Source organism: Pogoniulus pusillus, chromosome 5, assembly GCF_015220805.1.
Source record: "Pogoniulus pusillus isolate bPogPus1 chromosome 5, bPogPus1.pri, whole genome shotgun sequence".
Taxonomy (NCBI): domain Eukaryota; kingdom Metazoa; phylum Chordata; class Aves; order Piciformes; family Lybiidae; genus Pogoniulus; species Pogoniulus pusillus.
The window spans coordinates 26,929,553-27,059,267 of record NC_087268.1 but is presented as its reverse complement, the minus strand read 5'-3'; the positions used below and the strand labels follow the sequence as shown (position 1 = coordinate 27,059,267).

The window sequence follows — 129,715 nt, the reverse complement described above, 5'->3', positions numbered from 1 at the left end:
CCCCGGTGCCGGTCGCCTGCCCGGCTGCTGTCAGATGCCGCGGGAGCTTATGGGCGGGGGCCGGGTCGGAGGCCTCCACCAGGTGCTCGGGCTGGGAACAGGGCAGGTTGCCACCGGCGTGCGGTGCATCGACGCAGAAGGTGTGCAGGCACCCCAACACCCGTCCCCACCTCTCAGCACATGTGGAGATGGACGGGCCTGTGGAGGTACCGACAGCGATGGAGAGTAGGCCTTGAAGTGAGCATTACTTGCAAAGATATTTGTATGTAGTCATACAAATACACTTACACATATTTATATACACCATTGTAAAGACTTAACACACTATACATGTAGATGTACATTCCTATATATGCATAGATGTATACAGTCTATACATATGAAAGTAATTCAGATACATGTATCAAGAGACTGTTGACTTAGGGATGTATAAACATGTAAATAGTGTATATACACGTATGGGATGTGTATATGTACATATATATCAGTAAAGTAGGTTTTACATACACACATACATATGCATGTATATATGTATGTATACCTATATGTACATATATGTGTTGCTGTTGCCAAATGCAGTGAAGGTGCTTCCACCAAATACATGAAAGACAACATTGTTCCCGTTAATTAAAGGGTTAAATTATGTTGAGTTGAAGGAATACATTCCATACACATGTATACATGTATGTAGGTTCCTATAAATATATATACATGTAGCACAATGTAGATGACATATTATGTAATAGATGATATGTAATTACATATTATGTTATATAATATGTAATATCTTTCATAATATATAGTCGTAAATATTATCTATATGTTGCTCTGTATCAAGTGGTAGGCAGTCATGTTTTGCCTTCTGTTAATTCAGTAGCTTAGAAGGACATACTGTTCAAACATATATATAATTGTTCATCCATATATTCTTACATATGTATATATAAATGTATAACTAATACATTTACATGTGTGTGTTGCTAACACAGGACACATGATTGACAAAATCCTGATCCTGAAGGCATTGGGAATGTGCCGTGAACTTCAGCACAGACAGTATTCCATCAGATCCTGCTGAGCATCAGCTGTCTGCATTTGTGAAAGAATGGAACCTCAGCCACAGTGTGTTCGTGACGTCATCACTTGTGAGTAAAAGAGAGTATTGCAAAGCTCAAAGTTACACTGTTCTGCCTGTTTTTATAGCAAAGCATAACTTCCTTGACTTTGGATACAATGAAGTAGATGGTAAGGGTTCTTTGTGGCAAAAAGCAGCAAAGAGTAACCAGTGGCTACTGTTTCTGTAGCAAATTAAAGCTCAGAATCAATGATCCAAATACCTGTTACTGTCCCTTATCCCCAGAGTCGAAAAACTGGGCACTCTGAGCCTGTTATTTTAATGATAAATTTAAAGTCATGACACTAATAAAAGATTTTTCTTTAGCTAAAAGTAAGCCAGGAGAACATGTTTGAATATCATTCCAGCATATGTACCATCTAACCCTCCAGCTGCATGTGGTATCTTCGTGGGTTCTTTAATTTGTTAAATTAGATTCTCTCAAATAATAAATACTGGCAATCCTGAGGATATTTCCTTTATATAGAAGAAAAATACAAAAAGAAACTATTCTGTCATTCCTGAATCTCATGCTCCCTATCAAAAGACCATCCATAAGATGACAAATGTAACCCTCAAGTGCAAATCAGGCAGTAAATCACAAATGTAACTAAATTTATTTATTTTATGACCTTTCCTGCAGATGAAGAAAACCTTTCTGAAAAATGTGGTTATGAGGATGATGATACCTGCTCTCTTAAGAGAAGTGTTACAAATACTCTCTGGTTATCTGACCTGAGCCTTCACATATTGCACTGGTCTGAGAATTATTTTCAATAATGTGGATGAAAAAGCATCAGCAAAAGCAATTTGGCCAAGAATATTGGAAGTAGGCTTATTCATATACTGACCCATCAACTCTTTTTTTCTAATATTACTCAATCTTCATCTATGCTAGGATTCATATTCCCATTCCATAGTCAAAAGTAGAAATATGCTGTAAGGCAGGAAACTGGACCACTCTACAATAGTCCTGCAGTCATTTGGAAATCATGAGCAACTGGCTGAAGATTTTCAGATTGTCACTAGAGAACTTTGGATGGCAGAGTACTGAGGCATCAGGAGGTGGGGAAAGTCCTTTCTCACAGAAAATACTCTTCATTGCTTCCCTTGTCATTACAGGCAGTGAGGAATGACAGAGTTCAGTTGCTGTGGACTGGCAGAAACAGAGATGCTTTGGTACCCAGGTCATGCCTTTACAGACAAAATTACTCTCAGACAGAAGGAAAAAAAAAAAAAAAAAGTGGGGAAAATGTCATTAATCTTAAGGCTAGTGACTTACATGTCAGTGATTAAAAAAAAAAAAAAATCACACACTGACACAGACCCACAGACCCTCCAAAACTGGGAAAGTAAAGAAAAACCTGAGTTGAGATTACTAGTGTTTATACTGCCTATCGCTACACCAATATAGTTAAGTTTTTGAATGAATTGTACAAATGAGAGTATCCAACATTTGGAGGAAATAGTTTTACAGCATAGTGTGATACAGCAGGGAAGTATTCCATATTTGACTTTGGAGCTTACTGAAATAGGTGCAGTGAAGCTCAGTACAGTATCAGGTGCCAAAGGTCTCATGGAGTTTCTTTCAGTATTTGCAGCACGTGGTGCTTCCCATTGCCACCAGCCTTGTGCAGCTGGTCCCACAGACTCTAAAGGCTTTCACCACTGGTGGAAGGACATTAAATCCAGTCACAGATTTGCCTGAGACATCAGAATGGAGTATGATATTCCCACTATCTCCGTTTCACTCAGGCTGTATGAGACAGCAGCAGCAGCTTCGCTCCCTCCACCAGCATTGGCACTGCACCAGCCCTGCTGGTATCTGCACAAGAAGCAGGTCCTCCTGAGGGTATGGCCAGGGACATTGCCATATGGAGGAAAATGCTCCTATTCTCAATGCTGCCCAGGGAGGGGAGGGAGAGGGGTCCCCTCAGCCATGAAGAGTGATAGAGGTGAAGGTGTGTCCCTGGCGCCACCGTGTCTCGTCATGGCTCTGCCCCTGACAGCTCAATACATCTGCTCCCACTTCAGAACAATTTTCTGTCGGGTCACTCCGCACCATTTCAGTGATAGCACAAACAGAAAGCACGTACACTGCACTTGCCTGATTGCAACTGATCCACAGAGGACTTCCCCACTGTGCCCCCACCAATGCCTCACTGCCCACGCTGTGCTGTGCCATCTGCACCCTTGTGTACTTTCATCTCTCTAATTCTGCTCACAAGCATTGTCTGTTTTGCCAGATAACAGTGCTAACAGCATTTCACGTGACAAAGTGCATGCTATTTTATACATCAAGATGGTAACTCACATAATTCAGTTTGTTTACCTTTTAATCCATTTATTGATTACTACTGGAAATTACTACCAGAGCAAGGAGCAGCTCAAGCTACCCACAGTGTTTTCTTTGGGAAAGGGAAGCATTAGCCTTCACACCACACAGATTTCCAATAGCTTGGGTGGTTCACATGTGTGTTAATGACAGTTTAGTTTTACTTCTGCTGTAGTAGGCATTAGGACATTTGCGTTATAGGCATGGCTTTGAGTTACAGGGCTGTACGTCATCTGTTATCATTAATCCAACATTATCTATATAGTAGATTACTGCTATTAGCAACACTGCTTTCACAATGAAAAAAAAATTAGCTGATTTAAACAATAAGATATTTAGCTCCATTTTTAGGGATTCCCTAAAAATCTTGAGGTGTTTTCAGACTTAATTTTCTGACCTCTCCTGGATATCAAGGAAGCATTTCTAGAAAATGTTATTGTGACTATTTTGATAATAGGTTCTCCTGTGAGCAATGTTATAGGTGTTGTCTAGTAAATATCAGGGACTGGCAGGGAAGTCACAAGTATATTGATAAATATTTGTCCATATTTTTAATTGTTCTTTTATGTTTTTAGTAGATTAAAATAACAACCACAAAAGTTCAAGTCTACTGCTGATGTTTTATTTTGATGGAGATTAGCTCTGTGCAGACAGGTTGCATACTTCTTAGATTTTCCCTGTAGCAGTATAGCAGGATTACAAAATCTTCATTCCTAGTTCAGAAGAAAAGTATACATTTCACTCTTCTTCCTAACCACGTGTCTAAAACAGGCAAAGACTTTGTTTGATTTACTCCAAAAAGTATAGTACAGGAGGCTGAAACACAGACCATCTTGCTGAAATAGATTAATGTGCTACTAAAATTAATCTGTTAAGCATTCATTTTTTTTCCATTAGAACAAAGAAGGAAGTTTCAGAGTTTCTTCAGGTAAAAAGGCAGTTGTTCTTAACTTCTGTAGCTGCAGAGGAATCACACTAATGGAGGGAAACCCCATGCCTGTGCTACATGAAACCAGGGTTTTCAAAATATTAAGGGAGGACATCAAAGTGGTGGCAAATATTATTGTTTGGAGGTGGGGTGGGTGGTTAAAATTTGTTTAGAAGTAGCTCCAGTGAAGGTTTAAGGATCTTATAATACAGACATGCCTAAGAGTTGCTTCCTTTTGGGAAGGGAGCTGGCCACACCTATATACACTTCTCAAACTCTCTCTTCTATTAGGGGTTAGACTTTTCATCAAGGCCTTGACAGTATGACTCTGTCTCCAAATCTATTAATTACTGAAAAAAAATCTCAGCTATTGAGTGATTTATGATGTGAGATCAAGAATCCATCGAGGATGTGTTTTTCCATAGCCTTTTCCAGGGCTGCTTAGCAACCAATCCCCATAAACCAGGTCCACCAGAGGCATTATACCTTCCTCACATGAGCACTTTAATGGCAGCAATTTAGTTGTGCGGGTCTGAACTTTGGTAAGCTGTTTTAAGGTGCTTACAGTGTTAACTATTGTGTCTGCACAACTCTGTTTTTAAACTGGAAAGAGCTGATAAAGGGCACAAGTACTGGGAGCCACCTAATTTGCCAGAACTTGAGGAGTGGCAAGAGCAGCAGGCTACATGACTACAAGGCTTCAGAGCACAAAGGAAGCAGCATAGCTATTTTTTAATCTTCAAAAGCAGCCCTATGAATAAAGTAGCAGTGAAGATGAGAATGAGTTCATAGTGCAGAATAGTGATGACCAGCACTGAATTCAGAGTGAGAATGAGTTCATAGTGCAGAACAGTGATGACCAGCACTGAATTCAGAGTGATAAACTGTTGCTTCTTTGGGGTCTCCTGAGGCTACACACAGGAGCTGCTACCCCACAGGACCTGTCTCAGTTACTCCAGCGTGAAGCCCTGAGGGAACAACATGCTGCTGCTTCTGTGGATTATGGGCAGCCACCTCCCCAGAGCCAGAGCTAATCTGAGTATCAGAGTAATTGCACCCCTGTGAACATTCTCTCAAAGACTTCTCCTAAGGCCTTCCCCAGCCAGCTGGTTTATATAGAGAGACCTCTGCTCATCATAAGTAAGCACCTTTAGCAGGTTCACCCAGGAAGCTATGGGACAGCATTTTGAGTCTCATGGCAAATAATAGATTTTTGCAGTGCTGCAACATTATGCTGAAGAACAGAAAGAGGGACCTGCAGAAGGACTAAGTGACATTTCTAGCTCCAGAGGATACTTAGAACAAAGGAAGGCTAAAAACCTAGGAAGTTAAATTTTGCCATTACTTGAAAGTAAAGCACACATCTTCAGTTCATAAAATAAGCAGGATCAAGAGAAGCAGTCCCACAGGGGTTTCTTCTCTTCTTCCTTTCTTTCATTACTTGTGTTTCAGGTGGTCGGCTTGTCACTGGAAAATGATAATGTTGGGCACATTTGCTGGAAACCCAGAACCAGAAATGATGAACTGGTCTCCATCTCTTAAGGATCAGAACAATCTAATTGTTTAATAACTAAGCAACATGTTTAATGTTTAAACTGTAAATCCCCTCTTTAGCTCATTCTTCACCAGGACATGAAGTCACTGAATGATTTCTGAGGCTGTGTCTCCATGCTGGCTGTCAAAAGTAGCCACTGTTCTCAAGCCTAGCACCTGTCACTGCCATGAATACAGAAATACTAATTTAAATGTTTAACTTTCGGGGGAAAAAAGTTAATGACTACTAGAATGCCTCCAGTTGCTGCTTTACAATGTCATTGTAACTGGCAGATTTTTTCTTTGAGAGCAGACTTTAAGTTTATAAACAGATTTTTAAATGCTTTCCCATGAGTTCAAGTGTTGGAGTTGCCAACTGAAGTGATTTCTACAGTGCTATAACCTATATTTACAACTCTAGCAACCTTTAAAGCATGGAGGACTAACCTCTGCAAAGGCCAAAGCAAAGGTTGACCCAGTCCTAGAGTCCTGGGTGGCTTTCTGCTGAGCTACATTTCCTACTTGCTCTTTGTCAGTAGATTAATGGCACAAGTGTGTTGAACAAATGCTGCTTACAAAATGCAGAGGTGTTGATTGTTTTGTTGTTTTATTTTTCATGAAGAAAATTTAATTTAAAAGTAAATGTTACACAGGTTTTCAAGCAGTTCTGAAGCAATTAAAAAAATATATCCAGGCTGTGCTCTGTCTTGAATCAAATCACATGGCATCTTATTATCAGATTCTCCTACTATGATCAGTTTCTCTGGCCCAGGAGCTTGCTCTTTGAACTTAGGTGGATGCACAGTCTAAAATGCACTTCCTCTTTCACTGACATGAGCTGTTTTGTGTAGACATAGCAGATTAGATTTAGGCCCTAGATATGGACTTCTCTAAGAGGGCTCAGATCTTCAAGAGGAGTCTAGAAATGTCTGATAGGGTTCCTTATAGAACGTCATCATGTTTTAAGTGATGCAGGTCAGTTTATAGTCTACAGATAGAAATGCTATGCATAGGTACATAGTATAGGGAGCTGTTCACTCCTTGGCCCCTTTCTCACTTGCCCCTTTGTTTCTGACTCACTTGTGTTGTGGAGGCAGTAATTAATGTGTGGATGAGTCGGGAATTTTATACAAAAATAGTTATTTTATTTTCCCAAAAACCCGCCCCCCAAAGCCATATAGACAAAGATTAATTTAGTTTAATTAGCAGATTTAGTTGCTTGAGAATTATCTACAGGGATACCATCGGTAATCTGACTATTTTGGAAGTCAGAAGTTGGAAAAGGCTTTAGCTATTAAATTATAGCGGTTTTCTTACTAATAAAGCGGAGCTGAGCCAAAATAACTCACGATCAGGCTGACTTGCTCGTGAGGTCTGTCCCTCTGTTCCTTTTCAGAAGCTGTCGAAGAGTCGTTAAGAGGTATTCAGCTCTTACAAAAGGTGTCAATAGGTGAAGCAGTCTTTGAAGATCTCTCTGCATCCAAGGCGAGGCGAGAGAGGTGGGGGAACACGAAGGTTCAGGCAGTAACTAACTCCAAGCAGGGACGAACTCCAAGGCGGGAACCCCCAAAGTCGGGAAGCCCCCCAATTTATACCCTCTCTAGACAAAGGGCAGAGTTACCACACCTTAGGCGCGAAAGCGCACAGCCAATTCCAGCCTGATTCCAGCGTGGGCACTACACGGGGCACTCCTCGTGCGGGCAGGACCCCTTTGCTCACCCCCTTCACGTCCGCAGGGCAGGCGAGACGGGGGGGGGGGGGGGGAACCAGGCGTCTTTCCCTCTCCCTCGAAGTCACGGCAGGAGAGGAATTTAGGGGTATACAGGACTCCAGGACAGCTTGTCACTCCCATGTACACCAAGAACCCACATGCAAAATACAAATGCACTTAGCCAGTCAGATTCCTCTTGGGTTTCTCCTCGGGTCACTGAGCTGAGAGGACACATCCTTTAGCAATGGCATAAAAAAACCCTAAAACCTTAGATCCTCCGCAGTCTTGAAAACTAGCTCTTGCTCTTGTGTGCCCTCTGAAGACAGAGAAGTGTTACTGACAGCTGCAGCAAAAGGAGCCCTAATACAGAGAATGCATTTTGCAGTTTGAGTTATACTAAAGGATAGTTTGTGAATTGCTGCAGTGGTCAGCCAAAGAATCATCATGGGGTTAAATACTGAGTATGTGTTATCTAAAAAAAAAATCATCTAGAGTCAGTGATACTTTCTACATGCTACATGTAACTTTCTGTTGGGCTTCAGAAATACACATTTCAGGAGTTGATGAACTCTTCAGTGGATTGAGTTTGTTTTTCTTGTCTGTCCTAATTGTCCTAATAATTTCTCTCTATCTAGCCTACTTATTGAAGTTAGTTAGACATTGTTCACATCTCTTATGCTATCATATATTCATTGCAGAAGGTTAATAAACCTTTGTAGAACCTGTAACTGTTGATCTCAGCTGTTTGGCTTTATGACTGCTAGACAGATGGTGTGAACGTAAGTTTTCCATTTGGTGAAAGTTTAAATTTTACACAAAATGTTATGTGTGGCTTATTTTCCATTAAATTAGTCAAGTTCATTGTTGTTTCAAAGTCATGTGTAAAAATAAGCCTTCCATGCATCTTTGTGTAATCCTGCCCTTAGGAAAGTTAGCATAGAACAATCAGGTAAGAAATTAATGAAATTCATTCTTTCACTCATCCATTCATTCAAGGAGAAATATCATGGGAAAGCCCTTCCTCCCAGTCAATGAGGCTGTGAGAATGAAAAGAAAACCTTTGTGTTGAAGTTCCCTGTAGGCACTGTAAACATAGAGCAAAAAGGACCATACCATGGCTGTTAAACTTTGCCTCTTCAGTTTGGAGATAAAGGGGTAGCACAATGTTCAGCTGCATGTGAAATCTTCCCAATCCTGCAGCCTGATTTTTAGCACATTCTAAATGGAATAGCATCTGTACATGGGGTTTACAAAGTCTCAGCCTAAAACATTGAGTGTCACAGTGGTTAGAGCTAGCCACAGCCAAGCATCAAAACAATTTGTTTTATAGAAAGAGTTTTCTCTTGATCTCAGAGATTATGTGTTTGAAATCCATGCCTGCCTTAACCTTCCAAAAGAATGTAAAGAGAAATGCACAGTATTTTTATTATTGATTATTTCCAAAGTAATCAATTATTTTTTTAATCAAACAATAAGACAGATTAGAAACATTATACACATTTTCATAGACTTTTAATTACATTTTCAGTTGGGAAGGTGGATTCAGAAACTTTCAGAAATGGAAAATGTGGACTTTTCACTGTAAAACTTCCAGATGAGTGGAAACTTTTGCTAATGAACTAATGGTTGCTGGCTTCTATAGAAGCAAACTGGACACAGTGACATCATGAGGAAAATGGCAAACTTGCTTTGTCCCAGTAAAATGACTTTGGCTAATTTTGAACAGCATCTGATAAACTTTTTTAATGCAAGGCATAGATAAAATGCTAGTGGAAAATCTGATGAACCTTTTCAGTGGTCACAATGCTTTGGTGATCATCAGTATCACTATGATTCCCATACTCTCTGAATCTACAATATTCATGGTTCAATTGTGATGAAAAGGCAATAGTGTGGTACAAAATTACCTTCTGCATAGTCTAACAGCAAGCCTCTTTTCCTTTGTATGTAGTTATTCAATATCTAGATCTATCTATATCCTGTGGAGAGGGACCTGAAAGTCCTGGTAGTTAACAAGGTGTCCATGGGACAGTAATGTGCCCTTGTGGCCAAGAGGACCAATGGGATCCTGGGGTGCATCAAGAAGAGTGTGTCCAGCAGATTGAGAGAGGTTCTCCTCTGTCTCTACTCTGCCCTGGTGAGACCCCATCTTGAGTACTGCATTCAGTTTTGGGCTCACCAGTTGAAGAGGGACGGGGATCTGCCCGAGAAAGTCGAACAGAGGCCTACAAGGATGCCTTACGAGGAGAGGCTGAGGGACCCTGAGCTTTTTAGCCTGGAAAAGAGAAGACTGAGAGGAGATTTAATAAATGTGTATAACCATCTGAGGGCTGGGTGTCAGGAGTGGCGGGACAGGCTCTTCTCACTTGCTCCTTGTGATAGGACAAAGAGCAGTTGATGTAAGCTGCAGCACAGGAGGTTCCACCTCAACACAAAGGGGGACTTCTTTACTCTAAGGGTCACAGAGCATTGGAACAGGCTCCCCAGACAGGCTGTGGAGTCTCCATCTTTGGAGCCTTTCAAGTCCTGTCTGGATGTGTTCCTCTGAGACTTGAGCTAGATGGTATGGCCTTGCTCTGGCAGTGGGGTTGGACTCAATGATCTCTTTGGGTTCCTTCTAACCCATAATATCCTCTGATCCTGTGATTTACACCCACACTTTTTTTTCCCTTTTTTTTTTTAATATAAGCTCCATATAATTAGCTGTGATCAACACTCCTACATTTTTAATTGTTTTTCCTTTTTACCTTCATGAATGCAGATGTTGCAAATGGAATCTGCTGTTGTATTTTTAAACCATTTCATCTAGGCACAGATACCTAAATGTGAAGTTCCCAACATAATTCCAAATATTTTCAAGTTATTAAAAAAAACAGCAGGATTTGATCCCATAATTACATATGGAGATCAAAAAGCAAGCATAACTTTTAATCACAGAAGAGGCTACACCAGGCAATCTATAGATAGATAGATAGATAGATAGATAGATAGATAGATAGATAGATAGATAGATAGATAGATAGATAGACAGACAGACAGACAGACTGACCGACCAACCCTCAAGGAGACCTTTTTAATAGGCTGGCAGAAAAGTGCAGAGGAATAGTAAAGTGCCTTCCAATGCCTGCAACAAACAAATCTACTCACAGAAGCCATGTCAGGATAGCATTACTTTTTAAAGGAAAGGAAATCCATTTCCTTATATTTTAACCTGTCTCTGCTTTCTTGTGCAACAATCTTTCTTGGAACATTGCATCATGGAAAAAAAAAACAGTGGAGCAATTATGTTTGTAGTCATTAACTACTGGTATTTTTTTTAAGTCCTCCTGTGTGGCACTCCTTCTGTACCATCTGAAGAAGGAAGGTACTGGACAAAAATTTGAATTAGGAAAATGTCTAGCAGAATCAGCCAAAGAAGTTGCTAGCTCTGGATACACAGGAATAAGTAAATCCCCTTTCCCATTTGCAGGTACCATGGAAAATACTGGGAAAAAATAATGTCTCTTTTGATGTCTCTTTTGAGGAGAGGAGCAGAAGCTGCATATCTGTCTTCTACACTCAACCTCAGCTTGTCTTGTGGTGAAGTATATTTGTCACATAAGCAGTTTGGTTCTCAGCTAGATCAGTATGCTGGTGCCAGTTTCTGTAATGGCAGCAAAACCCATCCCACAGCATTTGAAATAGACTAGAAGAACTAGTTATCTGAAAAACCTCAGAGAAGATGAATCAATCTGACCTGTATTTTCTATTGTAGAAGTCAAATCCCTTGAAACTTGAAGCTGCATGAAGTCCAGCAGTGAGGAACAGACAAATTTTTGATCCTACATGTAGTCCAGCCCTTGCAATGAGAATCCCAGACTAGCTCAGGACAATATACACATGATCAGATATCTTTTGGGGGCAAAATAGCTCATCTTCTTAGCTGAATGTGGACACAGAGATCATGATGCAGATGTTGAAACAGCTCTTCTGATTTTGGAAATTGCTTTTTCAGAGGAAAAACAAGTGTCTGGGTACAGAAGTACTGTAAAAAGTATCAGCATGCTTTTAACAACTGCTCACAAATTCAGCCTTAACATCACATAAAGTAGGTACAGGTGCTGCACATAGAAAGACCAAAATCTATTAACCCCCCCCCCCCACTTCAACTCCTTAGTAAAGGATAGTCATAATTTTATTTTTAGGGTTGCTCATCTGTCCTTTAGCAATGGCATCTATGTCCCAGCTTGACACCCTGGACTCTATTTAGGAATCCTGGATAGCAGAATCCACTTCAAAAGGCCCTGCTTGTTGCTTCCCAGCACAGGCCCATCAATCACTGTCTATAGATGCTGCCTTTTACAGCTGAGCATGAAAGGCGACCTGGATTGATAGGCTGGAACACACATCTGAAGCCAGATGCGGTGGTTTCCAAATCTTCATTTGTCCTGCTGCTGCTATTAAAATCATTGGCCAAGCTGAGCAAGGTACCTACTTCCTCATTGTTTACTGCATGTACCTCCTTTCATGATTTTTTTTCTTGCAGTGTTGGGATGAGACATGAGCTTTAGCCATTGCTAAGAGGCCTGTAGCTGTGTACTCCCAGGACTTCTCCAAGTGATTAGTCACAAATGGTAAAGGAGCAATGAAAGAGGAATTTAACTACATGACCCTTTTTAAACCATTCTGTGATTCTGTGGTGAGAAGGGATTTTACTTATCAGCTTGCTACACTTTTGACAAATCTTTCTGTCCTGCAGTTAAGCCTCATGCTTGTTCCACCTGCAGCATGCTAAAACAGAATGAGCAGAGAGATGCAAATTGCCAAAATCAAAAAGGTCAAAAGAACGGCAGGTTCAGATGCAGTTTTTGGAAATGAGCATAATTGTTAGGGTTCAGAGCTGGCACTGAGCAGAAAAGTTGGCTTCTGACTTGGGAGGTCACTCAAAGTCTTGGTTTGGATTGTCCAATTTATCCTGAGAAAGCATGCCTGAATGTTTCTGTGTGAGGCCAAAACCAGAAAGTATGTAAGTATCCCAACTATAAAAAAATCAAGCAATTGACCCAACCACCAATTACTGCAGGATCCAGATAATCTCCACATACGCAGAGGAGAACTTTGGGGCTCTTTGAAAGAGACAGTCCTGCCTTGTTGAATTCAGTTGCCAAAAAAATCCAAATCCAAATCCAGATATGATTTTACCCTATATTATATTCTTGCCAGTGTGGAGATTTTTGGTTATAGATAAGGATCACCCAGGGTTTATGTCGAAGTTTATTTTGTAGTAAGCCCGTAGCAGCAATTAAAGTTCCAAAACAGTTTTCACATACTAGTAATTTAAAGAAAAGTACATCTCTGAAGATGTAATTTTCCATTTTTGATCTTCATCCAAAGATATTCTTTAACTTTGAGCAAATTCCTGTCAAACAGTTATAATTGTATGAAAAAAGATACTTTTGCAGATGTGAAAAGAGATGACTACTGACTTTTTCCTTTCTCTTCTACAAGATAAGCCAAAAGAGCTGACAGCTGAAGACTGGTACATAAATAACCACTCAGGATCTCATTCATAAATGCACTGGAAAAGAATGAAATTGTAAAGCCTGAAAGCTAGGCAATAAGAATGTATAGTAAAAAATGGCAATAAGTTATTCTGATATCACAGTATCACAGTATCACCAGGGTTGGAAGAGACCACATAGATCATCAAGTCCAACCCTTTACTGCAGAGCTCAAGGCTAGACCATGGCACCAAGTGCCACGTCCAATCCTGCATTGAACAGCTCCAGGGACAGTGACTCCACCACTTCTCCGGGCAGCCCATTCCAGTATCTTTCAAGTCCTAACCTGCTTCCTAAACCATAGCTGAAATAGCAAAGCTAACATATGTTGGACTGTGGCTCAGCTTTAGCATAGACATCAGAGCACAAATGATTTCAGCCTACAGTGCAAAAGTTGTAGCCAAATACTGTATTACAAATCTTCATTTTAGAATTATGTCAAGCAACCTAAAAAAAAAATTGTCCTGACACAAGGTAAGCTATGCATTAAATAATTATTCTTTATATAGAATTGCTCTATGTGTTACTCTAATACAATTAATTCCCTTTTCTCGGGTTTGATTTTGGAAGGGTGAGTGGGTTCCTTAACGTGCTTTGTTAAAGGACTGCAGAGGTCTTCATAGGATGTCAAATATACTGCGGAAAAGAAATCCTTGATCCAGCCTACCACCCTGCTGACCTTCTATCCTCATCACTCCCCACAAAAATTCGTTGGACTCATGCAAAGTGAAAATAATGGATGCAATTTCCAAGAAGTCAATAAAGATCTTTGCCAGGATCATTAATTATAAATGAAAAATAAATTAACAATTCCTTCATGCCTAACAGAATGAAGTTCTCAAATAAGTAATTCTAATATTTGGCTTTATTGTGAAATTTCCATTAAATGCCATCATATTTACAAACTATCATTGATTTTAATATTTTACATTTTCTGTATCTTAATGACTGTCAGAGCAAGTACAGCTCTATTATCTGCTGAATGATATTATAGTGCACTATCTAGTTGTGGGTGGGTTTTTTTCTGGTTTGATTTTGTGTATATTGAAGCAAGACAGTGCTTTATGTACAGCTTTTCATGCTTTTTAGTAAAAAACAGAATGCACTTGGTGTTGGTGGGGTTTTTGCCTCCTTATGCTTGCAGAAATTATTCTCTACAAAGCCTGAACAAGGATCCCATAGTGGATGCTAGCAAAGTGTCATTAACAATATCCATTTGTCTCATCTGAGAATCGTATTTTAGGATCAGAGAGATGGCAATGGTTATGGAAGGTATACTAAAAAGAAAACTTCTCCATCTCTGGTGGAGGCCTTAATGAATAGATGAAGTGGGAAAACTCTTATCTTTGTGATTATGGTCAGACCTGCTATAACACGGGACACAGAAAGAAAAAGATACTGATATGTATTGCTGTGGCTTCTAGAAAAGCCAAATAATGTGGGTACCGATTGTTTACTGGACAGCTCTACTTTAGCAGTAGAGAGCCCTGACCCTCATTCATTCCCCTGTTTAATATTAAGTAGACCTTAGCAAAGGCAGAAGTCTGAAAAAAAACCAAGGACATAAAACCTCAATTTCCACAAGCTACTTACCTCTTATTGGAATTTTTCTTTTTGATTTCCATAATTTTAACAGTACAGGACCAATCCTTAAAAGCTTGGCTTTACTGAGACTACACCCAACCTTGAAGTTAAGCATTAAGATCCAGATCTTGGTAGGTATTTACATGTTTAATTATTTTCCTGGATCAGAACTAGCCCGTAAAGACATGTTCCAAATTCTTGGTCATAAAAGCATGACAGTTCCTCGATACTTCTCTCCGTCACAGGCAGACTGCCAATTGGACAGCTTCTTTGCCTCAAAATTTCCAGAACACCATGTATTAGGCTGGCATAAGGAACCAGCCACTGAATTGAGATCATATAGTAGATACAGTCATGATGTTTTCTTTTGGTGGTATAACCTTCTGGAATGCACTGTAGCACTTAGAAAAACCCTGTCTTCCTCAGAGTGTTATATCCTCGGTCTTCATGTCAATAGTTTTTTAATTTACACTAAAAAAAAAAGAACAATTTGTCTAAAAATAATTATAAAAAGGCATCTATTCTGATAAGGAGTCTGACTTCGGTAGGTCTTGGGAAGTATTTTTTTTCTTATGCAGGCTACCAGACTCTCCCTTTTAGCAGCGTTTCCTTTGGCACCTATTTAATCCTAGCAGAGGATTTCAATGTGTCGCCTTTCTTTTTTGTCTCTTTAAATACATTGCTTAATTCTATCAACAGAGGTCACTGCAGCTCTTTTTCTATTTAATGAAAGCATGCTTCTTCCAACAGATAATGCAGAATTAATGCTCTCTTCTAGCAGAGTTTTAGTGCATCCGTTGGAGAATAGTACAGGAAAATTTACACATAGCGGGAGGCTGGAAAAAAGAGAACTCTTCTGAACTTTGGAACTTAACCTAATTCAAGCTTGTTTATAATGATGTGCTGAGCTTTGCCACTGTATCTGTCTTTCTTTTCATTACCTGGGAACAGGATCTGTAAATCTAGTCTTGGCACCAGCTGTTATATCTGCTCTACAATGCTTGGTAAATCAGTATCAGATGTTTGTGCATTAGCGAAAAATAGAAAAAAAAAATCTGAACGAGCTCCTTCAAATTGCTAAGACTTAATTAACAAATTTGTCAGCAGTTATCACTTTCGTTTGAATCTGTTTGCATACTTATGAAAATGATGGGGAAAGATTTTGGGCTATTTATCATTAAGAGGAATTCAAGCCAAATGGTCCATCTGAGCCAGCAGTAGTAACATGAGCTTTGCAATTCTCTATTGCTAAACCCATGGCAGCAGATTGAACCAGATAAGCTTGCAGACAGAATCCTTTAGAAATAAGAAGATTATAGGAGTTGTATACAGTGAGACATTGCTTATATATATATATGTAACTTTTTATGTGTGTATGCAGAAGTAGCTTAGTTTATTGAGGAAGAAGATTTCTCTCCCAAGTTAATCACAATGCCCAGCTTTGAAAAGATGCTTTACTTTCATAGATGCCAAAATCACCTGAAGGATCAAGAGAGCAGAGTTCTGCTAGAGACTCAGTAAGCAGTGTTTAGATGTTCACAGTGAAGGTGTCTACATGTGGAGTAGATGCCTGAGTTTCCAACGGAGTCAGTGGAAGCTGAACTGTTCATCATATCACTGCAAAGCAGCCATACACACGTTCAAGTGATTTATGCCCTGTGTCACTGGCTGCCTTGTGCAGATGCTCACCAACTCCAGCCCTCCGGGTGCAGTTCAGCTGATGTAAAGGCACTCCAAAGGGTCTCTTGTCTGTGGATGCTGATCCAGGGACAAAATTGGTTTTTTGTGGGCTTTTTTGGTGGTTTGGTTGTTTTGTTTAGTTGGTTTGGGATTTTTTGTTTGGTTGTTTTTTTGGGGGTTTTGTTTTTTGTTATTGTGAGAGCTGGATGAACAGTTTCAGCCTACTGTTTTGTTCCTTTCTCTAGGTTTCAGTCACCTGAAAGCCTAAAGGAAGTAAAAGCAGCATTGGAGTCAAGGGACAACAGTCTTGTATTCTGTTCCTGGCAATGTTCCTGTGTTAACGTGTACACAGGACTCCTTTGCTTTGTGCAAGTTTCTCCACCTTTTAGGTGCGGTTTAAGCACTGGTATAGTTCTCAGGATGCCCTGCCTCTGAAATGTCTGTGCCTTGTGTTCACACTGCACCTCGAGGATACTGTACACCACTGTAAGTACTATCAATGCTCATCGTAAAATAACATTGAAGATAGCTGTATTTGGCCAGTTGACTTTCATTCATATAGTGTTTTTTCACCCAGTGCAGATTTCTTTGATGAGATATCTACCCTTAAATAAAAGCATGAATAAAGGTAGCTAGAGAACCATATACAGGTTTTTAAGGAAGATTTTCAAGGAAGTGGAAGCCTTTTACTTTGACATTTGTGAATGACTCACTACTTTCACCCCTAATCACTGTTGATAATACAGTAGAGCAAGGAGCAAATGGCATTAGGCCTAGTACCACCTAATGAGTCTAAATGAATAACTGACATACAGGCCAGCAAAGAAACCAGTTTAACTTCAAGCTTGTTTTACGATAACTTTGTATTTAGTGGAACAATTTACTGATGGGAAATCACTGAGGAGATGTTTAGTGATCTGAGCTGTGTCTGCATGTGTAAAAGTGATGTTGCAGATGGGTAACACCTAAGCCTCCAGCTCACTGTGGCTACTTCTTTTACCCTGTCTTGCTCCCACAGAGACAGTAGAAAAAAATATGAGAGAGGTGGTGGAGGCCCCGTTCAAGGTCAGGCTTGATGGGGCTCTGAGCAACCTGATCTAGCTGGCGGATGTTCCTGCTTGCTGCAAGGGAGCTGGAATAGAAGTTCTCTAGAAGGCCCTTCCAACTTTTGATTCCTTGATTCTATGATTCCATGTTTAGCTTGGGTGTCTACTCATGACTGCCCTCTACTGGTGTGGCTGCAATCTGCCTTTCCAACAAAACCTCTGAAAATCAGAGCTCGACATTGTTTTCTTCAGTCATTTCTTACAATTGAAATGTAGAAGGAACTTGATTTTTTTCCAGGAGGAAGACTGGACTAGAAACAAAGAAGAATCAATATGAACTTTTGAAATGTCATATCTATGAAACCAAGGCAGAGAAGAAAGAGTTTCACCTGTGATTAAGATTGAGACAGATTCTCAAAAGGAAGTAAATTAGGCAGCTTAGCTCAATAGATTTCCAGTCCTCATAACTAATTTGCATTACTCATGTTACCTTACACCTTTAATTTTAAGGTTCTTAAGTACAGTGAGTTTGGCAAAACAACAAAGGTAATTGTCCTACCTAAAAAGCAAACAAAATATAAAGATAAGGTAATCTGGTTTTCTACTCTCAGTGTTTGTGTTTTATTCACATATGTATATAGAACATTAGAAAAAGTATGCATGAAGAAAGTAAGCTTGGAAATACTTGCTATATTTTCCAGTTTCCTGTAGGCTTTTAGATAGTAGGGAGTTTGGGGCTCTGATAGCTGCAGGAAAAACCTTAAAAGTGTCAATTCTCAAAACTGCCATACCATCAAGAAAATTAGAATAATTTTGCAGTCTTCTGTTATGTTGAAGTGAAGTTTGTCAGCCATAGGAATTTATGGATTTCCTCTGCAGGTATTTGCAGTCTGTCTTTCTCTGACTACCTTGTTCATAAAAATCTATTAGGTTGTCATAGAATCATAGAATCAGCCAGGTTGGAAGAGACCTCCAGGATCATCCAGGCCAACCTAGCACCCAGCCCTAGCCAGTCAACTAGACCATGGCACTAAGTGCCTCATCCAGTCTCCTCTTGAACACCATCAGGGACAGTGACTCCACCACCTCCCTGGACAGCCCATTCCAATGCCAATCACTCTCTCTGCCAACAACTTCCTCCTAACATCCAGCCTGTGGTAAAGATTATGTTAACTTCTCTACCAGTGTCTCCAGCCTGAAACCCTGGCCTACCTTTCTGAATCTCATATAACCCTCCTTTATTGTTCTAAACACATCTAAATTTTCATCTGGGCCTACTTTCTTGGCCCCCACACAGAGCAGTAAATCAGTGCATCTAGGCCTTGTGCCAGGGCTTTCACTCTACAGCTTTTCCCCTCTGGCTTGGATGGACACATACTTGCTCCATTCACTTGAGGTGAATTCCCTTAGAATGGCACACAAACTGCTTTTAGATCCTTCATAGCATCCTTCTCTGTTCTGCTCACTAGCATTATCACATAGACAGGACATTGTTCCCCCAGGTGGCATGCAAACAGCAGCAGCAGCCCTGACTACGTAGCTGCAGACATTCCCAGTGGGCACTATTCAATCTGGAAGAGAGACTATGGCAATGCCTTCTTTTAGTGTAGTCTATTTAATAGTATTTCTGGATGTCACAGTTTGGGCACTCCCTGCACTAGCTGCCATCATGTACTGACTGCTGGCTCTCCCCTTGATGCTGTATCCTTGATGGCAAGCTCTCTGAAGAAGAGATTCTCCTTTTACTACACATTCCTAGTTTCCTGTGATGTTAATTGAAAAGTGATAGCTGCAATAAGAACAGAGGATCTAACAGTTAATCACACTGTGCAATAAATATGAAAGTATTGTCAGTTGCTCACAATGTACTACCGACCTTGGTAATTCCCTCCCTTTTTTCTGCAGCATTGTGTTTGTCCATTGTTGCTTTTGCTATGACAACATTTTCTGATCATGACTGTGCTTATTATTGCCTTACATTTCTCACTGATACCAAGGTCTGTTCCAGTGTCTCCTATTTTCTTTGCCGTACAGACTATTCATTATTATTCCTTCCTGAAACTCACCTGTCCTGCACTATCCTCCTGCCCTAAGGAAATAGTCTTAATTCTTTGAGTGTTTTTCCTCTCTGTATCTTGAATAATGATTATTCACTTGCTGGCAGGATTTTCTTATGCCAGTTCACTTTATTTATATCCAAGTACAATTTAAGTTCCTGGGGACTGAGTGGCTGGAGAGCAGCCAGGAGGAAAGGGACCTGGAGGTACTGATAGATAGTAAGCTGAAGATGAGCCAGCAGTGTGCCCAGGTGGCCAAGAGAGCCAATGGCATCCTGGCCTGTATCAGGAACAGTGTGGCCAGTAGGACAAGGGAGGTTATTCTTCCCCTGTACTCAGCACTGGTCAGGCCACACCTTGAGTACTGTGTCCAGTTCTGGGCCCCTCAATTCAAGAGAGATGTTGAGGTGCTGGAACATGTCCAGAGAAGGGTGACAAAGCTGGTGAGGGGCCTGGAGCACAAATCCTATGAGGAGAGGTTGAGGAAGCTGGGCCTGTTTAGCCTGGAGAAGAGGAGGCTCGGGGGTGATCTTACTACTGTCTACAACTACCTGAAGGGGCATTGTAGCCAGGTGGGGGGTGGCCTCTTCTCCCACGTAACCAGCAATAGAACAAGGGGACACAGTCTCAAGTTGTGCCAGGGTAGGTATAGGCTGGATATTAGGAAGAAGTTCTTCACAGAGAGAGTGATTTCCCATTGGAATGGGCTGCCCAGGGAGGTGGTGGAGGCACCGTCCCTGGGGGTCTTCAAGAAAAGACTGGATGAGGCACTTAGTGCCATGGTCTAGTTGATTGATTAGGGCTGGGTGATAGGTTGGACTGGATGATCTTGGAGGTCTCTTCCAACCTGGTTGATTCTATGATTCTATGATTCTATGAATAAATAGCACTGTACCTGCCTGGAAAAAAAAATCCTGAATTAACTTACCTTTGCAAATGATCAGCAAAAGTTTTGTGTAGTGACCTGGGTTAAGGTGTTTAAGAATGCCCCCACACCCGAGAACTTAAATCCATCAGTGGCAGATTTAAAAATCATGCTCTAAATCACTTCCATTTTCCCTATGGACTTGGCCTAAGAGCCTATAGTTCCTTGTAATGAAACACAGCTGTAGTTACTACTATTTAAAATATAACCTTTGTGCTTCTTTAAAGAAACCTCTTTAGTGTACAAGTATGAAATACCTATGAAAACAAATAAAACAGTGTGACTTTATGTATTTGAATGTATTTTGCACAGGCATCTGCCCCATTGCTTGTTGGCTGATGGCCAGCAAAACCATTAACAGCAAATAACAGCAGTGAAGGAAATTTTCTTGCAGTTCCATTTTCTAATGACTAGGAAAGAAAACTAAAAATAGACTTTACAAGTTCGGGGGACAAACTACAAAAGCTGGGAGAGCTCTATTAAATCTTAGATCCCCTATGGCTTTAACTCCCTAAAGATTTGGCTCGGTGTTTTGTCAGAGGGAAAATTGGAATGAAGCAAAAGCCAGAGATTTAAATCTCCAGCTATGCATTAGTTTTATTTGTATTCTAGAAAGACTTCATTATTTTTCTTCGGTTCTAATTCAGATGTTCATTAGAAAGTGAATGTTTTTCTCCCTGAGTACAATGCACAATTATATAAATGCACCATAACTTTTATAATGTTTAATAAAGAAATTCTGAGACAATTTTAAGTGTGCCTGTCAAGCAATCTGTCTGCAGAGGCCCCTCTCTTCCATGATATATGTCTAGTTTCTTTCCATGTCATCCCATATGTTCCATTACTCTTCCCCATCTCACATGGTTTGCATCTATTTCTCCCAGACAACCTGTTCATTCAATCTTCTTAAAGAGGAAGAGCTGAATTTGCAGCTCGCAGTAATGCCACTGTTTAATCTCTCTCCTCAGCATTCATCTGAAGATGAGACACTATCACTTCTTTACCCTCCTCTCAGATTTCCACTTTCTCTTAGTCACTGTCCCCACAAATTGTCCCCAGACTCTTCAACATAGCAGCAGATCCCCTATCTCCATCACCCTGCTCGATGCACCTATGTCAGCTCCATGGCCTAAGGACCACACCACGAGTGCTGATTTTGCCCTTAAATTTCATATGGAACCTTGGTAGCCATATCTGATTGCCAGCCTTTTAAGACCTTACTTTGTATGACAACTCATTTTCTTAAAACAATGTTTTCTTTGAGTCTTTGTCCTGAAGTATCGTATACTCCAAAATTCCTCTCCCTCTGTGGTTTGAATGGGGGAGGAAAGGCACGAAAAACCTGGTACTCCCCCTCCCCGCCCTGTAGGCATGAAGGGGGGGAGCAAAGGGCCCTTCTGGCATGAGGGGTGCTCCATGCATCGGGCTGGGGATTGGCTGTGGTCTTCGCACCTAGGCAGTGGTAACTCTGCTCTTCGTCTAGGAAGAGTATAAATATTGGGGTACTTCCCACCTTGGGGTTCTCGACTTAGAATTCTCCCCTGCCTGGATAGCTCCTGCAGAAAGAGTCCCCTGGCGCTCCGAAGGACAAGCTTCTGAGGAGCAGGAGCATCCCTGCTTTGGACAGCTTCCACCATAAGCACCCCCTTTATGCAGCTTGATAGGCCTTAGAGAGCAAGCGGACAAGCATCTGGACCACTCTTTCTTTCAGCCAGCCTGACTCATCTGTGAGTAAACTTTTGGCTCAGCCTGATTAATAGTGGGGAATTCTGTGTTTAGTAGCTTAGCCTTTTCCAACATCTGACTTCCAAAATAGTCAAATCTACCTATGGTATCCTTGTAGATCTTCTCAATCTAACTGAATCTGCTAATTAGAACTGAGCTAATTTCTGTGTGTAGTTTCGGGGGCGCTTTTTCAGGGAAATGAAATAACTCTTTTTCTATATATTCCTGACTCGGCCACATTAATTCCCTGCCTCCACAGCAGTCTTACATCTCAGCATAACTTGCTAAGGGATTGAGATCCAGCACAAGGCTTTTTTTATAAAATACTATGTAGAGCACTTAGTCTTTTGGTGGAGCCAAGTTTATTTGTTGATTGTCAGGTACAGAGCTGTATTTCATTGCTTATTCAGTGCCAGTACAAAAGCCTACCCTCATTTAATAATGTGCCACTGCTCTCATAATAGGAAGTTGTATAATTTCTCTGGCACAATAAGGAAATGCAAACATGACATGAGTTTCATAAAGATTTGTACAATTTCAGTACTGATGATTTATTATGACATGCTAAATGTAAAAGCTGCAAACACAAGAAAAGAGAGGGAAGGACTTTCTCCCCCCCACACTTTGGAGCCACTTTTCAAATTTGTTAGTTTAGATGCTACTTGTCCTGCATAGGATAATTCATTGTAAGAAATATGAAATTATAACTTGGACTTAATTCTTTTTTCCTAGACCAGGTCATACAAGGAGAAGCATAAAATCATTACTATCTCTAATTCTTACATCTCTGAGTCTTATGTGTCCCGGGTTGGGGGAGGTGCCCCCCGGGGAGAAGTCGACTCAGCACAACACAAAACCCATCCTTTTTGAAAGTTAGGGAAAGATGAAATTGTATTTTCTTATAATATAAGTATAACAATGTAAAGAGAAATAATAACTAGAGAAGGAAGGAAGGGGAAAAAAAAACAATACAATAACCTTAAGGGAGATGGGGAAGGGGTCAAGCGGCGGCGAAGCAGCAGAAGCAGCAGTAGCCAAAACAGCAGCCGGGGAAGATAGGCGAAGCTGCAGCAGCAGAAGCCAGCGGGAGAAGGGGGAGAACAAACTGTGCTTCTAGACATTAAGTTCTTGATGCTCCAATGAAATTATATTAATTTATCTATTGTTGCCATTTATGTGGCCTATCCCTGGAATGTTCATCTCTCCCCTATGTCTGAGCTAGAGGATCAGCTCAAACAGCCACATTATGGTAGCATTTACAGTCTCCAAGTCTGGCAGCTAAGCCCAATTGAGTGGAGAAGAGAGAGGGAAACTTGAAGAAATCACAAATGAACTTCATTCATTTCTCATTTGTGAATATTAGTGTAGCTGTAAGGGTATGTTTCTGGACTTCTGGACTCATACTATACCCTTAGATAAACCAGCTCACCTACAATTTCAAGACACAGGTGACAGTGGCAATGCTGCTTTCATTTTGCAGAAAAGAGCTCCATCAGAGGCAGAGGTATCTAGGATTTCAGAGTTTATCCAAAATGACTCAAGACCATAGCTTCTTGCTTCTACCACTAGGGAGATCAGCTGTTAAGACTGGAGAATGAGTGCACAGATACATTTGGAAGGGAGCTCAGCAGGCATGTTGGGAGGGAGGTCACAGACTCCAGCATGTGTCCTGCTTATTTCTGCTCTTTTGTTAGCAAATGCTTCCCTTTACAACACATAAGAAAACACTCAGCAAGACGTGAAAAAAGCACTGGAAGCGAAACACTCTTTCCTGCCAGCCAGCAGGAAGCTACGTAGTTAAGCTTCCCTTACCTTCTACACCACTTCATTGCTTCTTATCTGCAGTGTTGTTTCATACTCAGTGTGAAGAGTGGTTCAGCACATTGGCAAAGTGGGCATGGGGAATGGAGGTTAGATGTTCTGCAGTGAAGCCTCCCACTTGCAGAAACGTAAGAATATTGTACACATTCTCACTGTCCCATGCTTGCAAATAAAAGGCTTCCTGAGAGCAACCCCTGTCTGAAGAGTCCTCTGGATTTGTACCTACAAGGATGCATCCTTTATTAATCTGAAACAACTGTAGGTCTGGTGATAGCTGCCTACATGTTGAAGCTGGTTGAAGTATCAGGAGTTACAGACCATTGCAGCAACTGAATTATTACTTCCGCAAAACCTGAGATGGCAAGATTCCAAGCTGCTAGAAATATTCACTACAAATCCTTTTGACTTAAGTACTTGTTTAGGCATTTTCAGTGACATTTAGGTACCCTAAAAATGCCTTTCCTTTTTTCACCTCTTTCCTGGAATATCTAAAGTACTCTGAGGTCAAAAGCACCAAGCTAGTTGGAGTTACCAATCTGGGCACTCATGTGCCAAACATGTCCTTCAGTGTTTTTTTTCTTCTGGATGCAGGCCCTAGTGAAGAACAGAGGAAGGCAATGTAAACTTCCATCTGTAGCATTGTGTGTGCCTAACTACATGTCCAAACCTTTATGAAGATTAGGTTCCACTCTTTCCTGCAGTGTTTTATTGAAAAGAAAACTTAGTATAAACATAAGAATGTGAGTTTTCCCCAGGCTACAAAGTATGCTTTCAGTGTACCTTGATAGAGCACTTGAATGTGATACGAGAAAAAGTGCACAGATCTCAGAAGGAAGATTGTGGTTTGGTTCATGTAAGAGCTTTGTTATTTTCTCTGGAGCAGTGCACAAAGGACCCTAGGGATGCAAACACTGCCCTTCTCAGCTCCTCATATAGCTAATGGCCTGCCTGGTGCCATTGCTTCTGTCTCCTCTTCTGACTCATAACTCTCTACTTCTCCCACAGTGAATCAAGACTTTGGCATCAGAACTAGATTGTCTGCTTTGGTGAAATGATGATGGTTGCTTGAATTTCTTCAACCTAATGGATTGGCTGTGCCTGCTCATCTGTCCAAGCATATCATTGGAATCAGCTCTTCACAGAATCACAGAATGTTAGAGGTTGGAAGGGAACTCTAGAGATAATTAAGTCCAACCCCCCGACAAAGCAAGATCACCTGTGACAGGCCACACAGAAACACATCCAGGTTGGATTTGAAAGCCCAAGAAGGAGACTGCATAAACTCTCTGGGCAGCCTGTTCCAGTGGTCTGTCACCTTCACAGTACAGAAGTTTGTCTTGATGTTGATGCAGAATTTCTTGTGTTGTAGCTTATATCCATTATTCCTTGTCCTATTACTGGGTGCACTAAAAAGAGTCTGTCCCCTTCCTCTTGACACCCACCCCTCAGGTATTTTTAGACATTAGTATTAACCCCTCTCAGCCTTCTGGTCTCAGGACTAAACAGTCCCAGTTCTCTCAGTCTTTCTTCATATGAAGACTTCTAACTCATAATCCTCTACTTCTCCCACAGTGAATTTAGACTTTGGTGTCAAAGCTAGATTGTCTGCTTTGGTAAAATGATGCTGGTTGCTTGCATTTCTTCTTTGACCTGATGGATTGGGTGGGCCTGCTCGCCTGTCCAAGCGTACCATTGGAACCAGCTCTTTCTGGCAATGCTTTGCTTCGAGTGGATGTATTTGGGGCTGGGGTCTGGACGTTACTGGAACTGCAGCATTAGAGCCACTTCTGTGGTGATCTGATGGATAATAGACAAATCATTCAGATTTTGACAAAGAGAAAAGAGAATCACTATGTGTTGTCAAGGACAGTTAAAGGGTATTCAATAAAATACAACATTACAGCTTTAAAGCCTAGGACTGAAGCGTTTCAAATCACTGCCATAGAATAAGAGAGCAGGCAAGAACTGCAAATAACCCTATTTTTTACATTTGATCCCAAAGCTGGTGATGAAAAGATTTTACTGATCTTGCCTCTACCCTGAAATCTCAGTGAACAGGCACAACCAGCTATCTTTTAGTGCAGAACAGAGCTGCTCAGTGCCTTCACAGTGCAAGACTGCTCCTTTACATAGCTTGCTTTCTTTTTGTTCTGTTTTGTTGTTTTGATTTTTTAATACCACAAATACACCAAATACCATGGTTGGAAAGCATTGTGAAATTCACAGCAGAAGACAAAAAAAAGGAGCTAAGGCAAAAACTGTCGTACCATCAAAAATCAAGTTTACCAGGCACTTGTCTGGTGCCTAATGATAACTGAGATGAAAACAGTTTCACCTGAAACCTGGAGTTTGACTCTAGGGCGCATTGATTACGTTGGGTGTGTCACACCTGCTCCTACCAGCTTTCTTTGCTACAAGTACACAATAAAAAATTGCCAGCAATAGGCCAATAACTGTTTTTTTTTTTTTCATTCTGCTGAGTTTATAGAACACACTTTTTCACTTTCCTTAAATCCACTTGCAGTCTGGCTATGCACTGGCCAGTTAGCCAATTTAAGAAACAGCTTGTAACAAGGTAGGAGGTTTTGTGAGATAAACACAAAGGTCTATGAATACTAAAATTAAACTCTATTCTGATGTAGTTAAAGCACACGTGTATTAGCTATTGTCACACAGTCAAAATTTATCAAGCTATTGCCACATGATAACTATGCTGTTATTTTAAGCTAATACTTCACAGTTGGCACAAAGTAAGAATGAGTGCATCAGCACTTACCTCTACCAAACAGACATAGATTTCCTTAACAGTAGGACCTGCTTCTTGCAGGTCATGTGAGCAAACATACCACACCAGAAGCAATCAAGTAGGATAGGCTTTCTTAGATTTGAAGGGCTTTCACCTAGCCCTTTGTGAGCATCACAGCTACAAAGTATGTGTGATATGTACTATCAAAGAAAAAAATCATTTATATGAGTGGCAGAAAGAGCTGTTAAATGGTTTTATGGTTTATGATCATTCCTGAATGCATGGTTATGACTTTTTGAACATGTAATGTATAATAGCTAAAACAAACTTGCTGGAGGATGCTTCCTCCAGGAGGGCTTCCAGGCATTTATATTGTCTCTGTAAATGCATATGTGCATATATGATGCACGTTCTGATTTCCTATGTACTGAGTATTCTCAGTGCCCAAATGCAATTCATCTCATTCTTAAAAAGTTTATGGGAGGAATTTAGGACAACTTCCTCCTGCTGCAGACATTTAAAGTGGTATGAATGCTACACAATAGGCCTAAGTCAGGGTGAGAAGCTGGACCAATAAGTTTAATTATTTGTATAGATCACAAGGCAGGGTTCAAATTCATGTCTAGTTATTAGTAAAAAAGTCCTTGCATTCATGCTTCAGGATTTTTCTCTCTCCACTGAAATGATATGCCTGTCTGTAGTAGTACTTCATCCCCTGAAAGTCCCTGAAAGGCATTTAGGTCTGAGGCTGCTGTGTAGAGTAATTTGAGTCTCTCAGAAAGACATCAAGTCCTGACAAATGGAACAGAAAAGAATCAGGCGCATGGAAAAAAAATTAAATCCCCTTAAGTAAGTTTTCTCTTACTGTCTGAACAGAGGCTAGAGATTTCTGTGCTCCTGCCATTGTGTGTGTGTCCAGCCCCAAAGCAATGTTTTACCTACACAGATATCTTTCACTTTGTTCTCTTTCACAGTAAGACAGGAAGGGAAGGAAAAATAAATATTGTACCTGTAGGAAAAAAAAAAAGTCTTGTTGTCTGAGCATTTTATACAAAGTTAAAACGTTTGGTTTCAATGGCAAACCTAATTTTGACATAAATGAAAATCACTTTTTCTAAGGAACACAAATGCCTTTCAGATTCACATAAAGAAACTCAGATAGGAGTCAAGGAGATTACAAATAGAGACAATGATGAACATTCCAGTGTCCTAAATTCCATGTTTCTCTCTTAGCTGTTTTGCTATGTTTTCTTGAGCAAGTCAGTGTTGCCACACCCTCTGCCCTGTCTCCTTCAAGTGTGAGGATGGCTACTAGTCAAGTTGTAGTCTGGATTCAGTACCAAAGAGACATGTTTTCATATCTCTGTGTCTGTGTATGAGGCAAGGGGAGACCAGGGGATCCAGGAGCCTGCTACAGGAAAGAGTGTCTGTCCATGGCCAGCTACTGAAGGAACCTACAGTGTATGGGTGGGGTAGAAGAGCATCTGTGCATGTGTGTGTGTGTGTATGTAAGTCAGAGTATTAACAGCTGCCACGGGGCTGTGTCCCCAGGAATTCATATGCCTGACTAACAGGCTATTGTTCTGATCAGCCAGAGAGCGGGCCCGCATGAGACTGTCAGTGCTGTTTGTGTGAGCAGGAACACCTGCTCAGCTTCACTACCAGCAGGGCCTGGGGTCATGGAGCTGTGGCAACTTCACCACCACTGGGCTTATGGGCTCGGCAGCTCCTAATGAGTTTGTGTGCAATGGTGCCTGTGGAGTTGCAGGGAAAACATACATGGCTTACATGGATGTTCTCATGGCTAGGTCAAACTGCTGGGATCACAGGAATATTTGTGCAAGAGGGAAAAAGAGAAAACTGGGCGGAGCTGGAATGAGATTGAAACTACTGCAGTAATGACCATATAAACAACACAGATAGAAACGATAGGAGAGAAGGGCGTAGCTCGTTTAAAGAGGCCAGGGACTTCCATGAGAGTATTCATTTAGTACTGTTAAATCTACTGAACAACTGGCCAAGTTTCGTTCACTGCAGGAGTAGGATACAGAATAATGCACTTTCATTACCTGTAAAAGTAACATGCCTGGCCTTTCGTCTAGCATGCTGGCTGGGGCCCTGAGGCAAAGAGAGGTAGCGTACTTCTGTGCTGCTAGCCTGTGTACGAGACAGAAATGTGTTCAGTACTCGTGACTGCCTCTCCAGTTTGCACTTATTTGGTGAAACAGTAAGGAGAGATGGTTATATGCTTTTTTCTGTTGTGCTTTTGCACCTTTACAGCCAAATTTAGAGAGATGATAATAAGACTAAATCCTTGGCTTGGATGGTTGAGTTCCACTGAAAATGTCTGTCTGATGTAACAGTCCAAGTTGGGATTTTTTTTACGGTCAGTAGAAAAAATATATTCTTCTAAGATTATTTTTTTCAACTTTAAAGACACTATATCCAGCAAGAATTTCAACTTTAAAGACATTTAATATATGCAGCAAGAACTTATTTCTGTTCCTTAACTCTGATTATCTAATCTGTAAATGCCTATGCTATCCAATGCCTATGTTTGGTCAGACAAATCTTACTGATCAAGAGCCCAAACTGTCAATGTAAATTGTCAAGGGCTTTGCATCAGGCCTTTTGTGAATCCACAAATTCACACAGCTGTTAAATACTGTTTTGCACATGATGCAAGAATGCAAGTTCCTTTTTTTTTTTACTACTTACAGCATAGTGGCTGATTTCTGACCAAAGTATAAATGTAGGGCAGAAAAATATTCCTGTCCACATGCTAAGTGAAGCTCTTTCTTCTTAGGTGCTGTATGAGGATACTGAGCAAAGTATCCATTTTAATTATTGACAAAATCCAATAAAACTTGGTGTCTCTTTCCTTATTTACACAGAAGCAGAGGTATTTTTCACGTTAATAGTAGTATACATACAACAGGTGCCGGTCTACCCCAAGGTAAGCTGTTTCCCTTCCTGCAGCTCTGCCGCAGGCTGTGCTGCCGACGGATGAGGATTTCTTGGGCTTGTTTCTCATTTGTGTTGGTAGGCAGGGTGTGGCGGTTGTATGCCGGTGCCTGAAACAGAAAATGTACCCAGTTGGTTCTCTTTGCACTTGCCCCAGATCAGCCACAGACTCACCACAGCTGTCTTTGTTATCACATGATAAAATGCACTCTTGCACTAACTGCACTGCTGCAGAGCAAGAAGGGAGGAAGCACGAACATAGCTGTAAGTCTCCGACCTCAAGGGCTACATTTTGATGCCATTTTTGGTAGAATTATGCCCGCTCAAAGTGTTCTATAAAAATACACTCACTTGCACAAGGCTGTTAACTTCTCTGGGCTTGTCCTCCTTTTGTCAGCCCTGTTCTAATCTTACCATTCAGAGTTACAGATCTAAGGCAGATTCTAAGGAAGGGACACCTGGTTAACCCACCTCAGAGCCTTGTCCTACATAATACTGAGCAAGTTGCAGATATGTCCAGGAGCAAGAGACTATATTAAATAAAGTACATGTCCATAATGGGACGCACAGCTGAATTGCTTTTCCATACACAGACAAACTGCACCTTCATATTGCCCTAAAAATGCATCTTTCAGGACAAGCATTTTAATTTATTGCACGTATTTTCCTTAATGAGAAAGTTTCACTGAAGTTTATAAACTCTTTTAAAAAGCAGACTCTAATCTCATTTGTAAAGCTGGTCTAGTGAGCCAGAGCAGTAGCAGGCCTGCAAAGCTGGAAGTGAAGTATTAGAAGAGGCTTTATTTTACCCATCTCTCATTTCCAAAAGCACACAGTTCTCAGTACTGCATAGGAAGTGACTGGCACAAATAGTCATTACTGTAATTGATTTTGAACAGAGAAAAGTTAATTTCACTAATCTAAGAGGCAGCCATATATGCATATTGTCGCCAGTAAGATAAGAAATTAATACCATAAGGATAATTGGCCATGGCAAATCAAACAATATTAGGAATGAATATCACATTAATAATGACACATTTAAATCAGGAGGGTCTAACACTTTCTAGCAAACCTATTACACAAGGCAGCCCCATTTATCTGCATAATGTCAAGGTTACTGTAATATATCTTCTACCATGTATTGCTGAGGAGAACACTCAGTTGTATATTCTGGCCCAAGAATCAGATCAAGTAGGTATTATACACTGGGCTGCATCAGAATTAAGACAAAGTTCTACAAAGCAAATCCCTGCTGAGGCATTATCCCCCCTGTTTTAGAGGGGGAAAAGCTCGCAAACGTTTACAGTGAAAAGCCAGAGGAGGTGCAATTATTTTTTCCCTTTTTTCCTCCCATGGCAAAGGTGAAGCATTGCTCCCACGCAGACACGGGATTTACCAGCCTGACTCTCAGCTGACTTTGGGCTATGCAATGTTTACCACCACTGGTCCACCCACTTCCACAGGGGAGTTTCGCTTCTGCTGGCAACCTGCCCGGCGGCTGCCTGCTACGAAGTCCTGCACCTGTCCCCGGGTGCTGTAAGCAGCCTGCCCAGCGTCGGTTGCCTCGGGCTGCTTACAGCAGCTCAGCGGCCGCCCAGCCTTCGCCTTGCGGGCGCTGCGTGACCCCAGGCGGAGGGCTTGGCACCTCGGACTCGCCCGGGGACGTTCGGCGGGCTGGGAGAAGTGGTTGCCAAGTCACGGGTAGCTGTGCTGCAAGGGAAGCCTGACCTCTACAGCTCGCTCACAGAAATTTCTGGCTTTTACTGCTGCCGTCAGGTGAAGAGCTGATGGGAAAACAGTGCTTTCATGATTGTTGGTTTTATTTCACCCAGGAGTGTGCCCCAAGGAAGGAGTCCTTCCCTGCCTTCCTGTCCCCACGCAGCCTCTGGGCCAGAGTGGCTGAAGCCTCCGGGCTCATGTTTCCCACCAACGTGACCCGAGGGCTGGTCTCAGTGCTACCACCCAACACGGCTATGATATCAGAAGGGCAAATAAGAGCTTTCAATCTGCAAATAGCGTGCAAGAGCAGGTCGCTTACGCACCCTTTGTCGCACTTGATACAGATTATGTGCCAGGACATCTCTCATGGACTCCACCTCTGCAGGGGAGAGCCTACGCAGATGTCGATTTCTAGCTCTCCTGTAAATAAAAGTTAAATATTATGAGTCGTTTGAATTTTATTGCCATAACATGATCTATTATCTATTCTTAGTGCTAGGATGGAAGGCTAGGGAGAGGCTTCCACTGACCAAGTGACACCACACGTTCACCCCAAGATTCATAAAAAACGCCAGAATTTGCTCTTTCCCGGGTTTTGTGGATATCCTGGGTAATTATAGTGGACCCTAAGCCCTCACACATCTGGCTGCAGAAACTCCTTTTCTTTCTCAAAGCTTCGTAATTAGCTTCTTATTTAAGGTTTAGAATTGGCAGCAACCAGCTCCCTGTTCAGAGAGGTACGGCAAGGTTCCTCCTCTGAATGCATTCTTCAGCATGATCTAGCAGTCTGTGCCTTGCGGTCTTAACTGGTTTTAACTTCTTTGAGAACGTATAGCAAATCCTTAGGAGTTTAAGCACATGCCAGTGAAGGAGGCAGAGACCTGCCCTGTTTCCTCACCTGCGGTCAGGAAAAGGTATAGGGTTTCCTTGCTCCTCAGTCTGTTTCTTCATTTAAAATGAAAGAACTACGTAAACGATGGTTATCTTTTTGTTCTTTAATAAACTGTGACAAGAAGCCCACAGTCACTTATAGCTGCCTCTCCTTTTCACTGGCGAAACAATGGAGGGAGGCTGCTGAGAAGCGTTGCCTTGTTTTGCTAAATCGGTCAGCCCGTCTGAGAGTTGGCTTTTGGCTGAATTCCCAAGAAAAGAAAGGGAAGTAGATAGTATCACCCAGGATGAATCAGTCTTAATTCATCTTGTTTCTGGAGGTTGTTTTCCCCTTTCTCCATTTTGTTTTCTTGCCTTTCGTTTTTTTGTTTTGTTGTTGTTGTTTTTTTAAAGGTAATTGCAAATGTTTATTCTTAGGTTAGTGATGTCCTTGAAGTGTTGCCTGCAGATTGTACTATTAAAGAATGGATTATATTCCATGCACAGAACTGCCAAAGCTTTGTGTGCATTTATTTTGCATTCCTTCTAAAATAAATGTAAAACTTTTAATAACAAAGGCAGGTGAATTCCACCCAAAATGCTGAAAACATAAGAAAAATATTGGAATTTGTAATTGCAGATGGTTTGTGCTATAATCTAACATGAATATCTTGAAAAACTGTAGGATCATCATGAGCTGCCTGGAGCCTATGTTTTACTACCTCTTACCATCAAGGAGAGAGTGAGTACTGATGTCTTGACCCTGTCCAAACTCCCTGGAATACAAGAATTAGTTCCTGATATATTTCAAGTTCTCAGAATGAGTTTTCATTCTGCATTAGGCCAAAGCTGAGATCTATAAAAAATTCCATGAAGTAGAAAGAAAGGGATAAATTAACAATAGGTTAAGGTGTAGTGTTAGAATTAGTGCTGGAGTAACCAATAAGTTAAAGGATGTCACTGAGGCATGAGGAGCCTATGAGTCTATCATTCAGCTATCAGCAAAACAGAGTGACAGAAAAGGTCTCCCTTTCTGGATTTGACCAGAAATGTTATCCTGGCCCTGGTGAATCCTTCTCAACAAACATTTAATCCACATTCATCAATTCTTCACAACAGCAACAAAGTATTTACCAGCAAGGAAAGATGACCATCATCATCACCCAATTCCAGACCAGGTGGGTGAGTTCGTTGGTTGTTTGTTTTTGCACCTGCCTTCAAATCTCAGGGATAGCACTGAAAGAAACCAGGGATGCCACCAAGTTTCCAGGCTTGGATGTAACATACCCTTATTCAAGACCAGGTTGGATGACGCCTTAGGTAACCTGGTCTAGTTGAGAGGCATCCCTGTCAGGGCAGGGAGGTTTGATTAGGTGATCTCTAAAGTCTCTTCCAGCCAAGGCCATTCTGTGATTCTACGATTCCTTACTGGATCTCTCATGCTGCAGGCTGTGGGACAGTCCATGTATGCTACTTTCAACAGCAAGGAAACCAGTTTCATTGCTGTCAGCAGCCCCTAATTGATATCCCTTTGGGCAACAGAGACCTAAGCTACATATGGGAAAGCAAACACAAGCACAGACCCTAGGCATTAATGGCAATCTAGCCTGTTAATGAGTAGTTGTTTGTAAAATGCAGGCTTGGGTTATTTGTGTAATGCAAATTAAATTGCCATAGTTGATGCAAGTGGTTTTGACATAGTAGGGAATAACTGTCTCCTGGTCCATACTTCTCTGAGTGTCTATACAGGATCTTTGTACTTTACAGTTCAGAATAAATAAGGTAAAACAGAACTCGAATCATCTCTTTTCCAGTCAAATACATGAGCCCATCCACCTGCCAGCACAGAAGTGGCCAGTTTTAAGTAATTTAAATTATTATAATTTTGCTCATAAAGTGATTTACAATAGAACAAATAAAATTCCTTGAATTGCAGCTGAACTGGGATAGCAAGAGAACTAGCAGCAGAGATTAGATATTAACATACCCAACTGACAAATGTTCAGATGTTTGATAATAAGGACCAGGTTACTTTCACATTCTGCAATATAGGATACATTAAAAGAAGAACTTAAAAGAATTGCAAAGAAGTTTTGTGTGTTACCAAACCTAGAAATAAATCCTTACTGAACCTATTTCTTTGTTCTTATTCAATCTTCCAGAACATTACAACAAAGCACAGCACAGGAGATATATTTTGTGAAGAAAATATTGGAAGTATAATAATGCCATGAAAGTTGACTGTCTCTCTGTAATGAGTACCATAACAGTACCTATTTCTTCTGTAGACATGGAGATAGTTGATACATGGAGGAAATAAAATACTTTCTACAAACCTTGTAAGAATATTTTTTTATATATATTATTTTGAATATTTTGAACTTTGTGGACTCTACTGCAATCATCCATTAGGCATAGCTCTTGCACAACTGCACCACCATAAATGTCAACAAGGCATTTGGTTCTGATCTGTACTGTCCTGATACATTCTAAGAGTTACCAAAGTCAGTATTGTAGTAATACAAAGCCAGCTTTAAGTAAGCTCAGCATCAAACCGTCTCTGTTGGTCATATTTCTTCCATAAACCAGCCATACAAACACAATTTTCATAATATCTGTTTGACTCCAGTTTTGCCATTTCTGACATTATTTCTAAGGCATATATTCTCAAAAAGATAATAAGAAAAATGCACCATGTTGATCCTGACATAGATTCTCTGCTGTATGTACTCATTGGCAAATTTCCCTGGTCTGCACTGGAAATACTTAGTGCATGTTGGACACCCACTCCACCTGCAGGCATCACACCATCATGAATGTAGTATCTGAGAATAATTCACAGTGACAAAGATCTACTTTGGTTGTTATGGAGTGTTTACCCTCATGTGCCTAAAAGCTTATCAGTTGATCAGAAGTGCTATTGAGAGAGTTTTCTCTCTGGCACTGCAAATACACTATACATTGACATTTGATTTGAAATCTTCACTTGCTTGTGGGCAAATTTTTGTGTCATCACTGAAGACAGGGACCTTAGGTGCAAATTATCTCAATCATAGTGATTAAACAATTTATGAATGCACTAAGAAACCTTTTAGTCTTAGCAGCTTCATTTAGTTGCTTAGGCGACTGGAGGTAAGAACTGCTGCACTGGCTCAGATCAGAGATCGAACAACTAGCTCACTCTCTGCTGTCCTCCAGCACTTAGCAGCAGAGACTAACCAATAAACATAGCTGAGGAAACATTTATTTTTCTGCAGTACTCTCACAGCCTAAATTAATCAGAATCTTTCTGAGCTGATCAGAATGTTTCTCTGTGTAGAAGAATCTATACATCAGAGGTTGATGCATACTAAAAGTCAGTTACAGACAGAGTAGAGTGGGCAAAAATTAGTTTCTCATATCAGCTGTTTATTATAGAATATTTTTTCAATCTAAATTCTCTGCTTAGGAGTGAATTTCTGAACTATGATGAAGCAATTTTTCTTCTTTCCTCTTTTCCTCAGGAAAAGAAGTAGAATGCTGTTTGATAGCCACACACAGTCCACCAGCCTTGCACATTTTCTTTTGGCTCAGAACAGCAAAGGGAATACAGCAGACAGAAAGGAGCCTAACAGACATGCAGTCGCTTTTAATGTCACCCATCTAGCAAAAACATAAAAGATCTAGAATGAAAAGGGCTAGATCTTATACTGCATGCTGACATCAGTTTCAAGAAAGCAGATGGATCTTGAAGTGATTAAGCTGAAGTTTTAGGAAACATTTTAATTTAGTATCTACTTGGTATTTGGGCTTTTGGTATTGGTTTATATGATCTTTAGATGATTTGGTATCAATTTAGGTGATCATTTAAAAAAAAAAAAAGAAAAACAAAGAAAAGAAAAGAGGCTTGGCCCTGCCAGAGGCTGCTGCAGAACGGAGAGGTTGAAGGATGTAGCAGCAAAATGCAGGTAGTGGCAGTAACAGCAGCCAGCAGAAGCCCAGGGAAGAGTTTGTGGGCATTAAGTGCCTGGACAGTGTGTTAGAAGGTGAAGATAAATACATGCACAGCAACTAAAGTATACAGGAATGAAGATTTGCACAGCAACTAAATTATACAGGAATGAAGATTTGCACAGACCTCCCTGCAAGAGGGTAGTTCCCTCAGTGACAGCTCCCATAGTTTCCCCTGGTCTGTTCTAATCCAAGTTGTGTTATTATTTACTAATTATAGAATCACAGAATGGTTTGGGTTGAAAGGGACCCTCAGATGTCATTTGATCAAGCCCACCCTGCCATGAGCAGTGATATCTTTGGCTAGATCAGGTTGCTCATAGACTCATCCAAAATTACCTGGAGTGTTTCTAGGGATGGGGTTTCAAACGTGTCTCTGGGCAACCTGTTACAGTGTTTGACCACCCTTGGCATAAGACATTTCTTCCTTGTATCTAGTTGAAGCTACAGTCTTTTCATTTAGTCACTCCTTGTACTGCCACAGGGCCTTTTAAAGTGTCTGTCCTCACCTTTCATGTAAGGCCCTTTTAACTATTGAAAGGCTGCAGTAAGGTCTGCTCTGAACCTTCTCTTCTCCAGACAGAACAACTCCCAGTCTCAGCTGGGCCGGATACAATAATTCCTGTGGGGTTGCACCAGAGTGGAGCAGAACATTGGACTCACCTCCCTTGACCTGCTGGCCTTGTTGCTTTTGGTGCAGCCCAGGATACAATTTGCATTCCTGACTGCAAGCACACATTGATAGGTCACTTCCAGCTTTTCATCTATCAGTATCCCAATCTCTGCAGCCCTGCTTTCAGTGTTTAACTAGACAAATTTGGTAAAGAACTACCAAAATATGTCAAAATAGTCTGAGGGAATGTAGACTGAGTAGCAAAAAACTGCAAATGCAGTAGGGAAATCTGCTCTCAGTAAAAATCCATAATTGGGATAACGGAGTCAAGACCTGAACTCTAAGCTCTCCTGCCATTGTTCCAGCACCTAGCAGTGTTCAGAAACAACCACTGGCCAGATAAGTGATGAGTATGACCACACTGAACCACTGCTGTGAATTGAAGTAACCAGAGTGGCTACTGCACTTGAGTTATAATTCTTCTTCAGAATCGCTCATCATTGAAGAGAAGCAGGGAAAATGCCCCTGGTTTTAATTTTTGCTCTCTGAACAAAGAGCCAAAGTGCAAATACAATGAGCATCAAGTTGCCAACGCAAAACAGCAACTTCTCTTTTCAAAGCTGTCTCTTCTTTCTTGCATTTCTATTGAAATCATAAAATCATTTGGCTATTTGCTCCTTTTTATTCCTTTCCTTTTTCTCTCTACTCTGCAAAGGATCAGGAACTCTCTCTATGTTGCAAAAGGTTTTTTACTCACTGTAAAGAAGCTGCAGATGATTTTGAAACTTTCATGCCGCTCTCAGCCATCTCGATGGCCAGTTTAATCTCCATCTTTTTGTACAGTGATACAAGGCTGGATTTGGGCTGGTGCTCCCGGATTAAGATTTTCTTCAAATACTTATTGTCAAACTTTTTAAACCTGGAAAAGAGGTATTATTGGGGGGGGGGGGGGGGGGGGGGGGGGGGGAAGTGTTTATTTCTGCAGTACAAACTAATCTTCATTCAAGTGCGCACATATATATAATTCAGTGGAGAAAACTGAATCCAAATGGGAGGCACCTGTGGACTCCTGAAGGCCTGGTCAGTGGAGACCTTTAAGGGGACATTTGGCATGGTCTACTGGTCCACAGAGATTGCAAAGCCCACCAGACAAAAGAAAGAAACAAGCTGCAATCAGAGCGAAAAAGAGAGTTGGGTGTGTGTTTGCATATAACTCTGCCACATTTGACGGCAAAGAATATGGCCAGTCTCCATGCTTTTGTACAAATGGTGTATTCTAGTGGGGCATAACAGCAGCAGCTGCTCTTACAGTAATCCTGGCCTATTCAGCCAGCCACGAATGAGGCTCTAAATGGCCCAGCAGTTACAGTACTTTGGGCCCATTATGTTGCTGATAATTTTGAATCCTGACAATTAGAGCAGAGAAAATACATTTCTTTGTGTTCTGAATAACAGGGAGATTGAATGGACCACAAAATTCTATGTGCTTGCATGCTGCAGATTGTAAAATATTGCTAATGTGTGCCATAATTTGAATTTGAATGTCTGTGCACACTTTGGAACAGGTATGTGCTTCAGGCAGATGTTTAGCAGAATAGCAGATCTTATGTATTTCTTCCAAAAAAAAAAAGCAGTTTACCACAGCAAGGTAATGTGCTCCACAATGCTAGTAAAAGCACTACAGTTTGGATGTTTTTTTCTTAACAAAAGCTAGTTTTTGTATGTTAATAGCAGAGAGAGGCACACGAATGTTTCCACTGGGATTAGAGCTCTATACGTTTTTCTGTGCAACAGAAAGCCTCCTGGAGTGTCATCACTTAGGTAATTAATTCTGATATACATATGCTAAATATCTTTAAAGTGATGAAATCTAGGGAATACCTAGATGGGTTAAAATACAATCATCTTACATGTTTTTACATACAGAGTGTTGCTTGAATCTGACCCTGAAGTGAAACAGTACATTTATACAAGTTTCCACAAAGTTCTCATTTCATAGCTGTTGGGAAGACGTGAAATAGGAGGAAATAACATTTTTTCACCAGCGTGGAAAAGCAGCTATTTCAGTGGAACTAAGGTTGCAAGATGAACTTGTTTAGTTTATTTACTATGATAGTCAAAAGGACATTTTAGCTTCTTGGTTGAGGTGTGTGCTCTAGATATATTGCTATTCTCTGTTGGGACAAGAATTGGGTGCAAACCAGCCACCTTCTTCCCTCTCTCAACTCCTAATTTCCATCATGAAATGTGTTGCCACGTGTCCCAGCAGACTCTCAGCTGTGTTACTGGGGTGCAGTGTTGCAAGGTGAGACAGAGTTCCAGCAGAAAAGTAAAGGCATGTCCTAGTGGTAAGTGTGAGCTCACGGCATCATAGCACATGTTTATGGAAAATGAAGATTAGTGTCTCACCACACTTCCCTTCACATACTGTGGTGGCTATCAACAGGGTTCTGTTGGGGAAAAGGTAATGGGAACAGCAGCTCAGAATGGCAGGTCCACCTCTTCTGAGCAGTGCCTGGAATAGCCAAAAAACTTTACAAAGCCACGTCATCCTGCTTACAGAAGACACAAGTCCTTCATTTCTAAGTGAAGGCCAGATTGAAAGTTTGTTTATGCTAATATAAATTCAACAATTATCCTCAGTGCTCTTACTCTAAATATCACTGAATTCAAAGCTCTGTAAGGATGGGTAACTAATTGTTATCAAATCTGTATTCATCAAAGTACCGTATCTGCTGTGAAGGCTTACAGCAAAACTCAGTGAAGCACAGACTCTTTACAGCGAAGCACAGACACTTTACATCGACTGTTCTGCATCCAGACCTAAAAGCTCACTACTTTGGGTATAAAGTTTTTGCCAAAGCTCTGTGCATGTGCTGATGTCTGCAGCATGAGTTCTCATGTTATGTTTTTCTTTTAGAAGGCTTTTTTTCTGCTTGTTTGTGCAGAAGGGATTTAGCAGGCAATATATGAACTCTGCACCCCCAACAGATAGTAGTTACTCAGAAGCTCACTTATAAAAAGAGATATTGCATGTCTCAAATATTTTTGTACTCTTTTAGATTTATGGGAAACAATATTGATTTACCATTCTATTTGCTTACTGTACTTCAGATGATAAATAAGTTATTTTATTATACTAGGCTGCCATAAGAGGTACTTACTTATCTCTTAGCTGATAATGACTCCAATGTCCACATATGTCTTCAACACCGGCCTTAAAGTGATCCATCAACTAGAGAAACAAATATGGATAAAATACATTGGTTGAGGAGATTTTGAGGATTACTTTTTTTTAATGGAGAGTGTGAATTAATTCTGAAAGCATCTCTAAAGATCAGTGGAAAGATCTCACTGCAGTAGCTCCTACTCCTAGCTGCAGTGGCAATACATAAAGGGAGGAGACAAGTATGTCAGGCTGCTATCATCTCACCTTACCCAGCAACATATAGGCCCAAGTAAAGGACTATGTAGAATGAGAAATGATACTGAACATCCAAATTGCCTGATCCTCTTTGTCTACTGAGGCCAAAAACCTAAATTCTTGGTTCTGTGATTCAAGCTTCCCTTCCATATGTGACTTCAGCCTTTACTTTGGACAACAAATCCTCTCAGGATTTTTTAATTTTCATGAAACTGGTAATTCCATCACTATTAACTACCAGGATTTTCAGTCATCATTTGTGTGTTTCTATCATTACAGAAGCAGCAAAATGGCTGATTCTTACATAGGCATTACTGTAAGTGGTGCTTTTAAACAAAAATTGCTTTCAAGGTAAAATCTAAAGGCTGAAATAGTAAGAATTACATGTACTTCAAATAACTTGAGATGCTCTAGTTTTGCCAATGTCTCTGCATATGCTAAATTCTAAGGCACAGCATTTCTGTTAATTTCAAATATATTCCCTATTGTGCATATGAAAGTGTGTATATATATTTTGTATAGCCTCGTTAATTCAGTTTGAGAACCTTTCAGTTACTTTATGCAATAGCAATTTGAGAGATAAAGCCAATATCTGAGAGGGGAAAAGATCATTACTCAGAATAACTTGAAGCTAAATTTGCGGACCAAATTTTCAGTTAATTTCAATTGAATAAACTTGATTAAAGACTTTAAAGGTGTTCAAGAAAAGACTGGATGAGGCACTTAGTGCCATGGTCTGGTTGGCTGGATGGGGCTGGGGGGTAGGTTGGACTGGATGATCTTGGAGGTCTCTTCCAACCTGGTTGATTCTATGAAAATATTTAGAACCAGTCAAAAGCTGGCAACAAAGGTGTCTGATGAATCTAGACAGGAAGGATGACAATTATATCTTGTAAATACTGCCTCTGTGTTTCTGTCCTCCCACGGTCTCAAGCGTTAAGAAGGGCCTTGCTACACCGCGATACTTGCGGTACGTTGTTATAATTTGATAGTCACTGTAATATAAATGAGACATCTTATCTCAGAAGATTATGCCTTGGGTTTCCTCCAAATGTTAAAAGCATTCAGTGTCCACATTCACTGAATGCCAGTGCCACTAAATGCTTCTCTCTGTCCAGCTCTTTTGGAACATCCTTTTTCTTCTTTTTAGCACACCAGCTACTGATATAAAAAACTTACTCGCACATGAATTTCTTCATTAATAGACTCCTTTTTGTTGGTCTTTTTAACATCTAGATATCTGACCAGTGGTCCAATTGTGATTCCCTGCATTTGGAACAATGAGATGAAATGTTTGTTATCTTCTAGAAATAACAGAAAGAAAGTGAAAGGATTTCATTTTAGTCAATTAGGAAAGCTGTATCTTAGACAGAAGAGATATATGATGCTTGTACAGAGAGTTACAGAAGAGGATTAAGACTCAAAAACGTTTAAAAGTTGTACATATTTTTTTCCTTAAGCAAGATTGCAGTTATTGACAAGTGCTAACTGCATAGAGTAGATGACTCATTGCCAGCCTTCTTCAAAACAGCACTCACTTGAAAGAAAACATTCTTTTCATGAGATTCTTACAGTCTTGAAACCTCTTACTTCAACGTTTTCAGAAATAAATTTGTGGGGTTTTTTTCACTCATAAACTATTTTCAGTTCTTCCCAACTTTTAACTGCATTACAGAAAAGCATTTAAAATGGAAAATAGAAACAAAGTGTTGTTTGTTTTTTCTTCTGAAACACTCTGGTGAATCTAAATGCCTAACCATAAGTGCATAGTGCCCCGTTGTCACTTCTTGGTCTCAAAGATGAAAGCAAAAAATACAAAATCCTTCTCTGTTTGAGATACACCACCACTAGAGAACAATTCTGTGCTGAAATATGAAGCTAAAATGCTTCTTAAATTTGGACACAAAGTCTCCTCTTCCTGAATATTTCAAAAGACATAAATTTTCAGTATAGACTTTCTGAAAAAAAGGTATTTAATAATACCTAAAAAGCTCTGAAAGAGTAATTACATTACACAGTGGAGTGCTAAATCTGGCCACATTTAAGAGTAAATTCAATGTAACCTTCATCGTGAAGCTTTCAGTTGCCTCCAGTACTTGAAGGCAATCCATTAAGAAATATACTTACCTGGATGAACACAGTGAAATATATAACTACAAGAGTAGCAGTAATGAACAGGTTTTTTCTTGGGAAGAGATTTGCTGGAAGTAAGAATGCAAGAGAGAAGCTGCTGGCTCCTCTGAGGCCGCTGTAAGAAATAATGAGTTGGTCTTTGAGGGTGAAGGGGTATGTTCGGAACTTGTTACTGACGTAGAAGAGGGCAAATACACCTGGAAAGGTAAAGAGACACAACTACTAATAATCAAGGAGAAAAGGAAAATATTTAAAGAAAAACATCTTGACTTAGGTAGTTGTTAATAGACTTTTTTTTTTCCCCAAATTTGAGTTCTTGTACTTTCTCTTGAACCAATTGCTGAATCTGTTTTGTTTTAAATAGTCACCTAACTAACTGCTTCAGGATTTAAATTCACTTATGCAGTTCAGAAATGAGACTTTCTCCAAAATATTCTGGAGGCAAAACCAACTGCTGGATAAGAGCTCTTCCTTGCAGTGTTTCTTACTTTCTGCACAAAATCTCATCAAAGTCTTTGAACACTGTGTTACCAACAAGTCCTCTGGACAGCTTCACTGAAAGACAAAGAGTAATAGCATTTAAATTGTAATCCTCTGGCTTACTGTATCTCTAATTCTCTGTTTATTTCTTAAAATACATTTTCCTTTTAATAAAAGCTAAAATTAATCAGCTTGTGGCTGTGTGAGGACTGCACCTTCTCGTTATACATTGAGCAATCTGCTTGATTCACTCTTAATCTTCTTTATGTTCCGTGAGAACTATGTATCCTACATTTTGCATGGAAATGGTTATATTCCTGAAGTAAAAGATGACAAATGTTGATAATTATTTGTTATTTTACACAGCTGTGACTGAGAAACTCAGTGGATTATTATACTTAAAGCCAGTAGCAATATCTTGTTATGTAGGTTACTGGATACTACTTTATGTAAGACCTACTTTGATCGCTTCTAACTATGCTAGACATCAGTTACTCAGACTGAAACTGTGTGTGTGAGGTATCACCCTCAGGCCAACTGTCTTTAGTCAAGCTTCAGCAAAAACGATGTAATCGTTTTCACAAGCAAATTTAGCAGAAAATGTTTCAGCCTTTCGCTGGAAAGCTCTAGCACTCCCCTTTGTGTTTGAGAGAAGGATGGACATGTGGCAAGTGACATAACTTTTGTATCAGGAGAGCACTTCTTCTGTCTTGTTTGAAAGGATATTCCAATACAGGCTCTGAAAGTAAGCTTTAAAAAATCTTAGAGCCCTATCCACAAGAATTATATCACCTCTACTGCTGAGTACTTGTGTCATTGCTATATAAGTGAGCTGTTCACATTCATGTGCTTGAACTTTCACAGGTTTCCCTTTCCTCTTTTCCCTCTGGTTAAATGCCTTCCTCCAGGGCTCCCGGGCTTAAAAGTCAAAAGTCTTGAAACGTGCATGGTCTTTGAGAGTCAAAACTTCATCCTGTCATCCTGCTCTGGTGTTTGTTTGACTGTGGGATAAGGCATGCGAAAGGTTTAAAATATAACTCCTTAATCTCAGATGTCTGATGGTGCCAAATGTTAGACTCAAATTACTGTAGGCTGGAGAGGACCTTTGAATGCCATCTAGTTGAAATCCCTACTTAAAGCAGAGCTACCAGGTCAAGTTGCTCAAAGCTCCGGTCACAGTTTAAATACCTTTAAGAAGGGAGAGCTAAGAGACTGTTACAGCAATTGGATTCCTCTCATGTTAAGAAAAGGGTTCCTATTGTCTAATCAGAATTTTGCATGCACTAGCTTGCATCTGGTGCACACTGGGGACAGCACACACTTCCACCAGTGCAAAGAGAGGGGAAGAAATACTTCACTGGATCTGTTGCCTACGTGTTTGCTGATGCAGTCCAAGGCAAAGCTGGCCTGCTTTATCACAAGGACATAATTTTTGCATGCATTCAACATGTCTGCCAGCACAGGTCCTTTTCTACAGAGTTACTTACTAGATTCCAAGCGTATAATGACACGTGAATTTATTCCAACCCATATGTAGGTCCTTGCACTTGCTGGTTCTGAACTTAATGAGCTTTTTGTCAGTCTGTTTCTTCAGCCTGTCAGGGTTCCTTTGAATGGAAGCCATCCAGAATATTTGCTACACCCTGCCGTTTGATATCAGCCACAAACTTGCTCTGTGTTCGCTCCATTCCATCCTCTAGGTCATTAACAATACATTAAAACAGTATTGGTTCCTGTACTTAGCCCTGAGGGATGCCATTAGCCACCAGCTACACCAGTATTTTGAACCTAGAAGTCTAAGCCAATTCCCTTCCAGCATTATCAACCACTTCAGGTGGCAAAAAGCTGTTCTTTGAAGTCCAGGGCTGTAATTCTGCTGCTTAGCATCTTGCTCATCCCTTTCATGATCTTCTTATTCAGTCTTATGGTCACTGCAGTTAAAGTTACCCTCCATTTCCACATCTTCAGACATTTCTTCCTTCTTTTTGAGTGGCAGGGAGGACTAAGCTTATTGTCCTGTTGATTCATGCACCAGTTTCCGGCAACTAGCACTTCTCTTTTCCTCTCAATCCCTTGTTGCCATTCCCTTCAGGGTCTTTCCCCCTCAATACCAGCAGATGCAGTGTAAATACACAGAGATTAACCTAGGCTTTGTATGTAAAGCGAATAGAGACTGGAGCTAAAGTTTGGGAATGCTGCCCAATGTAGATTTCTGCCCTGCAGGGTGACCTAGAGAAGTCTTGTTTGATTATAAATGAAGCATGGGGGAACTAACCTACTGACTTAGCCAAGGCAGGTGCCTTAATTTCAGCACTCATTCAAAGCTATCTCATGGAATATTTTCTTTTAAAATGTAAATTACTCTGAAAAACCATACTGAATTAAAACTAAACAAAACAAAACTCAGAATATTGTCAAGATGGTAAATTCAGGCACTCAGAAGTTAAAAACTGTGAAAAATAAGGTCATCTGTATAACTGTATTTTTCACTCTCTCATGTGTACTACTTCCAAAGCATTTTTTATTTCAAAAGCATCATTTACCCATATTTTAAATTACATTTAAATGACAAATAACAGCATCTGAGTAGAGTGTGTTCCATAATTCATCACCTCTCCAGGATATCTGTTTACTTTCTGTTGCAGCAGCTGTAACTTAACTTAATGCAGAATATTCTGGTTCAAGAATACAATGGCAGAATTCACAGGCAACTGGCCCAAACAGAACTCTGTATAACCTAGGCAAAGACTGTACCCTCTCATACTCCTAACACAGTGACTGTAGAGGCTGAGGAAGTAAAAGTTGAACAGAGCTCAGAAAGTGGCCTGGCTTCAAAGAGTTCCCTAATCAGCGTCTCCTTCAGGCTCTGTTCAAGGCACCACTAGATGACAAGTCTGGCCCAGAAAGTGATTCCTTTTCATATTGCAACTAGGGTGTTTGGCTGGATGACAAAGGAGAAAATGGCAACGTGTTGCCTTTCTACTTCCACAGTTGCAGTAAATTCACTGAGAGGCACAAGAGAAGCTCATACAAGAAGTTGGCAGGACTGCTACTGCCTCCCAGAACACCACCAGCCTTCTTAGTGCTTCTTTTTCAGTGTTGTTGTGAACCCATCTTGGACATTAGGAGAAGCTGCACTCCATAGCTTGTGTGACATCATTTATAAAGTGCTTTGCCCACGATGGAGGAATCCCAGTCTCACAAGGTAAGGAGTAAGAGGCCTTTGCAAGAATGAGGAGAAACAGTATGTAGAAATGGAATATTTTCCAACTGATATTCTTTTCTAACAGTTTAAAACTTCACATCTAACTCACGAGGAGCAGTAGCATAGCATGGGTGGACTCAGTGTGGTATAAGGAAGGGACCAGTCCCTGTTCAGCTATCTATCAGTGCTAATTTTTGCCTGCCTTTGTGTTTTCAATGCCTCTGACACTCTTAGCCCAGGACCTTGTGCTAGTTTGAAGCTAGCTGGAATGTTTTGGTGAGAAAAACTAGATTACAGGCTGTGAAAGGAAAACAGTGGTGATGTCTACTTCCCTCACCGTCTTGCTAAGGAGTATGGGAGGAAGAAATGAAAACATTAGATAACACTCTCGCCGTTTTCTCTCACTCTTGCTTGGGCTGCTGACTGAGCTGCATCTTTCTAACACACCCTTCCATTTGGACTAACCCACCTTTGCTTTTACCCTCTGGCCGAGCCTCAATTGTTTCTTGGGACTGGGGTAAGGTTGAGAGGGGCAAGGGGAAGGTGCAGGGGTGGTTGAGAGTCCCTCCTGGGGACTCAGGTTTCTGGGAGGGGAGTTGTGCTTCTGTATTACCTTTTATCTTGTATATTTCTGTATATAGCTGTATATACTGTAAATATCTGCTTGTATATTGTGCCAGATGTAAATAATAAGCTTCATTCGTATTTTCAGAGCCAGCTGAGTTTAGTCTGGGTCATTTCTAAAAGTGTGGGGGTGCGAGGAACACCCAAACGGTCACAGACCTGTAGCATTATATCATCAGAACTGTGGTGATGTACATTATCTAATTAGCTAATAACAATGTCCTATTAAATGATTATGAAGCTCATTTATGGAAGGACCTATAGTTCACTAAGATATAAGCATTCATGTAGGCATAACTGTAGTCATATTTTAATTTTGTTTAAGATACTCCATTCTCACCTAACATAAAGTGTGTATTTAGAGACTAGTGCTCAGATTTGTTGGAGGATTTCCCCCTCTTTTTCTACCTGTGTAGATTTGTGAAATTAACTTATCAGTAACATAAGCCTAGTAAATTCATTCTCAATCCAGCCTGCACAAACTCTTCTGACATACCTTTGCATCAGAGAGTTACTCTCAGAGATGCAGAGAAGGTTGTCTGCAGAAGTTGACTTACTCAGTGTCCGCCAAATGAGGCAGAAGAGCAGAGTGAAGAAAACGAAGGCCCAGCTCCACTCGTGGTTTTTCCCCACTGTAGACACTCCCATGAAGACGAAAATCAGAGTCTCACTGATGCTGCTCAGCATCTTCATGAAATATTTTATTGTGGTATAGGAATTCTGGGAAACATTCTCCTCCACGTATTTTTTCATTGTCACTGCACATGCTGTCATCCTGTATCAGGCAAAACACCAGAGATCAGCCACAAACTCCTTTTGTTTTCATTTTAGAACAACCTCAACCTTCATTGCCCACACTCTCCATCACCAGCCTCTGACCTTCCTAATGTCAAGAAGCACTTCATTTCTCCACTAATGTCACCTATTTCCTAGCATAGAATAACATCTTCACTCAGCTTTACAAATCCATTTTGCATATAGGAAAAAGGAAGCAAACCAGTCAGCCTTTCTGACGAGGAAGCAAAGATATCACATTCCAGTTCAAAGTCCATTTTATCCTGAATGCCTAAGACACAACCACCAAGCACCAAATGTTTGAGTCTCAAACAAAGAGCAAGTCACTTTTGTACCAGCCTGCAGATGGATTGGCTAGACAGGTATAATCTGCGATCTACCTCTTTGATGTGGTAGTGAAAGAACATGGTGGTATTTCTGTCCTGGAGTCAAAGCTCCTGGTGGTTCCCTGCCAGCTCGCTGGCCAGGCAAGCTTCTTTGACTGTCTACTCATAGCAGCCCATGCTGTACAGCAAGGGGAAATTCAGATATCCTACAGAGGTGTCCTTCCTCACTTTTATCTACAACAGAGTGTGGGCAATGTTCCTAAGGAAGCAAAGGGACATTTCCCACCTCTTCACTGTTAATGAAGACTACAGCCTGCTTTGGAGGCATCATCAGCAACCCAGCACAGATACTGGTAACAGTCATATCTAACAGCAGTCTAGGAGCAGCCCTACTGAAAGGGCTTTCCTCTTCCCCCTTAATTTTCTATAGCTATGGGTAATAGGTAGATTGGATGCTATGCTAGTAGCATGTTCTATCACATACCTGGTTTCTACTGATTAGATTTTACAGTTTGGGGCTTCTTGTGATGATATTTTTCTAAACTTGTGAATTCAGAGATGCTGGCTGTTGATTAAATAACCCTTCATCTAGTTTGTACTCATTTAATTTCCCCTGAAGAAATCTCAAGGGTACCCTGGTGGAGCTGAGACATTTAGCAGGTCCTAGGACATTTTGAGACAAGGTCATGAGGCATTAATGTTTAATACTGTTGACTTTCAGAGACATATGCATAATAGACTTCCATGATCCAAGTGAAAAGTGAATGAATTCCCCAATAATTCAGAAAGGTGACAATAAATTCCCACCCCTAAAACAAACAATAATTTCCTTAATGAAGCAGTAAAAATAATAAATCCCAATTATATTAACTTTTTTTAAAACTAATAATTTCAAGACTCCAATGAAAATAAGAAGCAAAAGAAGTAAAGAGCTGTGTAGCTTAGTGTGAAAAATAGGCAGAGAAGAATTTTGGGCAGCACAAGTAGGAAAGAGTCCATATGGTATTACTGCTTACTACATAGTAAGTCCACTTAAAGTCACCAGTCAGCTCAATCAGATCAAATATGTTAGATATATGAAATATAGTGCAGTACTTGTCTGCTTGTTGAGAAAAACATATACTTATTTAATATGGTTAAACATTCAAATATTGCTTCTCAAGACCATCCTGCAAAGGCTGCTTTTATAAAGCAAATTCTTCTCTGAAGCAAACAAGTAAGGATTGTTGAGCCTGGAGAGGAGAAGGCTCCAGGGAGACCTGTTCACAGTCTTTCAATAGTTGAAGAGGGCTTATAAGAAAGGTTGGGAGACATTTTTAGTACTTGCATTAGAACAATATGTTGAAAAAGAGTAGATATAAGAAAGAATTTTTTTTTACAGTGAGGGTGGCAAAACACTGGCACAGGTTGCCCAGAGAAGTGGTAGATGTCTCATCCCTGAACACATTCAGCTGCATGTTGGCTGGGGCTCTGAACAATGTGATTCACTTAAAGATGTCCCTGCTCACTGCAGGGGGTTGAAATAGATGATCTTCAAAAGTCCCTTCCACCCAACCTATTCTATGATTCTATGAAATCAGGATTTGACAAGTGGAGGTAAGTGCACTGAACTGCAGAAAGCAGCAGCAGTACCTGGAACATTTACTACTATCAGGTTCCCATTCCTTTACCCTCCTGAGGGGATGTTTGGTGTGGTATCTTTGAAATTTGCCTTTGAAAATTGCCAGCAGTTTTCTCACAGAATCTCTCACTTTGACCTTCATTCCCCCTCTGACTCCTTTCCCATTGCAATCCTCTTTTCTGCCCAAAACAATCACTCTCTCCACATTTACTCCAGTTGATAAATCTGCCAGCTTTCTCTCTGTGGCGAGCATCCATGCCATTGCAACACTTTTAAGAAGTCCCAAGCATTATAGCAGCATTGGACAATACTGATCAAATCAAAACATGATTGCAAATGTCCTTGTACATGAGTGTATGTGTAAGTGCCTGATGTTCTTTGTTGCCTGGTTTTGCCTAGTTTCAGTTCCAGTGATGTTGTTCAAATGTAGTGTAAGTCTATCAAATTTTGTTAGAGCTGATGCTCACAGCCGCAAAAAACAGCAAGAACTCAGACATTGTTTACTATGTTTTCCATCTTCATTACTTTTCATCTCTCCTGTAATATGATGGTGATGTTTCTTAAAATGTATATACAGATAAAATTATTGATTATCAAATCATTCTCTCATTCTCCTGTGTTGCAGGCCGTGCTGCCTGCTGTCTCTGCTTACTGCAGGACCACAGTAAACAAGCCCATGGACCAATGTGGTGGCGGGCTAGCCATGAGGGTCTCCAGATGATTCAGTGTGAATTGTACAGAAGCCAGTTTTATTACATACAGCCCAAAATATATATACCCTCAGCCAGTAGAGCACATGCCTACACATGAGCATAATCAGTCAGGGACAACCCACCACCTCTGCATACATACACGCCTTGTTGTTCTCCTTAGTAAAGGTCCATTATCTACCCCTGTCCTGGGGTCCTGTATACCCCAAAATTCCTCTCCCTCTCTGGTTTGAATGGGAGAGGAAAAGGCGCAAAAAGACCTGTTCCCCCCCCTGCCCCTGCCCTGCAGGTGTGACGGGGGGAGCAAGGGGCCCTTCCCGCAGGAGGGGTGCCCATGCAGTGCCCGCGCTGGGATTGGCTGTGGTCTTGATGCCTAGGCAGTGGTAACTCTGCTCTTTGTCTAGGAAGAGTGCAAATATTGGGGTACTTCCCACCTTGAGGGTTCCCACCTTAGAGTTCTCCCCTGCCTGGATCGATTCTGCAGAAGGAGCCCTGGGCGCTCTGCTCCGAAGGATGCTTCCCACCTTAAGCACCCTTTATGCAGGCTCAGTAGGCCTTAATGACCCTTGGACAGCCTCAGAAAGAGAGGGAGGGGACAAGCAGGTGGACCGCCCTTCTTTTCAGCCAGCCTGGCTCACCTGTGAGTAACTTTGGCCCAGCCAGCTTCTAGTGGGAATGCTAACATTTACTATCTCCGCCTTTTCCAACTTCTGACTTCAAAACTAGTCAAATTACCTATGGTATCCTTGTAGATCTTATCAACCTAACTGAATCTGCTAATTAAAACGAAATTAATTTCTGTATATAGTTTTGGGGGCAGGTTTTCAGGCAAATAAAATAACTGTATTTTTCTATACATTCCTGACTTGGCCACATTAATTCTCTGCCTCCACAACAGCCCCTTCTGAGATAAGGTGGCCAGCTGCATGTGAGAACCAAAGTCTGTTATTACAAGGATCTGCCTGTTGTCATTTCACTCCATTCCCACAGCTCTCCTGCACCCGCACCCCACAACTCTTCTGCATTCTGCATTCCCACACTCCTGGTCTTATCACAGGTATTAGCCTGATGGTGACAGCACCAGTCACTTTACCCACAGCTTCCAGCATTTTTTTACAGCAGACAAAAGTCTTAAACTCAGAGGAGATGTGAACTCTTCAGTAGTACATCTATGCCTATGCTGGCTGTGGGTTTGCTTTTCCTAATTACCACTGTATTTTACAGAAACCATCCACTGCAGATCTACAGGAGAGAACCTGAAAATGCCTGTATCATGCAAATCTTGAGCAAACCTTCCTTCAGGAGGGCATCCAAAGAGCCACAAGGGATACTCACGCCAGAATGCCCGAGATGTAAAGGGTTTCAGCAGACAAGTACGACAGGTAGCCGAACATGAAGACTAGCAGGGGTTCAATAGCAGAGACATTGTGGGTGAATCGAGTCATGAACGCTGAAACAAATCCAAAGACGATGCCAAACAGCATGCCGCCCAGCCCCACCACAAAGAAGCGAGCAAAGCCAGCGAAGATATCAATGGACTCAATTTCTTCATACTTGTGCATCTGGATGAAGGCGATGAAGATATTATATAAAACCTACGTGTGAAAACAAGGAAACAGAAGTCAAACATCATTCTGAACCTTACTCATTTCATAGAGGAATGTGTGTGTTGTTCTAAATAGCTCAGAAATGTAGAAGTTCCAATCACAACTGGTTCTTAACAAGTCTCAGAACAAAGTTGTAAAGTAGTAAAAAGAAAAAAGAAGAGTGGATAGTTACCTAATAAGTGTAAAATTCTGGGGTATGATGCAGTTGAAATGGAAAAAAAAAAAAAGTTCATGCTTGTTTTGTTTTCTGAAGGTAAACTTAATTATTGGTCTTTTAAACTTTCTGGGAAAAGAAAGGAAGGGAGGGGACTAGAGGAGGGGAAGGGAAAATCGTTGCCTCTCTGTCCTCATGTATTATAGGTTTGATAACATTTAACCTCCCCCCCCAGGAGCTCTGTGTCAAGCTCAAAGTGGGAACCAAAAGCTGTGCCACTCTGTATGGCCTGATGACCCTTTGCACATATGTTTTGACTGGAGAGTTTGAAATTACAAAAATGAGGGTGAAATAATGTCAGATTAGAAGAATGATTGAATTCACTACATAATATAATTTGGTCTGTAAAGATAATTTATTTTAGAGCATGCTTCTGTTATCAATAATTTTTTTTTTGTAGAAATTTTTAATGAAAAGTCTTCAATATGTTCCTCTTTCATCCATCTTTTAGAAACTAATAGAAAGCTTCCATATTACTGAATGGTGTAGTAATAAGAAGGTCTTAGAGGTTGTTGACAGTCAGTTAATGTTAAGTCCTGTCTGATCCGTTTACAGGCAGTGTATAGCACATGAAATTCACCTTTCAGTTTTCAAGAGAATTTGGGGAACATCTAAAGACACCAGCTCTCCAAAACTGCTGCACCAAAGCAGTAGTTCAAAAACACAAAGCGGATCAATATAATTTTGCCTTATCTGGTTTTCTTTGGTTTTCTTCATATAGTTAATTCCAAATGTCTATTAAGAAGATTAAAGCAGATATATGCAGGTAGAAGAGTCAAGCTCATTAGGCTAATAATTATTCCCCAGCTACTATCTAATCTGAAATTGCTGCTGGGAGCATATGACCTTGAGCTGTCATACAGCCTGTTCTCCATGAGACTCGTTGCTGGCCTTTCGGAGGGATGGACAATGCACAACAAAATGTTTCAGGTGAGAAAATACTCAGAGCTGCTTTTTCCTGATGACCATGTATGCAGCTGGGCTTTTCAGTGGCAGATAAAGAAAAGAGGATTCATGTTTCCACAACAAATAAACTACTATACCTTCCATAGAGCTTTTCATTGTTCTCCTCTTCTCGCAGACCTCAACCTCTTCCTAAGACTTGTGATTCTTTATAAATGATACCAAGGCATGGATGTTTATTGACTTATGAATAACACAAATTATCAGCAAATGGCTTAGTGTGGTTTTGTCTTTTTTTTTTTCCCCTAGGTCCTAAAATGTCCATATGATATCCCTGAATTTGCATTAAAGTGTAAGTGATGGAAAAAAATTTGTTTTGTAACATGCTTTGTAGTGAGTAAATTGTTCTGTGCAACATCCTGCACTGCATCATACAAGTCAGGCTCCATGCAACTGCTGCTTGGCTAAGTTAAATTGCAGTGTTTCTGTCAGTCAATGGACTACTGTTTTTTAATATGCAGGAAAATATGAATCAACTTAGAATGCCTCAGTTCACTCAAAAAGAAGATATGGATTGATAATTGGCCTCATTTAACAACTCTGAGGGTGCCATGCTTTGGGGTATTTGAGGTAACATTACCATACAGTGGTGTACCACTGGGTGGCTGTTAAAGCCAAGGAAAGTGTGATGTTGTTGCCCACAGGGGACCTCCCCAGGGACTGGTCCCTGCTTTAACTGTTTATACTGCACAAGCCGTGCACATACCGTCCACATCAGAAGCACTTGAAAACAGGTTTTCAAGCAACTGCCTTAACCACCAGCACAGGCAGCCCTAATTACTCCTTCTTCCCACCCTGACAACTCTTTCTGACCACATGCATTTAATTGCACTCTAAACACAGTTGGTCAACTTCAACAGCAGAACAGAAAGCGTCTGCATGCTCCCTCCTAGTACCTATACATCCTAGTGGTCAAAGTCTTCCTCAGTGACATCAGAAAGTTAATTTCAGATCCCCTTCAAATGAAGAAATTAGTTTTACTTGGCTCTCCATTGTGCATCTCTTTAACTGCATGCAAGGAAGAGTGGGCACCATTAGAGAAAACAGTCTTTGAAACTTCCTTTTGAGTACAGCATGACAGACAGATATTCTCAGTGTTTCTAAAATCAAATATTGGAGATGAAGTAGTCAGGGAAAATACCCAGTTTCTTAAGGCACACAGGTGCTCAGATTCCCTTGAGACAGAAATGGCCTGTGTATGTGCAGAAGCACAACTTCAGATACCTGAAACACTTATAGCAAAATCAGAGTCATAGAATCAATTACATCTACACTGAATTTACCACCATCGCTGTGATGAACAGGGCTGTGAGACTCCACTAATGCATGATGCATGCTGGAACTCCTGGGGACTGAGTAGTATGAGAGAAGGTACAAATGGACCCCCAGTTCAAGAGGGACATAGAGCTGCTCGAGAGTCCAGCGCAGAGACACAAAGATGATGAAGGGAATGGGACATCTCTCTTATGAGGAGAGACTGAGGAAGCTGGGGCTCTTTAGCTAGGAGAAGAGGAGACTGAAGGTGACCTTCATTAATGTTTCTAAATAATGTGAAGGGTGAGTGTCAGGAGGATGAACCCAGGCTCTTCTCAGTGGTGCCTGATGACAGGACAAGGGGCAATGGATGGAAGTTGAGTCATAGGAAGTTTCCTGTAAACGTGAGGAGGAGCTTTTTCACTGAGAGGGTGACAGAACACTGGAACAGGCTGCTCAAGGGGGTTGTGGAGTCTCCTTCTCAGGAGATATTCAAAACCCACCTGGATGCATTCCTGTGTGATAGGTGATCCTGCTCTGGCAGAGGAGTTGGATCTCTTTTGAGGTCACTTCCAGCCCCTGACATTCTGTGATAAAAATGGTGAATTATGCACGTTTGTTCTAGCCCCTTAAGTCAAAGGCAGAACTCCTGAATCATCATTCTAATACCACAGTCTGGTTTGTTTGTTTGTTTTTTGGGGGGGGTTGTTTCTGGTTTTGTTTTGTTTTTTTCATACCAGGATATTGAACTAAACAAAGGAGAGGGAGCTATTGTTGCTTCAAATGTAATACACAAGTTCAGCAAAATTCATACCAGTTTTTCCTGCTGGGAAAAAAAAACATTCAAGCTGATAAGCAGACTGGAAACAGCCAGGGGATATTTGTATTTAAACAGTAAAAAAATAAAGCTTAATATATCTGAGTGATATTATCTTTTTAAACACAGAGTTAACTCAGACGAAACTGGTAGGAGAGAAACAAGAGGAAATGTCGAGATAAGGCACCTGAGATAAACAGTTTTAAAGCTTTTTTAAAAGCAAGGTGGGTATCCTATTGGGCTCCATCCAGGTGACAAATACCTCAATCTTTTCAAACAGGAAGGTAAGTAGAGACTTTGAAAATTTGAACATGCAGGAAATGACAAAGTGGTTGCAATATAGCTGATGTGAGAAGACTCTCAAAGATGAGGGTGCTTGGGGTAAAGGGATCTTACAGAGGTGCAGCAAACACTCCCCATGTACAACCCAGCTTCTGCTGTACAACAGCAGTTTCTGCTAAGACACCTAATGCTGCTGAGGAGAGCCTAAATACCACTCTTTTTAAAGGCTTTCTCTCACTACACATTTATGCTGTAACAGGATTCTGACCGAAAGCTCATATAAGCATCACAAGTAGGGTCGACATAAATAAAAGCTGATAACAAAGGGAAGGCAAAATAAGGAGCCAGTCAAAAAAGGGTGAAACAAGCTCTTCAGACTTTTTCAGGTCTACACTTGAAGGAATCAGAAAGACAAGTGGAAGTGATAAATGCATTAGGAATTTTTTCATTACATCTATAACACATAAGAAATCTGCATGTGAGGCTAAGTAACTTTTGTCCCTTAGCTCTACATATCTAACTCACCAAGAGGAAGCTGTGGCTGCAAGAAGTTACTTTCTTTCCTTTTCATCTTTTTGCATTAGTCACGAGCTGCACATCTCCCATGAAGCTTGTCAGCAATGAACTCTGTGCAGATTTTACAAGTCCACGTTACGCTGTACCTAACGCACAATTGCATCTGAATAGTTTTTATGTGGTTTAGATTCTTGTGACTTAAGTTCTGTATCGATCTTATCTAGCAAAACTCCTTAACCCGCAGTTAACTTGTAGCACAGGAGTAGTTCTGTTGCTGTCTGAGCAATTCGTTTCCTGATTGAAATTTTGTCCTTGAACACCAGGCATGTTCTAAGTCCGTTTCTCAACTGTGGTTTACATCTAGAGTTTCAATTTCCTCCAAGTTTTAGCAAAACTAAGAAAAGGGGGCAAGTACCAGCAAAAGGAGCTCTGTAAAAACATTTTCCTATCTAAAACCAAACCAAACAAACAAAAGAACCCCCCCCCCCAAAAAAAAAAAACTTGAAATAAAAAACCATCCAGAAAACTCACAACAGCAACAAAATACAAGTTAAAACAAAACAAAAACAAACCAACAAACCTTTTAAAAAATCAAACAAAAAAATAACTGCAAGCAGAATCTAAAACTCTCTTATACCAGATGCATTGTTTCTGGATGCTTGAGGTAGGACAGCCAACCTAAACCTTTGTCAGATGTTTTTTTACTGACAGAAACAGTTACGCAAAGTAACTGGTGGCTTTTGGATTGGAATTCCTAGAAAAGGGCTGGAGGAAAGACGGTGGCCTCCAGCTCCAGAGGTGGTGATTGGTTGCTGGGTTTTCCTTTTTAATTTTTTTTCCACAGAGGGTATGTGTCAAAGCAGAGTCTTCTGCATTGTTACCCATTTTTGCCTTCAGTTTTTCACAGAGTCAGTCAGGGTTGGAAGGGACCTCAAGGACCATCTAGCTCCAACCCCCCTGCCACAGGCAGCAACACCCTACCCTAGATAAGCCTGGTCAGAGCCTCATTCAACCTGGCCTCAAACACCTCCAGGGATGGGGCCTCAACCACCTCCCTGGGCAACCCATTCCAGGCTCTCACCACTCTCATGGTGAAGAACTTCCTCCTCATGTCCAGTCTGAACCTCCCTACCTGCAGCTTCACTCCGTTCCCTCTAGTCCTGTCACTACCTGATATCCTAAAAAGTCCTTCCCCAGCTTTTCTATAGTCCCCCTTCAGATCCTAAAAGGCCACAATAAAGTCACCTGAGAGCCTCCTCTTCTCCAGACTGAACAGCCCCAACTCTTTCAGTCTGTCCTCATGGCAGAGATGCTTCAGTGGCCCTTCTCTGGACACGCTCCAGCACATCCATGTCCTTCTTGTAATCAGGACTCCAGAACTGGATGCAGTAGTCCAGGTGGGGTCTCACCAGAGTAGAGTAGAGGGGGAGAATCACCTCTCTTGACCTGCTGGCCACACTAAGCAGTACTGTTTCCCATTTCTTTGCTTGCACTGTGTTAAGAACATTCCAAAGTCTTACATGGATCCTATTAGAAAAATCAGCTGTAGCTTATCCATTTATTTCAGTGAATGCAAAAGATGTCATGTCCAATGTGTATGTGTATGCTTCCCTCTTCCAGCAGCTCTAAAACAATATGTTTCTGAATGAGTTAGTGTAACATGTAATCTTTTAATGTATTAAAATTACTTGGGTAATCATAAACCAAATCTCCCTTAGAGATGCTCTTGTCCTGTGCCTAATAATGCTACAAGCCACAATAACCCAAAGGTGGGGAAGATGAGGAGTGGAAAGAAACTCACCACAGTTATGCCATCATTCAGCAATGACTCTCCGAAAATCATCATGTAAAGCTGCTCATTAACAGAGGCTTCTTCAAAAACTACCAGAGCTGCCGCGGGATCCACGGCTGAAATCATGCTGCCAAAGAGAAGGTTCTGCAGCAGGTTCAGATCAGTCAGGCCAAAGGCTTCAATCTGGCAGATTCCATAGAGGGAGAGGCCAATTCCAAATGAATTTAGCAGAGATCCCAGCAGAGACCACCACAAGATGGATCCAAAGTTTTCAAAGAATGGGCGAGTTGGCATGAAATAACCCTCCTCCAGGACAATGGGTGGAAGGAGGTACAAGAAATAGATACTTGTATTCATCACTGGTGGAGATTTGTGATGAGAAGCAAAGATGATAGCTCCTACTAGTGCTCCAATGGCAATTAAGATGCAGCTTTCAGGCATGAGTCTTGGTAATCGGTGATAGAGATGGAAACCTTAAATAAAACATTACATTTAAATTAACCTGGTGTCAGACACATGTTTTTTTTCTGCCTTTGAATCTTTGCCATCAGACAGCAAGGTTTTCCTCTTGTGATTATATATGTAAAAGCAGGCAGTACTATTCTCTTTGAAATTAAACATTTCAAGACTTGTATCACTAAAGCAGGGGGAGAGTTTGGCCATTAATGTCTTCTCTTCCTGCTCCCCAGCTCTCCATTTCTGAGCAAGTGTGCCAAAGTCCAAGCTCTGCTTCCAGGAATGTAGAACCCTCTTTGCAAATGTACTCAACAATTTGAAAAGAAATTATTCTTCAAGAACCCTTGCTGCCCAACGACTGCTGCCAAACCTCTGAGGCACAATGTTGTCCCTTCATCTCAAAGAGATGGCTGCTGGATTTGGGCCACCCAGAAACCTGTAAAAGCCCAAAGAATCAGGGAGCATCTCAGGTGCTATGGTCTGCTCAACTCTCTCCACTGCTAGCACTCCCCTGAAGCATTGCATGGACTCCAGGTGATCCACAAAGAACGTAAGTACTCATGAACAGCCAAATATCTAAAGCAGCAGAAATAGAGCCTCAGTTACATAAAGCTTTGTACAAGCAGATTAAACTTGGTCTTCTGGGGAAACTGCTCCTCTTACATAAGGTAAACATTTTGTAAAGAACCTTATCAATTAGCTCACTGAAACAAAACCAGTGATTACAGAAGAGCTGAAGGAATGGTAGATCACTCATCAAATATATGAGAAAATGACAAATCCTGACAGTTTGTGTTTTTTTTTTAATCACTAGAATAAAGGCCTAGTCTAAACTAGGAAATTGAACAGGACAAAGACATTTCCAGACAGAAAGGTTCACTTTGCAGCCAAATTCTCTTCCATTCTCTTCCCAGCAAAAATTGGTCACATCCAAAGTGCCTGTGGGAACAGACCATGGCCCACAGTCTGTTTGGCATTGCCTGGGAGAAGGCCTGGTGACAGAGGCCAAAGCTCAGAAGGAGCATCACAATACTGACATGGTAGGCACAGTGACACACAGGTTCCTGGCAGGGTGCTTGTTAGTTTACCAGTATAGATGTAGCCAACTTGTTTGACAGAGAAAAGCGTACACTTAGCATACTCATGTTGTGGGTGTAACATACCCATGTTGTGGGTGTGAATTTCCTTCTGCCCACTTTGATGTGCTACCACTGCAACTGTGTTCATGTAATTCTTCCCACTTGACATGAGTACTGATACTAGAGCGAAGAAAATGACTAACAATGGCTCATCTAGTTGCTATAAAAGGCATTGTGTAGTCATATTGCAACCGAGAGGTGCCTCAACTAGGAATGTAAGGAACTCTTGGGGGGTGGCCTCTTCTCCCAGGCAACCAGCAACAGAACAAGGGGACACAGTCTCAAGCTGTGCTGGAGGAAGTATAGGCTGGATGTTAGGAGGAAGTTCTTCACAGAGAGAGTGATTGGCATTGGAATGGGCTGCCCAGGGAGGTGGTGGAGGCACCATCCCTGGAGGTGTTCAGGAAAAGCCTGGATGAGGCACTTAGTGCCATGGTCTAGTTGATTGGACAAGGCTGGATGCTAGGCTGGACTGGATGATCTTGGAGGTCTCTTCCAACCTGGTTGATTCTATGATTCATAACTTACAAGAACAAGAATGAGACAGATAATGAAACCTATAAATCCAATGGCTATCTCCATGACTGAAACTGGGTCAGCTGTCATAACTCTGGCAGCAAATGGCACGACTGGATCTCCTGAATTATCAATGTTCAACGGTAAAGGGAAAGAAAAATATTTTTATGACATTTGAAATAATTTAGTACACTATTTTAAAAAAGTATGCTGTGGTAGTAACTCTATTAATCAACTTATTTCAAATGAAAAAAAAAAAAATCATGTCCAGGTGGTTTGTCAGTACTACAAGATTTCAACAGTGCTCCCCACTCTGAAATCCAGGAATAAGAGAATACCTGAATAAAACACAGTTTGACAATCTTTTTTTTTTTTTCCCTTAAGTAACCAGATTATTCAGACCATCTCTTTCTTCCAAGCAAATTTTAAGTCAGCAGCTTCATAATTTTAATCAAATCATAGAATCAACCAGGTTGGAAGAGACCTCCAAGATCATCCAGTCCAACCTAGCAGCCAGCTCTATCCAATCAACTAGACCATGGCACTAAGTGCCTCATCCAGGCTTTTCTTGAACACCTCCAGGGACAGTGACTCCACCACCTCCCTGGGCAGCCCATTCCAATGCCAATCACTCTCTCTGGCAAGAACTTCCTCCTAACATCCAGCCTAGACCTCCCCCAGCATAACTTGAGATTGTGTCTCCTTGTTCTGTTGCTAGTTGCCTGGCAGAAGAGACCAACCCCACCTGACTACAACCTCCCTTCAGGTAGTTGTAGACAGCAATGGGGTCCCCCCTGAGCCTTCTCTTCTCCAGGCTAAACAACCCCAGCTCCCTCAGCCTCTCCTCATAGGGTTTATGTTCCAGGCCCTTCATCAGCTTTTTTGCCCTTCTCTGGACATGCTCCAGCACCCAACATCTCTCTTGAATTGAATATATCATTTTTGGAAAACTATCAACTAAGGAACAGGTCAGCTTGGGAGGCATCACACATCTCTTCTAAATTATCAATTTCTTGCTCAAAATGCAGGGTAAATGTGCCTTATGGCAAGTTGTGTGTTTTCATGAATGGTGAATTAAAAAATGGTCAATATGGTCTCTGCTAGCACATTGTGCTGATGCAATAACAATAAACTTGATCTGTGAAAATGTTTATTTTAGCAATAAAGACATTTGCATATAGGAGCTGGATTGAGACCATCAGTTGTTATGAAACTGGCAAATCTTGGTCAGCTGTAACTGTCTTTGAAAATGGTGTGACTGTGACATAAAAAATGTTTCTCTTCATGCCACCTCTAGAATATCATCAGTCTCACCTAGCAGCCTGTTGTATGGGAATGTTAAAAATTCCATAGGAGATCACAAGGGCAAGGATATCACATGTATGTGTCTCTTCACATTATTACCACCTTTGTCATGTATGTGATATAGCTGCATTGATTCTAAATGCTCAACATAATTTAGCCCAGATATGCAAACATTCAAGACACATAGTGAGCCATTTTTACCGTGTTAATTACAGTCTCAGTTGTCTTCCTTCATTCAGATGCCATTGTCATGGTAATGAACACACCTAATCTTTTGAGGACAGAATCTGTGAAAACAAACCCAGCTACAAAAACTCATGGAAGATACATAGTTACATGGTACACTTTTAACTTCTTGCCAAGGCAGCAGAACCCAAGATCCGCTTTTCCACTTACCTATTTTTGCAAGAGAGGCAAGGAGGATCCAAAGAGTAACTTCATAGGGAATTTGCACATAGTCATAGTCAAGTGTGAAAACATGTAGCCTCATATCTTCTGAAGAGCCAACAGCCTCATGATCACTCTTGCTTAATTTGGGCTCGTCCACATAAGCAACAGCAAAACAACCTACCAGACTCAACAGTGACAGCAAGCAGTTCAAAAATTTTGCATGTGCAAGCAGTGCAAAGCCCATGGCTGGGGCTGAGATTGTTTTACTGCAGGTAGAGCATACAGCAGGTGCAGGAAAGTACGCAACACTCACACCTGTTGGTTCGCATTGCTCATCGCCGTGGTGGCTTCTTCCTCAGGGTAGCTTCGTTTGCCCATTAGAGGCTCTTCTGAAAGCTGCAGTGCACCTGTCCTGTTACCTTTGTTACAGACAAACCCAGAGTTCGTATGAAGGTACCGGTTCTGCAGGTTCTTCTGCCCCAGATAAACCTGGGTAACAGCATCACACTGTGAAGGAATAAAAAGCTCTTTCCAGCTACGTTACCTATCCAGCCACTTGGATTTTTTCCCACTGTCAAAAAGAAGAGGGGGGGGGGGGGGGGGGGGGGGGGGGAAAAAAGCAGCTACGATGCAAAACTTTCAGGCAGCAAGGGCAGCACTGGTCAATAGTACCAGGTGGATTAGATCATGGCACTCTAAGCAGGCAAGAGAGCCTGTTCTCTACTTGCTTTCCTGCCCTGCCTCCCAGTCTGCCTCTCCAGAGCAACTGGCACCTCAGGTACCACCCTTAGCAGTTGCTCCCGGGTCCTGTCTTGCTCAGTAACAAAACTAGTTGTTGTGTAAATAAATGGACTCTGCAGGGCTCGCAGTAGGGACATCTGGTGGAGGACTATACAAATGACGTTCTCATTCAGAAATCGGGTTTCTCTCTTGAATACACCTATGTAACTTAACACATTCATAGAATGGTTTAAGGTTGGAAGGCACATTAAAGATCATCTAGTTTCAACCCCCCACACCAGTAGAAAGAGGAAGGTCTGAATCATATCATGTGCCTAAAACTGGATCTTTAGCTCTCTTATATTTGATGTTTGTTTTACCCATACCTGCAAGACAACCAGATTATCCTTCTTCAACATGGCATTCACTCTTATGGAGCACGTTTTCATAAGTTCAGCCTCTTCACTTCTCCACAGAGGCTACCATTTGTTAACTTGAAGGCTAAATTAAGTCAGTAGAACACCAAACCAGTGGCTTTCCTACTCAGATTTTCTTAACACTAACCATTGCATTTCACTTAGCTACAGAAATACACTCACAAACTGCAAGATGTCTTGAGTGAAGCATTATGAGCCCTGGAGAGTTTGCAGCCAAAGAACTGGGAAGGAAATATTTCAAGGTGCCTGGAAATCTACAAGCTGTGGCAACCAGGACTTAGATTTACAACTGCAACACACCTTAATACTAACAGGTACAGTGGGACTTTCACTTCTGCCAGCTTCAGCTTCATCCCAAGAAAGATAATAGAACGCCTTATCCTCAGCACTGTGTTCAGCCATATCAAGGACAAGAAGGTCATTGGGAGCAGTCAGCATGGTTTTTTCAAAGGGGAAGTGATGTTTGACCAACCTGATAACTTTCTATGAGGACGTAACCAGGTGGATAGATGACAGTAGAGCAGCAGATAAACTTTACCTTGAGTTCAGTAAAGCATTTGACACCATCTCCCACAGCATCCTCACAGCTAAACTGAGGAGGTGTGGTCTGGGTGATGGAGTAGTGAGGTGAATTTGGAACTGGTTAAAGGAAAGAAGTCAGAGAGTTGTGGTCAATGAGATATAGCCTTGTGGAGCTCCTCGGGGGTCAGTGCTGAGACCAATACTATTCAATGTATTCATTAATGACCTGGATGAGGGCATGGAGTGCACCATCAGCATGTTTGCTGATGACACCAAGATGAGTGGAGTGGCTAGCTGTTGTGAAGGGGTTTTGAGTTCAGGGGATAAAATATGAGGTCGAATTTAAAAGGGTTTTAAATAATTTAATATTATATACAAAGAGAATTCCCTCCCCCTGCCCCCTCCAAACTTATATACAGTTAACCTACACAAGTTCTTTGTATGCAGGTGTGAAATTATTTTACAGAATGTCTATTTACAGCAGGATTCAGGAATTTGGTAGAGGTTTGGAAAGGCTTGGATAGAGAGTCTTGTGACATTAAAGTGCCACGGGTAAAGTCACTGAAATTCTTAGCTGTTCAAATTGAGATTGTTCAGTTACTCACTAGTTGGAGTCACAGTCTCGGTGGTCCCAAATATGTGTAGCGAATGCCACGTGGTTGACCCCCGTGGGTCTGAATAGTTCAGTTGGGATATTGGGGCGCGCTGTCTAAGAAGGCTCCACGGGTACGATGGGGCTGGAGCGGCGGCTGGCCGGGAGCGCCTTGCTCGATTTCCCCTGGGCCGGTGCGAAGTGCCGTGGGCTGGAACCATGCAGCGGCGGTGGTCCCAGGCGACGAAGAGGCTAAGAGCGGTGGGCAGAGGAGGGTGGCAAGAACACTGAATTGCCCTTTTTATGAGATGTGGGCTGAGATTGATGGTCCTTTGGCCACAACACTGTCCAATAAGCATCTGGCAGCCAGCCAAAACATGCCAAATAGGGTGAAATCCACAGGTACCACCTGTGGTACTGCCAAATATGGAGAGGGCACAGGTGGGCCCACACGGGAAGCAGGTGAACTTATACAACCTGTTTACCTCAGCCTTGCAAGCAGGGCAGGCCAGACACTAAGGCACCAGGCTTGTTGTGCCCCTTTGTCCACTTAATTTGTTTTCCCCTGGTTTAGACAGAAAAACACCTTTCGGAGGGAAAACATGTCCAGGCAAGCATAGAGTTGTAAACAAGGCTTTTTGGGTCTATGTGGCCCTCCACCACACTGGCATACCAGAGAGTTGTGCTGCCATTCAGAGACTTAGGCTGGGGAGTTGGGCAGGGAGAAATGTAATGAAGTTCAACAGGGGTGAGTGTAGAGTCATGCAGCTGAAAAGGAACAATCCCAATCCCCCCATGGGGACTGACCTGCTGGAGAGCACCAAAGTCCATCAGGACTTGGGAGTCCTGGTGGAAGGGTGACCATGAGCCAGCAATGTGCTCTTGTGGCCAGGAAGGCCAATGATATTCTGGGGTGCATTAGAAGTGGTGTGGCTAGTAGGTCAAGGCAGGTTCTCCTTCCCCTTTACTCTGCCCTGGTGAGACCTCTTCTGGAGTATTGTGTCCAGTTCTGGGCCCCCCAGCTCAAGGAGGACAGGGAGCTGCTTGAGAGACTCCAGTGCAGAGCCACAAAAATGATTAAGGGAGTTGAAAATCTTCTGTATGAGGAGAGACTGAGGGAGCTGGGGCTTTTTAGCTTGGAGAGGAGGAGACTAAGGGGTGACCTCATTCATGTTCATAAATATATAAGGGGTGAATGCCAGGAGGATGGAGCCAGGCTCTTCTCAATGATGCCCAATGACAGTACAAGGGGCAAGGGTAGAAGTTGAGGCATAGGAGGTTCCATGGGAACCTGAGGAAGAATTTTTTTCACTGTGAGGGTGACAGAGCATTGAAACAGGCTGGCCAGGGGAGTTGTGGAGTCTCCCTCTCTGGAAATACTCAAGAACCATCTGGATGCCTTTCAGTGTGATCTGCTCTAAGTCACCCTGCTCTGGCAAGGGGGCTGGACCAGATGATCTTTTGAGATCCCTTCCAGCCCCTGACATTGTATGATTCTATGACCCATGACTGACCAGCAACAGGCAGGATCAGCAATGTGCAGATATCTGAGTGTGAAGTGTTTCACAACTAGTAGTTCATGCTTTCTCAACCTCGTCAGCATAACCAGTTGTAGCAGTATCCCACAGTACTTCTTCCCACAAAAGAAGCTAACTAATTTAAAGAGTGTGAATTTGTCCTGCTGGACTGCACAGGAATATTAAACTCCAAGCTTCCTCAGAGTTCCCTTTTTTAAATCTTTCTATAGAAAACAAGTACAAAAAATATTCCGCATAGAACATAGCATTCGTGTGTACATTTGAACACCACAGCAAAATAATACAATTTTAAAAGATAATAAAATCTAAAAATTCTGAATGGTAGCTCACATTTACACTTGTGTGCAGTGCCACTTAATTTTACTGTGGGGCTGCAGCATTGTCATACTGCAGTCCTTCTCAATCTTTTGCAGTGAGCTACTGCTCACTGTGTGTCACTGCAGTGCTACTCCACAGTAGTCAGCTGTCTCAGTTCTAATTTAAATTCCCCTGAAACTCAAATAGAGTTGATAGAACCAATAGCAATTGATAGGGTGCCCTTCCCTCTTCCCCCTTCTTTCCCAAAAGAAAAGGAATTAGATGTAGAGAGAGAAAAGAGATGCAGACCCAAATAAATAACCTCACTGCGATTTGGAAGTTAAAAGAAGAAAAGTCCAAACATAAATAAAAGGCATGTGAGGTAGGGAAGTTGCAAAGATATAGGGAGGGGAAAACAAGATACAAAATAGGCAAATATACAACCAGATTTGATGGCAATGGGTTTTGTCCGCCTCGTGAGCGATGGACACATGGTGAAACAAAGAGCAGCAAGAAATAGGATGATGGCTGATTGCTGGCTCGCAGGAGAGGCAGGAAGAGAAAGAGCAAACCAAAAGTCCCCCTGCTTTTATGGATCTTAGGCAGGAAGGGAGAGTGGGCTAACCACCATCACCTGGTAGTGCTCAGACCCACCCCTGGTGAGAGATCAAGACCACCTGGGGTCAGGTTCAAGATCACTCACCCAGGAGGGTTAACCCTGTACTTCAACTGATGTGGCAGGTCTTTCACATCACCATCCCTGAGTCTGCTGTGATCCCTCTGTGAAATTTCTGTTATTGATATAGTAGGCTGAGTAACCTTTGAAAGGAGCCCTTTAGGCTGCAGTTACTCAGCATCTTAGTCGTTTTCACAGGCATGTGATAATGCATATATTTCCAGAACTTCTTGTCTGGAGCAGCAGAAATAAAAGGCTTCCAGGTAACCACTGGTAAAATTCGAAGAGCTTTCTTCACTTCTGCAGGCAAAGTCTCTGGCTCTTGGAAAGCCTGGAACTTTATTAAGACCAGTTTGATCTTTTTGTCTTCCAACGCACAGTTCACCGCTGCCTGCAATTCGAAGATGCTTGATCCACTGACATAGGCTGGGCTCAAAATAATTATCACTCGTCTGCTTTGTTTAATAGCTGTAACAACTTCATCTGTGTATGCTGGAGGAGAATTTGCAATCATTACTGCTTTCTATAATGTGGTTTCTAGTTTAACAGTTCCTTTAACAAAAGTTTTCACCCAAAATTAATGAAATCCAGAAATATGGATGCTAAGCAATCACATAACTCCTAGGAATGTGTTTGCTATCAGAGAGTACTGCAGCCAGTTTTAAGCAGCCTGGAGAATACAAGTTGCTGCTCAGGAACTGAAGGACACAGCTGAAACCTCACCTCGCTTTGTTGCTAGTCAAACAGGATATCAAGGGACACTTGGACTTGACTTTGTCTCTCCCAGGTATAGGTACTGAGGGCTTTCTTATAACTCCAGGCATCACTGATTAAAGCTGCTCAGAAAGTAACTACTGAAATATTTGAGGTCTATTTTTTTCAGGGAATGTGATCTGCTTTCAATTAAATTCTTGGATAAGAAGCTTTATTGCAGCCTTGTAGCTCCTCATTTACCACACATTCAGATGTGTGTGAGCTCCAATTGCAGGGGTCAGATATAAATATCAAAGCACAATGAGATTTGAGTTGAAACTTCAGTACAAAACCAAACCGTTTACTAATCTGGCAGAGAAAGTTTTCTGGAAAGTGAAAAACAATTTCATAAAGAACTGAATATTTTCTGCCATCCACGGGGACCTTACCTCCTCCTGGAAGAATATCTCTTTCAAGAATGCATAACTTGTATCCATATTTATTTTCCAGCATGTCTGGAAGAAGCTCCAGGGCAAATTTTTCCTCACTAATTAAAGGAGAGTCATTCTCAGAAGAGTCTAATTTTGCATAGGACACAAATGCATCAAATTCTTTGCCATCTAAAATAAATAAATAAGCAACAAGGCATGCATTAACAAGTCTGTTTGAAGCATTCAGCTCCATACTTAACTCTTGGTTTCTGTCTATATTTAAATAGGCATAACACAAACCTAAAATTATCTCCTGTCCATGAAGTACATCCAGGTACTCAATGCCAACCCTTACTCCTCATTGTCTCACAGATTTTGTAGACATATACAAAGGAAGCTACAGATGAATAGTGCAAGTTGGGAGCATGTGTCAATCTGTCAGGGGGACCTGGACAGGCAGGACAAATGGGCATGGTCCACCACCATGAGTTTTACTAAGTCCAAGTGCTGAGTTCTACCCTTTGGCCACAACAACCCCAAGCAGTGCTACAGGCTGGGGACAGAGTGGCTGGAGAGCAGCCAGGTAGAGAGGGACCTGGGGGTACTGCTTGACAGCCAACTGAACATGGCTGTGTGCCCAGTGGCCAAGAAGGTCAATGGCATCCTGGCCTGTATCAGGAATGGTGTGGCCAGCAGGACCAGGGAAGTCATTCTGCCCCTGTACTCAGTACTGGTTAGGCCACACCTTGAGTACAGTGTCCAGTTCTGGGCTCCTCGATTCAAGAGAGATGTTGAGGTGCTTGAACGTGTCCAGAGAAGGGCACCAAGGCTGGTGATGGGGCTGGAGCACAGCCCTGTGAGGTGCGGCTGAGGGAGCTGGGGGTGTTCAGCCTGGAGAAGGCTCAGGGGAAACCTGAAGGGAGGTTGTAGCCAGGCAGGGGTTGGTCTCTCCTCCCAGGCACCCAGTGACAGAACAAGAGGACACAACCTCACCAGGACAGATTTAGGCTGGATGTTAGGAGGAAGTTCTTCGCAGAAAGAGTGATTGGCATTGGAATAGGCTGCCCAGGGAGGTGGTGGATTCACCATCCCTGGAGGTGTTTAAAAGGGGATTGAATGAGGCATTTAGTGCCTTGGTTTAATTAATTAGAAGGACTAGGTGATAGCTTGGACTCGACCTCAAAGCTCTTTTCCAACCTGGTTAATTCTGTGTTTCTGTGAATGTAAAATCAGCTGTTTTTCTGCATTGTCAAAAGGGTGGTCCAGTTTTTCACCAGTGGAAGATAATGTCCCTTTCCAGGCAAATTCTGTATTGTAGGGAATGATTCCCAGTCCTTTCTTGCATTTGCCCCAAATGCTGATTGCAAAAATACTCATTGACACACAACTTACTTTGAAACATAGTGGCTTGTGAAGGAGCAATGTTCTTAGATATCAGGTGCTTGTAAAATTTGTGTTATTTTCGTACTCTGTTATGCCTGTATTCAGAGAGACTGGTGCAAGTAGCAAAGCCCAAATCTCATCCACATATCAGCTCAGATGCTGACCTGTTATTGAACTTTTTCATCAGTATCTTAAAATAATATATTTGTGAGGTGCAGGTGAAAACTACATAAACCTCTTCTCTGTTTTGAAACACTCTGGCACCAGTGATGTCAGTCAGGCCCATCCTTAACTACAAGCAAATCTTATCTGTTTGCAAAACAAAATTTGAAGTGCACTTGAGGGAGGGGGAAGGAAAACAAGAGGAGTTGCTGGTGATAGCAAAAGGCACAGTGGACTCAGTTCAGCTTCCCATGTGTAGCTACTTGATGTCATTTAAGAAGTTCTAAGGTTGATAAGACAGCCAGATTTGACAGGGAAACTACTGAAGACTCAAATAATTTGGAGTGGCAGGACATCCTTGAACAGTAAAAATTACACCAGACATCTATGCTTCATCAATTTAGGTGTGTAATGTGTTAATATAGATAATAAAACCAAGAAGAAATTCAGCTTAGTGTAGACTCCTACTGTGTCCTACACTCCACTCTGTGGATGCTGTTTCAAGTGAGATGACAAGCTCTCTAGTTTTTACCACATTGACTGTATCTTCATGGCACAGGAGGCGAGGCACCAACTTCCAGCACAGACCTAAATGATGGTGCTGAGTATCAGTCTGTGTTAACTTTCTTATTTCTATCCCAGATTTAAGACCAGAAACCTGAGCTAGATCTATTAGGGTTCCACAGGATCTAGAAGAGTTTATATGGATTCCAGGGAGAAAAAGGAATACATATGACAGACTGAGAGAGATGGGGTTGTTCAGGTTGGAGAACAGAAGACTCTTGGGAGACCTAATAGTGACCTTCTAGTACCTGAAAAGCATCTATAAGGCTGGAAAAGGACTGTTTACAAAGGTCTGTTGTGACAGGACAAGGGGCAGTGGTTTTAAATTAGAGAAGAGTAGATTTAGGTTGGATGTTAGGAGGAAGTTCTTTACCATGGGGGTAGTGGAACACTGGAACGTATTGCCCAGGGAGATAGTTGAAGTTCCATTCTTGAAGATATTCAAGGTCAGGTTCAATAAATCTCTAGGCAAACCTGATCTAATGGAGGATGTCCCTGCACACTGCAGGGTGGTTGGACCTTTGGAAGACCCTTCCAACCATTCTGTGATTCTATGAAAATCTACTATTCATGAGCTGGGGTGGAATTACCACATTCAGAACCAGCATGTTGCAGAAACTGTGTCATGGAAACATAGGTGCACAGATTAGGTCTAGAGACCAAGGATATGATTATACAACACATATTACTTCTCCACTCCACACCTCTGCTCCCAGCCTGACACCTCCAGCACTTTCTGGTGCTGAAGCTGTTGTGGCAACAGAGGAAGCCAATTCACTTTTCTAGCTACTCACTGTCATTTACTGAGTTAATTTTCTGCCAAGTTGAGATAATGCATGCCACCAGCTAGTGGCATGCAGTCCTAGAGTGGTACTTGAAGGCGAGGCAGTAGGTCACTAAATTGGTTTAGCTGAACTTTGTTTCAACTATGTCCTTTGATAAGATTTTAAATTACAATGTTTTACTACAAGCTGGACATTCCTCATCTCACCCACAGAGGTCACTGCAATCTTATTAGACCATGACCATTTATAAATGCAACTCTTTTTTAATAATATTATTATTACCAAAGCAAGTTAAAAACACATTAAGCACCACTAGGATTTTTCTTTTTCCCTGGAGTTGTACAGGACTGTTACAAGCCCAGGAACTTTTGGCACAACATTTAAGATGTTAAATGGTAGGAATACTCAAGTTAGGCAAAGTGACTACATACATGATTCTGTGGTGCTTCATTCTATGGCCTGTATTGCACTCTATGGTCTATAAATTCTAATATGACAGCTTCTGTCTTGTTTCTTTCTCCATGGGAAAGAAGGCAGAATGTTTAAGATGTATATCTGAATTGGCTAAGACATGAGAACAAAGTTAACCTTACTGCTATCTTCAACTACCAAATGTGAGAGTACAGAGATGATGGAAGCCGTTCTTCCCTGACCCGTGGTGTTAGGAGAAGCAATAGACGCAAGATCCAAACAGGGAAATTCTCATTAGATAATAGTGAAAAAGCAAAAGCTTGCACTGTGACAATGTGTCAGAATCTAATCTGAATGCGTTGTTGTCTCAAACATTGTGTGAGGCAGCAGCCTTGCCATTAGGACAAGTATATGTGCTTTGCTATTAAGACAAGGAACAAAATATGCCAGCTCAGGAAGGTTTGGAATGCATCATAGGATGGTCCTTGTCCCCTTGCCAAGCTTGTTCATCTGTGATAAAGAACATTGCTGCGTATCATGCAAAGCATAATAAAATACAGGGTCTCCATAACCCTGACTCAACTTGTGGAGAGAGATAATGCTGTACTTCCCTCCTTGCACACGCACACACTGGCAGGTTTTGCCTTCCAGTGCTTCCCACAAAAATTAAGAGATGCCTCACTAGGCAACAAAGCAATGCTCCTCCTGGCAGGGACCTAAGGAATAGATGAGCATTGCTGGAACCCTGGATGGTGATCTGGACTTTTACCTATACTCTCTCTCTCTCCTCCTTTCTTTTAGACACTTTGTGTTACGTATACATATAACTTTAGTCAGGCAGTTAGCAATTAAATCTTTTCTTGTATGGATGTATAGTGTAAGTCTTAATTCAGCCCAAGCAAATCATTGAATCTGAGTTGGGCTGAATGGGACACAACAGAGTGGTCAAACACTGTAGTAGTACACTATACAGACAGGTTGTGGATTCCGTGTCTGCAAGGTCCTGAGCCACCTAGCCTAGACTGGCTCTGCTTTGAGCAAGATGTGGGATCAGACAACTCTCAGGGTCCCTTCCGACCTCATGACATTCAGCAGTTCTCTGATTTATGCTAAGCGTGGTGGAAGAGAAACATAGAATCGGCCAGGTTGGTAGAGACCTCCAAGATCATCCAGTCCAACCTGTCACCCAGCTCTATCCAATCAACTACACCATGGCATGAAGTACCCCATCCAGTCTTTTCTTGAAAACCTCCATGAATAATCACTCCACCACTTCCCTGGGCAGCCTATTCTAAAGGAAAAATCACTCTCTCTGTGAAGAATTTCCTCCTAATATCCAGCCTCTACCAGAAATGATGGAAAGGAAATGGCAGTAATAGGCCATTATTGCTGCTTTGCTGCTCTATAAGTATGCTCTTTCAGACCTCAGGGTCCTTGACATACATCCATATGAAGTGAGAAGTACACAATCCTGCAGGTGAGAACACATTTTCTAGCCAATAATTGTAGGCAAAGAATTGTCTGCGTAGGCACTGTTGGTCCGCACACTACATACCCCCACACTTTAAGTGGTGCTGTGTGCATGTGGCACACAAGAATCAGAGAGCAGGGCAGAAGCTGCCACAGTGGAATCTATTGGTGTCTTCAATGCATGAATTTTGGCAGGTTTATCTCTGTCCTACTAACATACAAGGTGAACTCTAAGGGGACTTCCCAGAGGTTCTTAAGTTGATTTGTTACCAGAGGGGAAATTTTAAGTGGTTTCCCAAATCACTTTTGACAGCTGCCTTAGGGCTCACAAAAACACTTCCCAAAAGGTAGTTAATTGTCTCATTGTGTGTGTATTTATAGATATCTAGATACAGTTATTTCACATTTAAGTTTAATTACGTATACTTGTAATTACTTGCAAGCACACAAGTAGACTCAGACACCTGAGCTACATCAAGATTCAGGAGTTTTAAGAAAAATTTCTTTGGGCATGTATTACCAGATTTCTTTCAACCTATGCGTGAAAATGACATATTAAATTCTTTGAAATAGGCATTGTAATTTCTGATACATTTTTAAACTGCCTACTGTGTTGGAGGCCCATTCCAGTTGAGACAGGGGCGATGCTACTGTGGAGATTTGAAATATTGGAAGCTGATCACCCTGGTGTAAAAGTCAAGATGGTCAACATAATTCTTAGGCAGGAAATATTAATATTTCCCAAATGTGTACTTATCAGTTGGTGCCCTATATAATCATATCTATTTCCCTTATTCTTCTGATACATTATTTGGCTTCTAGTGAAAACTACAATAGAACCTAGAGTCCTTCGCATAGTTTTGCAAGGACATTTGATTCTTGTCCAGAGGTTCTGTTGAATACTTTGGGGGAATGAGGTTAAAATGTGGCAGATGATTTATTTTTCATTCCAAAAGGACTGACAAAATTCAGCTTCCTATTCTAATCTTCCATGGGTAAATTAGGAATCTTGTAAAAGACTAAATGCAGCACTTGAGTTGGTGATATTTCCTTCAAGTTCCCTGGGATTTTATTCCATCTGAATCCAATGAGCATCTTGCTAGTTTGAACAGCTATTGTATCAGCTCAAATAGAACTAGGCCATTAAGAGAATTTAGTTAAATGCTTAATTCACACTAGATTAACTTGTATGGTAAGAGGCAGTAAAACAAAAATGGAGAAAAATAATTGCTATATAATGTTTCTTACCTCCCATAGTTTCATTGCGGACCAGATAACTTCTGTACACCAGCACTATTTCAATCCAGTACTGATAAATAAGGGCAGTGCACAAAAGGAGCACAAATAGAGTGGAAATGGCACTACACAGGATGTATAAAAGAAACACTGTAGAAAGAAAACAGGTTATCACAATTCAGGCTTTCCAAAATAATGTTGACACTTCAATGAAAAAAATCAGTCCAGAAATGGGGGGCAAACCATCTCACAGCCTTCATTCTTGCCCCTATTAAAAAAAAAAAAAAATCCTGGGGAAGACAGGGGTCCATTTAGCTGAAAAACTAAGTACACAGTTTCAGTCTACTGTCATGGACCTTTTTTGGATGATATCTCCTTGATGGTATGAAAAGCCAATCTGTGATGGAACGCATAGAGAAAATGGTCTGTGTTACACTCAGCAAAGCTGAAAGTAATAATTGTTTAAAATGGAAAACTCTCACCAGAACAACAAAGTGCCACACTCATATCTGTTATGGCAAATTCTCAAAAACATGCATGCTAAGGAGTGTGGAAACAAACATATATGTCCTGTGGAAGTCGAGGAATACTACTGTTTCCAGCAGCTCTTCTGCTTCACTTTATTAGATTGCCTACTAACATTCAGAGATGCTACTTTTCTCTTCTTCCTGGTTACTCTCCAGCATCCACTTGGCCCATCTGCCTACAGTAAGTCTCCAGCTACCTCCATCTTTCTGAGTAATCCATAGAATAGTGTTCCATCCTGGATAGTTGCCAAATCATACTTTCCCCATCTAGCTTCAAGAAACCTCTGCGGCTGGCTAAAAAGCCAGTGTCAACAGGGAATGAATCTGTAGCAACGAGTGAAGCGAAATCTAGACAAGGGTAAATAGTCATCCATTGATAGTTTTACCTCTCTGCGTTCTTTTCAGTTGGATCACAGCTGTGGCATTCCCAACCAAATTCTCAGCAAAACATGTGAAGTTGCTTCTGAGATCTTTTTCAGTTACTTCTTTCAGTTTTGCAACATGAAGAAGCGTGTGGCCTTTTAAACCTTTTGGATAAATGCTAGAGAGATAAAATATATATATATACATTTGCATTATACCTTTGTTGTCCATTCTTACAAGCCTCAACTGTCTTAAATGCAAAGAAAGAGGACCTTGCAACTTCTTAACGTTCAGCTCGAACTTTTAAGAGTGAAGAAATATTTTGTTTTGGAACTTTCATCTGATTTTTACATTCTCAGAAAATACTAACATCAAGGGTCTGCAGACTGAAAGATTTATTCTTAATTCATCAGTTCATCAATATACTTATGCACTTGTCTATTTTTAAATATATAGCCCCTTTGTGTTTTTCTGAGATGTAAAAAATTCCTCTGGAGGAAATGCAGGGAAATGAAACATCAAAAGGGAGCCATAAGAGGAGACTAGCTGGGCAAAAAGACTGAGCAGCACAGCCTCTTGCAGAGGGGTGAAAAACAGGGTAAGATGGAAATAAGAGACAGAAGTATAGCAAATTAAGAGGTAACAGAGAAATCTCTTTTGGGCCTGAGTGAGAAATATGGGGAAGAGATCTGTGTCTGAAATCACTCAAAAATACCCAGGGTTTCCAAATCTCAGTCTTTCTCCTTGAAAGCCACAAGTACAGGCACCTTTGGGTCATCCTGAAGGCATCTCACACCATGCCACTGTAAAATCACAATCTACTATGACTTTACCTCTGTTGACCAAAAATATGCAATCATGAGCATGGACAAGGATTTGACTTTTAGGGAAAACCTGCTGGGAATGTTTTATTCATTTGGGCGTTAAATAAGGAAATAAATTGCATGCTCTCCAGCCATTTGCCACCCAGCCTGTATTTGTGCTTGGGATTGAGCTGACCCAGATGTAGGACCTTACACTTGGCCTTGTTGAATTTCCTGAGGTTGGCCTGGGCGCCAATCCCCTTGATAAGGACATTTCAAATCTAAACATTGGAAAGTCAGGAAAATCCATTTTCCAGTCTACATCATAAGTGTGTGTGTATCAATGTCTGTGATATCATCATCTGTATTTTCCCATAGGATTCCTATTAATAATGTGATTGTAGCAATGACAGCATGGCTTTTGCTTCCACTGGCACACAGAAAAGTTTTCCCATAAGGATGTTTCAGGGTATTAGCCTCTATTCCTCTGCAGTGTTTCTTCCTGCATAAGTGAATGAGATAGGGATGTAAAGGAATTAAAGGAATCAAAGGGAAGCATGGCGACTACTTGGGTTATCCTCAACTCACAAGAAGCTTTTCCTCTGGGTGTCGCTTCTCTGAAGGGTCTGGTTAATTCTTGCCTGAGGAGACTCCTGAAATTCAGCATCCTGAAATTAATTGCTTCAATTCCTCAGTCTGACTCCATAATCACACCCCAATGTCTGAGGTGTCCAAACTCCTTTCCACATCCACACTACTGTTTTCACTAATGTCATTTATGTCCCACTCTGACAGTTTCCAAGGATAGATTGTGTGACTTCTTGACTTTATGTCCATCGACATGTGCTTCTGTATGCAAAATGCACATGCCTGTCACATGCTTATGGACATACACATCAATATGTTGAAGAACAGAGCCTTCTGAGTTTCTTCCAGTAAAATGTATTCATAGTGTTGTAAAAGCATTTTTACAGTTGCTGACTATATTAATAATCAAAGTACTGGTGGGGTTTGGGTTTTTTCCTACCTTGTTTCCTGATTCAGTTTTTCATTTATATTCTCTTTGTTGTTTCTCTTCCATGTTACCCTCATCAGAGGAACTCTTTCAAACCCAAACTGTACACGACATTCCAATTCAAGTGGCTTTCCTAGAACAAATTAGAACAGGAAAACCATGTATGGAGGTCATCAGAATACTTTTCTCTTAACTACCCTGGGTTCTGTATAACACATGATGCTTCCTTTAATATATATATATATATAAAAGTTATAGATCAAGAAAAAAGAAAAAGTATATTCTATATAAAATTCTTGCACTCCTGGAAAGCAACAACTCTTTTGCTTTAGCAAGATCTATTGATATCTGTCAATATCTCATTTAAACATTTTCTTTCACTTTCAGATAAGAAATTGAAACTTACCAAGCTCTGCCTCAAGGATCGTCACACCATTGGGATACAAGAGGTTTGGTGGATGGATAGTGTTTTTTGCTGCAATCAACAGGAATACTATTACTGGCTATAATACTGTCATTAGAGCAGAACAAGAGAGAAACTATCTTCACAATTTTCTTTTCCAAATTTTAGGTCGAATTTAGACAACTAAGTTCAAGAAGATTATTTGCAATTGCTGAAGTGCATGAGAGAGCACAGATAAGGGTGACAAGCGAGTTTTGACCACAAAGCTTATTTAACTGCTTAAAGACTCGCTATCTCAGTTCCTCTGAGGCATTGGATATTACATGATCCAAGAAGCACAGCATTTATCCTACGCTTTAGGTTGTTTATGATTCAGACATTAGTGATCTCCCTTCCAAAACGCCCTCTAGGATGCAGTCCTCATATCGATTCCCTGTCAAGCTCCATTCCATGCCCAGTAAGCACACACACCTCCTTCAGAAGCACAGGTGCTTGTATTAGGATAACCATGGTCTTTTCAAAATGATGCCTGGCAAAGAGCACAGAGAATGACACCCACAGTTTGTACAATCTACTAATCAATTACCCAGGCTCCAGTAAAACAGCCTGAGATGACTAAAACCCACACCTCTGACATTCTAAGAAAGCCCCATACTGCAGGAAATGATGCCACAACACACTGCTTTTTTTTTTTTTTTACCAAGCCACAGCAGAGAAATGTATGCAAGAGTCAGGGGGAGTATGTATGCATAGGGCACCTTTCAAGTTTTTCTGACTGTGCCGAGAACTGAAGGAAAAGAAATGAGAAGCGCAGTGTGCTAGCTCAAGTTCAGCAAGATCAGAACAAAAGCAGAGCTAGGCCATGCCTGATGTGGGAATGTAGCCAGAGAGAAGAGGGAGAGAGACGTTGTAACCCAGTACATAGCAGTGTCAAAAGCTGATGAGGGTGGTTTCCATGGCCTGGCCGGATCGGATGTGTTTTTCCCCAGACTACTTAGCACCAAATGCAGCAATTATCTGCAAAATGGCCCACTTATTTCAAAGTACTGTACTCAATGGACTATAGAACATAACACCTTTCTTGCACTCCCTAACACTTGTTCTCTTTCCTACAATGTGGCCCTTTCTGCCAGGATGCTGAGAATAGGTCCTGTGCTATTACCATGCAAAAACATCTGTACCGAGTCCAGCCAGGTCAGGATATAGAACAGGTGTAGTAATGCCTTCATGTGGGACCTCTGAGTGACTGGAGCATTTGATAAGAGTGTCTTACAGCACCCAGATACTAGTATTTGGAGAAAAAAAAAATATTCACAGATCTCTTTTGTCAAACTCAACAGTATTCCTCATTCCTGATCCGGAGTTGCTAGCATAATCACTTTCACATTGTGGATGTCATCCGACAGCACTCTGCCAGGAAGTATCTGGCCTTTATCTGAAGGTCAACAGAGTGATACTTTGCTCCAAACAAGCTATAAAACAAATGGCTTCTTTGCAAGTTACATTGCTCACAGATACACCGTTTCCTCTGCTATTGAAAAGTTATATCAGTGATCTCATCAGTGTCATCCTCCTTATCATAGTCAAGTGAATAAAACAGAAGTTCTTGTCCATGTCACAAGGAATGATTTTTTATCAAACTCTTACTGTTGTATAAGTGTTTAATTAAGGGACAGATGTAGAATTGAAATACACTGCTGTCCTCTGCATATTTCCCATGCAGGATTAGGACTTCTTCCACCTAATATACAGATATCTTCCTAAAACTCCCTATATGGTACACAGGGAGTGTAGGCACCATTTGGAGTTTTATTGGATCCCCACTGCTAGAAGCTACAATAAATTCAAGGCAGAATTAGATCTTGAAAATTATGGCATTGCATGCTATATGCTATTACTGAACATTAAAGATTCAAAATGATGTCCCATGATGTCCTAAGAAAACTTATAAGAGGATTTTAATGATCATGTAGCTAATTCAGTTTATGCATTCTTCAGAAAGAAAGTTTGACCACAAGACATAAATAGGGTAGGAAAGAATTAAGAAAACCTAATTTACTTCAGGTAATGTACTCTGAGTTATTATAGTACTGACCAATGACTTCTACTTTCACCACTGTTCTCATTGTCCACTTGGTAGCGTTGTCATATAGAATGTAATCACACACATACATTCCAGCATCTTTTTCATATGTTGGATTCAAGTAGATTTCATTATGCTTAAGCTTTAGGCTTTGTCTTCTTTTCAGGTATTTTATCTGATAACCATCCTAATGAAAACAAAAGAATGTCAAGGAATTAGAAGTCTTCTATTTATTCTTAAATGTCATTACTGCTGCTATTAAATCACAGTTTAAGATATTTGGATAGGATTACCATAGCAGTAAAGCTAAACCAGATGCTTTCCAATGAGGCAAAATACATATATATGTACATATATGAAGTGTGAGGACATTTGTCAATTTTATTTTTTTAAAAAAAATGTTTTATAATATGTGTAAATAATATGTGTAAGTGGCTAAATATCTTCTTTGCTTCAGTCTTTACTCCCAAGACTGAACTCCCCTATAAGCTCTGACCCCTAGATGTGTAAGGAGAAACCTGGAAGAGGGATGACTCTCCACTAGTCAATGAAGATTGGGTTAGGGATCAGTTAAGAAAATTGAATATTTATGAGTTCTGCACTTAATATTACTATATCCAACATGGGCCCTGATGAGATACACCCAAGAGTGCTGAGTAAACTGCCTGATGTTGTCGTTCTGCCACTCTCCATCATTCTTGCTAAATCACAGCAAACAGGAGAGGTGCCTGAGGACTGGAGGAGAGCCAATGTCACTCCAGCCTTCTAATAAGGAAGAAAGAGGTTCCTGTAACTATAGACCAGTTTTACTGTAAGGGTCACAGGGCACTGGAACAGGCTCCCCAGAGAGGTTGTGGAGTCTCCTTCTCTGGATACTTTAAAGACCCATCTGGATACATTTCTGTGTGAGCTGAGCTAGAGTCTATAGTCCTGCTCTGTTGGGGGGGGTTGGACCCAATGATCTACAGAGGTCCCTTCCAACCCCTAATGTCCTGTGTTCCTGTGACATGAATGTCAATGATCACTTTTTTGATGGACTGGGTATTTTTATTCTGTAAATAAATTACTTTTAAAACATTTCAATTTACTTTTATCAGAAATTCTCCAAATCTATGCTGCACTCATGAGACCCTGCCTGGAGTACTGCATCCAGTTCTGGTGCCCCTAACGTAAGAGGGATATTGAGCTGCTGGAGTGGGTCCACAGCAGGGCCATGAAAATGATTGGAGGACTGGAGCATCTCCCTTATGGGGACAGACTACAAGAGTTGGGGCTGTTCAGCCTGGAGAAAAAGTGGCTCTGGGGACACTTTATAGAAGCCTCCCAGTACCTGAAGGAGGCCTACAAAAAAGCTGGGAAGCGACATTTTCCAAGGACTTGTAGTGATAGGAAATGGACTGAAGCTTGAAGAGGGCAGATTTAGACTGGATATTAGAAAGAAATCCTTTACAGTAATGGTGGCAAGCCACTGGAACAAGTTGCCCAGGGAAGTCATGGATGCCCCCTTCCTGGAGGTGTTCAGGACCAGGTCAGATGAGGCTTTGACCAACCTAGTGTAATGGAAGGTGCCCCTGCCCTTGCCCATAGCAGGGGGGACGGAACCAGGTCACCTTCAATCCAAAACTGAAAAAAAAAACCCTCCTTAAATTCAATGGGCTTCAGATTCAGATGTAGATAAAGGGATAACTTATTCAAAGTTTGAATGTAAATGAAGAATAGCTTTGACCAAATAATAATAATAATAATAATAATGTAAATCATATAAGGTAGCAAAAAACCCCCTTAAATTTCAGTTGCTTCTATTTTGCTCACTTATACAGGTTTAGATGGCATATTACAATCCTTACAAACGTAATAGGAGTAAGTTTTGACTTGCAAATATTTTAATGGCCATTTAAAACAGTCATAGAATCATAGAATCAACCAGGTTGGAAGAGACCTCCAAGATCATCGAGTCCAACCTATCACCCAGCCCTAGCCAGTCAACTAGACCATGGCACTGAGTGCCTCTTCCAGTCTTTTCTTGAAGACCCCCAGGGACGGTGCCTCCACCACCTCCCTGGGCAGCCCATTCCAATGGGAAATCACTCTCTCTGTGAAGAACTTCTTCCTAACATCCAGCCTATACCTACCCTGGCACAACTTGAGACTGTGTCCCCTTGTTTTATTGCTGGTTACCTGGGAGAAGAGGCCAACCCCCACCTGGCTACAATGCCCCTTCAGGTAGTTGTAGACAGTAATAAGATCACCCCTGAGCCTCCTCTTCTCCAGGCTAAACAACCCCAGCTCCCTCAACCTCTCCTCATAGGATTTGTGTTCCAGGCCCCTCACCAGCTTCGTTGCCCTTCTCTGGACATGTTCCAGCACCTCAACATCTCTCTTGAATTGAGGGGCCCAGAACTGGACACAGGACTCAAGGTGTGGCCTGACCAGTGCTGAGTACAGGGGAAGAATAACCTCCCTTGTCCTACTGGCCACACTGTTCCTGATGCAGGCCAGGATGCCATTGGCTCTCTTGGCCACCTGGGCACACTGCTGGCTCATCTTCAGCTTACTATCTATCAGTACCCCCAGGTCCCTTTCCTCCTGGCTGCTCTCCAGCCACTCAGTCCCCAGCCTGTAGCACTGCTTGGGGTTATTGTGGCCGAAGTGCAGAACCCTGCACTTGGCCTTGTTAAATCTCATCCCATTGGCCTCTGCCCACCCATCCAGCCTGTCCAGGTCCCTCTGCAGGGCTCTCCTACCTTCCAACAGATCAACACCTGCTCCTAGCTTGGTGTCATCTGCAAACTTACTGATGCTGGACTCAATCCCCTCGTCCAGATCATCAATAAAGATATTGAACAGGACTGGGCCCAGCACTGATCCTTGGGGAACAGAAGTGTTTCAGTGAGCTAGTGTTTCATTCAAAACAGGAGTCTTGGAAAGAACAGTTTGAAAATTAAGCTGAAAATAATTTTGTTTCTAACAAAGCCATTTTTTTTTCCTTTGGCATATTTGATATTTTCAGAAGTTAAGATGTCCAAACAAAACTTCAAAATTTAAATAATATATCAGTCTTGTACCAAAAAATACTTTGATTTTCAACTACTTAGTTAAAGAGAAAGCAATTCCAGAATTCTGTTTCATGAAATGATATTTGGGGTGTGCTGAATTTATTCAAAACTCTTACTTAAGGGCTTCATACATAGCAATTTCATGTTCTACTTTGGGGCCAAATTTCTCAGACTGCTTCATCTGCCGAAGAAGAGTTCAAGAACTAACAGTACACCTAAAGCATTACCTCCACTGAATTCTTTTGAGTGGTCAAGAGAGTGACTCTTACCTTGTACCATTTTACATCTGACTTTTTTATATGGCTGTAGCATTTCATCCCAGGACAAGTTATTGAATTCCCATTGTCCACAAGAAGATAAAGTATATTTGTGTCATAATCGGAACACTTCGCCTCTTCCTTTGTTTGAACCTCCAAAACAATTTTAAGACATGGGATTTTTCCCCTGAGTGATGTAGGGGAAAAAAAGTTAAACGTATAATACATGAACTGAACTAAAACAATTCTTGTATAGAACTATAAGCCTTTTGCTCTGCTACATACTGTATCATGCAGACATACACTCCAGAAGCACTGTCATTTATTGGTTTAAACCAAAGTGCATCCACTTGAAGAGCAGGATTAGAACTTTCCTTGAGAGCCTTCAAAGGATCTTCATCTTTTTGACTCCAGAACCATTTCACCTTATGATGTTTTGGAAGTGAGTTGTTGTAGATATGTGAAGCATGTCTGTCTGGTAAAGCACATTGTAAAACAAAGTCTTCATCACGAATTGCATGATACCACAGAGGTTCAACATGGGAACATCCTGAAAAGCATGACAAAAAAGTATCAGTGCCACCTGCAAAACACATAGTCACCATGTTTAAAAAAACCCCAAAACAACCAACCAACCAACAACACAAAAAACCCATTTGGGAGTACAGAAATACAAATTTATCTTTCTTTGAGTTAAAGAATTTTTTAAGCGCCCTCGTGCTGGGCTAATAGAGGATTGCTTTCCTTGAACATGGAATCTGCCAGTGTTCTTGAAAGCTTATTCAAACATTTCCAAAGATTTCTAGTGACTGAAGATTTTCCCATGGTGTTAACCTCAACTTTGTAGACGAGCAGATGGCACTGTTCTGTCTCTCCTCAAGTTAATGAGGAATCATAGAATGCCTTGGGTTGAAAGGGAGCTTTAAAGGTTAGCTAGCACAGTCCCCCTGCACTTAGAAACGACAGGGACTGACATCAACACGAATAAGCACCTGCTCACTGAGCTCCATATTTAGGCTAAGATCGACAAGCACTGTCAGTGCTTGTCAATAGTCTCAGTGCTTTGAAATATTTCTCCTCTTAAGTTTCAGTTACTGTCACTAAAATGAAACAAATTCATGGATTCTGAAAGCTCTGGACACCCATCCTAACCCCAAATTTTCTAAAGGCTGACTGATCTTGCTGTGCAAGGCCCCTGCTAGTCAGGATGTGGTAATACTTGAAAGTATGGCAGGATTTCGCTTCAACAGGGCATGAAATCGTCAATTCCTCACCTGCCCACCTGGGACACTCTTTGCACTTTCAGTTTCTCTCTGTAAACTGAAGTGGATCAAGTTTCTTCAGATAGATTGTGTGAGAAGACTGATACATGGGTCTCACTCTGTTCTTTCTCTACCCAACAAACTTGGATCACCTCCTAGAGACCTCAAGGAATCACAGAAGCAATCCATTTGCTCCATTTGGGCCAGAAAGTCTCCTTTACATTTGCAATGTTCTTAGGGGAAATAAATCTGAATAATATTTAGAGTAAACTGTATTACCAATACTTAAAAGGCTTACTGAAAGGCTTGCTGAAAAAACAGCTGTTTGTCTGAACAGGCACAGGAAAAACTCACATCAGATGCACTTCTCCCAGCTGTCAGAAAGCAACACAAATACCAAACCTCACCAAAGCAGACTCTTACCTAACAAGTTAATCTCTCCAACTTTTGCTGCTCTGACCAAAAATACTAGGATCCAGCAGAAAATAAGCATGGGTTTCTTCATCAATTTTGGTTGATATTCTAAGACAATTTCTTTAAGAATCATCTTACTTTCTGTAAAAGAGGAAATCAGATTTGCTTGTTTTAATAAGATAGATAAGAAATTACTCATTATGTAGCTCTATAAAACTTAGCAGACTCTACTCCCTAGATATCGTGCTTTAAAACCAGGTTTTGCAGCACTGCTCCTGCTCATTCTATTTCACAGCAAAGCAAGATAGATGACATTCAGGAATGTGCAACAGTAATTTATATAGAGCTGCTTACAGATAGATTTCCAAGTTATACCTACAGCAATGCAGAACTCTACATCTGGAGTGGAAATGCAGGTCTTTCAGGAGCTGTTACTGTTATGAGAGGAACTATTATCTAAGACAAAAGGCAAGATATCAAATAACAGCCTTTAGCTGATGATGACTTCTCAGCAACAAGATGACAAAGGTATAACTGGCCCCAAAATTTGTGGACCTCTGCTGTGTCTTGAAAGCAAACAGGCACAGACCGTGCAAAACTGGATTCTTTTGGTATGAAATCAAATCTGCAGCTGTAAATTGCATTGAGTTTGTAGAATTCTGCAAACTGAAATCCCCAAAGCATGTACTGTGTGGACACCAGGACTTTGCTTCTAACTCTCTTCCCCAAGAGACGTGCTCCTATTGGGTTTTATAATCAACTAAAATGGACATATCCTAAGACATCCATTAGGATCAGTAGAGCAATCTAAAAAAGAAATCCCTTCTCTTCCATAACTTACCTGCTTGTGCACCACCAGGCCTCACTTCTGAACCACAGTACTGTGCTGCACTGCTTTAACAACCCTTGGCAGAGATCTACACAGCAGGGTAGCATCCGCACCATGATAAGGCATCAGCTCTGGGGTATGCTGAAACCAGTAACACCCAGGGAATTTGAGAGCAGGTCTGCAAAGCACTCATCTTCCTGCTCAGGGTGAACCCCCAAACCCATTGTATGAAGTTTTCTTTCCTCTTCTGGTAAGAGGTTTGCTCTGTGTCCTACAGCCTTGTCAGCCACAGGTGACAGGAAAGGCAGGCTGGCAAGCATTTGGGCATTTAGGAAGAATATGTCCAACACCTGTTTTTGACAGATCTACAGTGCCTGATTCAGGATCTCAATGAGTAAAGGCCACATGCCATGCTGATGTTGACATTGTGCAACAGAGACCTAAAGGACCCTTTCTTCTTTACTTTTTTGTCCACAGAGTGACTCTGCATTTGCACAGCTGCCAAAAGGGCACCGAGTCAGCCCAAGGCATAAAAAGAAAAGGTCAGGTTCATGCTTTTTCTTGTGGCACAACTCATACAGGCAGGCAGCAAGAAAGCCCTGAATGCATACTGAGCTAGCCACAAAGGTGAAGAAAACTCCCACTGCACACTTTTTCAGGCAGCTCTTCTGTACAGAAAGGAGCACTTGAGTCACCATTCTCTTCAGCAGGTGTCAATTCCTTACAATCGAATGGAACGATCTATTTTTATGTTCAGAAGTCAGATAGCATAGCTTAACTCATTTGTCTTAACTCATCCTGGTGCTTTGTAACAGACTGACTGTTTCCAGCTGTCATTGCACCATATATTTTTTAAAATGATCCTGAAATTCCAAGTCAATACATGATTAAATAAACAGTTTACTACCAGTGCTGGGCTGAAGCCCTCATAAACTTTTAAACTGTCTTATCTTCTGTGAAAGGATCAATACATCCTGACTCTTAAATATGGGTTTATGAGAATCATATAGGTCTTTCTCTAGATTTACAGATACATAGATTCATAGAATGGTTTGGGTTGGAAGGGACCTTAAAGATTCTCCAGTTCCAACTCCCCTGCTATGGGCAGGACCTGGTCCCACTAGACTAGGTTGCTCAAAGCCTCATCCAACCTGGCCTCAAACACCTCCAGGGAGGAGACATCCATGACTTCCCTGGGCAACCTGTTCCAGTGGCTTGCCACTCTTACTGTAAAGAATTTCTTTGTAATATCTAGTCTAAATCTACTTTCCTCAAGTTTCAATCCACTCCCTCTCATCCTATCACAACAAGCCCTTGTAAAAAGACACTTCCCAGCTTTCTTGTAGGTCCCATGAGGTATTGAAAGGCTGCTATAAGGTCTCCCTAGAACCTTCTCTTCTCCAGGCTGAACAACCCCAAGGGAAATGCTTCAACCTATGACTATCTTTGTGGCCCTCCTCAGAACTCACTCCAGCAGTTTCCCCATGCTGAGGACACCACAAATGGACACAGTACTCTGGAGGGGTCCGAGAGCAAAGTAGAGGGGGAGAATCACCTCTCTCATCCTTCTGGTCACACCTGATGAATGCCTGACCTGACACAAGACAAGGAGTGGAAGGATTTATTTTCTAGTTGCCCATTTATTTATCTGTAACTGGGGACAGGCAGACTATGAATAGCAAAATCACATCAAGTGACTATTTGCAAAGTATTTCATAATGTCAGTGATGCATAATCTCTCTGCCCTCCAGTTTACTGCCATGCTACCTACACCCTCTTCAAGCTCAAAAAGCCACAACAAATTTATAAGATATTTGAAAGGGGGAGTTAACTGATAAATATTATACCTTTTCTTTTCTGTTGTCTTTTTCTAGCCATGGGAAAACACATCACTACCATTTTTTCCTAACAGATCACAGTTTTGTAAGAGAACTTTGGAGAGTGCTTTTTTACAGCCCCTAAAATGTGTGATAGAGCATAAAATAAAGAGTGTTGTCTTAAAAGTGTGCTTGAGAGGATGGAAGAAATTCACAGCAGAAGCAGATAGCAATTACAAAAGGAGGGGGGGATCTGAAACAGGACAATCTTAAGCTGACCATTCAGGTGTATTTGTACTGCAAGTGGAAATCAGGATGATTCAGTGGCTCATTATAATCAATGACTCATTTTATCTTGGTCAGTATCTAACAGAAAAAAAAAGCACTCTACAATGGGTAACGTATTACTCAGTCTTTCCACCTTCTTGTGCTATGTACACATATCATTATATCCTTACTTTAGAGATTTAGGATGCCATGTAATTGGAAAGTAACTCACATAGTAAAGGAAACTAATGTCTTCACATGATTTCCTGTAGCAAAAAAAGTGCAAGAAAAAAAGGACCAGGGCTGTGTTATTTCACCTATATATCAACTCCTAAAGGACTCTCACAAGAAAACAGTAAATATTTGTTTCATAACATTTTGTGTGTATTTATATAAAGTTTAAGGAGAGGAAATTAAAACAAGTTTCTTGAGAGCTGCCCCAAGTTTCACAATATCTCTGCATTCTAATAGAGTAGTGTGCCACAATCTTACAATCCACTCTTCTGCTTTTGGTGAAAATCACTTCAATGTCAGACCTATCAATTCCTGTATCTTGTATTGAGCTAGCATTAGTGAAAAACAATCTGATTCTAGGAGTGAGATTAGTAATCATCACAAAGGAGAAAGAAAAAAAGCTTCACCATACCTGCAAGAAAAAAAAAAGGGGGAAAAAAAACCCAACAAACAAAAAACCCCCCAACCAACCAAAAAACAAACAAAAAAAGAAACCTAATGAAGCCATTTACTAAGACACCACTGTTTCATCTGCCCAAGCAATTAAAACTAACTTACTTTAAAATGCACATTCAAAGACAACAAAACCAACTCACCTGTCAAGCAGATAGAGTAGGGAGGGGTAAAATCTGAAGATAAAAGCTATAATTAAAAACAAATTAACATTATCTGAAAATCTTACCTACACATCCTATGCTACATGGTAAGAACTGTGGTTAGTTCTAGCTATGCACCACATTGAGTCTGTTTCCTTTACAGGAATTTCCTCTACCTCACTGTCATCATCCCTTCCTTTCTCAGTTTAGTTGCATTAGGTTCAAAATTTCTGGGTCATTTTCTCATAAAAAGAGCACAGTAAAAGGTTTTGTCCACAGTGAAGATCAAAGCCGCTGGTGGTTTTAAAATCTCCTGTTTGCATTATGTGCAAAAATGCATTGGACTTCTAGTTTGCTTCACTAAATAGGAGGAAGGGTAAGAGTTCATTTCTTTTTGACCCAAATGTTGCTACTAGATGCAATATCTGATATCTACAAGCTCTGAAAATCTACAGAACCACACTCCTGTTCAGTACCTAATAATATTCACTATAAGAGCCAAATTCTCCTTATGAGGAGAGGCTGAGGGAGCTGGGGTTGTTTAGCCTAGAGAAGAGGAGGCTCAGGGGTGACCTCATTGCTGTCTACAACTACCTGAAGGGAGGATGTAGCCAGGTGAGGGGTGGCCTCTTCTCCCAGGCAACCAGCAACAGAACAAGGGGACACAGTCTCAAGTTGTGCTGGGGAAAGTATAGGCTGGGTGTTAGGAGGAAGTTCTTCCCAGAGAGAGTGATTGGCATTGGAATGGGCTGCCCAGGGAGGTGGTGGAGTCACCATTCCTGGAGGTGTTCAAGAAAAGACTCGATGGGGCACTTAGTGCCATGGTCTAGTTGACTGGATAGGGCTGGGTGCTAGGTTGGACTGGATGATCTTGGAGGTCTCTTCCAACCTGGTTGATTCTATGATTCTTTGTCTCCTCGGCTGTGGGCACTATAAAGGGACTGTGACACACTATTACTTTATGTCTATGTCCTCACACTTAAACCTTGGTTACCCAAATGCAGATTTGGCAGAAAAAGTCAAGCCCTGATCATCCTGAGCTATCTGTGACTTGCACTTTGGACTTGTTAGACAGGCAGTGCACTTTAGCGCATGCAGTCCCAAATAGTCCAGCCCCCCACCTATGCTTTTGGCATGCATGCAAAACCCATAAAAGACAGGCTGCATATTGACACACACTACATACATCTAAGAGCATCTTGTCATCGATTTAGACCTTAGTTCTCCACATTTCAGTGCAGGATATGTAAATACAGGTCCATCATTTTGCATCAGAAAGAGAAGGATTTGTTTCATCTTTCACTGGGAGAAGTTCAACTCTACTGCAGATTGGGTCAATTATCCTACTTCCATAACAAGAAGCTAAAAAAGTGGTGGAGTTATTTTGGGTTGTGTATTTTCTCTGTGTGTGTGTGTGTGTGTGTGTGCAGGGAGAAGGGTGTTGCTCATTTTGAGAGGGGGGTTTGTTTGGTTTGGTTGGGTTTGGTTGGTTGGTTTTGGGGTTTGTTATTGATTTTTGATTCAGTTTTTGGTTTGGTGTTGTGTTTTTTTCCTGAGTAAGAGAGCATTTCATTGTTGCCTCTGTTTATATACACATTTCTTTGTGTATGACCAGTATTAATACTTGATTCAGTTGGGCTCTGAGCTTTTGGAGATAAGGGATTTGTACTCTCAGTTTCCACAATGTGTTTAGCTCTCTGCTCTTTCTAGAACAGAGCCCATTGACAATCAAGCTTGGTGATTGTCTCCTAAAATATTTTCAATGCTTTGCCAACATACAAAATATATGTTTGCTTTAGAAGTTACAAAAGGCTCCAGTGTACTTCCATAGATTTCAGTATAAAGAGTTAAGCTTTTTGAAGCTACGCTTTCTGATTTGAAAGAAAGACAAAGTAACTTTACTTCCCTCTGTTAATTCCTTTAGGGAATTAACAGAGTGCAACAGAGTTAGAGTCAAGCCCATGCTGCTGTCAAGCCATTGTTCTGACAATCAGAAAACAGGTTCTTTCACAAAGGCTCACCCTATATATATAGGTATATATTTGATTTGTTTTAAGTAGTAATTGTCATACTCTGCAAGTAACAGGTTTATTGCATTCAGAGAATTGTGTACAGCAGTGCAGCAGTTAGAGTAGATCTTAGCTGCAAAAGTAGATCTTTCTGCAGAAGAAACAGTCCTCGTTTCAAAACCCATCCTCCCAAAATACTGAGTGGTAAGTTGTGCTGGTTACCACACCAGGTGAAAATCTTGTCAAACAGAACCAAATATTTGGCTATGCCTCCTCTCCAGTTCACCTCTTTGTCTTTCATCAAAGTCATGTATATGCCAAAAAATCAGCCTTGCACACCTAAGCTTTCCAGTTTTGTGTTTACCCTTTGCTGACAGAGCAAGTTTACAAAGAAGGCAAACAACAACTTCAGAACATACTCCCTGTTTCCTCTCTCTTGCCTTGCTCTCCTCATTCTCACTTACAGATTTACTATATTTTTTTGCTATACCCCCAGGAATATCTGCCTCCTGTCTCCTGTAGAAAGGCAAAGTGGAGGTCCATGTCTTACCTTGTCCATCTCACTTTTGCTTGAGAATTTTGCCAGCCAAGAAGCAAGGGGGGAAGTGCACCACCTCAATGTGTATATAGTGTGGTCTTACAGTGTTGGGGAAATCATGTCTCTTTAGTGTTTCGATCCTATTTTAGCTTGACACATTTACACATAGCTTCCTCCTATGGTTAACACCAAGTAGGTAAGAAATTTTCTGCTCCAGTTATCTTCTGCACTGAGTTAGTGGTGGTAGTTCTGCTGTTACATGAGGTGTCTGAAAAAGATGTAAACATGAACCTCTGTCCATTTAGCACTAGGTTACACAGTCAGCAAAGTGGCATGTAGTTAAGGGCTGCTTATGGGGCAGTGGAGTAATTCACCCACACCTCCTCTGTGAGCTGAGGAAAGGTTAAGTATAAATTTGCTGCACTGCAGTGCATTCTGCCTTGAGTCTAATGTGGTCAGTGCTACGGAAGTGCTTTGGGTGCACTAGCAACTGAAGAAATTACTTCTCAACAGATAAAGAGCAAAATAAATGTTCATGAACAATGCCTTTAAAAATCTCTTCACTCTTACAATCTTTAGCAGTTACCTAGAAAAGGTTGTCTAGCACCTCAGATTCCATGGAAATACCTTCTTGCCTTTCTTGATAGTCTCACCTGCTTGCTACAAACCAAGAAACATAAAACTGACAAGAATGATCATTGCTGTATTGAAGGTTTTCTTTCAGAAACTAACTGTGCTCCAGCACAAAAGTAGGTCAGAATAGTTTCCCCATCACACCCACGAGGATCTTACTGTTTTAGTGGCTTTAATGTCCATCAAAGACGTATTCATGGCCATGTGCCCATGTGTGAATACAGTTCCTCAGCTTAAGCAGCTCTTTTTCTTTGTCCAGGTTTTTCTTCTCCAGTAAGCATTTGTCAACAGTTCCTTTCCCTTTTCATTTTACCAGCCTAAACAATTTAAATACTTCAAGGATCTGTTCACATGATTCTTCTGGTGATCCTCATGGCCCTGCCTTACAGGTCTCAAGGGCTCACATCACTAGCAGCACTTCACTGGTATTCACATTGCATTGTTTGACTTTACTCCATCATGCTGGCAACAATCCTGAGGTTCTCACAAGTTTTCATTTCTGAAAGACGAGTTCCTTCCTTGTAGATTAATTTTTGCTGCTAATCCTCAAGGTCAGTATATCCCTTAAGCACTACATAAAAAAATGCTTCATACGCTGCACATTAAGACACTATACACAGACAGAGGCATTGCTATTACAACTGAGATGAATATTTAGTCTTTGGTCTCTAACTGAATGCCTAAATTCCAAAATAAGGTGTACCCCACAATGAAGTCATTCAAGAGGTCTGTTTGCTAGGGATTTTCAGATCATTCCTATTGTGTACTGACAGCTCCTCGTGAACGGACACAGCCACTTCTGAATTTGCCCAATTGCTTATAAAAATCAGCTTCATACAATGTTTAAAATAGTTGTGGAACATCTTATGTAACAGAATTCCTTCACCATAGTGAATAAGTCTCGAACACCTACAATCTCCCTGCAGTTTTGTAACTGCACATTGAAATGAGGTCTCCAGCACATGACTGAAATTGACTTAGTGGTCAAAAGAAATTAGAGCTGTGAATCTATTTGATTGTCTTTCACAAATACCTTAAGTCACAGACTCTATTATTTCTCAATTTGATAGGTAATATGCAACAAATATATCACACTGCAGCGTGGTGTTTCTTGTATCTCACCAACAGAGGCCAGCTGGAGTATCAAACAATGTAGTATATGAGACGAACCCCTGTGATGAGTCATTTCTGTACTTAGCTGACAATAAAACTTCATAGACATAAAAAATCCTTGTCATCTATCTGCAGCTGCTTTTGACTGAAATTCAGGAAACTTGGAGTGCTGAACCATAGGAGGCTGTTAAAAGGTCAAAACTGGAACAGATTCTTGTGGAGCCTTTACTTTCCTTTTTGCATCTCATGTAACTTGCCTCGATTGAAGAAAGCTTCCCAACTACTGCTTTGCTCAGGTGTGTTATCCAATTGTAGCTACTAAATCAGACAATTGTTCCAGAAAAATGAAATCACATGTCCTTTTTCAAAACACTGAATGGTTTTCAACTGTTTCAACTATTCAACACAAGCATCTAACTAGGAAAGACAACATTTCAAACTTTTTTACAAAGTATATATAGGATTTAATGATGTAAAATTTGTCTCTTCCATGCAAGTCAGAGTGTAGTTACCTCTAAGAATAAAGCTTGTTCTTTGTTCTCTTTTTTGGCCTTGTTTTAAAATACTTCCTCTGAGAGATCAAGATAGAGAAGGACAACTTTAATACACACATATCTACAGTTCTAGGCCAGACTCACATGTTTATGTTCATATTCTTCATACCTGCTAAGCTTTATTTTCATGGCTTTTTGTAGTGACTTTTAATGACCTGAGATCTCAGTCTACTGCTTTCTGGGTGTTATACAAATTCTGAATCATCTTGCAAAATCAGCTGTGTATTTCCCTTTGATCTGACATGTCCAGCATACACTAACCTCACTTAGCACACAAACTAGCCATGTCCTCAGGTGCATCTCTGTTGGAGTTCTCCTTTTTGTGTTGACTGCAACATTTAAATTTAACTTGCACTTCACTAAACACATTATCAACAACTTGTTTCTGCAGCCATCTTCAGTTGCTCTGAAGTAACCCACAAATCTTACAGTTGCCTCTGTCCTCCATCCTTTCTGCAAACCGCCTGCTTTCGTTACAGTCAGGAAAATGGGGTAAGAGTTAGGAGTGGTCCTTAAGCTTGGATACAGGTGCAACTGCCCAGTGGGAGCATTTACCCCTATTTCACAAGTCCTACCTTTCCTCAAATCTCTGCAAAATGGAAAAATATCAGGTGCTAGTGGAGGAACACAAGTGTTTACAGCAGGAAGAAATTATGGATATGGAATGAGACTTGGTTTCCATTTAGAATCATAGAATCATAGAATCAACCAGGTTGGAAGAGACCTCCAAGATCATCTAGACCAACCTAGCACCCAGCCCTAGCCAGTCAACTAGACCATGGCACTAAGTGCCTCATCCAGGCTTTTCTTGAACACCTCCAGGGACGGTGACTCCACCACCTCCCTGGGCAGCCCATTCTAATGGCAAATCACTCTCTCTGGGAGGAACTTCCTCCTAACATCCAGCCTAGACTTTCCCCAGCACAACTTGAGACTGTGTCCCCTTGTTTTGTTGCTGGTTGCCTGGCAGAAGAGGCCACCCCCCACCTGGCTACAACCTCCCTTCAGGTAGTTGTAGACAGCAATGGGGTCCCCCCTGAGCCTCCTCTTCTGCAGGCTAAACACCCCCAGCTCCTCAGCCTCTCCTCATAGGGTTTGTGTTCCAGGCCCCTCACCAGCTTCGTTGCCCTTCTCTGGACACCTTCCAGCACCTCAACATCTCTCTTGAATTGAGGAGCCCAGAACTGGACACAGTCCTCAAGGTGTGGCCTGACCAGTGCTGAGTACAGGGGAAGAATAACCTTCCTTGTCCTACTGGCCACACTGTTCCTGATGCAGGCCAGGATGCCATTGGCTCTCTTGGCCACCTGGGCACACTGCTGGCTCATCTTCAGCTACTATCTATCAGTACCCCCAGGTCTTTTTCTTCCTGGCTGCTCTCCAGCCACTCAGTCCCCAGCCTGTATTGCTGCTTGGGGTTGTTGTGGCCAAAGTGCAGAACCCTGCACTTGGCCTTGTTAAATCTCATCCCATTGGCCTCTGCCCACCCATCCAGCCTGGCCAGGTCCCTCTGCAGGGCTCTCCTACCTTCCAACAGATCAACACCTGCTCCTAGCTTGGTGTCATCTGCAAACTTACTGATGCTGGACTCAATCCCCTCGTCCAGATCATCAATAAAGATGTTGAACAGGACTGGGCTCAGCACTGATCCCTGGGGAACACCATTAGTGACAGCTGCCAACTGGATGTGGCACCATTCACCACCACTCTCTGGGCTCTGCCATCCAGCCAGTTCTTGATCCAGCACAGAGCTTGTTGTGGCAGACAGTGTCAAAGGCTTTGCTGAAGTCCAAGTAGACTACATCCACAGCCTTCCCCACATTCACCAGGCGGGTAACCTGATCATAAAAGGAAATCAGGTTGGTGAGACAGACCCTGTCCTTCCTAAACCCATGCTGGCTGGGTCTGATCCCTTGGCCATCCTGTAGGTGCTTTGTGATGGAACCCAAGATTACCTGTCCCATGACCTTGCCTGGCACTGAGGTCAGGCTCACAGGTCTGTAGTTTTCCGGTTCCTCCTTACGACCCTTCTTGTGAATGGGTATCACATTGGCCAGTTTCCAGTTTCCAGGGGCCTCTCCAGTGAGCCAGGACTGCTGATAAATGATGGAGAGTGGCTTGGCCAGCTCAGCTGCCAGCTCTCTCAGCACTCTAGGGTGGATCCCATCCGGTCCCATGGACTTGTGAGGATCCAAATGATGCAGCAGGTCCCTTACTGCTTCCTCATGGATTAGAGGGGGACTGTACTGGTCCCTGACGCCATCCACCACTTCAGGAGTCCAGCTGTCCTGGAGACAACCTGTCCCACTAGTGAAGACTGAGGCAAAGAAGGGGTTAAGCACCTCTGCCTTTTCCTCATCCTTTGTCACTATATTCCCCTCTCTGTCTAATAAGGACTGGAGGTTGTCCTTGGCCCTTCTCTTGCCACTCATATTTATAGAAACAGCTTTTATTCTCTTTACCAGCAGTGGCAGCCTAAGCTCCAAATGGGCTTTTGCCTCTCTGATTTTTTTCCTGCAAGACCTAGCAACATCCTTGAACTCTTCCTGGGACACCTCCCCTTTTTTCCACTCTCTTTTTCATCTTTAACTCTTTCAGCAGCTCCCTGCCCATCCAGTCTGGCTGCCTTCCTCATCGGCTCATCTTTCAGCACAATGGCACTGCTGCTCCTGTGCCTTCAGGAGTTCATTCTTGAAGTAAGTTCAACCTTCCTGGACCCCTTTGTTTTTAAGAGCTGTTTCCCAAGGAACTTTCCAAGTTAGTTCCTTAAATAGGCTGAAGTCTGCCCTTCGGAAGTCCAGTGTGGAGGTTCTGTTGATGCCCCTCCTGGTTTCTCCATGTATTGAAAACTCTATAATTTCATGGTCACTGGACCCCAGGCAGCCTCTGACCACCACATCCCCTACCAGCCCCTCTCTATTTGTGAGCAGCAGGTCAAGCAGGGCTGCCCCCTTGGTAGGCTCACGTAACAGCTGGGATAAGAAGTTGTCCTCCACACACTCTAGAAACCTTCTAGACTGCCTCCTCTCTGCAGTATTAGAGTCCCAGTAGATGTCTGGCAGGTTAAAGTCACCCACAAGAACAAGGGCAGGTGATCTTGAGGCAGCCTCCAGTTGCTTAAAGAGTAATAAATCAACCTTTTCTTCCTGGTTGGGTGGTCTAGAACAGACTCCTACCAGGATGTCAGCCCTTTTGGCCTTCCCCTTAATTCTCACCCATAAGGACTCAACTTGACCATCCTTAATTTCTACCTCCATGAAACCAGAGCATCCCTAATATACAGAGCCACTCCCCCGCCCTTTCTCCCTCGCCTGTCTCTCCTGAAGAGTTTGTAGCCATTGATTACAACACTCCAATTGTGTGAGCCATCCCACCACGTTTCTGTGATGGCAACAACATTGTAGTTTTCCTCCAGCATCAAGGCTTCCAGCTCCTCGTTTGTTACCCATACTGCATGCATTAGTATACATGAACTTCAGCTGGGATGCTGCTTTTACCCCTAGGCTCTGGCCTATCACCCTCAGTCTTATTCATTTTACCTCTAGTGCTGTCATGTTTAACCCCCTTCCCCCCTTCCAATCTAGTTTAAAGCCCTCTCAACAAGCCCAGCCAGAAAGATCCATCCATGTACCAGTATAGGTTGGGGACTGACCTGCTGGAGAACAGCACAGAGGAGAGGGTACAGGGGGTCCTGGTGGATAGAACAATGACCATGAACCAAGGTATCCTGGGGTGTATTAGGAGGGGTGTGGCTAGTGGGTCTAGAGAGGCTCTCCTCCTCCTCTACTCTGCCCTGGTGAGGCCAGATCTTGAATATTGTGTCCAGATCTGGGCCCCTCACTTCAAGAAGGACAGGGAACTGCTTGAGAGAGTTCAGCACACAGCCACAAAGATGCTTAAGGGAGTGGAACATCTCTTATGAGGAAAAGCTGAGGGAGCTGGGGCTCTTCAGCTTGAAGGAGACTGAAGGGTGACCTCATTCATGTTTATAAATGTGTGAAGGGTGAGTGTCAGGAGGATGGAGCCAGGCTCTTCTCAGTGATGTCCAATGATTGGACAAGGGGAAATGGATGCCAGTGGGAGCACAGGAGATTCCATGTGAACATAAGGAAAAACTTTTTCAATGTGAGGATGACAAAACACTTGGAACAGACTGCCCAGAGAGGTTCTGGAGTCTCCTTCACTGGAGACATTCAAAACCCATCTAGGTCCTGTGGGACCTGCTTCAGGTGATCCTGTCCTGGCAGGGGGATTGGACCAGATGATCTTTGGAGGTCCCATACAACCCCTGATGTTCTGTGAATCTGTGATTCATTCAAATAGCCTGTCCAGAACTGGTGCAGACACTGAAGATGGTCACATAGGACAGGATGTGCAGACTGATAATTCACAAACCTTGTACATTTCCAGGCTTTTATACAGTACTACACTGCTAGTACTGATACAATGTACAGCAGCCCCAATTCTTGCCAGATTTTATGTTCAAATTGTTAACAGCCAAGAAGACATCCTTGATACTCTTTTGTTTCCTGCTTACATTGTGTGCAATAGGAAGTGGTTAAACAGTAACACCAAAAAAGTGCATACACAGACTATGCTGTCACAGCCAGTTCTATGTTATAATCTGTACAAGAGTGACAAGTGTCTTCAAGACTGGTGACTTATAACAGCTGTCTCCTATTCGTCCCATCTGCATTCTCTTCTGGGAATTTGCATATTACAATCACTAGTCTAGATTTGGGTTTGTTTAAATTGTTCTACCAAACAGATATTTATTGCTTGTACACACCAACTCTAACCACATTCTTACTTTTTCTTCCATATTTTTCTTCTTACTCTAAGCTTGATTTTTTTGAAACTTACTGCTAACTGCAGCAGAAATGGAAGCCACAGATGTAAGGAGAAAATAAAGGTTTATGAAGCACAAAAATTAAGCAAAAAAAAAAGCAATATAAAGAATTGAATTTACCCATTACCTCAAACCAACTATCATGTGAATTCACTTTCAAAGTAACTTAAGCATGATCAGACAAATCAACACAACTACAGTCTTTTTCTCTAAAGACAGGTAAACAGAAAGCAGGCATTTCCAAGACCTGATTAAAGCCAGTAATTCAGGATATAAGAGCAGTAAAAACAATACCTATTGTTGGGTTTATTGTGTTGCTTTTGTCTCGTACTCATAAGCATGTGAAAGCATATTCTTAATTTCCCTTGTCTCCCTCTATCAAGGCATGGCCAAGTGAGGATCAGCTATGGAGATTAAATGACCATCACAATACCATTCTGTGTAAAAATACTTGCCCTTTTACAGATGTTGAGTACATCTGAGCGTCTGCTTTGCTGGTGTTCAAACAACTTTGAGATTAACACCATTTAGCTTTCAACCTTCCTTGTACATAGCCTTCTGTTTCTGTAAAACCTTAGTGCAGTCAAATTGTGGTGGTCTTCAAAGTACAACTTGTTGACATACAGCAGGCACATGCAGCCACATCAGCTCTCCTGGCTGTGGTGAGGGGGCATTCAAGGCAAATTTAATCTCAATTCATAGTGACCGATTCTCATAGACCATAGGTTCAGTCTATAGCTTTTAAGAAACCATATTCACATGTGTACCATAGCAGATTTGATACTTTATGTTGTTAGCAATCTGCTGATAACAGCATATGAAAAGCTATGTGACTGAGGAGCAGGTTTATCACCTCAGTTACATATCAGGAAAGTCACTAACATTTCTCTTAGCTGTTTAGCCAAGAATCAGATGTGCCCAGTATGTCTGGTGGCATTTCTGAAGTAGCAGCAAACATTAGTCCTGCAGGAGAATATTAAAACTGATCTGTGATTACAAATCTCAAGACACATTAGTTGAGAACTGAACCACAAGAAAGATTTGTAAATATAAAGACACAACTACAGAGCAGAAATACTCTTCAGTAACATTTCAAGCCAGAGAACAGCTTTTGCCTAAGTACTACATTTTGTTATCTCTCTATTTGCCTGACAGGAAGAGGGAGACCTCTGGAGCTGATCTGAAGGACACCACAGATGTGTTCCTTATTCTTTTGTTCCTATTCATCTGAGTGTTAACTTGACAATTGCATTGTTTCCATTTTGTAAATCCACTTTTAGCCTTTACTTGTGCCTGAACATCCATCAGAGACTATGCTTGATTACAGGATATTTGACAAAAAATATTTCATTTTCACAAATACTGAGACATTGCCATGACACACAGCACTCCAGCTGTCTTCTCAAGTGCACTGAGAAGGTAACAGAGCTAATCTGTTCCATGTCAGTATCAAAGAGATGTCTCCTCTGAACAAGCACCAGTTGAATGCAAGAAAAATATGAGCATAGGCTGAGCCTTGATGGTCTCCTAGCAAACTGATAAAAGATCTTCCAAAATGACTCTTCACTGATTTTTATCCATTTGTACAAGGAGAATATATGGTTCTACCTCATCAAGGAAGTTTTGTCAGATTGGTATCTTCTCCCAGGCAACTAATAATAAGGCAGGACTACCATGATTTTGAATGGCGCTACTGATTTTGCTTTAAATAATACCAAGCACAATTGTTCCAAAAGGTTAAGAGTATATGTGCCAAAGACCAGAACGAGAGGACACAGCCTCAAGCTACGCCAGGGGAAATTTAGGCTCGAGGTGAGGAGAAAGTTCTTCACTGAGAGAGTCATTGGATACTGGAATGGGCTGCCTGTGGAGGTGGTGGAGTCACTGTCCCTGGAGCTGTTCAAGGCAGGATTGGACGTGGCACTTGGTGCCATGGGCTAGCCTTGAGAATTGTGGTAAAGGGTTGGACTTGATGATCTATGAGGTCTCTTCCAACCTTGTTGATACTGTTGTTGATACTGTTGTTGTTGATACTGTAAGATCTCATTTGCATATAACCCCCTACATCCTTCAGCTGAAGGAGCCCAGGGTATAATGTACGTAGCAGTGCCCACGAAAAAAATACTGTTATCTCTGCTCCAGCCCCCTCTTCTACCTGCCAAAAAGAGCATTTGCAGCATTCTCAGTGAAATAGGAGGATATAAATTTTCTTTACTATTGCTCCCAATCACTTCCACTTGGCTTGTCTAGACCACATACAATTCAATAGCAAGTTGTCGCGGAGGGGTGTTCTGCGACCTACGCCAATTGTAGCGGAGGGGAGAAATTAATTAATGCAAGAGGATATTTATAAAAATATATCTATTTATTAACTTCCAATATTCTGAACTCTTGCCACTCCTAAACACTGAACTTTAATATTAATATTCGTTTTTACATGGTTATGAAGACATTATGGGAATATATATATCAATCATTAACTATTGTAACAACTAGCATGCATTGAAAGTATTAACAGAGAGAGTTTTCCCCATGGCTTAATGCCGCTTGGGGTCTTATACTATTTGCCCAGCAAAGGTGAACTGAAAGCTGCTTTCTGCTTTATGGCAGAGATAATAGAAATTAGAGAGGCATTCAAGTATTTACTCACAATTCAGATTAATCAATAATCACCCTCAGGGGCTACGTCACAGCCTATTGCAAGTGCCCAATTCTTCAGGACTTTAAGGCTGGAATCCTCTGGCATCAGAGGAAATGGCAGTCTCTGACCTTATGCGGCTGGATCCTGCTGGATGCTCTGTCCAGGGAACTCGTATGCAGGATCTCAGGTGCAGAGGCAGGATTCCATGCAGTCTCTGGCATGGTTCTCACATGGCTAGCAGGCCGCTAGTGTGCAGACAATCTAGAGTCTGCTTCCTGGTTATTGTAGCGGCAGTGGCACACTTACCAGGCAGTGAGAGGCAGCGGGCATGCAGGATGTGCGTGGCTGCTGGGAGACTGTGCTCCATAGGTAAAGGCAGGCATAAAGGTGCAAGGAAATACACAGGCAGGCAAGCAAGCAGTGTGGCTGAGCCGCAAGTAATGTGGGGAAGGCTGCACGTGAGCCTGTGCACCCCTATTTATTAAATATGGGCCAAGAGTTAATGCTCTCATTGGCCACTCGAATGACCAACCAGGTTGGCAGTCAGTCAAACCTTACCATACTAGGCAAAAGGCACTTGCCTGGACTATCCCAAATATGGGGATCACATGGGCTTACACCAGGGAGACATGAGCTGGGCATGTGGGGACTTACACAATTAGTTGTCCTGGGCAACTGACTTTATGGCCCTGATCTGTTGTGCCCCTTTGTGCTTGTTTGCCCCTGGTGCAGACAGAGAGACATGTCCAGCCAGAACAGGCATAAATGAGCCTATTTTCGGGCCTACAGGCCCTCCATGATACAAGTGCTGTTAATCATATCTGTCCCACTCTTTCTAACCTCCCCTTTCTGATTTTACTTGACTTTTCTGCTTCACACTGCCCTAAATCTGTATGCCAAGCTCTCTACAGCCTGAGTCATTTGGGTCTACTTTCAAACAAATTCCTTATCAAATATCAAAATACAAAACCAAGGGCAGCTAATTTTTTTTTTCAAACACTGAAACATTTCTTGAGGAACCTCAAAACATATGCAAGTCTAACTAAACATCATTCTACATTACTGGAAAATGTGAAATCAAACTGTTTTCCATTGCCATCCACGCATGCAGCTGCTCCTAAGCAGAAGGAAATTTCTGTTCCTTTTGCAGACTGCTGAGGAAACTTTCTGGAATATAACCTAGCATTGGGCTTAACATCATCTTAGTCACTGGAACAATTTCTACATTCATCTCAAATCTCAGGCTTGGCCTCAACAACACTTTCTTCCCAAAGGAAGTGTACATTCTGTGTTTTCTATTAGTTAGCAAAACACACATCATCCTCTATACATAGCATCTTCTATCTCCAGAATTGTTACACAGGTGCAGTAAAGTCACAGCCCTCAGTCTGTGGTTTATCCCCTTCTGAGCCTACGTCAAGATTATTATGGTGCTCTTTGGTGTTTATCTTGGTAGGTTTGGCTGGCATCAGGTACCGAAGCTTCTTCCAAAATCTGGAATTCATAGGGAGAGAGCTATCCTTTTTCCACTTCACAACCCTCTTTGACGGCAAAAGAGACAGTGATTCTGGCAAGAGGCTGTAGTCACTTATAGGCATGTATTCAATAAGTATGATCTTAGTTTTTCTTTCAACTAGAGCTTTATGCAGTCCGCTCTCAAGTTCATATATGGCTCTGTCAGAAACGTAGTTTTGGCTCAATATAATGATTAATCTTCGGCTTTTGTCAATGAATGAATGGATATCATCAACAACTGCTGTAAATTAAAGATAAATATGTTATTAAACTGAACTGAAAGGACAGGCACTGAACCAACTTGTCCTTCAACAGTCCTATGTGTACCCAAACTATTCTCTTTATAAAGTGATAACACATAAGCATCCTGTCCCTATGAAGACAGAACATGTACTATAGATTAAATGTTTGCAAAATGAGCTCAGGTGTGGCCCATGCTTGTTCACTGGAGCAGACAAAAAACTTTCACGCAGTCTCCAGCTACCATAGGCAGCTGTACAGCAGTAGTGACATGGATAGAATGTGACAGCAAACTTTACCTTTACTACAACCAGATATATCTTTGCTCTTTCATGGTATTAGAGCAGTTCTACAGAAAGTCATCGACAGCAGTCTCTCTCCAAATATTCAGTAACCCTCAGGTCACTCCTTCCCTTATATCATTGAGCACCCAAATCTATTGCCAATAATCCAATGTTAAGAAGACTAGCATGTGATGACAGAATGACTTCCAACTGTGTTTAAGATCTATGACTTTTGTCATGACAAGCAGTGAAGGAAATCAAATAGTGATGTCCTTCAATTACCTATGCACCAAGCCAAATTCTCATGCACCATGGGACAAGGTCTACAGAGACCAGAGCTCTAGAAAACATGCCTTGCAGGGAAAAAAGGCAAAGCAATCTTTAGGAACAACCTAAAGAAGAGAAAACTAAGGGGAGAAGGAAGCAGATAAGGGTATTACAACATACTGAACTGTTCTGAAAATAAAAGGAAATATACTGTAAAAAGGAAATCTTGCAATATTGAAAGGAAATGAGCTAAAACTGTTGAAATAATAAGACTGAACATTCCATAAAGCCTTTTTCTAATACTTACAGAGAGAGAATAACTGGAAAAACTGGCTTGGGGGAGCTGTGGCACCTCTTAGGTTAGAAAAAAATGTCAGGAATGGATACAAGGAGGCAAGATCCTGCTTTGTGAAGGAGGTTGACTGACCTTGTTGTTCAATGTCTTTAACAATTGAATCTTATTCCTCAGCTTTGGAGTAAATTGAATCATGCACTATCTTTATTTTTTTTTCCAAGCATTTGCAAAAGGCATCTATTTGTAGGCCATTTAGATAAAAAAATAAAACATTCTATGTTCTCATTTCTACTTTTTCATCACACTGTTACATTCATGAAATGGTTTCAACCACTATAGTGAAGATGAAGCAAACATACAAGGTACCTGAGAATAAGAGTATCAGAGACACTAGCTGCTTTGTTCAGCTGCTTCACTCATTTGTAGGTGCTTGCTCAAAGCAAAAGCAGAGCAAGATCACTGTTATTGTGGAGCACCTGACATATTCTGTGTTCTCACTTTAACTTTCTCCATGCTAACTTTTTAATCTGGTCATCTTGATTCTGGGTAATGAAAGATGTGTCTATGTGTAGGTATAACTGAATTCATAAATATCTCCCTAAAATACATAAAATGTATGCATATGACCTCTGCATGCACATGGTCTGGACTAAATGAAAAATGTAGCATTTTAATGCACAACATATTTGATAGAATTCCTTTTAATTGCAGGCTGCTAACTTCATGTGAAGGTGCACCTATTTAATGACAAGAACACTCAATGCACCTACCTCCTCCAGGGGCTATATCCCTCTCAAATATGCATAACTTGTACCCAAAGTTTTCCTCTAGTACCATGGGTAATATCGTCAAAGCAAATTCTCTCTCTTCTTCAGTAGGAGAAACACAGTCTTTCAGGTAAGACACAAATGCATCGTATTCTTTGCCATCTGGAAAGAAATCACCTATTGCTTTCTTGTTGACAACCATTAGAGATACAGTATCTGGTCCACCATTCTGGTTTTCAAAGTCATTGCCTCAACAGCAAAGCACCTAGACACTCCTGCTCTCTCCTTTGGTACTTAGAACAGTCTTCAAACAAATAAAGAAAGATCCTGAGTCAATTTAAATTCAATACAAAAGATTCTCATTGAATTCAACAACTGATTTCCACATTTACTTTACTCTCTGTCTAAGGCTGTCAAGTACAAAACAGAGAATAAATCAATTTATGATTGTAATTATAAAAGTATACCATGTCTGATCATGCTTTGGGCAGTAATTTACAAACACAAAAGCAAAGACCAATCCAAAGGTGAGGTTTACCACATAGAGTAATATATAATTGAACTTCACCACAGAACAACTATCTGGATTGATACAGTGGGGCACACACCTTTGCATCTTAAACTGTACTCTTTTTCCCCCCTTTCTGGGTACTTTACTACATGTGGGTAAGAAGAGAGAACAAATGAAAGCACATGAAATCCTACATACTCAAGAAGTCTACAAGTAGGAAATCTATAACCTGGTATCAGACACTCAGGTTCTCCAGGTTGGTCTAGTCTGGCTTCCCAGAAATCCTCCCTGTAAGCCAGTGTAAGCAGTGACAGCGAATACCAACAGACAGCCAAAAAACAGTGCCTGGCATAAATGCCATCCATCCATTACTAGAAATTCTCCAAACAATGTAGCCTATTCAAGCTATATTCAAGATGATTTAGCAGCTAAGGAGGACTAAGAGAATAATTTTTCAATACTAATTTCAGGAAAACCATACTCGGGATAGGGTAACTGTCAAACTTGCTCCTTTAGCCAAGGTCGCAGTAATGGGGCTGCTTGGTAAGATACTGGTAGCACACTCTTCTGCTCTCCTGCAGTGCATTTCATGACATACCTGCAAACACTGCAATGGCCTTTACAGTCAAGAAGTATTTTAACTTTCATCTCACCAAGGAGCATCAAGTGAGGTGAAAACAAGTTTCAGTCCGTTTGCCTGTCTGATAGCTTGAAGAGTGCTCATCCGCTTTACAGATAGACAATAGTAAACTTCTTCACTTTTGTCAGCTTCAGTGATGAAGAAAATGGCTGAACAGAGAACATTCAAACGGCATCTAACCATGTCCCTTCTATTACCTGCCCCAGAGGCAGTTTTTCCACTGCTTATCTTCTCTTACTGCCTCAGGTGTATGATAAACTCACTTTAGAACCTTACTGACAGGTTCTCCATTGCATATTTCATGCTATTTCTACTTGCAAAACTCCTGGATTTTATTTCTCTTCCTCACAGGCTGTTTTATAGAACCAACCAGAAGCAATTTTTAAATCAATACACTTATTTCACTGTCAGCATTAGGTCATACCTCCAGCAGTGTCATCTCTTCTGCATATGTTCCTGTAAAATAGAACTAAGTCGATTCTAAACACCACACAGAAAAACACCGCAGCTACAGCAACGCATGGAAATAGAACAGCAAGTGCCATTGCAGTCATAAATATGTGCACAGGCAGATCCTGAGTCTTCCCTACAAAACAGAAACCAGGAAATCATACCCTTAACAGAGAGTATAATATGGCAAGATTACTGTGTTCAATGCTGATGACATCTTAAAATCACACCCAAAAAAAATCACAATGTTGATGTGAATTCTTTCCTGCTAATATTTCAAGTGTACATGCATGTCATTTGTCCTGAGATGGAGAAGATCTCCAGAACATGGATTACTCTAAAAATTAGAGAAGCATATTCACACCCCCTTTACACACATAAATCACTATAGTTAGGACTAAGACTGTCATTACAAATCTTCGTAGCTATACAGCATCCCAAATTGGAGGTCACTCACTTTAATGACCAGTTTTCTTAAGGTTGTTTCCCGTTATTCTCACCCCTCTCTCAGTCCATCCATAATAGTACACTCTTTGGACAAGAATTTTTTTTGGACACCTCTAGTGTCTTTCAGGTTTTTTGTTTGGTCGGGGTTTTTTTTGTTCCCTTATCTTTGTCTTTTTAGTTCCAAATACATATTTTCAACCCTTGAATCTTCGCAAAGTCTTTACGAAGATACTGTAAAGTCACGATCATTGTAGCCTATATTTCATTTGCTTTATTACATATGTCATTGTCAGGATAGTCTAATTTCACGTATTTCCTTTTAGTAAAACTTCTAAATGTCTGAGAGAGATGGAAAATCAGAAAGGAATGCCCATTTGCTATGAATCTCCAGGCCATCTGGACAATAAATGGGAAGTATTACTACAGAGTAGAGGTTGGCTTTCTACAGATAGAAGGACAGAGTCCCTGACAAGGGAAAAATCATCAACCCAAAAATTTCAGGCATTATCAGGAATACAAAATATTTACTTTTCTAGGGAGGGGGAAATATTCAACAAACCAAGCAAAACCAACCAAAACCACAACAACCAATGAAAATACCATATTTTAGAAAGAGCTGCTTAACAACAGACACTGAACTGCAGCAAGCTTTGGGTAATCACCCTCTGTCATTCCACTAATTTGATGATCAAGACAGGAGGTTATTCTTCCCCTGTACTCAGCACTGGTCAGGCCACACCTTGAGTCCTGTGTCCAGTTCTGGGCTCCTCAATTCAAGAGAGATGTTGAGGTGCGGGAACATGTCCAGAGAAGGGCAACAAGGCTGGTGAAAGGCCTGGAACACAAACCCTATGAGGAGAGGCTGAGGGAGCTGGGGGTGTTTAGCCTGGAGAAGAGGAGGCTCAGGGGGGACCTCACTGCTGTCTACATCTACCTGAAAGGAGGCTGTAGCCAGGTGGCGGTTGCTCTCTTCTCCCAGGTGCCCACCAAGAGAACAAGGAGACACAGTCTCAAGTTGTGCCGGGGGAAGTATAGGCTGGATGTTAGGAGGAAGTTCTTCCCAGAGAGAGTGATTTGCCATTGGAATGGGCTGCCCAGGGAGGTGGTGGAGTCACCATCCCTGGAGGTGTTCAAGAAAAGCCTGGATGAGGCACTTAGTGCCATGGTCTAGTTGACTGGATAGGGCTAGGTGCTAGGTTGGACTGGATGATCTTGGAGGTCTCTTCCAACCTGATTTATTCTATGATTCTATGACAAGGAATACTTTGTCATGTGATCTAACAAACTGCCACCCAAACATCTGTCAGCCAGGGATGTGTCCAGAGCAGCAATGGAACTATAGTCTCCAGACATCTGCTCTAGCAGATGTAGCAGCAACCTCACTCAGGGATAAGAAGATTGGCATGATTAATAATTACACATGAGAAGAGAAGTATGAATCATAGATTGCACCATACCTTTCTTCAGTTTCACTATCTTTATTTGTGGCTTTTCATCCATTTGAAATATGCAGGTAAAATTATGATGCATGTCCTCATCTCTTACGTTTTTAATCCGTAGTAACCTTGTGACATAGACCTTGTTTCCCAACCTGCAAGAGGGAATGATATTAAGCAACACTCTGTGTACAGAAATCTTGAACTGGCTAAGGGGAAGATTTTAAAGAAAAGGCTCTGAAAGAACCTCAGGGTAAGGTTTTACTGAATTTGCAGCTCCACAAAGTGCAGGACATTATCACATAGAAATAAAAGTGTGGTATTTTCAGAAAACTTACGGTAATGTTTTTAACTCTTCTTCACATATTGAAGGTTCCTTCTCAGGGATACCTGTGCATTTCTTTGGAAATGTCTGATTGATTAACCAGTAGAGGCTGGCATCTTCTTGCATAGTATTAGCCAACAAACCTGTGCAGTTCAGTATCTCTTCTTTACCTAAACAAAGTGTAACATGAGAAGATCCAGTCAGAAATAGCATTCCTATTTACAGTGCACTAACATGTTCACTTGCCAGCAACATATCCCATGAGCTGTGCTCCTTTATGGACTTCTCAGACCCTGTACAATATTTCATAGGTGTTCCACCTGCTCTGGTGGTGGCTTTGGCAGCCGTACACAGGGCTGTTACACCCTGTTACTAAATGACAGGTCATCCACTGCTTTCTCTCAAATAAAATGTCACAGACAGAATAGTTTAAACAGATGAGAGGATTTCAGGCTTTAGAGAACTAAAGGCAGTTAGAAACTGATGATCCTTGTAGGTCCCTTCCACATCAAGATATCCCATGATTCTGTGAACTAGACAGTGTTCTGCAGGCAGAGAACAGGAGAGGATAACTCATCACCAGTGCCCCAGGAGCAGGTAAAAGTATCTGGTAAGGGGAATTGCAACCAATTGATTACAATACCTAAACTATACACTATTTCTCACTAAAATAGAAATCTGTTAGAGCCTCTGTGGATGTCTCACAGAAGAAATTCTCATCCCTGCGTGACTTCTGGGATTCAGCAAAATACCAAATGTGTGAAGAAGTCAATCAGTCAGCTACTTTGGACCTCTTCAAAGCACTAAGTAGAAGTAACAGAGCCCAGTTAAAGAGTAGAACCCTCTATGGGAAACCACCCTACAGAATCCATACAGAGTGAAACTAAAAAGACAGCTGCACATCTGAGGCAAAAAGGACAGAAGAATGCAGCTCTGGACTGTGAGACTTGATAATTCACAACGCATTTTGTTTTAAACATTGTCATGGGAAGCATGACCCAAGCTTAGCTGCACCAGTATTTCCCGGCCTCGCCAGTATTGTTTCCAGGGAACTGTGCTAGTTTGAAGCAGGGTAGAATGTTTTGGTGCGAAGAACTAGATCACAGGCTGTGAAAGGAAAACAATGGTGATGTCTGCTTCCCTCAGAGTCTTGCTGAAGAAGAATGTAAACATTAGATAACACTCTCGCCATTTTTCTTCACCTTCTGACTGGGCTTTGGCTGAGCTGCAGCTCCCTAACCTCTCCTGCCACTCACCTTTGCTTCTTAACCTCTTGGCTGAACCTCTGTTCTTCTTTAGGACTGGGGTAAGGTTGAGAGGGGCAGGAGGAAGGTGCAGGGGTGGTTGAGAGCCCCTCCTGGGGACTCAGGTTTCTGGGAGGGGAGTTGTGCTTCTGTATTACTTTTACCTTGTATATTTTTGTGTATTTCTGTATATATTGTAAATATCTGCTTCTATATTGTGCTAGCTGTAAATAAATAGCTTCATTTATATTCCCAGAGCCCGGCTGAGTCTAGTGGGGTGCTTCTAAAGTGTGGGGGGGGCGGGGTACACCCAAACCACTACAGGAACACATCTAGAATGCGCTTTATTAAGCCACAGAAAACATGTTTTTCAGACCATCATGCACAAATGCTTTTCAGTAAGCAAGGTCTGCCCAGAAATTCTCTCAGGGCACACATTATATGGTGACTTAAGACGCTTCTAGTGGAACTGTTTAAGAATCTTTGAAGCAGGATCTATCTGAAAATATGTCCATCTTAGATTTGAATCTTAAATAGTCAAATCACAGTTGCACTGACTGAAACACAAACTTAAACTTCTAGTATCATCTACCTCACTGCAGCAGCTGTTTTGCCATACACAACAGATATTTTCAGGGAAATATTAAAGAACCGCATCTAAAAAATGGCAGTCTTGAATGACCATAGATCTGGCTCATCCAAACTCCCCTTCACTTTCCACCATGTCATCTGTCTCATCTCTAGAAAGTAGTTTAATGACCTTATTAAATGATCTTGTCAAAGTAGATAAGAAATGGAAGACAGGTGGTTCATAATTACTTGATGCTGAATCCTGCTACCTTCTATGGGTTGGCACAAGCACAATAAGTGGGAAAAACTGTTTAGTAGGAATATACTGAAGTTGGGAACATCACAGGATTGGGACACAAGAACTGGAAAAAGGACCTTCCAACTTGTGTTTGTAGCAGGAAATAAAAGTCGCATCTGCAGGTCCTGGCTAAGCAAAGGAAGTAAATACAAATTTTGAGACATGGAAAAGAAAGCCTAAATAACCAGTCAGGAGATGCACTCAAATACAGGAGAGAGGAAAGACAGGTCATTTTTTTATTTGAAAAATTAATTACAGCCTCAAACACAATACCCTGAATCATGTCCAACACTGCCTGAAGCCTAAAGAACATGTCATCCAACAATCTCAGCTAGAAGCACAGTTAACGTCTTGGCTTTTAATAATAAAACAAATTCTTTGCAGCAGGACCAGACCTTCATGCTTGCCTTGCCAGGGCTATCAGGCCTCATATTTCTCATTTCCCTGAAGAATAGCATCCTCATCTGCATCAGGTACTAAGGGGATTAATCATTACTGTTCTTCACTGAACACACCAGGTGTCTTTCACACATTACTCCATAGGGTTGCCTATGGAGGAGAGCCATGGACAGATGCTTTTGGCAGTGTTAGGTTAATGTTTGGACTCAATGGTCTGATGGTCCTTTATAACCTAAGCAGTGCTATGACCATGGTTTATCATCCACACCACTTTCTCTTGCTGGTCATAGCAGCTTCAACTTCTGCATCTGTAAAGGAGTACTTTCGGTATCCTTGTGTATCAATCATGGAATACACTAGGCAAAACATAACCAGACGTGAGGAAGGATCGGATCCTTAAGGGTGCACAGACAATTCTTAGTTTCATTATATGTGACCAGGCTATCAACCACAACAGAACAGAAGTATGCACAGACAGTAACTACCACAAAGATTTTGGCACTGATTTCTTACCCGTTTCTGTTTCAATTTCTTCATTGCGTCCAACCATCTCCAAAGTCATAGCCTCTGGTGCATCTAAAATACAAAGTACTGCTATTGAAGTAGTAGCTTGCTCACATTCTACCACAGGAAACATTGCAGATTTGCTTTATTTCTACAACCAATCATACACATCCCATTTAATTCAAAGAACAATACCTGGGGCCTTGCCTTGCTGAGTAATTTAAAACACAGTAAGCCCTCGGGGTATTTTTTCACACGAACATACACACAATGCACAATTTACAATGGTTGGAAAGACTCTTCCTTAAAACTCCAAGTAGGCTTTTACAACTTATTTAGAACAGCTAATTTTGAAAAGGGAGAAATGGAGGGGAAAACACACTAAATAAATTTTCCAAATTGGGTAATATGTCATACAAACTTCTGCTGCTGCTTTTTGAGTTTTGAAGTCATTGTGAAATAGGTTAGATTAGCAGATCTGATCTCCCTTGTGTGTATTTATCAAATGAGGATTGTAGTTAAAATGCTACATAGTAATGACAACTAAAAAGCATGCTCCAGATTTTCAGAAGGCTTTCTTACCTTCTTTTACTACCAGCTTAATTGTATTTGTGCTGTAGTATATCTTCCCTTCACGATGAATTAAAATTTTACAGGTATATATCCCTGAGTGCTCCACTCTTAAGGTTTTAAAATCCAGTTCCCGCTCTGTTTCATTTTCGTAGTTCTTACAGTCCTTCATCAATAGAGAGAGAAAATAACATTCTGTAACAAACATGCATTCAAATATATTTAAAGAACTTTATCCCTACCTCAGTGACATTTATCTGATTCAAAAGTGAGCCCACTTTTCGGTCATGGTCACTTAAGTACAGTGTTTGAACGATTAACCCTTTAGAAGTTGAAATCACTGCAACTTCAAGCAATGATCTGAGTATGAAAACGTTGTATTGAGAATTTAAATTCACTTTTTTTGTTGTTTGTTTGTCATTTTTTTTTCCCCAGAATGATGGCTTAGGTTCGTAGGTGTCACCTGCTTGTGGCCAAAAGTTGCTTCTGAGGAGCATTCAGGTTACAGCAAAATGCAACAAAAGCGAAAGTGACCATCTCTCAAGACTCATGTTTGTTTACTGTCCCAACACCACAAAACAAATTATGGGTTCACCACAAAACAAATTCTGGGTTTGAGTTTCTTCACAGAGTCACAGAATGGCCTGGGGTGGAAGGAACGTGCAAAGGTCATCTAATCCAACTCCCTCTACAATAAATAATGTGACAAGAAGGTGTCCTGGAGTCCTGTGTACCCCAAAATTCCTCTCCCTCTGTGGTTTGAATGGGAGTGGAAAAGGAGCAAAAAGTCCTCTTTCCTCCCTCCACCCTGCAGGCATGAAGGGGGGCAGCAAGGGGTGCTTCTAGCACGAGTGGTGCCCGTGCAGTGCCCACGCTGGCATCGGGCTGGGGTTGGCTGTGGTCTTCGCGCCTCGGCAATGGTAACTCTGCTCTTTGTCTAGGAAGGGTATAAATATTGGGGGACTTCCTGCCTTGGGGTTCCCGCCTTAGAGTTCTCCCCTGCCTGGATAGATTCTGCAAGAAAGTCCCCTGGCACTCTGAAGGACAAGCTCCTGGGGGGCAGGAGCATCCCTGCTTTGGACAGCTTCCACCATAAGCACCCCCTTTATGCAGGCTTGATAGGCCTTAACGATCCTTGGACAGCCTTTGAAAGAGAGCAGGGACAAGCATCTGGACCTCCCTTTCTTTCAGCCAGCCTGACTGATCTGTGAGTAAACTTTAGGCTCAGCCTGAATAATAGCGGGGGATGCTATATTTAGTAGCTTAGCCTTTTCCAACTTCTGACTTCCAAAATAGTCAAATCTACCTATGGTATCCTTGTAAATCTTCTCAGCCTAACTGAATCTGCTAATTAAAACTAAATTAATTTCTGTATCTAGTTTGGGGGGGCGGGTTTTTTTTGAAAATAAAATAACTCTATTTTTATATATATTCCTGACTCAGCCACATTAACTCCCTGCCTCCACAACAGAAGGCTTTGAAAACTTTTACAGAGGTAAGCATCAAAGACTATCTAGACACAAGGATAGCCACATCATTTGTCTCATACAGTATTAGGCATTGGTATACTCAGCTTAGCTTGAGGAAGTATGGGCCCTGGTCATCAATGGCCCTATCCTTCCAAGCCCTGAATGACAATGGGGTGAGAAAGATTTGCTACTCTAAGCAGGACAGATGAGAGGAAAAAGGAGCATTGGTCAAGGCAATGCATATTTACAGGGTGGAAGGGATCTATTCAGAGTGCTTCATCCAGTAGGTGAGCACAACATCCAGTAGTTACACATGTTTTACACAGCTATCGTCTATGCTCTGGCAAAAGCTGCTGGAGAGAAGAGTGATGATTTGCCTAGAATGAACTGAACTGTTGCACAGTTTGTAAAAAGCTTTTAAAAACAGCAAAATTGTAAAGTTTGCAATTTTTTTTTATACTAGCACATCAACCACACAGCAAGTATCTTGGCACCTCACTCAGTTTCAGGATAATATCTATATCAGCAAAGTAGTAGCTGGTTAAATCATCAAATATGCATAGGCATCAGATATTTTACCATTCCCAAGTACCAGTTTATTGATGGTTTCAGAGAGGTACAGATCAGAGAGCAGAGGAAAACTGCATCTCTCTAAAGATTGTGCTTATTTCCCCAAATAACCTGAGAAATTAAAACTTTACAATATTTGTAGATGCTCTTAATGCATCTTTGAGTGACATTGTTTGAGTTAATTACCTTGTACCATACTATGCTGTCATTTTCATTGACGGACAAATCACTGCATTTCAGCGAGTGGCCAACTCCAGCATTTTTAATTTCTGTAGTTAAATGATTTTTGTTGAAACAGCTGCTTTTATTTCTTTCAAGTACATTAAGTGTCCAATTCTGAACTGTGAAAATTTGTTTTCCCTTGCTATGGAAAAAAAAACAGCAAAATCAGGTTTAGGAGCTTCTTAAAAGAATGCATCTTAGTAGGTTACACAATAAAATACAAATAATTTCTCTAATGTATCTGTTAGGTAAGGAGTACATCTACAGCGACCTAATTATTTGTATTCCTCTTTATTACATTTCCACCCCCAAATAAGCGCTATTTCCCATATTAAAAGAGATTACCTAACTAAATCATCTATCACAAAACATTTGACAAGAAATTTGTAACTGTGAAATATGACAATATGTGCTGTATCCACCAAGGATGCAGCAATCTGTGGTATCCCATGTAGTTACAAGTGACCACGACAGTTACAACCAGTGGTTTTTCAGGGTTAATCTCCTAAGCTAAAGTTTAGAGAAGTCACTGAAAGATATATTAGTAAAATATATTTAAAAGGAAGGTGGACAACTCTGCTATTGTTCACAAAGCAACATTATTCATTGTTCAAAACTGTGCAGAGAGAAATATTTTTAAATGACACAGGTGTCATGAATTACTGGATCACTTCTGGATTCAAGCATTCCTGCAAAACAAGGCATTTTGTAAAGGATTCACCTCTTTGTCTTTCAGTCTGTGCTGACCAGACACCTACAGTACCTGGCCATCCCAGGCTGACTGGTACTACACTTGTAAAGCAGGGTCATCATGTCCCATGCAGTATTGATAAAAATCAGAATACGCTGAAAAAACACCTCTCTTGAATATCTAGGAGCTTCAGATATCTGCTATGTTCTGTCTACATATTTCTCTAAAGAATCAGCTTACAGCTGTGGATTATTTCATTGACAGATATGTTCAAATATAAAAGAAGAAAAAATAATTTCTGGAGAACAGAAACCAAGTCAAGAAACATTTTGATGAGAAGAGCTAAGAGGACAAAGCAGTTGAAATGGAGAAACAAGCTTTACAAAACGTATCAGCTTAAATACCATTCTTGACTGGCATGCTTTACTGTGCAAGATTCAGAAGAACATCAGGACAGGCTGAATGGGACCCTGAGCAATGTGATCTGGTTAAAGATGTCCCTGCAACTGCAGGGGGACTGGACTAGATGACCTTTAAAGGTCCCTTTCAACTCAATGCAGTCTATGATTCTATGACCATTTATATGATGAATTTAAGCCAAGTACTGAGTTGGTTTTGTTCTGTTTCCCCCCTGCCCTTATAAAAGATCAACCTTCATTTGTTGTAGCCTTTTTTTCAACCTACACAGGTTTCCTTGTTTTCCTTATTCAGTTGATTTTTTCTTTACTCACAATTGCAATTGACTATCTAAACCAAAAGGTAGTGGTTTGGTTTCTCAATCAGTTAGCTACCATTTCATAAACAGGAAAAAGCTTATCAAAACTTTCCCATCAGAGATGTATTTGCATGGGTATTCATGGTGGGTGGAGTCCTTCTCACCTATTCTTTAGCAAGGTAACCATCAGAAAGGCTTTTCCCTCTGCCTAACAGTAAAGGTATCTAAGATAATTTTAATTGTAGACATAAACATTAGTTCCGATTAACTCCACCAGTTCTGTGTGTCTCTTTAGGCAATTACAGATCTAATAATAAAATCCAAATGATTTTGCCATCTAGATTCAGCAGATAGAAGGATCAGTACAGCCACATGTTCTCCTCAGAACTGCCATGCCACAGAGACTTTCTTCTGTGATCATATTTGGTGACATCAATTCAACAAATAGGAGCATTTCACCTAAACTTCTACCCGGTGTGCCAAGACCTGGCAAGGAACAACTCCCTGGAAGGTAGCAAAACCATACCTGTGCACTCAAAGATTTTTTGCTTACATAATTTCTACTTACGTGTTATACACATGATTTTCAACAACAGACACACATCAAATTGCATTGTTTAAACTGCTAGTGTATGAGCTGTTGTATTTCTGTTTGGGTTTCACTTGCCTGAGTTTATTTTGTGGGCAACAAAACCATTTCTGGTTTAACAGCCTTTCAACTTCCCCCACCAAGGAGGAACAACAAAAATTAACTTGATAGCTTGATTCAAGAGAGGATACAGGGAAGTGAAAGCCCCTAGAAGAATTTTTTTTTTTTCAGGAACCTATAAATTTCCTCAGTTTCAATGTCACTCATACAGAACAACCAAACAAGCTGCCTTTTTTTTTCCCTTTTTTTTTAATGTATTCTGGCTCTTTCTTTTGATAATCACAGGATTTATGCTATGAGAAAAACATACAAATAAGAAATCCTGCCAGAGATGTGTGACACTCTGCTTACCACTGCCACTACAAGTGGAATCTTTTATTTTCATGAAGCTTTGCTGAAGATGGACATATCTAGGCTCTGAACTCCTGAATTTTTATCCTAAGTCTGCTATACAAACAAACATACACAAACACATACTCGAGCCAGCAGGGCTGGGTCTCAGTCGGACACTTCTGCATTAACTGGAAAACTTCTGATTCTTCCATCAAATATATGTTGGTATATTGCAGTTACAGGGTTGACACTCTAGTTTCATTTGAAATTTTAAATAAAGAATTGTATTTGATGCAGAAGAACAACAGTAAGATAAATCTGTATCATAGAATCATAGAATCAACCAGGTTGGAAGAGACCTCCAAGATCATCCAGTCCAACCTAGCACCCAGCCCTAGCCAGTCAACTAGACCATGGCACTGAGTGCCTCAGCCAGGCTTTTCTTCAACACCTCCAGGGATGGTGCCTCCACCACCTCCCTGGGCAGCCCATTCCAATGGCAAATCACTCTCTCTGGGAAGAACTTCCCCCTAACATCCAGCCTATACTTCCTCCAGCACAACTTGAGACTGTGTCCCCCCTGTTCTGTTGCTGGTTGCCTGGGAGAAGAGACTGACTCCCACCTGACTCCATGCCAGGAGTCCCTGCCAGCTCACGTTCCAGGATCTTCCTCCCGCTCTGAGTCAGTTGTACCCCATCTGTCGCTAGCAGTTGTTTGCTGGACTCGTATATAATCTGCTGTATAAACTATTTTCCTTCTTCTTTGCCTTTCTGCCTCCTGCTTCAACTGCTCCTTAACTCCTCAGCACTGGCTGATTTCTGCACTAACCCTGACTGAGCAAATAACAGCTGCAGCCTCGGTTTTCTCGCTGTAGGGAGGAGTGGCTGTCAGCCCCTTCTGGGCTTCATCTTGTGGGGGGGTGGGGGGGGGGTGTTGAGGAACAATTCAGGGGGGACCCTGAGAGGATGCATGTGTTATTTCTAAATTGTAAATATTGTACATTTCTGTACATATTCATTGAACTGTATGCTTGTAAATTTTAGCTTGCTGTAAATACATAGCTTCCTTTGCCTCTAAGCCCTCTGAGCTGGTCTGGTAAATTTATTTGGGGATCTTTTCAACCCACCACAGGGCAATACAGCACATATACATTGTTACAGCATTTTCATCTCTTGCTTCTTGCATTTTGTCAGCTGTAATATGAGGGGAAAAAAATCTAAATTTAGTTATTTTGCAGAACCTGCTAATACATGCTATCTTACTTTCCTCAATAATCTGCAGTATGTTTATCACAGCATCACAGTATCATCAGGGTTGGAAGAGACCTCACAGATCATCAAGTCCAACCCTTTACCACAGAGCTCAAGGCTAGACCATGGCACCAAGTGCCACGTCCAATCTTGCCTTGAACAGCTCCAGGGACGGCGACTCCACCACCTCCCCGGGCAGCCCATTCCAGTGTCCAATGACTCTCTCAGGGAAGAACTTTCTCCTCACCTCAAGCCTAAATCTCCCCTGGTGCAGCCTGAGGCTGTGTCCTCTTGTTCTGGTGCTGGCCACCTGAGAGAAGAGAGCAACCTCCTCCTGGCCACAACCACCCCTCAGGTAGTTGTAGACAGCAATAAGGTCACCCCTGAGCCTCCTCTTCTCCAGGAAATAATAGTCACTCTGCTCACTAGAACTGTCCAAACAGTTACAAGCACTTCAAGCTTACAAACACTCGTCTCTAAACAGGTGAAAATAAAAAAAGCTAAGCAAAAATACGCTTGGACTGTCTGCCTTCAAACCCCCAGATCTTAACTTATTATAGATATTCTGAAGTGAAACTAATTCCATTCTAATTGTCATTGTTATTCAATCAGAAACTAGTTCAGTCGTCCACAATGGCTCATGATTTTTCCCTATCAGCAGATTGCTAAATTCTTCTATCTGAAGAAAAACCTATCAGTAAATAATCTTTCATATTTGCAGAAATGCAACTCTGTTAACATGCTTGCCAATAGAGACAACCATCATATAAACTAAGGCAAATATCCCATTTAGAATCCCATAGTAATTGCCTTATTCTTATTGTTCTGGTGGTAAGACCTGTGAAGAGTTCCTGCATGAGGAATTCTGACATGTCTTTTCACTCTGGTCCTAATGAAATTGAGTATTTAGGGGGGTGGGGGCGATTAAGTTATTTCAATGGTCAAAATGTGGTTTTAATTAAGAAATATTTTCCAAAACAAAAATGTTCTCTTTGCAAACTGAGTTTTAACATGCAGTAGTGTAATAAAGTCCTAGAAAATGAAACAAAAAGGCAAAAAGTCAAAACTCTGAATTCCAAATGAATGCTAATTCAAAAGCTTTCTTTTGAGTCTCTTGCTTAGGCAAACCAGTGCTAAGTCTAAACCTTCTGTCTGAGTTTCTCACTTAAGCAAGTCAGCAAATCAAGACATTTCACAAAGGGTTCAGACATTTGTGTTTTCCAATAAATACTTACTTTAACAAACTTCATCCCAACAGTTTTACTTAGTCTTTTTCTGTCATCTCCACCTCCTACATATAAGGCTGTTTCTCTTAGTTTTGAAGATTGCATAATTTTTTTAATATTAATTTTACATAGTTCTTATAATTTACTGATTTTTCTGCTTCAGATTGATGATCACTTCAATTGCAAATGCTGGATTACACTTCTGGTGCAAGTTATTAATCAGAACTACATGCAGAAAACCTTTGATGTAGTCCTTTAGTCTTTCATGGTGGTCTAATCGAGATTGTAACCAAATAACTGAGGCACACCCATATTTCTCCTTTTGACTCATGATGTTCTACAACAGTAAGAAATCAAGTCCAGTTATGTCACTTGTGCTTTCAGTGCCTTCAAGCACACAAAGGTTTACACACAAACCAGAGTTAAGTTATGTCACATCTTGGCAGGCTTCATAGTGTAAGATCCACTCAACACAGTAAGGAAGAACAAGTCTGGTAGAGAAGACAAGTAAATGTTTCCTTTTACTTAGCAGTGGACAGAAGGATTACCTATCACTCAAAGTGCTTAGGTAATTAATCACAAAGCAGCAGAAATGTTACCTGCCTTATCAAAGAGCTTACAGAACCTTTAAAGGGCTCAAACTGCTGATTGGTAATTGTAAATTGCTTGGATTGTTACAGTGACATTAAATGGAAAAGGACACCACAGTTAATGCAGTTCTCTGCATTGCCTTCGTACAGATGCTACTAGCAATACAAAGCAAGACAAAGAAATTAGCTTCTTCATAGACAATTGCAAAGGCAAAAGGTTCACCCACCAGCTTGTGTACCCACCTGTGAGTGACAGAGTAATTCCCAGAGTCACTGAGTTCAGCTGGCCAAAACTCCAGCAAATTCATTTGAGAAACAATTCTATGTGTTTCCTTTATCAGTTGCTGCTTTCCAGCATTTTCTTTGTACCAGTTGATTGTGTATGCTTCTTTCTGAAAACATCCTTGCATTGACTCAAAATAACAAAGGAAAAAATATTCCCCTTCTAGCACATCAATGGAGGCACGAAGGGGACACAGCTTCTCTTCAGAGAACGAGGGGGAAAAGATACATTAGGAAGCCAAGTACTACTTTCAGGAAATTGCATTAGTCTGACTTTAAAGTGATTTACTGCGCTGTTGGTCTTTTATAAAGCAACTTGCTTTCAGCAGAGTGGTTTGGCAGCATTTATTTATTCCACTAATACCCACCGGAAAACTCAGTTTTCTGAGTTTTTATTTTATCTCACCCAAGCAAAGCCAGCAGGAAAAGGGTAATTAAAAACAAAAGACACTGACCTAAGATTATTTATTGTGGGTCCAACAGTATCAGAACCAAATGAGCACAAATAGAAGAATCTGATTTCACTCTAGAGCAGGGGTCCTCAAACTAAGGCCCCCCAAGGTTCTCAATCCAGCCCACCAGTATTTACAGAACCCTCCGCCAGGGCTTGGGGGGGAAACCAAGCAGCCACTTCCAGCCACTTAATCCACTCGCTGGCCTCTGCAGCCCCCAAGCACCCGCTGGGACTGGGCTGGAACCAAACTATAGTCTGTCCCCCGGCACTACTGGGCTGGAACCAAACTATAGTCTGGCCCCCAACAAACTATAGTCCAGTCCCCGACACTACTGGGCTGGAACCAAACTATAGTCCAGCCCTCAACAAACTATAGTCCAGTCCCCGACACTACTGGGCTGGAACCAAACTATAGTCCAGCCCTCAACAAACTATAGTCCGGTCCCCGACACTACTGGGCTGGAACCAAACTATAGTCCAGTCCCCGACACTACTAGGCTGGAACCAAACTGTAGTCCAGTCCCCGACACTACTAGGCTGGAACCAAACTGTAGTCCAGTCCCCGACACTACTAGGCTGGAACCAAACTGTAGTCCAGTCCCCGACACTACTAGGCTGGAACCAAACTATAGTCCGGTCCCCGACAGTGTCTGTGGGACAGTGAATGGGCCCCTGTTAAAAATGTTTGCGGACCCCTGCTCTAGAGTAAGGCAGCTACCACAAACGGAAAGGGAAAGGAGAAACTATTCACACATGCTTTGACTTGACAGACATGGCTAATCCTCAAAAATGGTCATCTGCCATTAAAAAAAAACCAACCTATGAATTAACAATTGCATTTTCTCCTCAAAACATTCCGTATCTGCATTTCTTAACATCTCTAGGTATCTTTGGGAAAACTGCTTTGGAATAAGACTACATCTGTAAAATTTAGTCTCAAAGTCTGCTTTCCCAATTGAATTTCCCAAATAAACTTTTGCATAGAGTAGTCATTAAAAACACAGGAAAGGGGCCATGGTCTAGCATTAATAGTCAAGAATAAAATAAATCTTAGTTTTCTATTTCTCCTGAGGTTCTCAGAGATTTTTGCTGTTTGTCAGCTATTGTGACCACATTATTTGAATGGCACAAAAATAAGCAGACTCTTTCTCTTCCTAGTGGTGGCTCTTTGTACAAACATGTCCCCATACAACATCATCAGGTGCGTTTGGGTAACATCACTACTCTTTTCATATTTTTTGTATTTTGCACCAAATTTTCTAAGTCTGGATCTGGGCTAAAATTGCCAAAACCTCTAAGATTTTGTTCAAAATGCAAAACACAAAATTTGCCCCACTCTCAGCAACTATCAAGAAAATGCCACATAGTGAGCAAATCTTTTCACGGTTCTACTGCTGAAATGAAGATTTATACTTACCAGCGGCAGACTCAATGATAACCATTAAAAGAAGTGCTAGAGACATTTTCTTGAGCTAATTTTCACTTGCCCAGAAAAGTGAAACAATTGTTCTTTCTTGTTCCGAAAGCCTAAGAAAAATAGATTCACATTTCATCACCAGTACAGAGAAACAGATTACTCTGAACATGTCAGCAGTGTTAACAATAGCCTGAACCTGACGAGGGCTTTCTGAGTTCAATGTTATATGTTTGTATTGTAACGTGCATCAGAAAAGTTACCTAGATTTTTCCTGATAGGTTTATCTTAAATTCAGAAAGCAATCCCTTCTTCCATTTTCTTATTCACTAGATGAATTTTGCATTTCTGATTAAACTGACATCCTTATAGAAGCACTCAAACTTAGACGCCAAACAAGTTGACACCCTAGGACAAGAGAGTGCTTTTTTCCTCCACAAAGAGCATAAATTTTGCAAGACTGGATCTTGTGGAAACATCTGCTTTCAATAAGAACAGCACAACGTTGATAGATTGGACATTTAGATATCTAAGTTTGAGTCTGCTGAGAAAAAAAAATGTGATCTACAACTTTGTTTGTATAACCAATAAACATTAGCTCAATTCAACATCTGCAACAGAGACAGACAACACTGCTTAGTCACTGATCCAAAGAGGCACGGACAAATCACATGCATGCACACATACACACCACACTTCACAGAGAGCTGTCAAAATCTTGTTAGCATTCCACTTGTTAGAGTTTATTACAAAAGCCTTCTGCAATTTCAGAAAACATGTACTTACTGTTGTAAGATGCTGACTTGAGATTTGTAATCACAAACACCCCTGTGTCTGAAGTAGCTGGAGGCAGGAAGTTATTGCATTTCCAGCAATATTCCAGAATGATTTCAAGGTATGTAACTGCTCTCCCTCTCTGACCATTCTCTCTTGCTCTTCACACGTATGCTATCACCCCACAAACCACTGAAAGGAGACGGAAGGAGTATTTCACACGTCTTTTATCAGACTGCCGGGTAGGCAGATCCAGATTTAGAAAGCATGTAAAAGAAAAGCATGCTGTGTACTGCAACAAGCACCTTTAACAGGCCGTACAGCAAACTGACCAGACCTAGTTTCAGTTCCCATCCACATATGGAGATTCAAACCGCTGCACTTAAAAAGGAAAGAACAGCTTTTCATTTCTTCTCTTTGCTTTTCATTTTCCACCTGATCACATCCAGAAGAAATACAGTTGTTAGAGATCATGTAACTGTGATCCACTACATAAAGATAAAACCATTTATCACATGATTTTTAACACTAAACCTCTGGTGGCACATCAATCATCAGCATACCGTGAAAGTTCTGCTGAATGAAGGATAGAGCTCTTCATGCTCTTAACAAGGATTAAAAAACACAGTACAATGCAAGTTACTTGGGAATAATCAGGTTTGAGATCAGCAGTTACTATTAACAAGCAAAACACGGGTCCTTAATCTTACACTTAACATTGTTGTTGCACCTGATTAGTTTGTCTGAAACTGTTCTACTCTGGGCTAACATTATTTGCATTTGACCAGTGTGGTTTGCAGTATTCTTCAAGGAAGCACTGAGGGGTGGGAGAGAAGGAAGAGCAGAAAGAAAGACACAGGCTTTTGTTGAAAGCTAATATGAAGGGATTCTTCAAGAAATAGAATAAGATTTTTAATTTTCAATAAGAAATGGAAAGTTAAAGTAAAAGCAAGTGAAAGTACTTTGATAAAGGACTACAGAAATACTGAATGGGCAAAATGCTAAAGCAGTAGCTGAGAGTGGCAGTTTCAATGAAAAAAAAAAGCATAAAAAAACCCCAGGTGTCTATAAGGCCTAAAGCAATAATAGTTTTAAGCATGCTTTTCAAATTTCATACATGCTTAAAGCCACTGTTGGGATTCTAATAAGAAGAAAAGAAGGTTCTTAAAAATGTGCCACTGTGAATCAACAACAAACACCACCAAAAAAACCAAACAAAAAAAAAAAGCCAAACCCCCTTATGACTGTGCTAGTTTGAAGCAAGCTGGAATGTTTTGGTAAAAGAACTAGATAATGGGCAGTGAAAAAGGTAAACATGGTTGTCTCTTCTCTCACAGTCACGCTGAGAGTTCTGAGAAGAAGGAGGAAAACGTTTGATAATATTCTCCATTTTGTCTTTCATTCTGCCTTTGCCTTCAGACCTAGCCACATCTCCTTAACCCCACTGCCACTAACCTTCCTTCTTAACCTCTTGGCTGCACCTCTATTCTTCCTGGGAACTGGGGTAAGGTTGAGAGGGGCTGGGGAAGGTGTTGGGGTGGTTTGAGAGCCCCTCCTGGGGACTCAGGTTTCTGGGAGGGGAGTTGTGCTTCTGTATTGCTTATCCTTTGTATATTTCTGTATATAACTGTATATATTGTAAATAGCTGCTTGTATATTTGCTGCTGTAAAATAAATAGCTTAATTTATATTCCTGGAGGCCTTTCTGAGTTAGCTGGGGCAATTCCAAAAGTGTGTGTGTGGGGGGGGGGGCGGTTAAGAGCCCAAACCATCACAATGACCTAGAAGATTTTGTGTGTTTAAGTGTTGTTTTAATTATTCTTTGTTCTCATAGAAGTATCAGAAGATTTTGGAATGAAAGGTGGTTGGATACATCAAAACAATCCTCATTTTTCTGTCAAGTAACTAATTTCGATCAACACTTATGGAAATCAGAATCTGATCCCAAGGGGTTGTGACTTACTTTTTGAAAAATGAACAAATTCTTCTGAATGTCATACTGTTTGGGGGGCAAAGGAGGAAAGTGCAAATATTACTCCTTTAACAATAGCTTCTCGTGGAATTTGAGTAGTTTTAAATATCACCACCGTGTGCCAGAATTAGTTGAATAAAACAAAAGAATCTAGCAAACAGGTGCTTAAACCATACTAGAATGAAGGACCTTTCTTCCAGGGATGCAATTTACTGACAAAAGCAAAAATCCATCTTAAATTCAAACAACATAAGTGGCTTACTTACTATGAAAATTTTGCCAAGTGGGAAGCTAACACAGAGGCAGTTTTCCAAACTCCAGAAAGTTACAACATGTACTCTTCTGATCTGCATTTGTCACTGAAACAGCAAGCAATCTCTTCCAGTATGTGAGCCAATACATAGCTCAGTCTAAAACACATCCTGAAAGAGGAAGAGTGGAATTCCTTACTTTGTGAATTGCTGGCTTAATGGAGAAAATAGAAAAGGTAGACATGACAAATTCATTTTTTATTTCATGAATGCAAAGGCAGTAGCAAATTAAGAATATTAACATTTCCAAATGACACATGCGAGGGCTGATGCAGGAATGCTGCCACTACTAACAGTAGCGCTTAAGAAGCCCATCCTGCTCCAAAGCCACCTAGATGTGAGGGACAGGGGCGACTTTGCAGTGCCAGTGAGGAGCTGTGTGTTAAAGTAAGTCCTCTTAACTGGTAAATTATTAATGACATCTCTGTATAAGGAATGGGGGAAAGAAGAAATTGGGGGGGGGGGGGGGGGGGGGGGAGGGAAAGCAAAAATAAAACTATAGAATGTGTCCACGAGAGAGCCAAAGAAAGGTACCAGAGCCAGCTAAGGGTACCAGAGCATGGTAAAAAAGGGAGGACTAGGAAGAGGACAGGCAGCCTTGGAGGGGCAGAAAAGTTTAGCGTGAGCAGCAGGCGTGGTGGCACAATCAGGCTCTCAGGGAGCCTCAGCCCGTTCAGAGCAGCGACTGCCGCCTCAGCCTGCTGCCGGAGTAGAGCCAGAGGCACGGGGCTGGAGGGGCAATACGAGGGACGGGGCTGGCGGGGCAATACGAGGGACGGGGCCGGCGGGGCAATACGAGGGACGGGGCCGGCGGGGCAATACGAGGGACGGGGCCGGCGGGGCAATACGAGGGACGGGGCCGGCGGGGCAATACGAGGGACGGGGCCGGCGGGGCAATACGAGGGACGGGGCCGGCGGGGCAATACGAGGGACGGGGCCGGCGGGGCAATACGAGGGACGGGCACACAAACATGCGGAGGCAGGCGTTCAGCCCCTCCGAAACAGAACTGCCTGGGACTGGCATTCTCCTCCTCAAGCCCGTCTGCCTTCCCCTTCCCCTCCGCCTCCTTCCCCCTCCCCGGCCGCCACCCCCCCACCCCCCCCCTTAGGCTCTACCTGGCCTGAGTGCGGGGTCCCTTGCCGGGGCTGATGCCGAACAGCAGCGCGCAGGAGGCGGTTTGAGGCAGTACCTGCTTTTTAAAGGGTGCTGCACTGCCACCTGGTCGTGGGTGGCACCCAGAAATGCCTCTCGCTAGCAAAACGAGTGAAGATCAGCTTTTTATGTTCCCTCTCACTACTTTGCGGGGCTGGGGGTGGAGGAAGGTGCAAGGAGGTGAAGTCTTCGGTTATCTTTAGTCGGAATGTCTCTTCCTCTGCTTTTCTGCTGAATGCTCATTGCAGGGCTCCTTTCTCAAGAAGTGAGATGGAAGTAGGATGGAGATTTAGTAACGTGTCTATTAAACTAAACACAGCAACTTCTCTCTTCTGCAGCTTCCTCCTCCCCTCCCTGGCTGGTTTAACAATTAGGACGTGCAGAGATAAACTGTCTCCTGAAAAGGTGATGTTCTGCAATGATCTTAAAATAAAAGAAAATAAAATCATTACATAACATGGTCTGCAGGAAAAGAGAGAAAACAAGGCACACAATCCTACCATAGTTTGATCAGAAATGTCCTGACTTAAATGCTATTTTCTGTATCACACACAGTATCACAGTATCATCAGGGTTGGAAGAGACCTCACAGATCATCAAGTCCAACCCTTTACCCAGAGCTCAAGGCTAGACCATGGCACCAAGTGCCACGTCCAATCCTGCCTTGAACAGCTCCAGGGACGGCGACTCCACCACCTCCCCGGGCAGCCCATTCCAGTGTCCAATGACTCTCTCAGTGAAGAACTTTCTCCTCACCTCGAGCCTAAATTTCCCCTGGCGCAGCCTGAGGCTGTGTCCTCTCGTTCTGGTGCTGGCCACCTGAGAGAAGAGAGCAACCTCCTCCTGGCCACAGCCACCCCTCAGGTAGTTGTAGACAGCAATAAGGTCACCCCTAAGCCTTCTCTTCTCCAGGCTAAACAATCCCAGCTCCCTCAGCCTCTCCTCATAGGGCTGTGCTTAAGGCCTCTCACCAGCCTCGTCGCCCTTCTCTGGACACGCTCAAGCATCTCAACGTAGCAGTCCCTTTGTGGGGAGAGCAAGGCAAGCTTTCAAGACATGAAATATTTTGCAGCTGCACTGCTGCAAAGGGAAAGCATATGTTCACTTCTAAATAAGCCATCATGTCAGTAGCTGAGCCTGATTTTTAGTCAAGTGTGGATATATTGGAATTGCAGTTCCATTCCACTAGGGATTTCTGACAACCGTATTTCCTATTTGAGTAATGTTCCTGAGTAAATGGCAGGTTGTCACTGGTTCTTTCACAGGAATGCTGTATTTGATGTCTGCTGTGCAATGATCTGCTATGCCTCTAAATAAAGTTATTTTGATAGGAGCAAGTAAAAAAAGAACTCATACCTCCAAGATTTTTTGATTTCATATAATCCTTTTCATGTCCAGAAACTTGTTTTGTAACTGCTACTCTTTTGGTTTTTATCCAGGACAGCTGGAGATGTAGAAGATTTCCACAGCAATGGGAGGTGTCTCTTCAGTGGTAAAACAAGCAGGTTAGACTAAAAATGGAGGGATTGCACAGATGTGGCTTTTTGTTTATTCTACTACTAAGATCACAGTATCATCAGGGTTGGAAGAGACCTCACAGATCATCAAGTCCAACCCTTTACCACAGAGCTCAAGGCTAGACCATGGCACCAAGTGCCACGTCCAACCTTGCCTTGAACTGCCCCAGGGACGGCAACTCCACCACCTCCCATTCCAGTGTCCAATGACTCTCTCAGTGAAGAACTTTCTCCTCACCTCCAGCCTAAATCTCCCCTGGCGCAGCCTGAGGCTGTGTCCTCTCGTTCTGGTGCTGGCCACCTGAGAGAAGAGAGCAACCTCCTCCTGGCCACAACCACCCCTCAGGTAGTTGTAGACAGCAATAAGGTCACCCCTGAGCCTCCTCTTCTCCAGGCTAACCAATCCCAGCTCCCTCAGCCTCTCCTCATAGGGCTGTGCTCAAGGCCTCTCACCAGCCTCATTGCCCTTCTCTGGACACGCTCAAGCATCTAAGATGAAACAGATAAACCCTGTAGAGTTTTTGTTTTCCTCATCAACAAGTGCATATAAATGCAATCAGTCCATTAGCTAACATAAATCAGCACAACTTCAGGAAAGCCAACTGATGGTCTGGCCAAGTACAGCTACTTTTTTAAAAGTATACAAGGTATTTTGGGTTTATAATCCAATTTCCAAATTTAAAACTCAAAGGAAAGCATATATTATAAGGAGGATTTTACAGGAACATGCAAATGCAGTTTAGCACAAGGCAGGGTTTAAACTACAGTTTCTGGGAGGAGTCCTCAATTCATACCACATCTAAGCCAATGACACTAAGAGGTGGCCTGGGCCTGGAAATAGACTACAGACTGGGAAGAAAGAACCTAAAGTGCAGAATAAGGGAACCCCAGTTTCTAAATCAGCTTCAATTGAGGTCTTACTTAAATGCCTCTACGCTAACTGACAATCAAGTAACCATGCACAGGCCTGCAAGGCAATGATGTCCTTTGCATTACTCACTCCTGGTGGAATGGCTCTCAGGACAGGTGCACAGGATTAGATGGATATAAGCTCTTTAGGAAAGACAGATAGGGAAGAAGGGGAGGGGATGTTGCCCTCTACATCAAAGACCAACTGGATCCCCAAGGAGCTCCACTGAGGTTAGAAAAAGAGGTGACAGCAAGCTTATGGGTGAGGGTTAAAGGGAAGGCAAGAAAAAGTGAGATTGTGGTGAAGCTCTGCTACAGGCCACCTGACCAAGAAGATAAAGTGGATGAGGCTGCCTATAAACAAATAGGAGAGCCTTTGCATTCAAAAACCATGGTCCCCATGGGAGATTTCAACCACACAGATATCTGTTGGAAGGACAATAGAGCAGGACACCAGCAATCTAAGAGTTTCCTGGAGTTCACTGATGACAACTCCCTCCTCCAAGTGACAAAGGAACCCACAAGAAAAGGTGCTATGCTGGACCTTGTCCTCACCAACAAGGATGGGCTGCTTGGCAGAGTGTCATGGGATAAAGCCCTGGAGGGAAGAGTGGCCCAAGAATGCTGGTCAACATTCAAGATCATCTTCTCCAAGCACAACAGTGGTGTATCCCAAGAAGAAGGCAGGTAGGAGTACCAGGAGGCCAGTATGGAGGAACAAAGTGCTCCTGGATTTACTTGGGAGAAAAAGGAGAGTCTATAAGCAATGGAAACAAAAATGGGCCACGTGGGAGGATCACAAAGAAGTTGTCTAAGCAGCCAGAGATCAGGTCAGAAAATGACGAGCACAGATAGAATTAAATTTGACTGGGGACATAAAAGGGGATAAGAATTTCTCCAGGGACATTGGTGATAAAAAGAAGGCTAAGGAAGATATGGTCTTTCTTTGAAGGGAAAATAGAGACCTGATCATGAGGAATAAGAAGGCGGCTGAGGTGCTCAATGACTGCTTTGCCTCAGTATTCACTGGCAAGGGATTTAGCTGTACTGCTCAAGCTCCAGAAAGGAAAGGTAGGGAGTAGGGGGAGTAGGAAAAGGAAGATCAGCCCACTGTAAGTGAAGATCAGATTTAAGACCATCTAAAGACCCTGAAGGTGCACAAGTCCATGTGGCCCAACAAGATCTGCCCATGAGTCCTGAGAGAACAAACAGATGATGTTGCCAAACCACAGTCCATCATATTTGAAAAGTCATGGCTACCTGGTGAAGCTTCTGCTCACTTGAAAAGGGGAACCATAACCCTTCAAAAAGGGGAAAAAAGTAAGTCCCCAGAGCAATAGACCAATCAGACTCACTTCTGTGCTTGACAAAATTGTCGAGCAGATCCTCCTAATGGCTTTGCTAAGGCATACAGAAAATGAAGAGGTGATTGGTGGTAACCAACATGGCTTCACTCAGAGCAATCATGCCTGTTGAATTTGGTGGACTTTAAAGATGGAATTACAGCCTCAGTGGATAAGGGAGTGCAACTGATGTCACCTACCTGGACTTGTGTAAAGCTCTATGGGGACAGGCTATGAGAGTTGGGGCTGTTCAACCTGCAGAAAAGAAATCTCCAGGGAGATCTTATAGCAGCCCTCCAGTACCTGAAGGAGACCTACAAAAGAGGTAGGAAGGGACTTTTTACAGGGGCTTATTGTGACAGAATGAGAGGGAATCGAATAAATCTTGAGGAGAGTAGGTTTAGACTAGATATTAGAAAGACATTAGTAAGGACAATGAGACACTGCAGGGAAGTCATGGATGTGCCCTCCCTGGAAGTGTTCAATACCAAGTTGAGTGAGGCTTTGAGCAATCTGGTCTGCTGGAAAGTGTCCCTGTCCAGCCAGACAGGTTGCAACTAGATGATCTTTAAAGTCCCTTCCAACCTGAACCAGTCTATGAATCTGTGAATATAGGAAATAAAATACTAAAGTAAAATGTTTCTGACTAGTGTAGCTTTGTAGTTAAATGTAACTTTGCCAGGCTAGGTCATGACTGTGACAGTTTGGAAACATTTTTAATGTACTCATTTACAGTAGTATTTTCCATGAGATACTCTCACATTCATCTGCTTCCAGATCGTTCTGAAACCCTCTCAAGTTTCTGAACTTTCTTCTGTGTGGTGGAAACTGCTCTGTTCAATCAGTCCTTTCAACTGATGTTGTAGCAAGCCCTGAGGTGTGTGAATGTGTAGGAAAGCAGAATAAAGTTTGGGGGTTTTTTTTAGCCTCATACCAGTACAATTTAATGGAGAATTTGTAGCCCCAGAGAATAAACTCAACCAAAAATAACTACAGCTCAAGTTTTCATTATGAAAATGCCACGATGAAAGTGAAAGTTTGCACCAGTATCAAAGCCAAGATATTTGTCAGAGGCTCTTACCACCTGACCAGTCAGCTAGGGAAGACCAGTTACTTCTCACAGCTTTTCACATCTTCCTTTCCATCCAGCTAACACTACACAGAAGTGCTAACTGAAAACCTAACATGAAAATATTTCCATCATAAATAACAACTCTGCTAACCACAGTTTAAGCTTCTTTGCTTCTAGCTGGTATAGTCCTTTCTAATCTGCTTCCATCCTCTCTCTGTACCAGTTATGCTAATTCCTAGCAGAGGTTAAATAACATTCTGTGTAAGTTTGCAGCACTTTCCACCCCTGGTGTCAAAAAGCAGACTCTGGAGTATCACCATGGCTGTTAGAGCGTCATATGTTTCTCAGAGTTTTTAACACATACAAGTTGCACATATTCAATC

At 41.6% G+C, this 129,715-nt stretch overlaps 3 protein-coding genes across 6 annotated transcripts; all 3 read right to left on the bottom strand.

Annotated features, from left to right (window-relative positions):
• Window positions 1-24,460: 24,460 nt before the first annotated feature.
• SLC9A4 (solute carrier family 9 member A4) lies at window positions 24,461-61,597 on the bottom strand. Its single transcript, XM_064143615.1, has 14 exons — window positions 61,480-61,597; window positions 57,677-58,140; window positions 51,558-51,817; window positions 47,328-47,545; window positions 42,456-42,658; window positions 41,508-41,594; window positions 40,069-40,139; window positions 37,662-37,823; window positions 31,755-31,851; window positions 29,688-29,819; window positions 28,815-28,902; window positions 25,570-25,796; window positions 25,473-25,490; window positions 24,461-24,987 (listed from the first exon to the last, which is right to left on the bottom strand). Exons 1-14 carry the CDS (start codon window positions 61,571-61,573, stop codon window positions 24,928-24,930), a joined length of 2,181 nt encoding a protein of 726 aa, XP_063999685.1. The 5' UTR covers window positions 61,574-61,597; the 3' UTR covers window positions 24,461-24,927.
• Window positions 61,598-65,531: 3,934 nt separating this feature from the next.
• IL18RAP (interleukin 18 receptor accessory protein) lies at window positions 65,532-83,706 on the bottom strand. The gene is made up of 10 exons (XM_064144025.1): window positions 83,583-83,706; window positions 82,183-82,447; window positions 81,910-82,084; window positions 78,597-78,771; window positions 76,505-76,573; window positions 76,111-76,231; window positions 74,304-74,458; window positions 73,403-73,540; window positions 67,398-67,568; window positions 65,532-66,747 (listed from the first exon to the last, which is right to left on the bottom strand). The coding sequence occupies exons 1-10, from the start codon at window positions 83,704-83,706 to the stop codon at window positions 66,374-66,376; spliced, it is 1,767 nt and encodes a 588-aa protein (XP_064000095.1). The 3' UTR covers window positions 65,532-66,373.
• Window positions 83,707-99,358: 15,652 nt separating this feature from the next.
• IL18R1 (interleukin 18 receptor 1) lies at window positions 99,359-124,544 on the bottom strand. 4 transcript variants are annotated; one of them, XM_064143611.1, is made up of 13 exons: window positions 124,455-124,544; window positions 123,294-123,449; window positions 121,068-121,247; window positions 120,285-120,394; window positions 118,375-118,615; window positions 112,641-112,818; window positions 110,428-110,581; window positions 109,855-109,917; window positions 106,844-107,000; window positions 106,527-106,660; window positions 104,597-104,758; window positions 103,025-103,183; window positions 99,359-101,409 (listed from the first exon to the last, which is right to left on the bottom strand). In XM_064143611.1, exons 4-13 carry the CDS (start codon window positions 120,328-120,330, stop codon window positions 101,009-101,011), a joined length of 1,695 nt encoding a protein of 564 aa, XP_063999681.1. In that variant the 5' UTR covers window positions 120,331-120,394; window positions 121,068-121,247; window positions 123,294-123,449; window positions 124,455-124,544; the 3' UTR covers window positions 99,359-101,008. The 4 variants fall into 4 exon arrangements, with proteins under 4 accessions (XP_063999681.1, XP_063999682.1, XP_063999684.1 ...); XM_064143612.1 differs by having other exon boundaries at window positions 99,359-101,406; XM_064143614.1 differs by lacking the exons at window positions 121,068-121,247; window positions 123,294-123,449; window positions 124,455-124,544 and having other exon boundaries at window positions 118,375-118,523; window positions 120,285-120,366.
• Between the last annotated feature and the right edge of the window lie 5,171 nt (window positions 124,545-129,715).

Excerpts from the sequence above, each read along its gene's own strand:
- SLC9A4 (XM_064143615.1), bottom strand. The coding sequence starts at position 61,573 with ATGAGGCTACATGTTTTCACACTTGACTATGACTATGTGCAAATTCCC. Across the intron at positions 31,852-37,661 it reads TCATCTGCAGCTTCTTTACA|GAGAGCTAGAAATCGACATC; the intron begins GTGAGTAAAAAA and ends TTTTATTTACAG. Across the intron at positions 29,820-31,754 it reads TGTATCAAGTGCGACAAAGG|GCACCGGCATACAACCGCCA; the intron begins GTGCGTAAGCGA and ends TTTCTGTTTCAG.
- IL18R1 (XM_064143611.1), bottom strand. The coding sequence starts at position 120,330 with ATGTCTCTAGCACTTCTTTTAATGGTTATCATTGAGTCTGCCGCTG. Across the intron at positions 106,661-106,843 it reads GAAGAGTTAAAAACATTACC|GTTGGGAAACAAGGTCTATG; the intron begins GTAAGTTTTCTG and ends TCCCTCTTGCAG. Across the intron at positions 103,184-104,596 it reads AAGAGATGACACTGCTGGAG|ATGGCAAAGAATACGATGCA; the intron begins GTATGACCTAAT and ends ATTTCTTTCCAG.
- IL18RAP (XM_064144025.1), bottom strand. The coding sequence starts at position 83,706 with ATGATTCTTAAAGAAATTGTCTTAGAATATCAACCAAAATTGATGAAG. Across the intron at positions 73,541-74,303 it reads ACTGAAAAGAACGCAGAGAG|TGTTTCTTTTATACATCCTG; the intron begins GTAAAACTATCA and ends TTCTTTCTACAG. Across the intron at positions 67,569-73,402 it reads CCGCAATGAAACTATGGGAG|ATGGCAAAGAATTTGATGCA; the intron begins GTAAGAAACATT and ends TATTTATTTTAG.